Source organism: Mesoplodon densirostris, chromosome 15 (genome assembly GCF_025265405.1).
Source record: "Mesoplodon densirostris isolate mMesDen1 chromosome 15, mMesDen1 primary haplotype, whole genome shotgun sequence".
Classification (NCBI taxonomy): Eukaryota; Metazoa; Chordata; class Mammalia; order Artiodactyla; family Ziphiidae; genus Mesoplodon; species Mesoplodon densirostris.
In genome coordinates, this window is record NC_082675.1 from 5,336,755 (window position 1) to 5,477,283 (window position 140,529).

General features: G+C 51.7%; 3 protein-coding genes and 4 non-coding genes across 9 annotated transcripts; 4 read left to right on the forward strand and 3 right to left on the reverse strand.

Moving 5' to 3' along the window:
* Positions 1-5,382: 5,382 nt before the first annotated feature.
* On the reverse strand, positions 5,383-55,523 carry AACS (acetoacetyl-CoA synthetase). Of its 3 annotated transcripts, XM_060118394.1 has the most exons (18): positions 55,234-55,522; positions 50,415-50,518; positions 48,223-48,343; positions 47,255-47,368; positions 42,620-42,717; positions 36,566-36,680; positions 36,300-36,381; positions 32,478-32,625; positions 27,384-27,464; positions 23,296-23,420; positions 19,180-19,244; positions 18,922-19,044; positions 16,962-17,075; positions 16,136-16,261; positions 11,329-11,398; positions 10,705-10,763; positions 9,691-9,893; positions 5,385-7,252 (listed from the first exon to the last, which is right to left on the reverse strand). In XM_060118394.1, exons 1-18 carry the CDS (start codon positions 55,364-55,366, stop codon positions 7,115-7,117), a joined length of 2,019 nt encoding a protein of 672 aa, XP_059974377.1. In that variant the 5' UTR covers positions 55,367-55,522; the 3' UTR covers positions 5,385-7,114. The 3 variants fall into 3 exon arrangements, with proteins under 3 accessions (XP_059974379.1, XP_059974377.1, XP_059974378.1); XM_060118395.1 differs by lacking the exon at positions 5,385-7,252 and having other exon boundaries at positions 9,721-9,893; positions 16,924-17,075; positions 55,234-55,523; XM_060118396.1 differs by lacking the exons at positions 9,691-9,893; positions 18,922-19,044; positions 19,180-19,244; positions 23,296-23,420 and having other exon boundaries at positions 5,383-7,252; positions 55,234-55,523.
* A 23,575-nt stretch (positions 55,524-79,098) lies between these two features.
* BRI3BP (BRI3 binding protein) lies at positions 79,099-100,990 on the reverse strand. The gene is made up of 3 exons (XM_060119463.1): positions 100,669-100,990; positions 89,799-89,901; positions 79,099-84,547 (listed from the first exon to the last, which is right to left on the reverse strand). Exons 1-3 carry the CDS (start codon positions 100,867-100,869, stop codon positions 84,126-84,128), a joined length of 726 nt encoding a protein of 241 aa, XP_059975446.1. The 5' UTR covers positions 100,870-100,990; the 3' UTR covers positions 79,099-84,125.
* A 3,422-nt stretch (positions 100,991-104,412) lies between these two features.
* On the forward strand, positions 104,413-135,183 carry DHX37 (DEAH-box helicase 37). Its single transcript, XM_060119145.1, has 27 exons — positions 104,413-104,599; positions 109,042-109,211; positions 110,992-111,104; positions 112,689-113,034; positions 115,386-115,534; positions 116,705-116,794; positions 118,823-118,919; positions 120,046-120,159; positions 122,869-122,970; positions 123,194-123,308; positions 123,931-124,026; positions 124,231-124,313; positions 125,026-125,167; positions 125,618-125,694; positions 126,016-126,248; positions 128,062-128,173; positions 129,552-129,658; positions 129,812-130,000; positions 130,421-130,545; positions 130,646-130,762; positions 132,030-132,202; positions 132,931-133,045; positions 133,171-133,308; positions 133,508-133,602; positions 133,695-133,768; positions 134,364-134,461; positions 134,616-135,183. The coding sequence occupies exons 1-27, from the start codon at positions 104,494-104,496 to the stop codon at positions 134,699-134,701; spliced, it is 3,462 nt and encodes a 1,153-aa protein (XP_059975128.1). The 5' UTR covers positions 104,413-104,493; the 3' UTR covers positions 134,702-135,183.
* A 1,449-nt stretch (positions 135,184-136,632) lies between these two features.
* On the reverse strand, positions 136,633-136,704 carry TRNAA-UGC (transfer RNA alanine (anticodon UGC)). The gene has a single exon. It is a non-coding gene; the product is annotated as a tRNA-Ala (tRNA).
* A 248-nt stretch (positions 136,705-136,952) lies between these two features.
* On the forward strand, positions 136,953-137,024 carry TRNAD-GUC (transfer RNA aspartic acid (anticodon GUC)). The gene has a single exon. It is a non-coding gene; the product is annotated as a tRNA-Asp (tRNA).
* Positions 137,025-139,005: 1,981 nt separating this feature from the next.
* TRNAF-GAA (transfer RNA phenylalanine (anticodon GAA)) lies at positions 139,006-139,078 on the forward strand. The gene has a single exon. It is a non-coding gene; the product is annotated as a tRNA-Phe (tRNA).
* Positions 139,079-139,541: 463 nt separating this feature from the next.
* Positions 139,542-139,613, forward strand: TRNAD-GUC (transfer RNA aspartic acid (anticodon GUC)). Its single transcript has one exon. It is a non-coding gene; the product is annotated as a tRNA-Asp (tRNA).
* The last annotated feature ends 916 nt before the right edge of the window (positions 139,614-140,529 follow it).

The window sequence follows — 140,529 nt, forward strand, 5'->3', positions numbered from 1 at the left end:
CCTGGTCAGGAAACTAAGATCCCGCATGCCACGTGGCGCAGCAAAAAAAAAAGGTGGAGGTCCAGCTGTGTTCTATCTGGAGGCCTGATTCAAGAAGGCTCTCCTTCCCAGCTCTCTCAGATTGCTGGCAGAATTCACTTCCTGTGGCCATAGAATACATGGTAGCTTGTTTTTTTAAAGCCAGAAATTTCTGCTACTTGGAGTCTCTGACTTCAGGGAAGGCCTGGAACTTCTTTTAAAGGACTCACGTCATTATTTCAGGCCCACCTGGATAGACTTCCTTTTGATTAATGCAAAGTCATCTGATTATGGACCTTAACCGCATCTGCAAAATCTCTTCACCTTTGCCATATCCTATTGGTTAGACTCAGGTCACAGGTCCCACTCACATCAAGAGGAGTGGGTGTTAAGGGTGGGAATTATGGGGCCATTGTAGGGTGTGTCCACTACAGACGGGACACGTCAGCCCAGACTGGCACAGCAGGACAGGTTTCCCGGGGACAGGGGATGTGAGTCCGTTTCAGGCGTGGTGGTTTGAGGAGTGAAGAACTTCAGGCAGGTGAGACAGGGTTTGACCTGAGCAATTCCGGTGCCCTTGTTTATAGTGATTTCTGTCTCTGGCCTCACTGCATTCTCTCCCAGCCATAGCAGGTGGTTGTTTCTTATCATCCCACGTCTTGAGTGAGGAAACTGAGGCACAGAGGGGGAAAGTGATTGGTCTAAAGTCAAGAGATGGGAGGGGTGGGGAGAAAAGGGGGAAGACGGGAAGAGGGGGAGGGGAAAGGGGGAGGGGAGGAGGAGAGAGGAGGAAGGAGAAGGGAGGGGAGGGGAACAGGGGCCCCAGGTGTGGGCAGGAGGAAGAGTGGCAGTGCGTCAGCCCCCCAGGAGGGCTGAGCCCACCTGCGCACACTAGAGGCCTCCGAGGGGGGCAGCTAAATATTAATCCAGAGTCTCACAGACTTTTAAAGGTAAACGTAAGATTTCAGAGCTTTACTTTGCAGAGTTTAGGTTATGGAAAAACAGAGCACATTTCTCCCCAGCCCACCCCTATTTTCTTAACCTGGAAATCCATTCTAAGTCACCAGGACCCAGCTTGTTTCCCAAGCAACCTGAGATTCTGTCGAGCTGGGGAGGGGCCCAGGAGCAGGGAGCGAGACACAGGTGAGAGGGAGTCTCTCCTAGAGAAGGAAGGAACCCGGGAGGAAAGAAGAGAAGGGGTGACACCTAAGAAAAGATGAAAAGAAACGGAGGGGCTGGCTGCTACCTCTGCTTCTCCTCTTTTTTTTTTTTTTTTGGCCGTGCCCACCCGGCTTGGGAGATTTTCGTTCCCTGGCCAGGGATCCAACCCGCTCCCCAGGCAGTGGAAGCGCTGAATCTTCCTCGGAGTCTTAACCACTGGACCACCAGGGGAGTCCCTGCCTCTGCTTCTTTTTTTTTATTTTATTTTATTTTTTATTTTTTTTTTTTTGCTTTATAACAAATTTAATCAGTTATACATATACATATGTTCCCATATCCCCTCCCTTTTGCGTCTCCCTCCCGCCCTCCCTATCCCACCCCTCCAGGCGGTCACAAAGCACCGAGCTGATCTCCCTGTGCTATGCGCCTGCCTCTGCTTCTTAAAGCAAAGCCACAGGTTCCTCCAGGACCCACCTCCCTCACCCTCAGTCCCGCTTACTGGAAGGAGCCGGCTCCACGCCTGCCGGGGAGTCATGTGACCCAGGCTTAGCCAATCAGCATAGTCTCTCCTCCTGGCCACAGTGATTGGCTCAGGTTTGGGCACATGATCCAAAGAGTCCAATGAGCTTCAACATGGGAACTCATGTTGGAACTGCTAGGGGAAAAAAATGTTTCTCCCCTCGCAGCCCTGTGAGGACGTAGCCTGGAGCCGTAAGTATTCACCTTGCTCTCCTGAGAGGAGAAGCCATCTGAGAATGTGATCAACACAGAGGAGGGCAGAGCTGATATGGGGGCAGAGAACATGGGTGACATCACTGAGCCCCTGGATCCTGCCACACTTGAAGCTAGTCGTAGCACTTGAGTTTTCAGAATAAAACTGAGCCAATAATACCCTTTTTTCGCCTGAGCCAGTTGGGGTCGGGGTTTCTGTTACATGTAGCCAGGAAAATCCTGAGTCATGATTGAAAAATGCAAGCGGACACCAAAAGGAATGAGACCACGCTCAGCAGGTAAATGGTGAGCAGGAATGATGAGACCAGCAAGCTCGAAGCCCAGAAAATGAAAACTGGGTCCAAGCTGTCCCTTCTCCTCTCCCCAAAACCTAGCCTGACTCGTGATTTACAGTTCGAGCCGGGGAAAGAAAGAGTAGGAGGAAGCACAGGGAGGGCGTCCCAAGATGAAAAAGTTTGGAAATCGTTCCAGAGCATAATGAATTGACTTAACAACGGTTTCTCCCCTGGAAGTCACCTAATGAAATTATGAGACCATCCACTTACTGCCGTGATGGCCAAGGGGCACGCTCCAAGATGATCAGCCGTGACAAGGAGCCAGCACTTAGCCCACAGTGCATTTTAAACATCATCTAAACGGGCCTTTTCTTTTCCATTTATGACAGCCTTCAAGGCTTGGGGACATGATGGCAGCAGGCTTTTAGAATGAGTTTGTGCTGATGTAAACGGCAACTCGGCTCATCAACGCCAGCTTGGGCTTCCCGGCGGAATCCGACAGGCTCCCCATCACCTTGGCTGTGTGTTCAACACCTATTTGCTTAATGAACCGGAACCGTTCTTGTGTTCTGTGCACGAGTGGTGCTCGGGGTGACAGGGTGGCGCTGGGGGAGGGCGGGGGCGGCAGGGAGGGTCTGGATCGGGCGCCGGGTGGATGGAAGACTTTTCCAGAAGTCAGCTTGCCCGTTTTCTCCTTCCCTACTCTCTTCTGTCACCCGTGGGAGGCGACCAGGGGCACAGAACCTCGCAGTCCCGGCCAGGCCGCGCTGCAGGTCCTAAGGCTCCCTGGAGCTGCTGCTGGGACACGGGTGGTGGGAACGGGAAGGACAGGAGCAGGGAGCAAGGCTCAGTGCAGCTGGCCGGCAGGTGCCGGGGTTTTGAAGAGCGATGCTGGGGCCAAGGCACTCCACGGGAGAGCTGGCTCCGCGGGCGATGGAGTGGGCTGTTGTTCCAGCCCATCTGTCTCTCGCTAATGAAGTTGTCCAGAGTGGCTTATTAATAACGACGTGTGGGCTCAGCCGGCCTGGGACGTCTTGCCAGAACTAAAGCGCATGGCGAGTAAGCCTTAACGACTCCTCAGGCACAGTCAATATGAAGTGGCTTCCAAGCACCCGGCCGGAGGAGAGGGCCGGGGGTCCCGGGCCTGACCTGAGCCCTGGGAAGGAGGCTGGCAGGCCGGTCACACGGGGAGGATGAGCCCCGCCCGGGGGCAGTCAGCAACCAGGGGTCCCGACTGTTCACTCTCCCGGCTCGCGGCTCACGCCTTCCTGACCACCACTCTTGCCTCTTCCTGTCCTACAGCACCTGGCGGAGTCTGCAAAGCCAGGTAGGCAGAATAATCCCATTCCCACCCCCAGAAGGATGCCCACATCCCAATCCCTGGAACCTGTGAAAACGTTAGGTTATGTGGCCAGGGGCATTTAAGGCTGCAGACGGAATTAAGCTTGCTAATCAGTAGATGTTAAAATAGGGGATTATCCTGGATTCTTTGAGTGAGGCCTTCGATTGAGGGTAATCACAGAGGTCCTTGTACGTGGAAGAGGGAGGCAGGGGTGTCAGATGCTGCAGCCTTTGAGGATGAGGGATGAGCCACCAGCCGAGGAGGGAGGCGCCTCCAGAAGCTGGAAGGCAAGGAACGGGCGCCCCCTAGAGCCCTCAGAAGGAACACCACTGCTGGCGCTCTGATTTTAGCCCAGCGAGACCTGCGTCACACTTCCGACCCTCAGAACTATAATAAATTCATGCTGGTTTAAGTTTGTGGTAATTTGTTACAGCAGCAGCAGGAAACTAATACAGGCATACTTGGGAGACATGGCCGGTTCTGTCCCGACCACCGCAATAGAGTCACACGAAGTTTTTGGTTTCCCAGCGCAAATAAAGGTTTATACTATACTGTAGTCTATTAACTATGCGATGGCATTATATCTAAAACAAAAATGTACGTACCTTAACTAAAGAATTCTTTATGGCTAAAAACTTCTGTCTGAGCCTTCAGTGAGTTGTAATCTTTTTGCAGGTGGAGGGTTTGAAATATTGCGAGAATTGCCAAAATGTGACACAAGGACATGAAGCAAGCAAACAGCACCAACAGATTTGCACAGGGTTGTCACAAACCTTCAACTGGTAAAAAAAAAAAAAAAAAAAAAAACCAAAACACAATATCTGCGAAGCACAATAAAGCAAAGTGCAATAAAATGAGGTCTGCCTGTACACAAAGGTTAACAGGCCCGGTTTAAAAACACTCAGCTGTCCAGCCTCCCCCGCAGGGAGAGGTGGCCTGCGGCCAGTTCTGGCCTCTGAGGCATAAGCAGGTGTGCACTGGGTGGGCTTTCCAGAAAAGCCATTGTTTTTTTTTTTTTTTTTTTTTTTTTTTTTTTTTTTTTTGCGGTACACGGGCCTCTCACTGTTGTGGCCTCTCCCGCTGCGGAGCACAGGCTCCGGATGCGCAGGCTCAGCAGCCATGGCTCACGGGCCCAGCCGCTCTGCGGCATGTGGGATCTTCCCAGACCGGGGCACGAACCCATGTCCCCTGCATCGGCAGGCGGACTCCCAACCACTGCGCCACCAGGGAAGCCCCAGCCATTGTTTTGCTGATACAAACGGGGCATGCTGAGGAGGGACAGGCTCTTTGCTTCTCACCCGGCCCTGGTCACGTCCTCCTTCCTGCCTGGGACGCGGGCGGGGCGCTGGAGGTGAGCAGCCCCACGCGAGCATGGTGGAGCCCAGGGCACAGGAGGAGCCAGGCACCTATCGCCCCTACACCCGCCCTACAGCGGCCTCTAACCTGCCGTGACGCGAGAAAAATGAGCCCTGCCAGGGGGCAGCCCAGATGCTGCAACACAGAGCCAGGCACCCAGCTCCTGCAATGATGAGAAAGTGCTGTCCAGAACCCCGGTGGCCCTGAGCCCTGGGGGAGCCCAGGGTGAGGAAAGTCCTCATCCTCTGGGGGGTGGCTTCACACTGAGAAGCGCTCTGGGACCATTCGGTCACCAGGCACGGCCGCTAACTAGCAGGGACCCAGGACATGCCCCCGCCACCTGGGCCAAACATCTCCCAGTGGGTTGCAGCTCCTGGCTGGCCCATCAGCACCAGCTTTAGGCCCTCAGATCCAGCCCCGGCTTCAGAGAAAACACGCAGCACGCCACTCGCACGGGTGTGTGCACATATACGTATATGCTTACTGTATTAAATGCCTCATAGCACCTGCCCCGTTTTTTTTATGAAGTTTGAAATAGTTTATTAAACATTGTGTGTCTGCCTTTAAGTTGGCAGAGACCTATCCAATCTCTTACAATACCCAGTTTATACTTGACATTCACACTTGACAAGAAACAATCCATCGTTTAGCCATGACAGACATTGCTGGCCAATCCTGATGCATTTTTTTTCAGCTGAGATTTGGCTTCAGAGTCCCTCTGAATGGGACACTCTGCCTATCACCAGTTTCTCAGAGCTGCCACCTGAGGGGAAACCTCTTTACTATCCCGGGATAGAATCACTGTTCCGGACTTTACTCTGCATTTAAAATGTGGTCATAAATGAACTCCAGTAAACTCAGTGCTACCCCTTTTCTATAATCCACGAGAAAAAGGGTTCAAGAAAGTTTTTCACTGTCCTCGGTTTCAAAAAATACAAAAATGAACATTACGATGACAGGAGTGTGTTAAGAGGCTGAACTGAACAGTACATTCAAAAGTACATACAGCTGCTGGCGACGTGCAGGTCCCGGCGCCCTGTGCAGTGAGGCCACGTCCCCTGAGACCCAGCGGCGCTGCCTCAGCAGGACCTGGGGCCTGGGGGCTCGTCCGCATCCCTGAATGACATTCCCCACGGCGTGGACATCACCCACGCCTTCAAACACCCACACACCATACACTTAGTTAACATTAAAAAAATTTCAAACCACTCAAAGCCCGTGAAATTAAGAGATCCTATTAAAACGTGAAACCCACTCATTCTCCAAAGGGAAGTGGAACTCTATCTGCTGGGGAGCATCGGTGGCTGGGTGTGACACACGGGTCCCCCAGGAGCTGCCCAGATTCCGCCCGTGACAGACAGACAGCAGGAGAGCAGTCGGCCCGGGGTCCTGAGAATCTGCCATGAGATGCTGTAAAGTCACCCTGGGACGGGCCCCGTGACAGGTAATGTGCCACAGCAGACAGATGGGCCCTGAAGGGTGGCGGCCAGAGCCAGGAGACCAAAACAAAGGGAAGAAAGAGAGCTGGGCCTTAAGAGAGGGAAATGGAACCACAGTACAAGGCTGCAGGCCGGTCACTGCCCTGGGGTGAGCCGTCACCAGGATGCCTGCGGGCCCTGGATGGGGACCAGGCATTGGCCACGCCGGTGCACGCACAGGAGACCCCAGCTCCTCCCTGCGAGTGTGCAAAGACATACACTCTCCAGACGACCACACACACGCCCCTGAAGGTCAGGGTTCCCCTGCGGCGGGTGGAAGACTCAGGGACCCACCAGATGGAACTGCAGAACACAGCATCGCTCTTCCCCAGGCCTACGGACTTGGTGCAAACTCCTTCTCGAAGAGCCGTAGGTTTCTAAGTCATTTCTTTCTTTTTTTTTTTTTATTAATTAATTTATTTATTCATTTATTTATTTTTGGCTGCGTTGGGTCTTCGTTGCTGCACCCGGGCTTTCTCTAGTTGCGGCGAGCGGGCTTCTCATTGCGGTGGCTTCTCTCGTCGCAGAGCACAGGGTCTAGAGCGCAGGCTTCAGTAGTTGTGGCGCACGGGCTTCGTTGCTCCGCGGCATGTGGGATCCTCCCGGACCGGGGCACGAACCCGTGTCCCCTGCACTGGCAGGCGGATTGCTAACCACTGCGCCACCAGGGAAGCCCCTCTGAGTAACTTCTTGAACGCAAAGAAGTGACAGTACAGACCTGTGTGGCTCAGGGACGTGCCAGCTGGCCTGGCTCAGAAGTCCTGCAGCTCGGGGACGTCCCGGTACAAATCCAGGGTCTCGGGGTTCGAGAAGGTTCTGCAGTGCTCCACGGTTTTCCCAGCGATGATCTGCTTCACGGCCATTTCCACTTTCTTGCCGTTGCGGGTGTACTGCCGGGGGAGGGGAGGAAGCAGACAGAAAGAGCGTTTAGACCCGAAGGGGAAAGAAGTCCCTCAGCTCTGACATCTGGGCACATCCAAGCCGAAACGACCACTGTGACCCGGGGCGACGAGAGCGAGCGATGCTCGGTGGGTGACCGTGAGCAAGTTCCTTAACCTGGGTTTGTCCCCTGGAACATCAACTGGGGCCCAGAGCACCACCCTGAGGCTGTGGGCAAGCTGATGACTTAAGGCGCACACAGCTCTCGGACGTGCCTCGCTGTTACACTGCCTCTTCCTTACTTACATTTACTTTCTTACACTGTATTCTATTAGAAAGGCTAGCTGATTTCAGGAGTGGGCTGGCTTCCTGTGACTGTCCCTGACCACCGGAAAGTGAGCTTCGTCCAAGAGCCTCGCCAAACTTCCGGCAAATCTTCCCCCAGAACCGTCATCTGAATGAGATGGGGCACTGCTTTTCCCATAGTCGGACTCTGTCCAAATGCTCAAAGGCCCCTCTAAAATTCGTAGCACGCGTTTCATCTTTAACCCCAATGGTCATTTGGCGGCTGTGCTGGCGTGTTTAGGGACCAGGAAAATTCTGGAACAAACAGAGAGCCCTTTAATAAAGCCGCCGGTGCCCTGATCTCTCCTCGCACTGGCACTTTTTTTTTTTTATCCTGAGATGTAATTAAAATTCATTCATTGAAAACCTCAGTCTACGTGTGAACTAATTAAGGATCTGAGCACCGGCTTCTGAGGGACCACCTGTCACTGGGGTGTCTCAGCCCCTCGCCCTGAAATGCAAGCGTCTCGCGTGCTTTCTGTGCTTTAAAGCCCCAAGAACAGCCTGCATCAGCTGACAAAACAAACAAGGCGTCGTTTTAGAAGAAATCCTTCTCCTGCTTCCTGGTGAGAAGGGCTGGGGGTGGAGCAGAAGGTCCCTGGACTCCTGCTCGGCCCCCTCCCTACCCCCCGACCCAAGAGATAAGGCACAGCCTCCCGTCAGGATGGGCCAGCACGTCAGCTGTGACGGGTGACAAAGACCTGCCGAGATCAGGGCACTCGTGGCCGCCGGGCCCTCCAGCCTGGCAGGGCCTCAGATGCCCGTTCATGTTGCCCTTGGTGTGACCAGACCCCCGGCCGTGACCTTGGCCGTGTCCAGCCCCGAGTCCCTGTGGCTGGGACGGACCCACCCCACCCCCAGCCTGGTGGCACAGGGCGAACCCTCTCCGAAGCGCTCCATTAGTTCGGACCACAGGGATCTGGGAACACGAGGGTGCTTGAAAAAGCCCCAGGGACCCTTGAAACGACTTCACAGGCCAAGCGGACGGAGGAGGAGAGAGCTGAACTGTGTGCCTGGAAGTCAGGGGACGAGAGCCAGGCTGAGGGCGGAAAGAGAGACAGGCTGGGATGTTCCTCACCTTCCAGCAAACCGCTCCACTCTTCTCTTGAGCAGATACAGTTTGCGAATCACCATTTCGGCAGCAAAGGACACAGATTCGTTCTATCAAAGGACTATCACATTCTAGTTCCCCAAACTGTTCCACATCCAGACAGAACTGATCCACTGAAGGGAAGCCTAAGAACCTCACCAGGGAAAAGGCAGTGAGTGTCACTGACTCAAGAAGTCCCTTCTCTCCCTGAGAGCCACCGAAGAGAACTTCAAGAGAACTCCCAGGCCACGAGGCCCTTCCTACGCATAACCAAAGTGGAAAGGAAACGTGTGGACGGTATAAAAAGCCCTGGTTCTGACTGCACCTCATATGCCCGCCCCTGCGTGGGGAGCGACATCCAGACTCTCCTTCCCCTGGTGGCCCAGTTAATCCGTTCCCGTCCCCGCCTCTGTGAACGGCTACTCTGCAGGCTTGGCTCAGCTGTGCACTGACACTGTGTGCACACACACGTGTATACACACACACGTGTATACACAGAGGTCTTCTCGGCTGACAGAGGCCTTCGTTTTGTAAGCGACACAAGTTAAAGCCGTGATCCGATCTGAGTGCACCTCCTCCCCCACTGAGAACCTAAACAAAGTATTGTTGGGGGGGGCAGCTTTCTGGAGCTGTGCCTCTAAATAGATTCAAATCTTCTTTCTGCAGGCAGAACTTAAAGTTAAAAGGCAACAGCAACGGCAACCCAGCGACTCTTTAAAAAGTTAAAATTAATTTTTGCATTAATAATTTGAGCACACGCTAAAACCACACAGAGGAAAAGCCAGTTGGACGTGCCAGGCTGGGCCTGCTTGCCCTCTGAAGACTGGTATTTAGCAGAAGTTGCTTTACATGCAATTTAGGAAGAGTTAAAAAAAAAAAAGAAAAAGAGAGAGGGAGATGGCAGAAAAGAAAACAGGATGGGGTTGCCAGGCAACGGGGACCAACTATATATAAAGCATGAGCAACCGTCTAGATGAGAGCTCCGGAAGCATGCGGGCTCTTGCGGGGCCGTACCGGGATGCCCTGGGTCTCCAGGATGAGGCTGGGCACGTGCCGGGCGGACAGGCCCAGGCGGATGGCGCTGCAGATCCTCTTCACCAGGTCGGGCTGGAAGGTGTGGCCGGAAGCCATCTTCAGGAAGAGGATCACCCTCTCCTGCCCGTCCTTGTTGTACTGGGGGACACACAGGCTGTCCAGGACCTCCTTGAAGGCCTCCACTGCGGAGACAGGGCCAGGGCCTCGCTCTCACACCACCCCACCTTGATGGGGACTGCCGTGGCTCCCCTGGCCCCCCTGGCCAGAGCCCCGGGGAACAGGCAGGACACCCATCACCAGCAGAGTCAGAGAGCTGTAGCTTGCGCTGGAAGGGCTGACGTCTCCCAAGGAGCCGGGAACCCACCTTACTTACTCAATTACAAATTTAAAGATAAGAAAAGGAATCAAGTGCCGCGGTGAGGGTACTCCACTGATGGAAGAAAGGCTGGAATCACATGGATCAAGATTCCACCCCGATTACACAACCCGGACATGACTTTGGGACTCTGTCATCCGCATGAGGCCGCCTCCCTGGGAGGCTGACTTCGTGGCCCCAGTGGGACATTTTGAAGGCTCACAGGTGACTCTACTGTGCATCCATAAGGCCCACTGTCTTATCTGGTGTCCTGGATGGTGCTGTGTGCCTGTCAGCAATCACACAACCTCTCTGTGTGTCTTTCTTCACCCATAAAGAGTAGACACAGCTGACCAACCTGACGGAGCTCACCGTGAGGATGAGATGGAATGGAATGGGGACGGGCCACGGGACCTTAAGAACCCTGTCCTGAGGTTTTCTGAGCTACAAGCAGGGTGGACGAGGCATGTTCTAGAAAGAAGGACACCCTCATACATGTCTGTTCTCATGCCCGGAGGCAAAGGGGCAGGAGTTACGCCAAAAGGTGGGATCTTTGGGAAGCAGGTCCCCGCTGAGATACTCCTTGTGTCGCTCCTGGATGACCTGAGAACAATGCCGGGCCAGAGGGGAATGCTCACCGATGTTATAGATTTCCGAGCTGCCGAATCGCACTCCGTTGGGGTTGAGTGTACTGTCGCTGGAGAGAGAGACGAGGTCGTGGACACGGGGCGGCTCCGGAGTGAGGCCCGCCGCAGGGGCCCCAGGGACAGTCACCCCCTTTCCACGACAACGTGCCGTCAGCACTGACGCCTCCCCAGCTCCTAATCCCAACCACCCCCTTTCTCCCTCTAAACTCAAAGCTAGCTATCAAGGGGGTCCCTTGTGTGGGGACATCGGCCACCTCCCTGCCCCTCCCCCCAACAGGTGCCCCCTCCCGGGTGCGGGCACCCCTCCCCCCTTCACTCCGGGAAGGGCCATAGCGACGGCAGACAAGACATGGGGGGCACGTCGGCCACAGGCCTCCCACCCCAAAGCCCCCCGACCCACCACTGCAGGGCACAGAAATGTGGGTCAGGCCCAGACCCACCCCTGGGAAGCTGAGACAGGAAGAAGCCAGGAAAGGCCCCAAATGGGGCAGCCAACCCACCCCGCAGGCCGAGCAGATGGAAGGGTCCAGGACACGGGAAGCGCCCCCTTCTCCCCGCCCAGATGCCTCGGGAAGCAGGGTCCCAGGGAAGAGAAGCCAAGTCCGCAGCCCTCACCTTCGGCCCAGCATGACGACGCCCCTGGTCTTGGGGTTGATTCTGCAGTAGTCGCCGTGCACCCAGACACCTGCCGGGGGGGGGCGCAGAGGGACTCGGTCACCCCAAGGGGACAGGATCCTGACCGGCTGCCTGGACAGACGCCCTCGGAAGGCATGACACCAACGTAACTCTCGTCAACAGACACACCCGAGGCCCAGAAGCAGGTGTGACGTGGGGCTGGGGGCGGAAGTGAAGCGGACAGCTCCCACCCCCAAGGGCACGCCCTCTAGTGGGGTCCGCCCCACACCCAGGTCTGAGACGCGGCAGCGCGCAAGAAACGCCTCTCCCGCAGGTACCAACGAGGGCTGCGGGAATTCACGGGGCCTGAGAGCAACCCCAGCAGTGAGGATGGGAAGGGGGGACTGGGGAGATCAATGGAGCTTGGAGGGGGGCCTCTGAGTGGAGGGTGGGAAAGTACAAGCCCCGCCCTGGGAAGAGAGGGTGGTCTGGGGTGGCTGAGGGAGCAGGTCTGGAGGGGTTGGGGTCTACCTTGCAACAGAATAAACAGAAGGAGCATGTCCAGGTGGGAGGCTACTGCAACAGTCCCAGTAGCCTAAGCCTGAACTAAGGCACCAGCCACAGGGACAGAGGCTTAACGAGCAGGTAAAACCCAGGGCACGTGGAGGGCGGAGAAAGAGGGAAGAATCAGGTGACACTGACAGCGTGCGCCCTGAGCCACCCCGACGTGGCCCGCAGCGCGCAGCCGGGCCCTTGGGCTGGTGACATTCATGGGGAGGCCCCCGTCCTGGATGCAGCAAAGCAGCAGATCCAAGGGATCAGGCCCCAGCTTTGGACACATCCTCCACCCGACACGGAGCAGCAGAGAGAAGCCACGCCTCACAGGGGAACTGCCCGGAGGCCTCCTCCCTTGGCGGGTCCCACAAATAGAGGAGGCGCCCGGTGGGGAGGGAGCAGTCAAGAGCACAGCTCTGCCGGCTCTGCGCAACTCGCAACTCATTTGCCTGGCCTCCTGGAATAAGCCCCAGAGCCCCTGCGAGCCAGCGAGGGGAAAACGGCAGACCAAGCCAGCGCAGGGTCCTCACGGACGCCATCTCTTCCTCCCCAGTTCTTGACACACGTTCCAACTGTGAGAGCTAATAACCCAGTCGGCCTGTGACTCTGAGCAGCTACCCCTCCAATGACTACATACTCCGTTGAGGCCCTCATCCCAACAAGTGGCTACAAGCCACGACCAAGGCTTCTCCGGAGATGAAGCCCAGGTCCCCTGCCTGCAGAAAGCGTGCAGTGCTTGGGAGGCCATGGAAGAGAAGGAAAGGCCTCATGAGCTCATTTATTCTGAGCAAAGAGGACGGGAGGCCTCGAGGGCCTTCCTCCCTCCTCCCCAAGCTAAAAAATAAAACCTTTTCTTTTTTTTCCCCACGAGGTATCTTATTCTTTTTGATGCAGCTTTAAAGGAATTGTTTTCTTGCTTCCTCTTTCTGATGGTTCATTAGTGTACAGGAAAACAACACATTTCTGTACCTTAATCTTGTGTCCTACAACTTTACTAAATTCATGTATTAGTTCCAATAGCTTTCGGGTGGAGACTTTAGGGTTTTCTATGTATAGCATCACGTCACCTGCAAACAGTGACGGTTTTACTTCTTCCCTTCCAATATGGATGCATCTTATTTCTTTTTCTTGTCTGATTGCTGTGGCTGAAACCTCTCCTTTCTAATTGGATATTTAAAGGGTTCCCCTACACAAACGGGTGGAAAAGTCATTCCTAGGCTTGCAAATGACATGCCAAAGTTTTGCAGAAGCACATGTGTATGGCTACTCAGAAATCCAGGCTTATAAATGGTGGTCCCAGGAGACAGCAAGCTGCAGACAAAGCAGCAGGGCCTGTCCCACCCACCTCCTGGGAATCCTTTTTCATTTTGGAACTTGGGTGCCAAGATCGACACACAGTCTGGCTTATATGGAGTCAGACCTCCCATGAGTCTGATCCTTACTAAAGCCCTGGAAATGCAAAGAAAAAGGAAGATGCAAATCTCCCGGAAGAAGTTTTCATTTGTGAAAATGAAATGACATGCTTCAACCTCTTGCAAAACCAAAGCTGAGGGGATGAATCCACAAGTGGCTGGAGGCTCTGCTGCCCGGTTGCCACGTCAGAGAAATTAAGGGTTTCCTTCTAGGTTTCCATGCCCCTGGGCCTGCGGTTCAAACTCTCTTGTTTTCATGGCAGGTGATTTTGCTTCACTCTGATTCTCCTCCTGCTCTCCCATTTCAGTGATGGGACCCGTGAACAAATACACCAGGATGGATGGGCAAACCCAGCCTTTCTCCTGCTTTTAATTCCTGGAGGTCTACTGCCTAAAATCTTTTTAGAGTGAGCATGTATACCTGTACATTAAAAAAAAAAAAAAAAAGGCCCAGCTTTCCATGTACATAAATGTAAATATAAATAAGCAACACATTGCACATACACGCTTCTCTTGTTGAAGGACCTATGACCACTGGACCTGTTTTGCTAACGAGGGCCAATGGAAGCTTTGGCTGCTCCATCTCATCAAGCTCAAAATCTTGATGGCGCATGGGCAGGCCTGGTCTCCTATTTGGAATTTATCATCTTCAGTCATCTGTACCCATCATACTTCCATTTTTGCCTTGACTACCAGGAAAGTCAGAGCTGAAATCACTGCTTTGAAGAATCAGAATGATCTAAATCTTCCTAAAGTCTGCTTTTAATTTCCTTTTAAATTTTTATTAGGTTTTTAAAAATAATTAAAAGTCACAAAGAGGGCTTCCCTGGTGGCGCAGTGGTTGAGAGTCCGCCTGCCGATGCAGGGGACTAGGTTTCGTGCCCCGATCCCGGAAGATCCCACATGCCGCGGAGCGGCTGGGCCCGCGAGCCATGGCCGCGGAGCCTGTGTGTCCGGAGCCTGTGTTCCGCAACGGGAGAGGCCACAGCAGTGAGAGGCCCGCGTACAGCAAAAAAAAAAAAAAAAAAAAAAAACAAACAAAAAGTCACAAAGAAAATGAAAATGGCTCATATCATTCACACACATACATGCATACGTTTCCTTTTAAAAACTCACAGAGAAGGGATACAATGCCCTCGGTTCTGAACTCCTAGTTGTCACTTAATAAATTCTTGGATACTTTTCCATATCGGCACCTTGTCAGTTTACATTTTCACCTGGCCTGATTTTTCAGGGTAGTGATGTCTGTAAGTCAGATGCCTGTTGCAGAAAGGAAGACCTTGCCTCCTATTGTTGTTTTCTTTTATCATCGAGCCATGTCCTGTACAGTCCAAGAATCTCTCAGTGCTGGGCCTGGAGAATTTCAGCCTGTGTCCACCCTGACCATGACCAACAGCTTCAGATCCCATTATCTCATCTGCCCTTATTTCTCCGTATTTATTCGTATGTCACACCTACTTCCAGAAAGTACTTGAGGAAGCTACCTATAAAGCCAACTATATGATGGGATTATTGAAAGAATCAGAAACTCTGCACTGGGGTGAGAGGACTGCTACAACAAAGCAATGATGGCAGCTCTGAGTTTCCTGGCAGCCAAGGCAAAAGTGGAAAATGTAACAGGTCACCAAGTATTTGTTTTCTCCAAGAAGGAATATCAGAGCTTTGGAAATAAAGACTTTTTCTGAAATTAATCCTGAAAGACATTTATCATGCGAACCCTTGCATATATAACAAAAGGTGACAGAAAAGAGTTTTCAAAGAGATGTCATTTCTTAGACGGATCTTCAAGCTGAGGTTCTAATCCGTTCCTAGGACAGGAGCCCTAACTCCTCTTCAAGGTCATTTGAGGAACCTCTCTCTCTCTCTCTAGTCCGCTTTAGTCTGTCTGAACAGCTACACACTGGCAGGACCCAAGGTGGGGCTTAAATGCAGCAGGCATCCAACGGAGGCCAGGCCACATGGCGGGGAGGGATGCTCCCGCTACCCTCATATGCGACGTGCTATGCCAGGTATGATGGCTTTTACGTGGGACATTACACGGGAACACACAAGGCCGAGTAGAGAAACGGGACGGACCCATGGCATCTTCTACCCCTGATGGTCACCTGCCACTTTCTGATTCACCACATGTGGTTTATGCAAAACAGAATTACCTTTCTAGAGGTTGAAGAGAGCAAGTACTTAGGTGTACATAACTCTGGAGCAGAAGGCTTGCTACATTATGAAACACAGCTGCAGTCACTCGAGGCTGCTTATGAAATAAGGTAAGGAGGCAGGAATCAGAGCTTTAAATAAAGAGACTTTCCAGCTCTGGGGCAAGACACCACTCCGAAGATGAACGGAGGGTGGCAGCCTGAGTGAGGGATGGCCTGGAATCAATCATCCCACTGCAAAAGCTCTCTTCTCCCATCACCTCCATGAGGACTGGATGATGGGGTGTGAGACAGAGGAAACCCCAGCCAGACACCTCTCGCACACGCATCTCTCCCCGACAGGCAGACGAGCCTGGGTAAGTGAGTGGGCCTCCCACCCCTACGCAGGCAAACCAGCGGGTCATGCCGGCGGCCGGGAGCAGGGCTCCGGGCCAAGGGGCTCGGGGCACAGAGGGTGGTTAACAGTCATCTAAACCCAGATTAGGGTTTTGTAAGATGGCTTCAAGCTGACAGTGACAAGATACTGATCAGAAATTCATCATCGCCCCTCTGGCAGAATGAGCTGCGAGCAACCTCACCGGGCTTTGGGGTGGAGGGGGGCGGCAGCGGGCAGGCGCATCCAGAATTAGACACCGAAGGCCCAGCCCGGGCAGGAGTCTGGGCAGATGCACCTGCATCCCGACCCACCTGGGAATTTGGAGAAATACGCCTTCCGGTACTTGCTCCCGTTCTCGTCGTTCCAGAAGTGCGTGGGCTGACAGGGGAGCGGCTTGGTACACACCAGTTCACCGCTCTCCCCCCAGACTGCCTTTCCTGGCCGGGGAGGAATGAAAGCTAAACTGAGCACACACCACAGCCAAACGCCCCGGCTCTCTTTCTCTCCTTCTCTCTTTTTTTAAGCTATGAGCTATCCCAGAGTATTTCAGACATATCCAAAGCCATGCAGCCGGCCCCACCCACATGCCCATCAGCCCGGCGTTACCGAAAGCCACACTAACGTTCCCCACCACACTCCCCCCGCTCTCGCTCTTGACTTCAATCCTGTACCGTTCCCTTATGTGGATTAATAATTTTACCACATCTACATGCACCTGAATAACATGTCATTTTGAGTGTTTCTAAACGCTGCACAAATGGTATCGCACTGCCCCTCGGGTCCTGCACCTTGCTCTGGGTCCTCATCAGGGTCAGGGCACGAGGCTACTGAGGCAGTGGGGTGGCCTCAGCAGCATCCCCAAAGTTTGCATGCCTGCCTGGTGTTCCAAGCACGTGGCCCTCCGTCTGTGCTGCAGGCCAACACCTACTCCTCAGCCGGATGGGCTGCAGGAGGCCGGGGAGCCCGGCGGGTGTTCAGCCAGGCTCGGGGGCCATCAGTCTGTGAGCAGTGGCAGGGGCCGGCCCCTCAGACGGGGCGGTTTTGGAGAACTGGCCCCAAGCAAAGTTACACATCCAAGCGTATCTAAGTTACCACTCACACCTCGTCCCAGAGAGAGAAAGGGTTTGGAGCCGTCACCTTCCTCGTTCCACACCTCCACGGCCATGCCCAGGTTCCGGGCCTGAATCTCCCCTCTGTACACAGGAATGGAAGGATTCTGGCCCACGAAGCAAGATATGATGTCGGTGCCACCTGCAAACAAAAGGAGATTCAAGATTCGCAAGACCAGGACTTCCCCAGCGGTCCAGTGGTTAGGGCTCCGGGCTTTCACTGCCAAGGGCCTGGGTTCGATCTCTGGTTGGGGAAGTAGGATCCCACAAGCCACACAGCACGGCCAAAAAAAAAAAAAAAATTTCAGAAGACCGAGACAAACTGTCCATGTTTTTTATTAATGAACAATAAAGGAGAAAGACCCCGGAGGACAAATATATACTACTCTTTCTCCAGATAAATACTGAAAAACTCCCAGAGAGCTGAGCTTCTCTTCAGGGAGGGAGCGGGGAGGTGACTTAGAAACTGGACTGAACCTCCCGTGTCCGGGTGATTTATCGTTTTGACCAGGGCTTCGTGCTGAAGGAGAAACCAAATAAATGACCTCTTGTGGCCGCACGGAAATCCTAGACTCAGGTTCACGAAAGTGGAAGCTTCGCCCCATCAGACCTGTCTGCAGGAACTGCCGCAGCAGACGGGTCACGTGCAGTCTCTTTGCTGTGGTTTATGTTCACTTAATCATCGGAGAAGCAGAAACCCTGTGGTCCCTGGAGTGCGCGTCTCCCGCACGAGAGCACGTGCTGGATGCGAAACACTCCGTTTCAGGGAGGGGCTCGAAAGAGAGTCGGACCCCGGGTGCCATCAAGAGGGAGTGGCATTAACGCCTGGACCTGGGCCCAGCCGGTGACAACTGCCCCCTCACACGTGCTCGCGGTGCGGGATGCTCTGTGGGTACAGGGACACGCACGGGGCCCACTGGGGCACACAGCGGCTGGAGATGGCAGCCCAGGGAGGAAAGGCGGGGGAGGCCGTGGGCAGGGGGCATACACGGAGCCCCGACTTGGTCCCTTCCTAGACTCGGCGATCCGGACACTGGTGTCCGTGCTCCCCTTTACACCTGTTTGTCCACCTAAAAAGACAGCCTTGTGATTTAAGAAGTGTCTTCTCTCCCCGATCACGCTCTGCGTATATGAACGCGGTGGGGCAGGGCTATCGAAACCCACATAGTGTTTCGATGCTTCAACACCTGGCAGGATTAATTCCGGGCGGAATCGAAGCGTGCGGACCTGCCCCCCTCCTCCAGACACCTCGAGGTACCGGCTGGCGCGTCCCATGAAGACGGGAGAGTCGCGTTCACGGCCGTGACCAGCAAGCTCGGGGCAGTCTCGCGCCCCAAGGAAGCACAGTGCTGGGAGCAGAAGTGCGGCTTCTGGGTTGGAGCTGGGGCGCTCGGGACAGCGGCAGGTGGACAGGCCAAGAGCCTAACACACGTGGCTACCCCGAGATGGGCTGGGCCGGCCCAGCAGACAGCCCCACGCCCATCCGACCGCAGCACCCCTGCCCACCAGGCGGGCTCTGGGGAGGACCAGGGGATGCGCTGGGCGGGCGGGATGCTCTGCTCTGAGGCGGCAGGAGCAGGTTTGAATCCCACTCTGCACCCAGCTAGTGGGTGGCCTCAGGCCAGTCACCTGGCACGTGCGAACCTTGTTTTCTCTTTTGTAAAGAAAATAGAATCTACCAGGATGAGTTGTTTAGGATCTAAGGTTATGATCAGCGTGCAGTGTGTATGTATGTTCTCCACGCCCGGCAAAGGTTCAGGAATGGCTGAGTCAGTGTTTGTAGCCTCTCCCTAGAACATAACTATCGAGAATAAGGAACATCGACCGTGCAAACGTGCATGCCCTGCTGACTGTTCACGCAGATAAATTCAAGCCGGTGGACTTGCTGGGTCACAGGGGAAGCACGCTTAAGGGCCAAGCCTGGTCCCCGAGTCCTCTGGTTCTTCCAGAACCTTCTCCACGGCACAGGCACATGGCGGGGGCTGTACCTGAGATGGAGCCCAGGAGGACGCTGCTCTTGATGCATCTGTAGACATAGTCGTAGCTCTGGGCTTTCAGTGGTGAGCCGGTGGACAGGATCGTGTGCAGCGTCTGGAGACTGTGAGTTTCCACTAGAGCCAGAATCACTGAGAGATTAGAGCCAAACCCGACACCCTCTGCCTGGCTTGCAGGAACCAGGTAACAGAGTGGATGTGATTTCCGCGGCTGGTGAGACAGGGAACGGACGCCCTAGGAGGCACACTTACCTGGCTTCACGTCTTTCTCTTCCAGCACTGACAGCCACTTCGCGCCCGTTCCAAGGATGGTGATGCTGAAGTTAAGAAGACACCAGAAACTCATCAAGGCTCCTGCATAGTCCAGGCACCAAAGCTTTCTCAAAGGAGTGACCCATTTCGGACAAGATGGCGAAATCCAAGACACGTCATTTTTCTGGGTTGAATGAATGCTTAATATGTAGTTGAAAGCCAGTTCCAACACCTGCGCTACTCTGAGGCCAGCATTGACACGTCTGCAGGGCACCCCGGCTCCCTTTAACCTTTGACTCTACTTAAAACAACTGTCTGCACATAAACCCACCATCTTCCCAACTGCAGGATGTTTTCTCTCGGGGGGACCAAAGGAGGCCACAGAATTGAGACCCCGCAAATTCTGAGCGCTCGCGATCGTTTTCCAGGGGAGTGGAGAGGGCCGTGGGAGCTTCTGTCAGGACAGGGGCCATGCCTGGAATTCCTGACCCATCCCCCCTTTTAAATAAGCTCACATTTTTATGAAACTTAGGAAACCACTCATCTTCTCTTTTTGAACGTTTAAAATCTAGTCCTTTGTCCCCGAGTTTGCACTGAGAACAACACGTTATGCTGAGTAGAAATCATTGTGTTTTCAAGGGGGGAGTGTTACTTCATGTTCTGTTTCCTTCCACGAAAGCTCTACCTTCCTAACTAATGGCTGTTTTCCCCTGGGGGCTGAAGGAGGCCATAAAATCCAGGTCCCTCCTCCCCGCTCTGGGCGGCAAAACCCATCCCTTCGCACCTGGCTGGCGAGATTCATTCCCGGGAGACAGCCATGTGCTGTCTGATGCTTGACGGAGCTCAGAGGCACAGACACACAGAACCAGGGCCGGCTGGGCTGGGAGGGGCAGGATCCACGGCTCAGAACTACTGTCTTTCCTGCCTCCTGTCCCTTTCTTCTCTTCACTTCTCTGGGACACCCTGCCACCACTAAAACCGCAGACGCCTCCTGGGTCGCTGTGTCCTGGTGAAGGCTGTTTTGGGAGCTGGGAGGTTGTGGGGATCAGGAAACGTACACAATCCCCACCCCCTCCTCACTTATTCCATAAACTCAGGTAGTCTGATTAGCTAATTCCAGATAACCTCTGAGAATTAAGGCGTCACCCGTATTTCAACAGGAGACCAGGGACCCATCACACGCTGACAGACAGCAGTGACGGCCTCAGCCACAGGTACAGAGACCTCCAGCCACCAACCACACAGAGCAGCATGCGGATTTCTGCTCATCCCCCATCCGCCCCCTCTCCCCAAGTCGCAGGTGTCTGTCTGCAAACCGTGCCCTCAGCGATGTGTAAAGACTGCCACGGCGTCCCCGGGGCTGGGCCCCAGGCCTGCTTGTGTGAAGGAACGGCCAGGCCTCCCCGTCTGTCTCCAGGGCTTGGGTAAGGCGGTTTAAAAAACACAGAGTTCATGAAGCGCGGGCGCCCGTGCCTGTGTGCTCAGCGCTGTGTGTTTTTCGCGAGTGCTGCTGGGAAGCACCCCACAAAGAACGAGGCAGCTCCCCGGCTTGCCCCAGCCCGGAGCCCTGCAAGGAGCCGCCTGCAGACGCAGCTCCTCCAAGGCTCCGCCAGCCTGAGCCCCGGTCTCCCCGGTCTGCCCTCGACCCCACAGTTCACGGGGGGATCGTGTAGCGCCACCAAGTTCAAAGCCCCAAAGGGGTGTCACGTCACGCGGAAGACACCCGTCCTGCGGCACAGCCCCGAAATCTCTGGGGGACCCTGCCCTCCCCCCTCATCCAGCTCCACCACCCGAATCGACTGCCCACATCCGGCCGTGAGGGCCTCCTCCCAGCCTCCGCACCACCCCCATCTCGGTCCCCTTGGGGCCTCGGCACGCGCCGCTCCCCTGGCCTGGAACATGCGTCCCGCAGTCCTAAACGTGAACTGCCTGCCCAGTTGCAAACCTGGACGAAGACGCCAGAGCTCTGCCCCGACCCCAACCAGAATGTTCCCCGGCCCAGCCCTGGAGAGCCCAGCAACACACCCCAAACAAAGGGACAATCCGTCCTCTAACCTTGTTCACGTCTGCAAAAGACCTGCCCAGTTATGAAACGTGTTAGTAAGCCTGTGGGCTGACAGTCAACGAAGATTTCGTCCCTAAGTGCATCAACGTTACTCTAAACACGAGAGGCCCTTCAATCGCACTGCGAGGCCCCTGCCCGCCCCGCCAGCGCTGAAGCGTCGCTCCTCCTGCCACGAACCCACAGGATTTTAGGCGAAAGCACGTCTGACTGGGTGTCACTTCAGCGTCGGGAGGTGGCGGAGCTGGAGTGAAGGCGTCCCGCCCCGTCTGACCCGCCCCCTCTCCTGTCACCTGCGTGGGCGCCCCTCACAGGCCAGCGAGTGGCACCTGCCTCGCTGACCTCAGCAGATGAGCCCCCCCAGCCGGGTGAAGGGCCAGGCCCGAGGGGCCCTGAGGACGGCCAAGGCCACGGCTCAGCTGGCGTCCGGGGCACAGGCCAAACCGGGAGGTAAGGCGGAGACCCAGCACGTGCGCTCTACACAGACCCAGACCACAGGGCTGCGAACGCACTCACACATGCACGCTTGCACACACACCTGCACACAGTCACATGCATGCACACACACACTCATCCACAGGCATGGGTGCTCTCACACCCACGTGTGCACATCCATATACACATGTGCGCACACGCACACCTGCACACATTCACAGACATGCTGCTCACAGTCTCGTGCACCTGTGCACATGCACACACACACTCACACGTTCACACTCAGGTGCATATACACTCACACTTGTGCACGTACACACTCAAAGCTGGGTCTGCCTGGGCCCTCCATCCTTCAACTCCATTAGCGCTAAGCCCCGGGGAGGTACCTTTCTCCCTCCATCCCTCCTCCCGTGGCACAGGCATACACGTCCAGAGTGTCTCCTCCTGAGCGCGGCTCACAGGTACTCAGGGCAGAGATCTTCCCGGGGATTTGGTTAACCTTTCACTGGCAACAAGCTCATTAGGAAATAAATTTCTTCGCTAATATTGCGAGACAAATGTCAGGATTTAAATATCACCCGGGCCAAAGTTACACTTAAAATATTAATGCCCAAGGATTTAAGAACATTAGCGGTTCCTCCTGTTTTCCCAATGTAAATGGACTCAAAGGTAAAGTAATTAGAACATTTCAGAGCGAGGCTGACTTCTGGGCCACAGGAGCTCTGCCAGCTTCCGTGTTCTCGTTCCTGGAAGCACGATCATTAGGCCAACGGTGACCACCAGCCGCAGTGGCGAGAATGCATCAGCTGGCTATGATTAATTCCTCAGCAAAGAAAGTGCCAGTGGAACAGGGTCTTCTGACACTTTCTGGCAATGACGAGGAGGAGGGGCTGGGGGAGACGAGGGGCCACTTCCCCCTTCCCCTGACACTGCCCCTTAGCTGGCCGCTGCCTCTGTCATCAGGATGCCCGCTTGTCGTCTATGAACAGGACTGCGGGGAGGCGGGGATGCCCGTCTGCAGCACTGGCAGCGGGGCATCTGGAAGCACGCTGCTGAGTCTGGGGAGACCCTGGAGGCGCTGGCCAGCCCTGAGGGCTCGCAGAAAGGCGGGTGGGAAGGCCAAACGCGGGGAACGTCCCAGAGGCAGACCTGCCCTCCCCTGGATGAGCATCTCCACACCGTCCCCCGAACAGGTATGTACGTTCAGCCCGGGTCATTCTCCATCACCCTTGCGGCCATGGGCCCCGTGTGAAACAATGCTCTCATCAGCCCTCAGTCTGCCTCTCTTCCGGGTTGCTGCTCTGCAAGTTCTTAGAATCCAGAGTTACAAAAAAAAGACCACGTTCCCTCTCCCGGTGCCAGAGGTTTCAGAGTTCACCCCTGGGCCTCGGGGGGCGGGGCAGCCCCCTCCTCACGACATGGATCTCTGTGGTCGGTCTCTGTCAGGGGCGCCCGCCCCTTCCCACCCTCCTTGACAGCTTCACCTACTCCTGGCACCTCCACACCCTCACACAGCCACCCCCGCCAAGAGGGGGACATCGAGGGTGGCAAAGCATTCCAGAGACGGCAGCCAGGTCCTCAGAGCGGCCGCCCTGTGTCTGAGCATCCCGGGTACCTACCCGATCCTGTCGACCAGGTCCCAGAGCACATTGGGGGTGGGCACCAGCGGGGAGCCGTCGTATAGGACCACGGCCGCCCCCGTGGCAAGAGCGGATACCATCCAGTTCCACATCATCCAGCCGACCTGGAGCGGACGGAAAGGAACACGTGTCAACCCAGCGACGGGCCGGCTCCCCCTCGGCCCTGTCACGCAGCCTCTCTCATCCCTAGAAAACCACCCGATGCTGAGCCAAAGTAGCCAAGAACTGCCCGGCCCAAATGCACGACGCTCTGCCCAGCAATTCCCCGTCAACAGTTTACGGTAAGGGACTTCCCTGGTGGTGCAGAGGTTAAGAATCCGCCTGCCAATGCAGGGGACACGGGTTCAATCTCTGGTCTGGGAAGATTCCACGTGCCACGGAGCAACTAAGCTCGTGCGTCACAACTACTGAGCCCATGTGCCACAACTACTGAGCCCGCATGCCACAACTACTGAAGCCCACGCAGCTAGAGCCCAGGCTCTGCAACAAGAGAAGCCACCGTAATGAGAAGCCCATGCACCGCAGCAAAGAGTAGACCCCACTCGCCGCAACTAGAGAAAGCTCGCGCGCAGCAACGAAGACCCAAGGAAGCCAAAATAAAAATTAAACTTAAAAGAGTTTCTGGCAGGGATCCACGCACACGTGTGCACTAAGACATGTCGGAGAATGTTTCCCGCAGCCTCACTGGTGACAACAAGGGACCGAAGGTAACAGAGGTGCCCGCTGCGTGGCCACGTGGTGCACATGCAGGGAACCCTGGGCGCTGGAGCAGGCCACCCAGGTCGGACGTGGGAAACAGCGCCTGGCACCCAGCAAGCACTCAGGAGTCGGCCACTGTGCAGCCATCTAAAAGAACGAGGCCTGGCTTTGTGCAGAACAGTCTCGAAGACAGACCGTAAAGTGGCAGAGCCAGCCCGGCAGAGGGTGTGCAGCGCCCCGTTCGTATACAGAACCCCCAGCCCCACCCCTGGGCCTGCAAAGGGGCCCGAGGGGCAGGGGAGTGAGCAGGGTGGACGTGGCTGCCTCTGGGCCCTGGAAGACGCCAACCTCTCACCAAGTTCCCATGTGCTGCATGAAATGCTTACCACGTGCAAGTAGAGCATTGTTTTTCTTTTAATTAAAAAAAATTGCACAGCCAAAGAGTGTGCTCATAGCCTCACTGACAAGGGCACTCCCATCCACGCTGGGAGAATTTGTAGGCGATTCCGGCCTAAAGCAATATAAGCAACAGAACAAGGAAGCAGGAATCTCTGTCCAGAGGGCAAAACAACCCAATTCCACCCGGTAAGCAAGGACGGCCGGAGGATGCCCATCCATGAGCCTGGAGCAGATGCGGCCCAGTGTCCCGGGTCACCCGGTGTCCCCAGGTCAGAATCCTGCCATCGGGGACCAGGCGGCCACGTGAGGTGGCACCCAAGTGGCAGTTAAGAATCCCCAGACAGGTCACAACAGTGTGAGTGACGCGGGTAAGAGCGCGATGACCAACCTATGCTCCCCCTTTGGCACCATGGAAATGGCAAAGGGAACCAGGGGTCACACAAAAACCTCCATTTAGTTGAGTTGCCTTTTTTTTTTTTTAAGGGTTTTCACATCCTAAGTTGAGTTTCTTCTAATAAGGAATCTTTTTTACTTTTCTTTTTTTTTTGGCCTCACAGCACGGCTTGCGGGATCTTAGTTCCCCAACCAGGGATTGAACCCGGGCCCTCGGCTGTGAAGGTGTGGAGTCCTAACCACTGGACCACCAGGGAGTTCCCAAGGAATTATTGTAATAGGCAGCAGTGGCCACCTCTCCCGGCCACCTCTCTGTCCAGCTGTTAAAGTGAGTCAGTAAGTGACAGCATAGGCCTGGCTGGGGCCGGCTGGGGGCACCCGAGGCTGCTGCTGGCACCCGGCAGCCTCCACCGAAAAATGCAACAGCCCCATCCTTCGTGGGCAGGATGTTTCCCAGAAAAGTGAGCTGCTTCTGAGAGAACTGCTCTGGATCCTTGAGTCCTTCCCTTGTCCGCTTGGTGCAAACCCTGTGTTTCTGAATCACCGTGTCCCAGGGAGGCAGCTGAGTTGGAGGTCAGCGTAGCTGTAGCGGCCCCGGGGGTGGGGTTGTGCAATTCAAAACGCTGCTCCTAACGCCCCAGGGCTCGGCTTCCTGTGTGAAAAGGCCGGAGCCTGGCGGGGACCCAGCACCACTCACTGTTCCACGATGGGGGAGGGGGATGGAAGGAAAGCCTGCAGCTGAAAGAAACCCAAATCACTTGGCCCAAAGCCCTGGATTTACAGCTGGGCACCCGGGGAGATGAGGCGAGCCGCCCCTGGTCGCACACCAACCCTCCCTCCTGTGTCTGGGTCGGGTCCTAGGGCTCTGGCACAGGGACGCAGCAGGGCCTGGGCCTCGACCTCCCAGGTTAGGATGATGCCTCAGCATTCTGCTTCCTTGAAAACTCGGAATGGAACTGTCATCCAGGAAAGGGAGCTAAATCACTCTGGAGCCTCTGGGTATTTGCGGTCTTGGAAAAAGCTGATTTTGAGTTTTCTTCCCTTGGGACAAAGAGCACTTCCTTCGGCTTGTTGACCTTTCACCTTCCAGGCTTCAGCAGCTTCGGGAACAGCTCCAGCGCCTTGAGCTCAAGCTCTGGTTTGGTGACACCCGCTCCACGCTAACCCACGGGAAGGGCTGGAAGCGGGACCACCTCCGTCCTGGGGGCAGGACCGCGGGCCTCCCGTAGGCGCCGCAGTACAGCAGCAGCTCTCGGCTGCGCGCAGCCACCCGCAGGCCCCGCCTGGTCTCACGCCTGGATCCCCAGCCATGGAAGTAACTGCTCAAGCCGCCCTGCGCGCCCTTCCTCTGGTTGCTGTAAACAACGGCCACAAACCCAGTGGCCTAAATGCACTGTCTGGGAGTTCTGAAGGTCGGGTGTCCAAAATCAGGTGTCAGCGGGGCTGGGAGTTCCTTCTGGAGGCTCCAGGGGAGGGTCTTTCGTTGCCTTTTCCAGCTTCCAGGGGCCCCCGCGCTCCTGGGCTTGTGGTCCCACCGTGCTCTGGCCTCTGCTCTGTCGTCCGCCCCCTCTGGCTCCACCGCTCCTGCCTCCCTCTTGTAAGGACCCTGGTGATCACCCTGGGCCCCGGATAACGCAGGACACTCTCCTGGTCTCCAGAGCCGCAGCCGAATCACATCTGCAGGGCCCCTTCGCCGCATCAGGTGACACGCACAGGCTCCGTGAGTGAGGACATGGGCGCCTTTGGGGCCGTTATTCTGCCTCTCAGCACGCCACCCCACGGCCTTCCAGTAAATTCCTTTTCCGCCTCAACTGGTCAGAGTCCCTTTACTATTGCACACGACTAAGAACTGACCATCCTCGTGGCATCTCTGGTAAGTTCCTGTCCCCCTGGTTGAGCCACAGATTTCCATCATGTGACACTCCTCCCCACAGCTACAGGCTCAAGAGACTGAATTAACAGTCTCCTCGGGGGCTTCCCTGATGGTGCAGTGGTTGAGAGTCCACCTGCCGATGCAGAGGACACGGGTTCGTGCCCCGGTCCAGGAAGATCCCACGTGCCGCAGAGTGGCTGGGCCCGTGAGCCATGGCCGCTGAGCCTGCGCGTCCAGAGCCTGTGCTCCGCAACGGGAGAGGCCACAGCAGTGAGAGGCCCGCGTACTGCAAAAAAAACCCAAAAACAAACAAGCAAAAAAACAGTCTCCTCGGTTTCTCTAGATTTCCCCAGGGCTCCCAGTGGCAACCGAGGTCAACGCAGGGGGACGGGCCAAGCTGGTGCTCAACCTTGGTGCCAAGATTCAAGTGGGCAGCCGCCGGGAGGGGGAGAAAGAGAGTGAGAGCGAAGGATCCCGCAGAAGGGGCTGCTCGTGCACGCGGCCAGGGGTCTGGCGCACGCAGCCCGGGGTCTGGTGCACACTGCCTGCTCAAGCTGCGCTTCTGGCTACTGACATGTGCAAAGGTGGAGAGGCAAAAAGAAGAGTAACGATAAAGGCCTCCCTACCTGAATGAACCAAAGCCCGTCGTGGGAGGGTGAGGAGCAGGGGGAGGGCGCCCGTCTCAGCACAGCACCACACTCACCGTGGTGTAGTACAGGATGATGTCACTGCTGCTCATGTTGCCGTGAAGAATGTGCTCCTTCAGGTGCTGGATGAGGGTTCCCTGGGGAGAAGCGGGGGAATGCCGTGTGAACCGGGCTGCTTCCTCCGAGGGCACAGAGGCACGCGCAGCCCAGACGCTCGGCCCTGGGGCAGGAGGGGTCAAGGAACAGGCAGAGCTCTGAGCACCCTCACCGTGACGAGCAATGCTCCCGTCCCTCTGCCACCTGACCCCTAAGGCTCGCCGGGGACACGAGAGGAAACCCTGACCTGACCCTGCCGGCCTGCAGGCTCCGGGCGCCAGGTGATCAGGAGCACAGGGGACCCACCAACCTCAGGCAGAGGGGAATGAAGACCACGGAGCGGAGAGCCACAAAGATGAGTGTAAAAGGCTGGGTGCAGGGACACCTGCCCCTCCAGACCAGGGCACTACAGCCCAGCCCTGCTCCCTCGTGGTGGACGGGGAAGACTGGATGCCTGAGCAAGACTGTCCCCGGGGTGCACAGCCGCTGCTGGGTCTGCAGCTCTGAGAGCCTCGGATCAGAACTCAGGGACTCCTTGGCCAAGGGGTAGCTCGAGACCCTGCTTTCAGCTCAAACGCCCAGTCAGACCCCTCTCTCCCAACCCCGACATGTGATCTATTATTTTTTATTTTAATGTTCACTGGGCAGTATATTCACTTGGACCGAAACTCGAAAGCATACACCATGACAAGCCCCCCCACCCTTCTGCAACCAGTAACCGTATACGTTTCCCGTGTACATTTCCAGGTATGTTTCTTGCCTATCTGCATGTATTTATTTATGCCGGTTTTTTATTTGGATGCACTGTCCTGCAGTTTGCTTTTTCCATTTATCAATAGAGGGAGCTTCCCTCAAGGTTTTTTGTACAGCTGTATAGTATTCCACTGCCCAGACCCCACTTGTTCCAAATGACTCTGTGTTGTCTGTGGCTCACAGGGAGGACAGGAGGCTTCCCAGCCCCAAGGACAATGCAGAGAGCAGAGCAGGGGATCCTGAACCAGCTGTTACATCGCTCGGTTTTCCCAACCTTTCAATGGATCTCACACAAGATCCTGAGGCTAGATGAGGGACGCGGCCCCTCCGAAGCCCCTGAAAAGGCCAACCACTGCACTCAGTCTGGCCACAGATGGGAGCCGCCAGCTGACGGCAACGGTGGCCCTGGTTGTTTAGGAACTATCGGGACCCACATATTAAAACCAGCCTTGATGACCCTCATTGTACCCAAGGGAAACAAAAAACAAGCCAGGGCTTCCCTGGTGGCGCAGTGGTTGAGAGTCCGTCTGCCGATGTGGGGGACGCGGGTTCGTGCCCCGGTCCGGGAAGATCCCACATGCCGCGAGGCGGCTGGGCCCGTGAGCCATGGCCGCTGAGCCTGCGCGTCCGGAGCCTGTGCTCCGCAACGGGAGAGGCCACAACAGTGAGAGGCCTGTGTACCGCAGGAAAAAAAAAAAAAAAACACAAGCCAGTAGGAGGAGAAGATCGCTTTCAAAGCTCAACAGAAACAATCCTACCCAACAATTTCTCTAACTCAAGAGCCAGCGCTCCTATTCCCGAATCTGTCCTGATGGCACCCCGTCACCATGCCCGCAGCGGGGACGCCTGCCCTGGGGACGGACCACACGGGGGTCGGAGAGACAGTGGTAGACAGGCTGCCGGGAGAGAGAGCCCGTTCTGAGGGCTCCCCGAGGCCACCCTGGGTCTGCACACGGGAGCCCAGAGCCCAGTGGCGTCACCGTGTGTGCACTGTAGGGTCAGGGACAGCACGCCCACGCTCACCCAGGACAGTCACAGCCTTTCTCGGAAAGTCCCTCAACACACACTGCGCGCACTCAAGAGCAGGCGGGTGACCACGTGGGGACAACAAACATTTCAGGAACCCTTTCGATGAACGCTAAGTGTTCACGTGGCAAATCCACAGGAAGGACTGGGAGCTCCTGGATTATGGGAACCCGTAGCAGATCCCCCTCGATTTCCCTTTTCACTTAGATTGGCCTCTAAACTGCATCTTCGCCAGTACGGTCTGCCTCCATAAGCCTGGCCCGTTCATAACCCGCCACGTATACTCACCCGCTCAGCACCCTCACCCTCTTGATGGCACAAAACTCTCCTTGGCTTCCCTCTGTATGAACTTTAATGAGTCGCGTCAGTAGCTCGTCCCTTAATTTCTAAATATTTATGGCAAGTCTGAATGCTTTCCCCGAGCGTCAGGAAGTATAAGCAGCATGGTTTCTGGATCTCAAGCAAGAAGAGTAATTTAAAAGAAGGAAGAGGGAGGCTGTTTTCTGGGCTCTTCTGTGGGCTTAGAAACCACAAAACAGCACACGAGGATCACAACCTCCCAACCCAACCCTGATCCTGCTGCCATGCCAGCCCCAAGGGCACTGTCGGCAGTCCCACCGCGCTGCTTTCAAGTTTCCTCTCGAGATCACTCTTGAAAACAGGCAAGATGCTTAGTCACTTCTCTGGAGATGCAAGAGCCCAGCGAAGCCAGAATTAATATAATTTTTCCTGACTTTTCCATATTCTAAATATACCAAGCACAATGATTTTATGAGCAAACTACATTTTATCTAATACATTTTTATGTTCCACTCCTAAAAAAGGGACATTCGCTAGGCAAAGAGCACTAAAAATAAAAGTACAGTCGGGCATTTCAGTTTTTCCTAAAATGTGCTGTTTTCCCACACACACACCCCCAACGCCCTCGCCCGCAAGGCCTCTAAAAACACTCATCTCTGTGGCCAGATATCGGGCCTCCGACCAGGCACACCAGGGGTCCCCCTCCAGGCAAAACACGATGCCAGCAGCTACACCTTAGGCTCTGAACATGCCCGACTCAGCGCGATAAAACAGGATGGTGAGCAACAAGAACTCCCTCCTACAAAGAGGCCACTGGGCTCGGTCAGCGCTGCTTCCAGAAATCAAGCCTTTGGCCCCCGATGTCCCCTCCCTCCCGCTCCGTGGTTCCTGAGTCGCCCACTGTCTGTGAACAGGCTCATGTGTATCTGGCGGTTATAATTCCTAACCTGCCATCGGATCTTCCTTGGATCCAAATGCAGGTAATGACAAAATTGTATTAACCTCTTTCCACGTTCTGATGAAAACACTGTGTCAAGAGCTGTATTAAGGCGTTAGAGTGATTCTACGGCAGGGGTTCAAACAGCTTCTAGATGTTCTAGCAGAGAACAGCTGTACAAGCTAAATGAGCTGGGATAAGAGAAATTTTATATTTCACGTTCAAATACCGCCATCTGGCCGAGCGATAGCTAGAAGGCTGTTAGACAACGTGAGGTTTCTCCACTCAGATAATCCTCGGGCCTCCAAGAGGGGAGGAGGTTAAAACAAGGCCAATAGGGTGGGCGCTCGTCCACCGCGAGGGATGTCCTTAGGAACAGAGGAAAATTAGACCCCAAAGAGACGCTGGGAACGTGCGTGCAGAGAGGAAAGGGCACGTGAGGACACAGCGAGAAGGCAGCCGCCTGCGAGCCGATGACAGAGGCTCAGAGGGAACCAACCCTGCCCACACCCCGGCCTTGGACACCCAGCCTCCAGAGCCACAAGGAAGTAAATCTTCGTTGTTTAAGACCCCCCAGCCCGTGCTATTTTGCTACGGCAGCCTGAGCTGACTCACACAGCACAGTAAGTCTTCCCTCGGTTAACCACACTTTATAACATAACCCGGAGGCTTTCAAACTTTTTGACCCCAGCCCACGGTCAGACAGAAGTTTGGCGACGCCGCCCAGCACGTGCACCGTCCGTACCCGCGCTTACGTGACAGCTTTGAGAAAACACACCAACACCTCTTAGGACCCTTGATGCGCTGGTATTTTCTCTTCTCACCTAACCTGTTTCCTTCTGTTTAAGATGCCGGCAGATGGCCAAAAAACACATGAAAAGATGTTCACCATCACTAATTAGAGAAATGCAAATCAAAGCTACAACGAGGTATCACCTCACATGGTCATAATGGCGATCACCACAAAATCTACAAACAATAAATGCTGGAGAGGGCGTGGAGAAAAGGGAACCCTCCTGCACTGTTGGTGGGAATGTAAATTGATACAGCCACTATGGAGAACAGTATGGAGGTTCCTTAAAAAACTACAAACAGAACTACCATATGACCCAGCAATCCCACTCCTGGGCCTATACCCTGAGAAAACCATAATTCAAAAAGAGTCATGTACCAAAATGTTCATTGCAGCTCTATTTACAATAGCCAGGACATGGAAGCAACCTAAATGCCATCGATAGATGAATGGATAAAGAAGATGTGGTACATATATACAATAGAATATTACTAGGCCATAAAAAGGAATGAATTGGGTCATTTGTGGAGATGCGGATGGACCTAGAGACTGTCCTACAGAGTGAAGTAAGGCAGAAAGAGAAAAACAAACATCGTATCTTAACATATGTGGAATCTAGAAAAATAGTATAGATGATCTTGTTCGCAAAGCAGAAATAGAGAGACAGACAGAGAGAACAAATGTATGGACACCAAGGGGGAAAGGGGGGCAGCGGGTGGGAGGAATTGGGAGATTGGGACTGACACACATACACTATTGATACTATGTATAAAATACATAACTGATGAGAATCTACTGTAGAGCACAGGCAAGTCTACTCAGTGCACTGTGGTGACCTAAACGGGAAGGAAATCCAAAAGAGAGGGGATATGCGTATAACGGATTCACTTTGCTGTACAGCAGAAACTAACACAACATTGTAAAGCAACTCTACTCCAAGAAAATTAATTTAAAAATAAATAAATAAAATAAAACGCGGGCAGGGCCCATCTGTTAGACTCACAATACCCTAAGGGGTCATGACGTGCAGCGTGACTGTCACCGGCTTGCCCGGCGCAGGCCCTGCCCTGGTGGCGCTGTGGCGTCCCGGTACCCCATGGCGACGGGGCCACAGCAGCTGGGGCAGCAGCCCCCCACCGCCCGGCTCGAGGCCGGATCTCGGCGCAGCACCCCACCTGGAGAGCGGGGGCGGGGTGCGCCCTAGCCAGCAGGAAGCCCCCAGGCAGGGACGGCGTGCAGACCTACCCCGGCCGAGTGCACCATGCACTTGGGCGCTCCGGTCGTGCCCGACGAGAACATGATGAAAAGCGGGTGGCTGGAGGGCAGCTGCTCAAACTCCATCTGCGGGGCCTGCGCGCCTCGCCCAGTGGCCAGGAAGTCCTCCAGGAACACGCTGTGGGCAAAGAGGCGCGGGAGACAAACGGTGAAGGTTCTAGAACGCCGGGCAGGGCGGGGGTGCGGAAATCGGTCGCATCCTCCCGTTCACCCCCCTCCACGTCTACCTTGGGGAAGACCTAGATTCCAGGGACCTGCCTTGTCTGGAAGCTTCCCAAGAGAGAAGGGAGAAGTCGGGGCTCACGGATTCATGCTAATTGAATAAAAAGTGACTGAGTGAAAATTTCCGGTTGCTTTTTCTGAGTATTTATTTATTTATTTCGGCTGCTCTGGGTCTTAGTTGCGGCAGGCATGCGGGATCTAGTTCCCCGACCAGGAATCAAACCCGGGCCCCCTGCATTAGGAGCTCGGAGTCTTACCCACTGGACCACCAGGGAAGTCCCGAAAATTTCCGCTTGCTGTATTAGCACCGTTGATGGGACCAAGGGCTGTCTCTCCAGAGAATCTAAGCACTTTAATAAACACTGTGGAGAAGGATCCCTTGCAATTAACACATTGGCTGTTTGTATTCAAACTCTGCAGAGGAGGGGGTCTGAAGTGATGCTCAAGTCCCCGGAGCCCAGGCGCTACTAACTGTTTGCTACTAGCTGTCTGATCAGCAGATGCCTGGTTTCCCCAGGTTCCCCAAAGGCAAGCTAGAGTCCAGGGTGTCTGAATCCTTCCCTTTCCCCCCAGGAGAAGGGAGGGGAGGAGGTGCCGGGTTGTGTAAGCTCTTCTGACACCTGAAGGGCACAGCCAGAAAGTGGTGCCAAGGTCCCAACTCGAGAGTTTCTGTGACAGAAAACCTGCAGGGCAATTGTTCTCACTATTTTCCTGTATCCTGAGGTTTACAATGGCCAGATGCAAATATCTGTCCAGGAACAAATAAAATTAAGCCCAGCTATCGGCTCCAGCCTGAACAGCCTGCCCCTACCCTGCCCCCAAAGCAGCCGTAAAGCGCCACTGCATATCACCAAGAACCGCCGAAGGGGCTGTTTTCTGAGCAGAAACAGGGTAGCGGAAGCCACAAAGCCACCTTGGGAGAGAGGCGGTTTCTCTATTTTGAGATCGGCGGAAACATCGAATCCAAAACCCCGGCCCTGTTCCTCCACTGGTTTAGAAGGGAGAAGAAAGGGGAAAAATCGAAACTACTGTTTTGTCAAATGGAACTTTCTTTCAAGGAAAGGGGAGAAGTCAGTTAAACTCGGCCTGCGGCAAACTGCCAAGGAGAATTACTCTGAAATACAAACGGATGCACACGAAAAAGTGAAGAAGTGTGCTGTCTTGCATGGAAAGGCACCCTGAAAGATGAGGATGTGGGACTTCCCTGGTGGTCCAGTGGGTAAGACTCCTCACTCCCAATGCAGGGGGCCTGCGTTCGATCCCTGGTCAGGGAACTAGATCCTGCATGCGTGCCGCAACTGAAAGATCCCAAATGCCTCAACGAAGATCCCACACGCTGCATCTAAGACCCAGAGCAGCCAAAATAAATAAATAAATACATAAAAATAAATCTTTAAACAAAAAAGATGAGGATGTCTCCTGGGGGAGGTGCGGCCATTTGAAATGGGCACCCCAAATAATTCTGAGCGGTAAACAAGCAGACCCCTCCTCTCCAGAGTGTCAGGAAGATTATTCACTGTGGAACCTTCCAGCCAATGAAAACCCCATTCCGCCTCCACCTCCCATCCAAATCCCATTTACACAAAGGGCCCAATCGAATCGGATGCTCCACACGGAGAAAAACGTTTTCTTCCCATCGGTCTATAAATCACAGTAAATAGCGATTACTTTTGTTGCTTCCTCTAAAAAGGAAAAACCCAAAGGGCAGTCCCCCCACAGAGGCGCAGAGGCGCTTTCGGTTTATCTGCAGCACCCAGCAATCAAAGGCTGGAGAGCGCTGGGGGCCTGCTTCCCGGGGGCACCGGGGCTGCGGAGCTCTCCGCACGGCTTGAAGCTAAACGAAGTGGTTCATGTTGCTTCTGGATGCGCTCACTTTCTATCAATCACCAATAAACACATTGAGAAAAATAAAAGCCGGGCCACCGCGGGGCCAGCAAACCGTCCTGTTTTCCTCCTGGCCTTTGTGCATACGGCCCCGTCAGTCAAACCAGGGGAGCTATATTCACGGCAGGGGTGTAATTTATCAAGGTGGGCAGGGTTCCCACAGTCTAGGGGACAGTCCAAGCGCCCAGGCGTGCCTGAAAGGACCTGCACATCCCGACCCGGATGCTCCAGAGGACACAGCCCACTCTGGCCTGCAGCTATCACCTGCTCATGATGACAGACGACGTTACTGAGAGCTAACTTCCTGCACACTGCTAAGCCTGCGAGGAAGGTACTGTTATCCCCATTTTACAGATGGGGAAAACAAGGGACAGAGAGGTTGATCACTGGCCCGGAGCCACACAGCTGAGATCTGACCCGAGCAGTGTGGCCCGAGACCATGGCCTTAAAGGAACAGTCACTTTGCTGAAGCTCCCTTCAGCCTCTGGAAGCCTGGTACTGCAGCTGTCCCCAGACCCTGCTCACCTCTCAAGGTCCCTCAGGTGTCACCCCCCCCCAGGCCCCACAGAGAAGCAACCACGCCCTTCTCTCACCTCCTGGGCACTTCCTGTCCCCAGCTCAGTGAGCACGGCTGTGTCTACTGGGCCGAGCGGTCACAGCTCCCCCTTCCTGCAGGCGTGTCTTGTCCCCCCAGCTCGACTGTAAACGTGGGGGACAGCACATGAGCTTTAGCCCCGTCCGTGCCCCCCGGAGGGCGCCTGCACTGCGCCGCTCAGCCACACGTCCACCCCGTCTGCCTTAGTAGCAAGGCCTCCTCGCCGCCTCCCTCCCCCCACGGCACACACAGGATCCCCACCTGCGGCTCTGCCACCGCTTCTCACGGGGCCTGAGGCCACTCAGAGACTCCTGCCTGCAGCCCAGATGCGAGGCTAAAGGGACAGGTTTACCTGCACAGGTAAACACACCTGATCTCAGAACTCACTCCTCTATGATGGCTTACAGAGAGATGAAAGGTGTATAACAAGAACTTTGGGAAGAATCTCAACTTGGACCAAACCATAATCCATTTTCTTAACTGTTCAGAATTAAGGTGCTCACCATTCTATTCCACGTCAAGGCCTGTGGTCCATTAGCTTATAAATGTCAGAAAAGCAAAGGAAGATGCCATTAGCAATGGCAACAAAAAATAGGTTGTAAAATGAAAAAAAAATACATATATATTATGTATGTGTATACCTTTGTGTGGATGCATGTGTGTATATATACATGCATACAAATAAACATACATATGAACCACATACACAGAGGTGTATGTGTGTCTGCACATACGCACATCCTCACACATATGCACCTGTGGATACACATTAGTCACCGTTCAGAACTGCTGTGGCCAATCCAGGGAGCCAGCCAGGCCCCATCCAAGCCCACCACTTCCAAGGGGCACAAGACAGGAAGAGTTAGGATGCCTGGGACAGTCTCTGTTCTGCCACTAAGTTACCACGTGGCCCCAAGGGATTCCTCCTGGGGCCCTCGGGTCCCCATCTACAGAATGACGATTTTTAACTAAGACATCTTGCACCTCTAAAACACTCCAACCCCAAGTGCAAAGATCCACAGAACCTGCAGCCCGGTGGGACTTTGAGTGGGTTTCACATGCAACCAGTGATCAGCATGCGGCTGGCTTACCTGTTTGGAATCTTGGAAATGTCTATCTTCTCTCTGGAGGAAACGTAAGGAATCACCACCACTTTTTTCAGGTCTGCTAGTCCTGAAAACAGCGGGGAGGAGAAAACACAAGCTTACAGGACACAACATACCTAGTTGCTAATCTTTTTCTTTTTTGCTAAAATGGAACACAACCTAGGACTGAGACTACTCCATTTTTGCAGGGCTCTTGGGACCCCTGGGGGGCTCTCACCCCTGCACCGTGCCCCCCACGCCAGCCCACGCACCTTTAACGACCTGCTGCAGCTTGTCCATGTGGTCGTGCTCTTTGCCATTGTACACGACGGCCTCCACAGAGAAGATGAGCTTTGGCTGAATCTGAGAAAACCGGTCCAGAACGCCCTAGAGTGGAAGGAAAGCGTCGTCATTGTTCATCCAGAAGGCAAAATCCTCCAGCAGCCAACGGGACAGCTGCATCTCCAGGGAAAGAAAAAGCAGCGTGCCCAGCGCACTAGCCATGTCCCTGCGTCCCCGTCACCCAGAGGCCAAGAAAGACAGCCAAGCAAACGGGACATGCACCCGAGACAGGATCATCACTTCAAAGAAAGCATCGGTACAAAGAAACACCGGACGGACTTACAGACATACACGGAGTCTATCAAATGGGAAAACACAGGGTGAGTATCTGCACGACCACAGAGATCCCCCATTTTACAGCAAGAGCCTCCCAACACAGCTCCTCTGGCACATGTAAGTGAAGACTCACCTTCCCAGAAGGCAGCTCTGTATGCAAAGTGGTGCCACATTTAGGCCCTCCTTTAATCTTCAAAGAGGTACCTGAATCCTCCGAATGATACTTCTTGCCAAGCAAATGTATGAACTCACAAATGTGTACACTCGTAAACAAGCCCCATGAGAAAAAGCAGGCTCTCCACACACAGCTGTCTGTCTCTCCACACACGGAATCACCGTCCCGCCAAGCACCCACCTCTCCCTGAGAGAAGGGGCACCCCCCGTGCACACGCGGAACTTGTTTCGGGAACTGCTGTGAACTGCCGCACGCAACCTCATGATGCACTGATACGACCTGCGTGTGACATCGAGGGTGACGGGTACAGGCCCTCTCGGACGGACTCCCCTCCCGCTCCACTCTCAGCCTGCCAAGTGCAGACCGTGGTGGAGCCATTTCCATCCACAGGAACAGCATCGGGAAGGCATCACCCAGACGGCACTCCTAATCCCTCAGTCCAATGCAGCGGCTCAAGGTCAATGCCTGGGCTACTCCAAGGGCACCAGCAGTGATGCCAGAACCTCCGTGTGAGGACCTGACGGGCAGAGCCACCTGTGGCCTGACGATTAATTAAACTCATTAGGTAACTAATGAGCTGGCCTGGAGTGGGCCCGGCACTGCTTCTCAGAGCTCCCAGGAGTCAGCACAGCACATGCCTAAGACAAGGGGAGGCCAGGGCCCCTCAGAGGGGTCCTGGCGACTACAGCATCACTCGGGGCCCCAGACCTACTGAACTGGAAGGTCTGGAGTTGGCCCAGCAATCTGTGTTTTCACAAGTGCTTCGGGTGATTCTAATGCACAATAAAATTTGAGACTCTCTGGGCTAAAGATTCAAGGACTGATTCTATTTTCAATGCCTTCAGATTTTCAAGACCAGAAGCTGAATTAACAGAGAAGAGCTGCGGGCTGAGAGGAGGAAGAAGCATTTGTTTATTCCATCTACTGTGCCAGGCAACCAAACAGAGTTCTTTCTCCTTGGAACATATGATCTATTGGGGTGGGGGAGTAGCAAAGCACTTATAAATGTCTTTGTTTCCAGTTTCTAATTGTTTTCAGTGAACTATACCCATGGTTTAGGTAGCCAGGAAAATGAAAAGAAGGAAGGCAAGAAGGGAGGGAGGGAGGGGGGAAAGGGAGGAATTAAAGCCATAAAGGAAAATTAATGATGGACTTGATCAATAAAACCAAAATCTTTTTTCCAAAAAGATCAATAAAATAAGCCTCTTGACAAATCTGACCAAGAAGACAGATATTTCTAGCTAACACTTACATAGTACTTATTACATATCAGGCACTGTCCTAGGCACTTTACTAATATTCTTAATGTTCTGACATAGAATTATTATTACCATATTCCAAATGGATAAACTGAGGCACACAACCATACAAAATCGGAAACCACAATTTACTACAGAAAGGGGGAATAATAAGTGACCAAGCACTATGTTCAATTTTGTTAATAAATTCATGAAAGCCAGATGAAGTGGATGATTCCCTAAGAAGATATAAATTTATCAAAAATGATTCAAGGGGCTTCCCTGGTGGCACAGTGGTTGAGAGTCCGCCTGCCGATGCAGGGGACATGGGTTTGTGCTCCGGTCTGGAAAGATCCCACATGCCACGGAGTGGCTGGGCCCGTGAGCCATGGCCGCTGGGCCTGCGCATCCGGAGCCTGTGCTCCGCAACGGGAGAGGCCACAGCAGTGAGAGGCCTGCGTACCGCAAAAAAAAAAAAAAAAAAAAAAAACAGGACCTGGAGGTCTTGGTGAGGCTGGCAGGTTGGGGACCCAAAGAACAAGCAGCCCCACCTGGAGATGCCCACGAGCCCAATGGGCACGGGAAATCCAAGCAGATGGGGGGGAGACGTGGGAGAGTTGGAGGACGGGGCACGCGGTGAGCAGAGGGGCAGGGGCAGGGCACACGCAGAGCCACGGGACTTCAAGAGAAGTGAGCGATGCTCCCCCGCATCCTCGAGCACAGGCAGCGTCCCCACCCCTCCCTGGAGCAGCCTGCGCAGACAGGCATACGGCCTGCCAACAGACGGCGTCCTTTCAACACCAGCCTGGCAAGGCGAGAGGAGGTCACCACCGCGTTTGTGGGCAGGTGAATCCACGTGCGTGGAGACCCCGCCCCCATACCTGTAAACTGCCTGGTAACCATCGCACACGTGTGTGCCACGGGGCTAGAACTTACTTCGTAGTCAGTAAGGATGTGGCCCCATTGTAAAAGAACCAAATAATTAAAATCAGGATTTGCAAGAGAGTGGCAATTCTCCCTTTATTATAGAGAAAATTCTTCAGTGATTTGCAGCAAACAATTGAAAGTAGGAAAAACATTCGTGTTTCACTGCAAATTTCAGAAACGTACCCTTTACTGAAACTGGGAGACCATCTAAAGTGTAAAACAGTGACGTCGGAAATTAAGAACAGGAGCCTCCTTTTTTTTTTTTTCTTTTTGGCTGCGTGGCATGCAGGGTCTTAGTTCCCCGACCTGGCGTCGAATCCCTGCCCCCTGCAGTGGAAGCTCGGAGTCCCAACCACTGGCCCACCAGGGAAGTCCCAGGAGCCTCTTTTTAAAGCAGAGATTTGCAAACCACTGAAGAGGGCCATCCTGGGCCCCTGTGACCCCTCTGTCCCGCCCCAGGCCGCACCTCGCCATTAACTCTAGATGCTTCACTGCAGGTTTTAGCTACTGGAAAAGAACAGAGAAGACATCTGAGGCTCTGGAGTCATTGCTTTGTCCCAGGTCCTCAGCACACAGGTACCGGTGCCCACATGAGCAAGCACTGTGTCTCGTGACCCGGACCAGGGCTTCCCGGCCAGGAGGGCTCACCCTTGGGAGCTGGCAGGTGGTGCCAGCAGCCGGGGGCCCTGAAGTCACCAGGCTGATACATTAACTGTCATTCACTGCTCAACAATCACTCCAAAGGATCGTGCACATGGCTACCTGCCTCTGGCTCTACACCAGGGTCCCAGCAAAATGAGGACCGCTTTCCAGAACTCAGGGCAGAGCGAAGCATCTGAGTAGAACGGCGTTTGGCCCTGTCACTTTCTGACCGAATAGAGGGCTCTCCTGAGGCTCAGGCCATCACGCCCACAACTCCCACAAGCAACTGTGCTGAAGGCCATGGCCAGGGCGGAGCCAGGCTGCCATCTAGTGCGCGTGCGCTTCCAACGAGAGCCGCCACCCCGGAAAACCCGATCCAGCCTCAAACCAGGGAAGGAACGCCAAGGATGCCGCTCCAGAGCCACTGGCTGCATCCTCTGCACAACAGGACCTGGGACCAGAGTCAGCCAGAGTGGTCTGTGGTGGTGACATTTTGCACAAGACAGACCCACGAGGATGGGCGCAGGGTCAAGGCCAGCTGCTGATGCTACAGGCAAGCAGGAGGTGGCTGGGCCCCAGCCCGTCCCCTAAGCCTCCAGCCCTGCACCAGGTGGCTCAGACCCGCCACCCGAGGCCAACCCAGGAGCTCTGCTCTCTGGGAAGCCCTCAGGCAGGGGCTTCATTTGGGCCCTAGAAGGCCCCGCCCCCGCCCCCACGTTGCACGATGCTTCTCCAGCATCACAGCTGCTTACAAGTTCCAATTCACTCAGAAACACCCACTCTCTACTCCTCGGGAACAGCTGACATTCACCGAGCTGGGGGGGGCAGGTAGGTCTGAGCGCTGTTCCAACCCCAGATGGGTATCAATGGTGTCCTCACAAGCCCTCCTACGGTGTGTCCCCAAGGACACAGAGACAGGAAGCGGCAGAGGCGGATTCAAACCCAGGCAAGAGCCTGCCTGCTGGTAACCTCCACGCCACATGCCTTCTCCAGCCCTGAGGCTCCTTCACCGCTTCCCGGCAGCACAGCTCAAGGCCTGCTGAGGGATCCAAGGACGACAGTGCCCAGGGACAGGGTCCCAACCCTCCAGGACTCCCCAAGAGGATGGCCTGGTCCCAAGCAGCTCACACGGCCTCACAGAGGGCCTTGGGGAACAAGAGGCCCCCTGGAGCTCCGGGCTCAGGTCAGTCCTGGCTGCCCTGGGTGGTCCGGGGTGGAAGCGATCTGGGAGAGGCCCAGCAAAGCCCCAGGAGGCACAACCACGGCCACCAGCAGTGAGGTCTGGGGTGACCACCCCCTCCCCGAACTCAGCAGGGCCCAGTCCTCATCCCATGGGGCCAGGGCCGGCCTCAGCCAATCGCCTCACCGCTCCAGGCCTCTGTGTCGCGGAAGCACATCTGTCCCTCCTCTGCACGGTGTGGGGGGAGATAAGAAATACCTTGAGAGACCTCCCCGGTGGTCCAGCAGTTAAGACTTCGCGTTCCCGATGCAGGGGGCCCAGGTTCGATCCCTGGTCAGGGAACTAGATCCCAGCTGCCACAACTAAAAAGATCCCGCGTGCCGCAACTAAGACCCGGTGCAGCCAAATAAATAAATAAATATTTTTAAAAAGCAAAGAAATACCTTGAAAACCTTTTCCAGAAGAGCAAGTCTCAAGGCAGAGGTTGAGTATCAAGCTCACACCCAAAACGCCCAGCCTGTGGACAAGGCACACGGACTGCAGAGCACGGAGCTGGAACAGCGCCGTCCCCGCACCTGTATCCTAAGTGTATCAATCCTCCCGCGTCAATCACAGGCCCACGCAGTCTACGCTCGTATCACGAGACTCTCTCTTCCTGATGCTCCTGCTTTGCACGTGAGGATAAATAACTCACCCAGGGATGCACGGCCAGCAAAGCCAGGCCAGCCCTTAGCCCCTGGGCTGCACTGACCGGTGCCCAGCACAGGGGCCACGCCCAGAGCAGAGGAAGAACAGTCAGGGACGTGGATGCCCGGCATGTCCTCTAACGGGCCCAGCCTCGTGGCTCCTGAGGGTCCCTCATCCCCGAGGTTCTGCAACTAGTAAAGGTTTCTGATCAGGAGGTAGGGGTCCCAGGAAGTCCTGCTCTGCCGCTTCTTCCTTCCCCATGGGGGGGGGCTCAGTGCGTGCTTCCTGCCCCTGCCTGGGCCACTCCGCCACTGGTGCACCCTGGTCCCTGGTGCCCTTGGGGTTTACGGGGGTGAAGAGGCCTGCCACACTCCCGCACAGAGCACAAAGCTCAGCCCCAAAGTAAGACATCAGGAATGGCAATTATGGAGCAAACTTTCCATAAGCAAATCTTCCACGAGCAAATCTGCAGAGGAAACACGTCAGAAACCCTCACGTGGCCATGAGGTCACAGGAGCCGCGACCGGGCATCTCCTGCTGGATGCTCACAACACCGCCTGTCACACATAACACGCACTGACGCAGCCAATGCGCACGGCTGGGCGTGGGCAATATTGGAAAGGAAGGATCGCTCACTTTTAGACTTAAAGAGAGAGTCGCTACTTCTGGCTCCTTCTCTCCTGCTGATTGCGAGTCACCCACGGGGAGACGGGAGGCCGTCGTGACTGTTTCCTCCCAGCCTGGCCGGCCCTGCCCGGCGGCTGCCCACACCCCGACCCAGGATGTCACGGGGAAATCACACGGACTGCTCCCCTGCGGGGGCCGCACACCCGGGGCACTTGAGGGGACCCCGACTCACGTTCACGCCGAAGTCTGGGGACGTGGAGCTCCAGATGGCGCCGATGCTCGTGGCCGCCAGCATGGCCTCCACAGCGTGCGCGCTGTTGGGTAAATAACCTGTGGAGGGGATACAGGGAGAAAGCTTGGTTCAGGGTGTGAGGATGCCGCGGACTTCCAGAAGCACCTCCCAGAGTCACGGTGGTTGTGGGGAGAGGGGCTGGCTGTGAGCGGCTCACAGAGCAGGGCCAGGCCCAACCCCACCACCTTGACATTTGCTCGGATGACCCACCCAATCACTGCCGCCAGCCTGACCACTTCCTGTCATCACCCCCTCCGACACATTCCGATCAGGGATCCCTGCACGATCCCGGCCTCTTCTCGCTCCGCTCCGCCTCCCACTCTGGGCTCAGTCACAACAGCCTCCCTTCAGTTCTAAGCTCCCCCTGCCTCAGGGCCTTTGCACAAGCTGCCTGCGTTGCCTGGACACGTCCACCCACACCAGCCTTCGCTACTCATCCTTCAGCTCCGAAGGCAGATGGAACTCCTGCAGGGAAGCCTTCTCCAAGGCCACCCCAAGAACTCAGGTCCCCTGGCCAGTCGCCCACAAAGCACACCGTGTTTCTCCCTCACCAGATCTAGCATGATAACCACCTAAGTATAATCATCATAACTGGCAACTTCATATCTGGTTCTCTCGTGAGGGCAGGGACGTTGCCTGTCTCGCTCCCTGCTTTACCCAATGCCTTCTGGTACGCCCTGCAGATCAAGGTCCGCAGATATGGGTCTACTGGCTGGCTGGTGGGAGGATGCTTGGATGGAGGGAGGGAAGGAGAGGCTGCAGGGGAATGAAGACTCAGCAGAGCAGTCAAGACATATGAAGTCCTGCAAGGGACTCAGCCCTCCATCTAGTAGGAAGCTGAGTTTTGTTTTGGTTTTTTTTTTTGGCCGCACCACGTGGCCTGCGGGATCCTAGTTCCCCGACCAGGGATCGAACCCGGGCCCCCTGCAGTGGAAGAGCGGAGTCTTAACCACTGGACTGCCAGGGAAGTCCTCTGGGCTTTTATGATAATAGAGGCAGAGACTCTTTATGGACGAAAAGACTATGATCAATTAAACAGATCGTCCTAAATGCTCCAGAGAAAAGGACTTGTGCACAAGGCACCAGGGAGCAGAAGGTCCCGGGCCTCCCCTGAGCACGGCTCCCTCCCTGGGTGACACAAAAGCCCTCTGGGCTCCAACACCCCGTGGTGCCCTGAACAGCTCTCCCGCTGTCCCTCCTCCCAAGGCTCTGAACTGCCTACTTGACCACAGCGGTGGGTACTTCGTTTCTTTGGGTTCACTGCATCTCCCCTGCTGGGTGTCCCATGGCGCAGGGGTCGTGCATTGCTCACACGGCCCCCGGGCTCCGCCCAGCCCTGGCACACAGCAGGCCCGCTGACGGATGTCGGCTGCCGAGAAGACACTTGGCTGTGAGCGTACTGAGGTGTCTCCACGGTGCCATCGCCCCAGGCAGGGCGGGACTCAGCACCCAGGGAGGCTGAGTGACCTGCGGGCTGTGGGGACTGACACGCAGCCAGGAGACGCCCGCTTCACAGACGAGAAACAGCGCCGTGAGCAGTGAGCAGCTGTGACTACATCTTTGAAGGCCTCCAAGCATCTCCCCATTCAATCCCCCTCTGCGCTCTTCCCTAGCGCTCTCTTCTGGGAAACACAGTCCCCTGTCCTAGTAACTGTGATCAGGTCAAATTAGAGTCCAAGATGTGACACTCAAGAAGGGGGTGTCACCAAGCACCAGCCTGATTCTGAGGAGTGAACGGCAACGGAGCAGGCATCCCCCACGTGAGCACAGCCAAGCGGCAGCCCCAGGACGTCCTGCTCTCCGTTTCTCCCTCTCAAGAAACGTTTGCTTCAAAGGGAGATTTTTAAAAATGAAAATTGGAGGGAAGAAAAATTACTGGAAGGGAGAAGAACCTTTTGAATTCCTTTTCTAGACAAATTAAATTGGACCACGAAGAACCCAAGGTATTGAGGTTTCAACCACAAAAATTCCTGCTCTGACCCAGCACTCTCAGGCATTCAGCCAATACACACTCGTTATACATCTACTATGCGCCAGGTACCCGCAGACTGAGATGCAGCAGTGAACAGAAGACAAAGCCCCATCCTCTGGTACTGGAGGACAGACAGACGTGCACACACACACGCACACACACACACACATAATCCTGTGATTTCAAGAAGGCAGTAAGGCGACAAAGGAAAATAAAGCGGGGTGCAGAGAAAGCGGTGATGGATTTTTCCACAGGACAGCACGGACGGCTTCTGAGCAGAGACCTCAGTGAACCAGGGTAAACCCTTGGATCTGTAGGAGAACATTCCACCCCGGGCTGAGACAGGCGATAACGCGGCACATCCCTTACACATCCTTTACTATTCATTCCTCTCCAGTCAAGTAACACAGCGCGGGGTCGCTCCATGCCCAGCTCCATCATCTGAGAAGGAGACTCGGGGCCTGGCCCCTTCACATGGTTCACACAGGGTAAGGCTGCCCTCTTTGCAAACACACGCCGAGCGTCCACTTGCAGTGAGTCCCACGGGAGAGGCACGGTCAGGCCAACATGCCCGGTGGCTTCTCCTGCTGACGGCCCGGCCTGCAGCCCTGGTCCCATGGCCCCCGGAGGTGGGGAGGGCAGCCCAGCAGCCAGACCCCCAGGCCTCGTGGGTTTTAGAGCCAAACAAAGGAGACCGATGCCCAAATAATCAGAAAACCAAACAGATAACTACCAACGACGCATCCTTTGAAGAATGAAAACAAGATGCCGACAGAGGGTCCAACAGGAGGGCCTGGCTCAGGGGCAACCAGGGGGCTTCCCTGAGTGAGGCCATCTGGGGACAGAGCTGGGGGCAGGCAGGGCGGAGGCCGGCTTCCCAGCAAAGGCTCTGCCGGACACTCTTAGGAGGACAGGGGCCGGGAGGGGAGTGTGGAGGCAGGAAGGAAGCGAGCGCGCGGGGCCGCCGACCGGGCCCCAGGTTCTCGTTCCCACCCTGGAGGCAGCGGGGGTCAGCGAGCCTCCAAGCAGGGGACGGACACCATCGATGCCACTGGGGTTGGTGCCACGAGAGAAGTCGTGTGGCCAGAGGACAGATAAGCCCTCTTCTTTGGTTTAAGAATAAGATCTGATGCCTGATCCCGGAAGGAGCAATGTAAACTCTGACCCCAGCACTGCAGCAAAAAGCACACAGAACCCCAGGCGGACCCAGACTGGGAACCGCCCCTGGACACATCCGTCATGGTCACCAGCCCCACCCGGGGTGCGTGTGGATGGGCAGGGCCAAGAAAGCCCACCTAACTTCTCTGCCCACGGGAGACTCTGCATAAAAAGCCTCTCAGCCTCTCTGCTGCCCTGTTTAAAGACGCAGAAACTCGAGGTCCAGGGAGGAGAAGTCCTCATCCAAACTCACAGGCCCAAAGGCAGCGCCAGGCACCGAGGGAAGGTCTCCTGACTCCAGGGAGTGGATGCTGCTAAACAAGTCCTCACCAGGAAGAACTAAGTGGGAGAAGCCGCACTGAGTGAGGAGGCCCAGGTGGGGATCCCAAGGAACAGTGTGGCCTCGGGCCAGCAGCCAGGCACCAGGAAACTCGGGCCCAGGCGCACGCTGCTCTATCGCGGCACCAGATAATTACAATCCATCGTTCAACAGATGTGTGATGAAGGGTCCTGGCTATCAGATTTCATGCCTCACTAACTCTCAGGGAATTTCCTGGCAGTCGAGTGGTTAGGACTCTGCGCTTTCACTGCCGAGAGCCCAAGTTCAATCCCTGGTCGGGGAGCTGAGACCCCACAAGTGGCTCGGTCAAAAAAAAGTAACTGTCTATGTATTATCTCCAGAGGCTGAGTATATCCACATACTTCCAGTTAACGACCTTATGAACTGAAATTGTCTATACTGCTTAAATCAACACCCATTTTTTAAATAAAATCCTTTCCAAGTTTAAAAAAAAAAATGGTTAGTTTACTTTTCTCTTCTGGGCCTCGGTTTTTCATCTGGGAAACAAGCAGGCTGGTGGCACCTGCCCTGGCGTCTGTGGGTCAGAGGAAATCAGTCTAGTGAGTCTCTCCACTGATAAAACTCCCTCTGCTGGGTTTTGGGGATTAGGAATCAGTCTACAATCGTGTCAGCACAGACGGTGAACATCACAGAATGGAAACCAGCCCTCAGGAATTCCTCAGGAAAGCATCGAGTTGGAGGTGGGCAGACCCAGAAAATGCAGCAGCTTTTCCCAACCCTGGAAGGAGTCCTGGCTTTGTCATCAAGGACCTGATGAACTTTCTGGTTTGTGTTTAGTTTAAGGACCACATTTCATTAAAAAAAATAATAACAAATTCATTTTAAAAATTATTATTAATAATAATAGTAGACGTCTGTGAGCACTGGCTCAGGAAGACATGCCCACATGGAGGCCGGGAGCCGGGGACCCTCACAGCCCAGCTCACTCTGGCTGGGCCGCAATTGCAACGATCGTCCCTCTTGGTCTGGTTTGTGCCGCACGTGTACACACGCAAAGCCGTGTGCGTGCAAGCTGACCCGACGCCACCTCATTCCTTCCGAGCCACGCCCCTGCCCCCACTGTGACAGGCACAGAAGTACCCACCGACGACCCGGTCTCCGCTCCTCACGCCCATCTTCCTCATCGCCGCGGCGTACAAAGCCACCTGTTGCCGCAGCTCTGCAAAACTCACCTTCACGATCTCCTCCCTGCCTTCCCCTGGGAAGAGAAAGAGGACGGGTCATCCTTGGACCATCCTAAAAAGAGAGGTTCTGAGTCACAGACACAGATGAAAACTCACACCTGTTCAAACACAGGTTAGAGATACGCGCCCAGGAGACGCGACACAGGTGCGGGGGACGCAAACCAGATGCAGGTTTACCCAACGTTCCGGAAAAGAAAGGTTTGGAAAAGGGCATCCTTGAGACGCACGTCCAGAATTTGCCATTTAAAGATTCTTTTTTTTACTACTGGGAATGTTTTTATGAAGTGAAGAATCCTTTGATTTGGTTGTGATTTTTTTTTTTTTTTTTTTTTTTTGCGGTACGCGGGCCTCTCGCTGTTGTGGCCTCTCCCATTGCGGAGCACAGGCTCCGGACGCACAGGCTCAGGGGCCGTGGCTCACGGGCCCAGCTGCTCCGCAGCATGTGGGATCTTCCCGGACCGGGGCACGAACCCGTGTCCCCTGCATCGGCAGGCGGACTCTCAACCACTGCGCCACCAGGGAAGCCCTGGTTGTGATTTTTTTAATATAATTTTCCAAGGGCTGGGCTGGGGGAGGAGGAGGGGAAATCAGTGTTTAGTGGGGACAGAGTTTCAGTGAAAAAGTTCCAGGGATCTACTGCACAACAATGTGAATATACTTAACACCACTGAATTGTACATTTAAATTGTACATTAAAAAAAAAGTGATAGTAAAGTTAGTATTTTGTGTTTTTCACCACAAAAAAAAAAAAGGTGCCGAGCTATTGTTTGGAATCATACACTGCAGGTTCTGAGTGCTTCGGAGCCTCTCTGAACACGTGGCCCCATCACACTATGAGAGGAAAATCCGAGTAGCTGTCGGGACTCACGTGCCACGTAAAGGGCCACTCCGTCATTTTCCCCATGTTGTAGGAGGTTTTCCGCATAGTTGAGGCGACTGCCTTTGAACCACTCAGGGACGTCCGCAATCCCTTTGGACGTGTCCACGACCTACAGAGGATAACAGCAAACCGAGACACACACGTGCGTGAGAGCAACACCAGATGCATAGAAGGGATTCCGCATCACAGGAGTCCAGCTAACTCGCCGGCCCAAGGCATCACTAGATCGCTGTACAGACTGAACGCAGACCTGGCCCAAAGGCTTGAAACTGAAAATAGAAATGAATGTGATATTGTGTACCTGACAGTTGCTGAGAGTAGACCTTCAGCATTCTCACCACAAAAAAACAAAAAAGAAAAAGAGAAAAAAAGAAAAAGGTAACTGTGTGAGGTGATGGATGTGTCAGTTATCTTGGTACTCATTCCGCAAGGCATATGTATATCAAATCATTCACATGTACACTTGAAATAGATACAATTATATGTATCAGGACTTCCCTGGTGGTGCAGTGGTTAAGACTCCGTGCTCCCTATGCAGGGGCCCCGGGTTCAATCCCTCCCTGGTCAGGGAACTAGATCCCACATGCATGCCGCAACTAAGAGTTCGCATGCCACAACTAAGGAACACGCCTGCCGTTACTAAGACTCAGTGCAACCAAATAAAAAAAACAAATTATATGTATCAATTATTCCTCACTAAAGTTAAAAAAAATTAATGCTAAGGGAAAACACCGCCCCACTAATTTAGTCTGTTAATTATTAAGCACCTGCTTTATGAGCGATGCTGATGAAAGAAGGACAGACAGACAGACACGGCAGCTGCCACATGTTCCAGGGCTGACCAGAGCATGGAAACCAGGAGATCAAAGTGCACGGCCCACCGGACACCCCGCCACAGTTTTTAGGAATTTGGATCTGTGCCTCCTCCCTCAGGGCTGGAACCTTGGTTTCTTCTCCAGGTGAACCTTTCAGAATGGCTCAGCCCATAATCAAACCAAACACACAACAGACCTCTTATTCCCTGGATATTTATTGAGGGAATAAATAAAAATCTCTAAAATCCAGGTAAGGACTTCCCTGGTGGCGCAGTGGTTGAGAGTCCGCCTGCCGATGCAGGGGACGCGGGTTCGTGCCCCGGTGCAGGAGGATCCCACATGCCGCGGAGCGGCTAGGCCCGTGAGCCGTGGCCACTGAGCCTACATATCCAGAGCCTGTGCTCCGCAACAGGAGAGGCCAAAACAGTGAGAGGCCCGCGTACTGCAAAAAAATAAAATAAAATAAAATCCAGGTAAATAACAAAACTACTGATAGTTTAAAAAACAATTACAGGGGGCTTCCCTGGTGGTGCAGTGGTTGAGAATCTGCCTGCCAATGCAGGGGACACAGGTTCGAGCCCTGGTCTGGTAAGATACCACATGCCGCAGAGCAACTAAGCCCATGCGCCACAACTACTGAGCCTGTGCTCTAGAGCCTGTGAGCCACAACTACTGAAGCCCACATGCCTAGAGCCCGTGCTCTGCAACAAGAGAAGCCATGAGAAGCCCGCGCACCACAACAAAGAGTAGCCCCCACTCACCGCAACTAGAGAAAGCCCGTGCGCAGCAATGAAGACCCAATGCAGCCAAAAATAAATAAATAAATAAATTTTTAAAAGAAAAAGCAATTACAGTATGGGGACTTCCCTGGTGGTCCAGTGGTTTAGACGCCACACTTCCATGGCGGGGGGCCCAGGTTCCATCCCTGATTGGGGAACTAAGATCCCGCAGGCCGCACAGTGCGGCCAAAAATAAATAAATTAAATTTTAAAAATGTGAATGTATGGAACATCACTGAACTGTACACTTTAAAATGGATAAAATGGTAAATTTTGTGTTATGTGTATTTTACCGCAATTCTAAAAAATTTTAATAAAATAAAAATATAGCGATGCCCTACTCTTCGGATCACTCAGATTCCCAGGACAAGGCCTGGGTCCACATGCATCGGGGGGCCTGGAGCCTGCAGAGTCCCCATGAGGTCCGTGACCCCAACACAATTTCCTGCCAACTCTCTAGGGCAATGACTTTTTCCCGCTGATGTGGGGATTTAAAAGAAGATATGATTTAGTCTTCCTCAAAATTAACACTTCATTTTGGATCAGAACCACGAAAAGATAATGTGTAAGCACAATCTCTACTTACCTCATCATACATGCGTGAGAAGACAATTCCACTGAATTTCCAGAACTCTGCCCAGAAGTCCGAATATGACTCAACTGACCAATGATATAAGTCATCATAGTTTTCTGAAACAAAAAAGAAAGAAAAAAAAGGCACATAACTCCGACAGATCTTAGGAGGAAAGTCTTGGTTCAGTGATGAGATGGATACACCTGAGGAGTTATGTGTGTCTGAGGGGTTCAAAGGCACCTGATGAGAGAGGGTCTTGGGAGCGCAGGGCATCTTAGTTTCTGTTAAAGCAAACCCACCACCGTTAGTCCCCAAATGAACAAAAGTCACGAGGCGGTGATTTTATATCTTAACCAGCATGCCTAAAAACCATGGACTCTGGACCCAGAAGGCCTGGGTTCAAATCCTGGCTTGGCCATTTATTAGCTGTGAGGCCTCAGGCAATCTATGTAAGTGCTTTTTAAGTCACCTTGGTCCTCACAAACTGCAAAGAGCTCCAGCACCAAAAACTCCTCTGGGCTGACACAAGAGATGGAGCAGGGCCTCCCCCTGAAGACCTGGAAGGCCCATCATCACAAAGGGCGCCACCACAGCATCCGGGAGGGCGGAGGATGTAACCAGCCTGCCGACCCGGGGAGCGAGCAGTCACAGCAGCGTCTCAGCATCGCGAGGACCCCAGCGGACGGCGGAGGAGCGGGTGGGCTTTGAGCGGAAACTTTCCCACCGTCCACGACTCAGCCAAGGGATCGACACGATTCTCCAGTCGAGCAGGGGCTCCTGGGGCTTCTGCCCACACGTGTCCCCCGCCGTCCCCCCCCAGCTCAGAGGCTGCTGTCTAGAAGCCCGGGGGACGGACCACCGGCACGTTTAGTTCAGTCTGCGCGATGCTCAGGAACTGAACGGGCTGATGTTAAATTCGGTTTCCAAATGAAGTGCAGGATTTCTGGCTTCTCCTGAGAAGACAGGACATCTGGCCATGGAAGCCGGCCAACGAGTGTCACCTCCTGGTATTTATGTCCCTGTGTCGTCACCTCCCCCCGTTGAGCCGGACTGTTAAGGAAATGACCGAGTGCACCTAGTGAGGCCGGGTCATAAGGTCCTAAGGACACTGCAGCTTCCGCCTTGATCACTTGCTCTGCAGGAAGCCAGTGGCCATGTTGTGAGGACACTCAAGCAGTCCTAGGCGGCGTGAAACAGAGGCCTCCCGCCCACGACCAGCACTGACTCACTGCCACGTGAGACGGCCCCTGGGAAGTGGGACTCCAGCCCCAGCCCACGGGTGGATGCAGCTACGGGAGACCCAGAGCCAGAACCAACAGCTAAGCCACTCCCAGAAGCCTGGCCCGCGGAAACTGAGAAATACTAAACATTTACCATTGTTTTATGTCACTAAGTCTTGGGGTGATTTGCAATGCAGCAATAGGTAGCTGATGCCCTGTCACTCCACACGGTGACAATCAGCTCAAGCAGGTAACAGCTGCCCCACCTGGCCCTTCACACACATGCGAGAGGCAACCTAACACAGCAGTGACGAGCAGCTCCACGGCTCACAGCTCCACGGCTCACAGCTGCGAGATCTCAGCCAAGACTTTGAGTTTCCACTTTCTCAGCTGGGAAATGAGATCAAAGCCACAGCTACTTAGCCAGGTTATTGAGCATTAAGTTAGTTAATCCGTGTAAAGTTCCCGAATGGGGCCTGGCGTGCAGGAAGTGCTCACTAAATATTAGCTGTTATTAATACCCCGTCACCTGCCTGGTCCCTGCAGGCATCCGAGTTTGTAAGCCTCGCTTGCCACTTCACCTGCTTCTTCCTCTCCATCTGTGAGAATTCTGACCAGCCTACACCTTCAAGTCTCAGCTCAAGATCCTGCCAGCCCTCTTCAACAGCATCCTGATAGACCCAGAGCTCAGAAGGCGGACAGCACGCACCCCTACGCCCACCGCTCAGCGCTGCTACCTTTGCACGAGCCTTCTCCCCACAAGTACACCTGAGCTGCTGGAGAACACAGACCAAGCCTTCTATTTGTTGGCCAGCTCTGTCCCAGAGGCTGGCACGCAGAGGCGAGTTGCAGTTTGTGGTATAAAGACACTTGAGGACTTCCCTGGCAGTCCAGTGGTTAAGACTCCATGCTTCCACTGCAGGGGGCACAGGCTCGATCCCCGGTCAGGGAACTAAGATCCCGCATGCTGCTCAGCCAAAAAAACAAAAATGCTCACAAATAAATGAACGGGCAAGACAGGCTGAAAGTCCAAATTACATGCACTTGGAGAGTAGAGGAAAGGAGAAAACGGTCAGAGAGAATAATCAGAGAGAAGGCAGCGTTTGAGTTGGTTCTTAAAGCAAAGACCAAAACGTCCAGGGCCAGGCCCACGGAAAGGAGAGAAGCAAGGTGGGTTAACTGTCAGTCATGGGAGAGGAGGAAAAGCAAAACACCAAGGTCTAAGCCACCCCCAGACCGAGAGAGGAGCCCCGCTCAGCTCAGCTGACGCCATCACGTGAGGACACAGACCCAGCAGCACGCGCCTTTGGGTTTTCAAAAGAAGTTGCAAACCTTACTTTTCCTATGCGGTCTTTCGGTGTGTGAGCCGCCCGAACTAAGTCTGCAGGCCCGACGTGGCCTGCAGGCCACCAGTCCCAGCCTTGACGGGCAGAGAGGAGCTGGGCAGGCAGACTGGGAGCTACTGATGCCTCTGCCAGTGTCTACTCAGCAAACCCCAGAGGCCAGGTGCGGGCGGGTGCTCGGGCCGATCATCTGTCACCCAGTGATACGGGTCCTCTCATTATGCCCATTTTACAGGTGAGGAAACCAAGGCTCAGGAGATCGGGTGACTTCCTTCTGATCACACAGCTAGGAAGTGGGGGAGCCACTTCAAAATCCCGGCAGTCAGGGCTTCCCTGGTGGCGCAGTGGTTGAGAATCTGCCTGCTAGTGCAGGGGACACGGGTTCGAGCCCTGGTCTGGGAGGATCCCACATGCCGTGGAGCAACTAGGCCCGTGAGCCACAACCACTGAGCCTGCGCGTCTGGAGCCTGTGCTCCGCAATAGGAAAGGCCGCGATAGTGAGAGGCCCGCGCACCGCGATGAAGAGTGGCCCCCGCTCGCCACAGCTAGAGAAAGCCCTCGCACAGAAACGAAGACCCAACACAGCCAAAAATAAGTAAATTAATTAATAAACTCCTACCCCCAACATCTTCTAAAAAAACCCAACTTCTTTCTCTAAAAAAAAAAAAAAATCCCGGCAGTCAGATTACAGCTCAGTCTCACGCACCTCACAGGACGGCCCTTCTGTGAACTCATTCTGTAAAGCAGCAGGGGGAAACAGCTGGCACCAAGGCACCATAACACAGAAGAACGCAGGTCCGCTCCTGGCTCTTCTTAGGAATCAAGTCGGTCCCCCAGGGAATTCCCTGGCGGTCCAGTGGTTAGGACTCCGCGCTTTCACCGCCGAGGGCCTGGGTTCAATCCCTGGTCGGGGAACTAAGATGCCACAAGCCGCACAGCGCGGCAAAAAAAAAAAAAAAAAAAAGTCTATCTCCCAATCCAACACACATTACCAACTACTACCTGAAAGAAGGCCCGGCGAGTAATAAGCCACACCTATCTACAGGGGCTCCCTGTCCAGGGAGCGGGAGGGCGGGAGAGGGATGCAGCTGGGCTAGCCAAGGGACGGGGCTCCGTGGAAGCTATGACATCCACCGTGCTGTCAACAAGGAGCCACTGTAAGCCCTGGAGCCCAGGCGTGACAAAGTCAGACCTGTGCATCAAGACTGCTCTGGCAAAGCCCGCACGCAGGCGGCACTGAACGGCAGAGGGAGGAAAAGCAGGAAGCGGGAAAACCAACCAGTTCAGGGAAGAGGAAAGGAGGTTCCCAGGGGAGATGCTGACACTGGGCTGGAAAGGGCACGACGTAAGAAGTCAGACGACCCACGTCTCCATTTCTGTGAGGTTCCCTGAGAACTGTGATGCCACCAACAGAAACACAGGAGTCCCTGCAGCCAAAGGAGGGGGCCAGAAGAGGAGGGAAAGGGCCCTAATGAGTTAAAAACCCCTGAGGCGGGGAGGGTGCAGGAGGTAGGTGGACCAGCCAGGTAGATGCGGGGGAAAGCGTCTCATCCGGAAAAGGGCCTCCTGGTCCAGGTCCACACCCAGCCAGGTGGCTCCTGAGGCCAGGGCGGCAGCTGGAAGGGAGGCCCTTGACTAGGTTCGGTTTGCAGCTGGGAGTGTAAACACGTGAGGGGATGGAGTCCGGCCCCAGTCGCAGAGGCAGACTCCTACCTGACCCCCCTTCTCCCCAGTGCCCAGAATCCATGCTGGCCTCTAAAAGAGCTAAAAGTCAGAAAGGCCCTGGGTCGGGGAGGAAGCCCCCAAGGCTGGAGGGCAAGGCCCCAGGGAGCACACCTCACAGGTAGGAATGCCTAGCAAGGGACCTCTCGGTCCACAGGGGTTCCAAGACCAGATGGGGAACCCTCTCAGGGAGATGGATACTGCAGTGAAGAGGAGACTGGCTCCCTGAAAGCAGAGGAGGTGACAACCCGCACAGACAAGGGGGCAAAACCGCAGTCAGAAGATGTCCCACCCCTGGGGAGGGGCCCCCCCGTCCAGCGGCTCGTCCAACCCCCAGAGGAGGGAAACTGGAAATCAGGAGACCATTCCAACAACTAGAAGGGACCCTGACACCAACGCCCAGGAAAAGGGGGCGCCCGGGACCCCAGGAGGAGGGTCCCTCTGTCAGGTGGTCCCTCGGACCCCCAAGGGGGGCGCCCGATTTCTGGAAGCTCCTGGCCCCGGGAGGTGGCCGGGGAGCCCCCAGAACGAGCGCCCCGCACTCACCCAGCGCCAGGCCGTAGGCGGCGCCCACGACCGCCCGGAAGCGGTCCATCTGCGTGTTCTTCTTGCTGTCAGGCTCCCACATCACCTGGCACTCCACGATCTCCTCCCGCCCAGTCCGCGGCTCCTTGGACATGGCTGCGACGGGCACGATCGGCGGGAAGGCCGGGGCTGCGCGGGGATGGAGACTGGGCCGCGGGCGGCGGCGGAGGCCGGGGCGCGGGACACGAGGCTGAGCGGAGCGGCCGACGTGGAGCAACGGCAAGAGGAGATGCAGCCCTAACTGGACTCTCAGCAGGCCCCGCCCCCGAAGGCCCCGCCCCCGAAGGCCCCGCCCCCGAAGGCTTCCGGTCGGAAGCGCTGACACGCCCCGAGTGTAACCTTCCGCGGGCGCCGCGCCTCTCAAAGGAGTGCTGCCGCCGGGACTAGAGCCTGAGCCCGCCGACCCGGTGGGGCTGCGCAGGCGCGTTGGGCCCGGGCTCCCCGACCTCACCTGGAGAGCGAAGCGGGTAAAGCAGCGCCGGAGGGCAAGAGCCAGAGGCCGCAGGCTCGTTCACGTGTTCATTCATTCACGATTGATTTATTCTTCACAGAGCGAAGCAAAATTCCTGCCCTTTGTCAACAAGAGATAAGGGATGGGGGACAGGTGTGGGGAGAAGCGGAGTCAATCAACAAATATTATACATTATATATATATGTCATACATAGTATAATATATACAATAAAAAACAGTATACCAATGAGTATCATAATATACATAATAGAGTAATATGTAGATATCACTCATATAATAAAAGTAATAAGTGCTATGAAAAATCAGGGGAGGGTAGAAAACATGGGAGGAGTGTTTCTATTTTAAAAAGCTTGTCAGGGAAGGTCCCATTCAAAAGGGTACTTCCATCAATAACTTGAAGAAGGAGTGAGCTATTTAGTATCGGGGAGAAAAGTTTCCAGGCAGAGGGAACAGCAGGTGCTAGGGTCCTGAGGCAGGAGAGTGTTGGATGTGGTTAGTGAACTAGCAGGGAGGCCAATGTCTTTCACTAGAGAGACCTAGAGTAGAAAACAAGGTCAATAACGGAAGAGGTGGAAGCTCAGGTGGGTCCTGGAGACCGTTGAAGACTTTGGTTTTACCCTGGGTGACATGAGAACATTGGAAGGTGGTGAACAGAAGGACACGCTCTGACTATAGCTGTCATAGGAATCCCTCTGGCTGCTGTGTTGAGAATAGCCTTCAGGAAGTAAGGATATAAGCAGGGGGCTGGTTACGATGATGTTGCAAGAGATGATGGTGGCTGTGGAGATGGAGGGAAAAATGGGATGGGATGTATTTTGAAGTTTTATTTACTGGAATCTTACTGAACGCTGGCACTGTGCTAGGGATCTTCCCATATTCCTCGTCGTTCTTTATTCTAACAGCAACCCAATCAGCTTCCCCCAATACAGTTTTTTGCAGTGTTGGAGTTTTAGGAAGCAACCCCCTACCTCCACCACTTAATCCTAAAGAGTGTCCATCTCCCAGTCACGACAAAGAAACATAGATTCTAACTTAAGACAGGGTGCTTCCAGAATATCCCCCTCCCCTGACCTCCAAGTTCTGGACCAATTCTAGCTCCATCTGCAAGTCATCTCCTTTGTGAAAGCATGAGTCCATCTCAACCAGAAGAAGACTCATCTGCGAGGGATTCATGTATGTATGTTCATCCCTTTAACACTGGAATGCACATTCCACGGGAGCAAAAACCCTGTCTAACTGGTCACCACAAGGTGCCCAGAGCCCGATCCATAGTAGGAACTCAAGAAACATTCATTCATTCAGAAATGCCCAGTGAGTAAACCCTGTGGGCTAGCAAGGGCGGGGGGCAGGGGGTGTGAGGAGTTCCACGGTGTAAAGCATAGACCCAGCCCTCATGGGGCATGGGATTCCAGAGTCTCACCAGTGGGCTGACAATTTCTCATGGAACAGGAGGGCTGGACTTATACACCTGACAGCCGCTTGGTTCATTCTTAATTCCTTCACCTCGGCGCCCCCCAACCAGGCACAGAACCTATAGGGGAACCTGAGGAGAAGTAAGCTACAGTCAAAATAACTGGCTAAGCCGAGGTCTCCTGGGGTCCCGGGCTCGGCCGGTGTTCTTTCTGCTTGCCCCACGTTGGCCACCAATGTTTCCATTGAACTCAATGGTCTTGAAATGGGTTTATCCACATACGCCTCTAAAAATAATTTTGAAAAATTGTATTCTCTCTTGTATAATTTCTAGTGGACATTTAACATTTTTCATCATAAATACAAATATTACATTTTGAAAACTTAAAAAAAAAATTAACAGGCTATTTGTCGTCACCCCTTGACACTCTCACCCTTTTCAGGCCCCTCCTCACTACCCCATATCCTTCTTAACAAGCTCAGAGAGGAGGAAAAGGAAGCAATTCAAGAAAGTTCTTCCCGTTTAAAATGAAAACAGAGTGGGGGAGGGATAAATTAGGAGTTTGGGATTAACATATACAGACTACTATATTTAAAATAGATAACCAACAAGGACGTACTGTATAGCACAGGGAACTCTACTCAATATTCGATAATAACTTATATGGAAAAAGCATCTGAAACAGAATGGATAGATGCATATGTACAACAATCATGTTGCTGAACACCTGAAGGTGACACAACACTGTAAATCAACTACACTCCAATAGAAAATAAAAATGAAATTAAAAATGATTAAATAAAATGGGAACAGAGCTGGAAGGACTTTCCTTTACCGAGAACCTTAAACTGTCTGTGGGTAACCTCGCTGGGGTCTCTACAGTTCCCATCTTCCCCATGTACCAGTAGCTTATTTAGTTATTTTTGTTAATTCTTCGCTCTGCGCTTTTAAAAAATATTTATTTATTTTTATTTCTTTATTTGTTTGTGCCGGGTCTTAGTTGCGGCACATGGGATCGTCGTTGCAGCAGGGGGCTCTTAGTTGCGGCTTGCGGGATCTAGTTCCCCAACTGGGGATTGAACCAGGGCCCCCTGCATCGGGAGCACGGAGTCTTAACCACTGCCCCACCAGGGACGTCCCCACATCTTTAAATGTCTATATATAGAGAGAGAGAGTTTGGAAGGTAAAACACGCAATCCTTGGAGCCCAGACAAGATGAAAGTAAGTTGTAGCAGAAAACTGATTTCCCCCAAGTCCTAACTAAAGGAGTCATGGAGTGGGACTCAAGGAAGAAGAGAGAAGACCTGCTGAGGCAAGACGCTGGCATATTTTCATTTCCAGCAGCTAGTGCCCAAGAGGTTCTCCCGGGCTGCTCCAGAAGAAAGGCGAAAGGGTTCTTCCAATCAGGGACTCAGCCAAGTTCCCTGAGTTTACCAGGTCAAAGGATTGTTTGAAAATTTGTTTTTCTCGCCTCCATGGTGTGGTTGCCTCAACTCGCCCCGCCCACCCATGGGGCTGTGGAAACCGGGAGGATGGTACCCAGGCCAGATGTGCCTGAAATGATGGCCCAGAGTTCAACCTCTCCACCTCCTCTCCAGCCCCAAGGGGAGAGCGGAGGAGAAGATGTGGCCACAACCCAAGGTCCTCACCAGGAATCGGGGTAAATAAATAGCGGGAGAGTCACCCGATGGAATCCATGGAGCAGATGTCGAAAGACGCTGTAATCTTGTCTGCTGTGTTCGTTTTTTATTTGGCCGCGCTGTGTGGCATGCTAGATCTTAGCTCCCCGACCAGGGATCAAACCTGTGCCCCCTGCAAGGGAAGGGCGGAGTCTTAACCACTCAACCACCAGGGAAGTCCCTGTGTTCCTATTTTTTATAAGGGGAATGTATTCGGTTATTCCTTGCAGTGTTAAAACTTATTATCTTGGTTCACCCGTCCATGCTCTGGCTCCCCCTTAGAATGTCAGCTCCATGAGATCTGGGTCTCTGTCAGTTTTGTATCATAGCCAAGAGAACAGCCTGGCGCTCCAAGGATGCTCCGTAAAGATAGGCAGAATCAATAAATAAAGGATCACGGTGTATGTAAGTACTTCCAAATGTCCATCCATGCTCAGAGCCCCCCCCCACTTCAAGCCTTCTCTTTCCTGGAGCCTAGAAAGAACGATTTCCATGGGCATGGTTTGGACATGGAACTCAATCACTCAACAAATTGTTTTTGATCGATACAAAAGCCTAGAATGCCTCAGAGGCTACAGGAGGGAGCAAGACAATCACAGCACGGCCCTTCCCCACATACACAAGGGCTTATGAATCAGGGACAGACAGAACAAGATAGAACCCTCAAGGTTAACACTCAAGGTCCTCTGGCTGGATGCTCCTCAATAGACTGAATAAGAGCTTCCCTGGTGGCGCAGTGGTTAAGAATCCACCTGCCGATGCAGGAAACACGGGTTCGAGCCCTGGTCCGGGAAGATCCCACATGCCTGCAGAGCAACTAAGCCCGTGCGCCACAACTACTGAGCCCGCGAGCCTAGAGCCCATGCTCTGCAACAAGAGAAGCCACCACAATGAGAAGACTGCGCACTGCAGCGAACAGGAGCCCCCGCTCTCCACAACTAGAGAAAGCCCGCGCACAGCAAGGAAGACCCAACACAGCCAAAAATAAATAAATTAAATAAGTAAATTTTTTTTAAAAAGACTGAAGAAGAATAGATTCATGAAGCATATTTTCTATATTCAAGGAAAAATCAGAAGACTATGTTCTTACTCAACAAATCTAATTCAAGAAGATGAAGCCATAAAACCTATTGTGTTTTCTTTGTTTGTTTCTTTAAGGCTCTTGATTGCTTTAATCATTTACGAATTTTCATGAAAATTTTACATTCGCAGAATATTAAATCTGCATGCAAAGAAAGATTATTTGCTTTTATTAATGATTTTTAAAACAATACATTGGTATTTATTAAGAACTTTCATACCTGTTCCAAAATATTTTTTATTAACTGCATTATAGCTGGATTAAGTCACCGTTTTGAAAGTGACCACAGCGATTGTGAATGAGGTCAGATGAAGCACACATTTTTTAAAAACCAGTAGCAAAATTTCACAGTGATGATCTCGGACAGGCAGCGAGTGGTGGCATGAAGCGAGATCTTAATTCCCTGCCCGGGACTTGAAGGTGGGGAGCCTGGAGGAAAACCAGGAATCGCAGCCACCACACCCCCTGGCTCTTGCCCCCAGTGAAAAATGCATTTCTCATGGAGGCAAAACTGTAAAAACAGGTACAAAGTTTATTATTAGGGACATTGCACAACAACAAGTGGGAGAGCACACAGAGAAACAGCTTCTTTAGTTAAGACGGAAGCAGGGCAGAGACGCACACCCAAAGAGCAAGGGTGTGGGTGTCCCCCCTAACGAGGAGGACCCCAGTAAAGAGGCGGTAAAGTCACTTATATAGGGCAGGTCTTCCGGGTCTCTGTTCACCTCTGGCCAACTATCTGGTTTCTTTCTCCACACCTGTCCTGCCCTAGGACCTTCCCCAGCATGCGTGCGCAGCTTCTTTCCAACATGGATTACAGCCCGGACGCCTATGCGACGACCTTAGCATCACCTATTATGGGATGGTGTCCCCTCATTTTTGACCCCCAAGGAGCTTTTCTGCGCATGTGCAATGTCTCCCTTGCCCCAAGGATCAGAGATGTATGACCTCTTGACCTTTTAACAGGATCTAGTCCCACTCTGTTCCTGCCATAAAAATGTCCAATGTCTGGTTATTTACCCTATTTCTATTGCTGGTTTTTATATTGAGGTGCAGGTCTCTAAATATAGACAGGAGTCTGGTCATAAATATGTAGTGCTGGAGCCTGTTTGCCTCTTGCTTCAGCAAATGTAAACAGGGGGCTGGGAATGAATGTCTGGCCTGGAGCCCATCTTCTTCTCCCCCCAAGAAGTGTGAACAATAAAGTGTGAACAGGAAGCCAGTTGTAAACGTCTATAGCCTGGAGCCCATCTACCTCCTGCCTCAGTGTGATCGCCTATGGAAGTGCCAAATAAGTACTTTTCTCATGATTTCATTCAGAACTGAAAGCTTTCACGGATATGTTGAATTTGACATACACTCTGATGAAGGGCAAATACATATAAAAGAAATGAAAAGTGGGTGAATATTTTCGGTGGTATACAGAGGCATGAGCTGAGGCAGGGGAAATGCAAGGCTCATTTGGTTACAAAAATCATGAGTAGGAGAATGGGATGAAATTTTATCAGTGGCTTTCACATAAAACCTGTTTTTTGATAAATTGGTAAATCTGGCCAATTCTGCTAACCCAGTGAATTGCTTATTTGGCACATTGGCATTTGGCAAATTGGTTTTGGATGAATTGGACCACTTCTGGTATCACCGGACATAGACATTTGTTATTAGTTCAACTGCCATCCCCTCCCTTAGGCCTTCCCCAGCCAGCCAACAATTAGATACACCTTCCTTCCCCTTCCCCAAGCTACAAGTATTTCATTCTGCTTCCTTCATAGTCTAAGTCTAAATCATTCTGATTATTAATTTCTTTACTTTTCTCTATTCTGTCTTCTCCCACTGCCATGAAATTCCATGAAAGCAGGGTCCCTTCTCCTTGTGGTGGCACGTGGCAGGCAGGAAATATGTGTCACATGAATGCAAATGTCCCCTACAGCTCACTGATCTCTACCACTTGATAAATGGAATATTTGTAAATGGAATATTTCCTGCCACATCAATAAACAAAGGATGTCACAGTCATCAAAGATTGCAACCCTCTAATGTGAGCCTGTGAGCCTGAAGAAACTCAGGATGTGAAAATAGAGGATACTGGCCCCAGAGAGCTGAGGTGCATATCCAAGGAATGATTTCAGTGAGCCCAGACTCTTGCATCTTACCAGACAGAGAAAAGCGCTAAATCCCTTAACTTGAGAAGTCTGGTTTTCTTTAATTAACGAGAATCTTTTGACATTCCCAGCTACCCGCCCTTTGTTGCAAAACTCCTATATATCCTGGCTCCCCCCTCGCCTCCTTGGAGCAGGTTCTCAGAGTTATCTGAAGCGCTCTCTCCCGGGCTGCAGTCTTCATTTTGCCCCAAATAAAACTTAACTCGCAACTCTTAACGTTGTTCATTTTTTTAAGGCAAATACCCAGAGGGCACAGGCCACTTTCTTGTGCTTTCTGTATGACGTTCAGCCACTCAAGATCACCCACAACTCGGTGATACACTATGTACTGGGGTTTAAGACAGCCCTAATCCTTATTAGCCAAGTGCTTCTGGTGAAAGAGGTATTCCTGCAAGCAGAGGCCTCATTTAATCGTACGGATTTAAACCAGCCATACAAGTCCTCTAAGGCTTGCCATGGTTTCCTCTCTATACTCTCTTTTTTTTTTTTTTTGCAGTACGCGGGCCTCTCACTGTTGTGGCCTCTCCCATTGTGGAGCACAGGCTCCGGATGCGCAGGCTCAGCGGCCATGGCTCACGGGCCCAGCCGCTCCGCGGCATGTGGGATCTTCCCCAACCGGGGCACGAACCCGTATCCCCTGCATCGGCAGGCGGACTGTCAACCACTGCGCCACCAGGGAAGCCCTCTATATTGTTTTTAACAGGGCAAGAAACCGTGACCAGATGAGGCGACTTGCCACCCTCTGGCTTGATTTGGCTTCTTATGTATTTACAAAGTTCATTCTTCAGGAGCCAGGCTCCCAGGAGGACTGTATTTCCTAAAAACTTGTCTCTAGTGCAGTCAGGGGGCACAAATGGTGAAGGGGGGAGATAGATGGTGTAATAAGATGCAGAGAAATCTTATTTACACACACACACACGCTTCCCCCACCATTTCATTGTAGGTGGTTACAATTCAAAATACGGCCCAGACTCTCCACCCTAATGGCCTTTTCACCCACCGCGCTAATCACCATCTGAAACTAAGTCCTTGGTGTGCCTCCAGGGCAGCACTTGGTTCTTGCCCATCGGCTGCCGGGACAAAGTAGCAGTTCAATAAATACTTACGGGGAGATGAAAGATACTGAGGGTTCAGAATTTGGCTGTCTGTATTATAAGTCTCTACTGGGCATTTCTTTTGGAAATTTCGGGCAATTGAAATCTTTTATTTTTATTAGCGTTCTTTTACTTATTGTGTGCATTTGTACTCGAGATTCTTTTGTTTTTGTTTTTTAAACTTTTAGGATGCCACGAAAGAGTCTGAATTTGCTGGAGGGGGTCCTTAGAAGGAGCGAAAGCGCCCTCTGGACAAAGCCGCCGGCCTCCGTCCCCTTCTCCTCCAGCTGGCACGACAGCACTATCTTCGCCCTCTCCCAAGATACCGGACCCCACCCCGACCCTAACGGAAGTCTAACCGGGCGCTGCCAACTCAGACAGGAGGCCGCGCCCGCGGCGGCGGCGGAGGGATCTGAGTCGCACGGTCGAACCACACTCCAGATCGCACACTGATTGGCTGGCAGCGAACTGGCCTCGCATCAGCCCAGGCCGCCGCACCTAGGAAGGCGGGCCAGAGCGCCACCAATCGCAAGGCGTTGCGGTGCATCGAGGCCGCGCCTCTCAGCCAATCGAAAAGGGGATTCGGAAAAAGCCGTGCCCAATTGGCGCTGGGCCGCGGGGCGGGGTCATACTTCGACCTCTGAGGCGGAGTGCTGTCACCTTGATAACTCAGTCGTGCAGCAACTGTTTGTCTCCCCCAATCCCAGAATATTCACTGTTGACCTTACTGAGTCACAGCTCCGAGCTCGACTCCTGTGGGGCTAAAGGGGGGATTTGCGTCTGAAGTGTCTGGGACATGCTTAGTCTTTCATGTAGATGTTCAGATGTGTATAGTGGGCTCCTAGTATGTGCGAGACTCAATGCACTGGGGGAATCAGGGGGAACCCGACAAAGTCCGGTGGGAAGAAAGTGAACAAATTCATCAGATCACTCAAGTTAGTGAGAGGTGCCCGAAGATAATAAAGTCACAGATTAGAGAGTGGCGGGGGGTGGAGGTGAGGAGGGGGCTACTTTTGATGTGGGCATGGTCTGAGTTAACCTTTGGGCTCTTTAGAATTACAGATGTGATCCATGCCGGAGGCAGTTTTCCACCATCCCCTCTGCTTGGCTTTGCGGCAAGCAGAGGTGTGGGACCCGCAGACTGGATGCCGCAAACGCAGGTGCCTCCAAGGGGATGTGAAGGTCTCCCTGCCCCAGTTGGTCCGACCACACTCATTCCCCCTCCTGAAGACAAAATGGGCTTGAGAAGCTATCAGGTGGCCTCTTTAGGGCAGGACCGGGATACGTTTGTGTTTCGTACACGCACATATCTTAGGTTTCCTAAGTTGTGCTGCCTTGGGGTGAGGTCTGAGGAGCTGAGGGATCTTGCAAAGGTGACTGTGGTCGGATCCCATGACACGACTAAGCGATGCAGGCATTTCAAGGCAGCCCTGAGTCTTGTTGGAGACTTAGATCTTCACTTCCTTGCAGAATGCCCCACCGCCCCAAGGACAAAACCTTAGAAAAATGACTCTGCTTTTCCTTACAGGAACTCAATCTTTCAACATTTATGGAGCATTTCTTCTCTAAATAGTAATACACTACCTACCCAAACTCAGAGGCTGAGAAAGAGGACCAAGCCACTTACATATTTTTGTGTATAGGATAAAAAAAAGTGAAGAAATGCTGGAACTGGGTTATTAGTTAAATGTCTCTCTTTTCTTTTTGCCACCCAGCTTGTGGGATCTCAGTTCGCTGACCAGGGATTGAACCCATGCGAGGGCAGTGAAAGCACTGAACCTTAACCACTAGACCACAAGGGAACTCCCAGAAATGCCTATTTTAAATGTTTATATTTAATAAAATAATGCTTTCAGTTAATGCTAATTATTTTAATACAATGTTGGAATATATACACAACGCAATGCTTTGTGCTATTCGGGGGAAATTTTTAGGATTTATTAAAGACTTTGATTATTATGTACTTACAACAGACAGTGTGTTTAAAGTCGTGTGATGAAAATGGTATACTTGCAAAACAGTGAATCTGTGACTGTAGAAATAATCACTCTTAGAGATAAGTTCACAGGCTAACTTGAGACTTTTGTGAAGGTGGGAGCCAGAGCCAAATTAACATAAATATATACACGTGACTGAAAATACTAAAGTAGAAGAAGGAGGAAAGTGACACTCCAGTCATATAACTCTAGAAATAAAAAGATAATTTAACCTGAGTTCATAGCTTCTAGCTCTGATAAGGCTCCATGATGATCTGTTTCCTTTTCTGTTATTTTCTCCAGTTCTGTTGTCTTTTTTTTTTTTTTTTTTTTTCATTTTTTGGTCATGCCTTGCCACTTGCAGGATCTCAGTTCCCCGACCAGGGATTGAACCCAGGCCCTTGGCAGTGAAAGCGCCCAGTCCTAACCGCTGGACCACCGAGGAATTCCCATCCAGTTCTGTTCTTTGAAACATTTTCTAAACATACAGATATGTATAGAATATGTATGTATAGCTAGCTTATATTTGCATTCTCAGATTTCTAAAATCAGCTCTTTTTAATGGTGGTATTATTTTCTGACCAGCCTTATAAATAAAGACTTGCAATCATTGAAATAAAACACTTCCAGAAGAATTTCAACACAGAAAAACAAATGTAAGAGAGGAAAGAATTCATTGTCATAACGCAGGGCAAACTGTAGGCACTCAATACGTATTTATTCACTGATATACATTTTTACCCATAATCTGATAGGGGCCTTTCTGACCATTGTCTAGACCTGAACAGGTTTCATCATTCATCCTTTCTTTAGATTCCTTTTCTTTCTCCAATTGGTTGACACTTAAATGCTGATTTCATTCTCTTTTATGAGATAACTTCTTTTTTTAAAAATAAATTTATTTATTATATATATTTATTTTTGGCTGTGTTGAGTCTTCGTTGCTGCGCGGACTTTCTCTAGTTGCGGCAAGGGGGCCTACTCTTTGTTGAGGTGCGTGGGCTTCTCATTGCAGTGGCTTCTCCTGTTGCAGAGCATGGGCTCCAGGTGTGCGGGCTTCAGTAGTTGTGGCACATGGGCTCAGTAGTTGTGGCTCGTGGGCTCTAGAGCGCAGGCTTAGTAGTTGTGGCGCACGGGCTTAGTTGCTCTGTGGCATGTGGGATCTTCCTGGATCAGGGCTGGAACCTCTGTCCCCTGCATTGACAGGCGGATTCTTAACCACTGCCCACCAGGGAAGCCCTATGAGATAACTTCTTTGCAGAAGTTTCTTTCACTAATTCTGTTAATTTTTTTTTTTTTCCGCACCATGTGGCATGTAGGATCTTCATTCCCAGACCAGGGATCAAACCCGTGCTCCCTGTAGTGGATGTGTGGAGTCTTAACCATTGGACTGCCAGGGAAGTCCCTAATTCTGTTAATTTTTGATTTCATGGCCTGTAATTTACATTTTCCCAATGCTTACATTTTATGATTTAATCAACATCCAATTCACAGTAGCCTGCCAATGTTGCAGTCAAGTATAGGTTTAAGAATGAGAAAAAAAATCTGAATTCAGCAGTAATTGGAAGTAATTGGCATTACCTCTTTAGTGACTATAAGGATAGAAGTCATAGCTGGCTATGGGTGAGTGTTTTGAATATGAAATCCAGTTGTTGAAACTTTTATATTATAAGATGCTGTTTCCCTCCTCTACCTGCTGCTAAATTATAAGACCTAATGCTAACATGATCAAGGTGTGTTCCAGACTTGTAAACTTGCCTGTTGTGAGAAAGTAATCTTTAAAAAGTGTTTGGAGGGCTTCCCTGGTGGCGCAGTGGTTGAGAGTCCGCCTGCCGATGCAGGGGACACGGGTTCGTGCCCCAGTCCGGGAAGATCCCACATGCCGCGGAGCGGCTGGGCCCGTGGGCCATGGCCGCTGAGCCTGCGCGTCCGGAGCCTGTGCTCCACAACGGGAGAGGCTACAGTAGTGAGAGGCCCACGTACCGCAAAAAAAAATAAAATAAAATAAAAAATAAAAAGTGTTTGGAGCCTCTCGGTCATGGCAGAATGTCCAGTGGTTCCACAGGACAAGAAAATAGAGCGCTGAATACTTAACATACTCTTGAGACTCTGGAGGAGATGCTGAGCTGTGGGCATAGCTGCAGACACTCAGCCAGCGCCAGGACATGGGCCTGCACACCTTTGCCACAGAACACACAAAATCTTAGTGCACATACACCACTGAAGAATAATCCCAAATCCCTGGGCCCTGAATGAAATTGGCCTGCCTTAAGGAGCCCTGGGATTAAATACTACCACTTTTAATTTCACTCTGGTTAATAATGCTAAGCCTCATTGTGTTGCAACTGGAATAGATGGGACAAATGACATGTTTGGGGGAAAAAAAACAAGCAAGCTTATCCATTAGACCAGGGGTCCCCAACCCCTGGGCCGTGGACCAGTACTGGTCCTCGGCCTGTTAGGAACCGGGCCGCACAGCAGGAGGTGAGCGGAGAGCGAGTGAAGCTTCATCTGCCACTCCCCATCGCTCCCCATGGCTCACATTACCGCCTGAGCCATCTCTCCACCCCCTTGCCTTTTGTGGAAAAATTGTCTTCGATGAAACCGGTCCCTGGTGACAGAAAGGTTGGGGACCGCTGCATTAGACTAATGATGTAAATGCACCTTTTTGTTCAATCACCATAGATTGGTTTCCGATTTTCTGCACCAAGGGAAAGATGGGTAAAATGAAATTAACAGCCTAGTTCCTAGAAGACTATCGGCAAAACTAAACACTCAATAACAATATATTGTGTTATGTCATGTAACAGTGTTATATTGTGTTACATAATAATGTTAATAGTTTTATATTTGTACTAAGTGCAACCACTTGCATAAAAATCACAGAAACACAATGGGCACATAAGGTAAATAAGTCAATTTAGGAAGTGCAGCCATTGATCAGAACAAATTTACCAATGTCCTTAATAAAGGAATAAGGGAATGGTTAAATAAATTGTGGTATATCCATAAAATGGGGTACTATCAGCCAAAGAATGGTATAGCAAACTGAGGTGTATGTACAAAGAAACAAACAAAAAACAGGGTCCAGAAAAGTGTGTATAATATATTATTATTTGTTAAATAATGGTATATGCATACCTACTACTGCAGGCATTTGTCATCCCTAGCAGGAGTCATAAGAAACTGATGAAGGTGTCGCCTTGGGGAGGAGAATGTGGTGGTCGGGGGCAGGGCAGGAGCAGGACCTGGTGTTCACCCAACACCCTTTTGTTCCTCTGAACTGTGTACTATGGGATCGTTTAACTTTGCCAGCAGGTCTTGTACTTTCTGGTTTCAGGACTGCTATAGATGGAATGTCTGTGTTCCCTCAAATTCACATATTGAAACCCAACCCCCAATGTGATTGTATTTGGCAATGAAGCCTTTGGGAGGTGAATTGGTCATGCACGTGGACCCCTCATTAATGGGATTAATGCCCTCATAAGAAAAACTAGCTCTTTTTCTGCCATATGAAGACACAGAGAGAGGACAGCTGTCTCTGAAGCAGGAAACGGGTCCTCACCAGACACCAAGTCCGAGGCTGCCTTGATCTTGGACTTCCCAGCCTCCAGAACTGTGAGAAAAAAATGTTTAAGCCACCGAACTGATGGTATTTTCATTATAGAAGCCCAAACAGACTAAGGTGAGGAACTTTATATATTCTTTGACTTACTGAAGACCCCAAAAGCTTTTGTTTCTGTGGCTTATCAATTAGAATTAGAATCTGTCAATTAGAATTAACAATCAAGTTAGAAATAATTACCAAATTAGAAATAAAAACTGAGAACCAAATATAGGTACATATATATATATATATATATATATATATATATATTCATTTAAAAATAATAAAAAGTTCATTACATGGTACCATAAACAACATATTTTTGGAAAAATAACTATACTTTGCAAAACCAAAAAAAATTAGTCAGAAGAGTGTCATCATTTCCCGTTTTTACAAATCTCTAATATCTCCCTTAACGAAAACAGCTGAATCCTCATCTCGGATGCCGCAGTCTGTCTATTATGATATCACACGTCTTGTAGCCTCTGGAAAACTCCACTGTACATTTGTGAGAAAACGAGAGTGAAAAATGCAAATAACTTAACGACTAATAGTATTTTATGTAATTAGAACCCAGACCACACTCTGAGAACCGCAGGCCTAGGCCAATGAATGAATAAAGGAATAAATGAGTGAACACTTCGTCCCCCTCCACACCCCACCCAGCCGCACCGCGCAGCTTGTGGGATTGACCCCGGGCCCCCTGCTTTGGGAGCATGGAGTCTTAACCACTGGACCACCAGGGAAGTCCCTTCTTTTTTTTGTTTTTTGGTTTTTGGTTTTTTTTGTTTTGAGTGAACATTTTTAAGCGTCCAAGTCTTCCTCCATGTGAGAAAAATATATATATGTGTGTCTATATATATACATATATTATGTATCTATACATACACACACACACACATATATATATATATACACATGCTTGTGGGATAACATTCAAATGATTTTATGTAATTCACACAGGGTGCTCTAAGCAATATAAGGAAAGGATTTAAAAACTAAGCCAAGGCAAGGGAAAAGCAACAAATAACATACAAGGGAATCCCCATAAGGTTAACAGCTGATTTTTCAGCAGAAATTCTGTAAGCCAGAAGGGAGTGGCAGGACATATTTAAAGTGATGAAAGGGAAAACCCTACAACCAACATTACTCTACCCAACAAGGATCTCATTCAGACTCAATGGAGAAATTAAAACCTTTACAGGTAAGCAAAAGTTAAGACAATTCAGCACCAGCAAACCAGCTTTACAACAAATGCTAAAGGAACTTCTCTACGCAGGAAACACAAAAGAAGGAAAAGACCTACAAAAACAAACGCAAAACAATTAGGAAAATGGTAATAGGAACATACATATCGATAATTACCTTAAATGTCAATGGATTAAATGCTCCAACCAAAAGACATAGACTGGCTGAATGGATACAAAAACAAGAACTGTACATATGCTGTCTACAAGAGACCCACTTCAGACCTAGGGACACAAAGAGACTGAAAGTGAGGGGACGGAAAAAGATATTCCATGTAAATGGAAATCAAAAGAAAGCTGGAGTAGCAATTCTCATATCAGACAAAATAGACTTTAAAATAAAGACTATCACAAGAGACAAAGAAGGACACTACATAATGATGAAGGGATCAATCCAAGAAGAAGATATAACAATTGTAAATAGTTATGCACCCAAGAGAGGAGCACCTCAATACATAAGGAAAATGCTAACAGCCATGACAGGTGAAATCGACAGTAACACAATCATAGTAGGGAACTTTAACACCACACTTTCACCAGTGGACAGATCATCCAAAATGAAATAAATAAGGAAACACAAGCTTTAAATGACATATTAGACAAGATGAACTTAACTGACCTTTATAGGACATTCCATCCAAAAACAACAGAATACACTTTCTTCTCAAGTGCTCATGGAACATTCTACAGGATAGATCATGTCTTGGGTCACAAACCAAGCCTCGGGAAATTTAAGAAAATTGAAATTGTGCCAAGTATCCTTTTTGACCACCATGCTATGAGACTAGATATCAATTACAGGAAAAAGACTGTAAAAAATACAAACACATGGAGGCTAAACAATATGCTACTAAACAACCAAGAGAACACTGAAGAAATCAAAGAGGAAATAAAAAAATACCTAGAGGCAAATGACAATGAAAACACGATGAACCAAAACCTATGGGATGCAGCAAAAGCAGTTCTAAGAGGGAAGTTTATAGCAATATAATCTTACCTCAAGAAACAAGAAAAATCTCAAATAAACAACCTAACCTTACACCTAAAGCAATTAGAGAAAGAAGAACAAAAAAAACCCAAAGTTAGCACAAGGAAAGAAATCATAAAGATCAGATCAGAAATAAATGAAAAAGAAATGAAGGAAACAATAGCAAAGATCAATAAAATTAAAAGCTGGTTCCTTGAGAAGATAAACAAAATTGATAAACCATTAGCCAGACTCATCAAGAAGAAAAGGGAGAAGACTCAAATCAACAGAATTAGAAATGAAAAAGGAAAAGTAACAACTGACACTGCAGAAATACAAAAGATCATGAGAGATTACTACAAGCAACTCTATGCCAATAAAATGGACAACCTGGAAGAAATGGACAGATTCTTAGAAATGCACAACCTGCCAAGACTGAATCAGGAAGAAACAGAAAATAGGAACAGACCAATCACAAGCACTGAAATTGACACTGTGATTAAAAATCTTCCAACAAACAAACGCCCCAGACCAGACGGCTTCACAGGTAAACTCTATTAAACATTTAGAGAAGAGCTAACACCTATCCTTCTCAAACTCTTCCAAAATATAGCAGAGGGAGGAACACTCCCAAACTCATTCTATGAGGCAACCATCACCCTGATACCAAAACCAGACAAAGATGTCACAAAAAAAGAAAACTACAGGCCAATATCTCTGATGAACACAGATGAAAAATCCTCAACAAAATACTAGCAAACAGAATCCAAAAGTACATTAAAAGGATCATACACCATGATCAAGTGGGGTTTATCCCAGGAATGCAAGGATTCTTCAATATACGCAAATCAATCAATGTGATACACCATATTAACAAATTGAAGGAGAAAAACCATGTGATCATCTCAATAGATGCAGAAAAAGCTTTCGACAAAATTCAATACCCATTTATGATAAAAACTCTCCAGAAAGTAGGCATAGAGGGAACCTACCTCAACACAATAAAAGCCATATATGACAAACCCACAGCCAACATCGTTCTCTATAAGGAAAAACTGAAACCATTTCCTCTAAAATCAGGAACAAGACAAGGTTGCTCACTCTCACCACTATTATTCAGAATAGTCTTGGAAGTTTTAGCCACAGCAATCAGAGAAGAAAAGGAAATAAAAGGAATCCAAATCAGAAAAGAAGAAGTAAAACAGTCACTGTTTGCAGATGACATGATACTATACATAGAGAATCCTAAAGATGCTACCAGAAAACTACCAGAGCTAATCAATGAATTTGGTAGAGTAGCAGGATACAAAATTAATGCACAGAAATCTCTTGCATTCCTATACACTAATGATGAAAAATAATGGAAGAGAAATTAAGGAAACACTCCCATTTACCACTGCAACAAAAATAATAAAATACCTAGGAATAAACCTACCTAAGGAGACAGAAGACCTGTATGCAGAAAACTGTAAGACACTGATGAAAAAAATTAAAGATGATACAAACAGATGGAGAGATATATTATGTTCTTGGATTGGAAGAATCAACATTGTGAAAATGACTATACTACCCAAAGCAATCTACAGATTCAATGCAATCCCTATCAAACTACCAATGGCATTTTTCACAGAACTAGAACAAAAAATTTCACAATTTGTATGGAAACACAAAAGACCCTGAATAGCCAAAGCAATCTTGAGAAAGAAAAATGGAGCTTGAGGAATCAGGCTCCCTGACTTCGGACTATATTACAAAGCTACAGTAATCAAGACAGTATGGTACTGGCACAAAAACAGAAATAGATCAATGGAACAGGATAGAAAGCCCAGAGATAAACCCATGAGCATATGGTCACCGTATCTTTGATAAAGGAGGCAAGAGTATACAATGGAGAAAAGAAAGCCTCTTCAATAAGTGGTGCTGGGAAAACTGGACAGCTACACGTAAAAGAATGAAATTAGAACACTCCCTAACACCACACCCAAAAATAAACTCAAAATGGATTAAAGACCTAAATGTAAGGCCAAACAATATAAAATTCTTAAAGGAAAATATAGGAAGAACACTCTATGACATAAATCACAGCAAGATCCTTTGTAACCCACCTCCTGGAGAAATGGAAATAAAAACAAAAATAAACAAATGGGACGTAATGAAACTTAAAAGCTTTTGCACAGCAAAGGAAACCATAAAAAAGACAAAAAGACAACCCTCAGAATGGGAGAAAATATTTGCAAACGAAGCATCTGACAAAGGATTAATCTCCAAAATATACAAGCAGCTCATGAAGCTCAATATCAAAAAAACAAACAGTCCAAAAATGGGCAGAAGATCTAAATAGACATTTCTCCAAAGAAGATACACAGATTGCCAACAAACACATGAAAAGATGCTCGATATCACTAATCATTAGAGAAATGCAAATCAAAACTACAATGAGGTATCACCTCACACCAGTGAGAATGGCCATCATCAAAAAATCTACAAATAGGGCTTCCCTGCTGGCGCAGTGGTTGAGAGTCCGCCTGCCGATGCAAGGGACACAGGTTCATGCCCCGGTCCGGGAAGATCCCACATGCCGCGGAGCGGCTGGGCCAATGAGCCATGGCCACTGGGCCTGTGAGTCCGGAGCCTGTGCTCTGCAACGGGAGAGGCCACAGCAGTGAGAGGCCCGTGCACTGCAAAAAAAAAAAAAAAAATCTACAAACAATAAATGCTGGAGAGGGTGTGGAGAAAAGGGAACCGTCTTGCACTGTTGGTGGGAATGTAAATTGATACAGTCACTATGGAGAACAGTATGGAGGTTCCTTAAAAAACTAAAAATAGAACTACCATACGACCCAGCAATCCCACTACTGGGCATGTACCCTGAGAAAACCATAATTCAAAAAGAGTCATGTACCAAAATGTTCATTGCAGCTCTGTTTACAATAGCCAGGACATGGAAGCAACCTAAGTGTCCATCGACAGATGAATGGATAAAGAAGATGTGGCACATATATACAATGGAATATTACTCAGCCATAAAAAGAAACGAAATTGAGTTATTTGTAGTGAGGTGGATGGACCTAGAGTCTGTCATACAGAGTGAAGTAAGTCAGAAAGAGAAAAACAAATACCATACGCTAACACATATATATGGAATTTAAAAAACAAACAAAATGGTCATGAAGAACCTAGGGGCAAGACGGGAATAAAGACGCAGACCTACTAGAGAATGGACTTGAGGACGCGGGGAGGGGGAAGGGTAAGCTGGGACAAAGTGAGAGAGTGGCATGGACATATATACACTACCAAATGTAAAATAGATAGCAAGTGGGAAGCAGCCGCATAGCACAGGGAGATCAGCTCGGTGCTTTGTGTCCACCTAGAGGGGTGGGATAGGGAGGGTGGGAGGGAGGTGCAAGAGGGAGGGGATATGGGGATATATGTATACGTATAGCTGATTCACGTTCTTATACAGCAGAAACTAACACACCATTGTAAAGCAATTATACTCCAATAAAGATGTTAAAAAACAACAACAACAACAACTAAGCCAAGGCAACTCTGCCGTCTTTCAAAATCTAAGTTGATGGGAGTACACTTGGTACGCTGGTTTTGTCCGATTCCTGAGGCAAGAACTATTTCACTCCACTGGACCAAGATCCTAAATCCTAGTAACATAACCTCTTGGAATAGGATGACCCGAGACCCCTGAAAGCCAAAAAGTGTCCAGAAAAAAATCAATCCGAACTGAGATTCTCCTGAATGTCTAAAAAGCTGTGAAGGTACATTAAGCTCCTACTTTCCCGGCATGGCTGCAGATTGGTTTAATGGAGGGAGAATGACCAAATGCATGCATTTATACGTTCTCCAACTGTTGTTATACGTAAACTTTGATGATACAGAGGACACACTCTATGCCTCCGCACACTCCATCCAGTGGAAAACTGGATGTGGAGTCTGCAGTGCTGGGTTTCAGTCCTGGCTCCCCACACTTCTTCTTTTTTTTTTTTTTTAAATTTTATTGGATCATAGTTGATTTACAATGTTGTGTTAATTTCAGGTGTACAGCAAAGTGAATCAGAAATATATATATCTCCACTGTATCATCAACATGAATCAGTTATACATATATCCACTCTTTTTTAGATTCTTTTCCCATATAGGTTATTACAGAATATTGAGTAGAGTTCCCCGTGCTCTACAGTAGGTCACTGTTGGTTATCTGTCTTATGTCTAGTAGTGTGTGTATATTCATCCCAAGCTCCTAATTTATCTGACCTCCCCACCACATTTCCCCTTTGGTAACCATAAGTTAGTTTTCGAAATCTGTGAGTCTGTTTCTGCTTTGTAAATAAGTTCATTTATATCATTTTTTAAAAAAAATTAGATTCCACGTGAGTGATATCATATGAGATTTGTCTTTCTTTGTCTGACTTAACTTCACTTAGTATGATAATCTCTAGGTCCATCCATGTTGCTGCAAATGGCATTATTTCCTTCTTTTTTTATGGCTGAGTAATATTCTCCCCACACTTCTTACTAGCTGTGCCATTTTGTCCAAGGAGCTTAACCTCTCTGAGCTACATACGAAACAAGAATTTGTTGTAAGTCTTAAATTTTCTCAAAAAATGGTAAACCGTAAAACAGCAAAAACTATCTATCATTACTCCCCGCTGCCACTCTTCAGCATAGAGGAGATGGTAGTTATTTGAGCTTTCTGATTGTCATCTTTTAAAGTCATTGTTTCGGTGACTAATGAATATCTTTACTGATACAAGTTTGGAAAAAAACCTCAAAAGCCACAACTTCACCAGGAGAGAGACCATAAAGGGTATAATGACTTCTGCCATTTGATGATGGGCAGTATTCCTCAATGTCTCTGAGCCTGGGTTTTCTCGTTTGTATTACAGAGATAAGCCCTTCTTGGCTAACAGAGTGGGTAGCTTCAACAAGCCAGGGCAGGTTGAGCAGAGCTGACACCCAGAAGGCTCTGTTTATGAGAATCACCGCTGGCACTTACAGGGGCCATGCAATCACCATCCCTCTCCTGTTACCTTTCTTTTCTTTTCTTTTTTTTTTTTTTTTTTGGCCACGTGTGAGGCTGTGAGGCTTGCAGAATCTTAGTTCCCTGACCAGGGATGGAACCCACGCCCTCGGCAGTTGAGAGTGTGGAGTCCTAACCACTGGACCGCCGGGGCAGTCCCTTCTGTTACCTTTCATGTCAACCTGTGGGACCCTTGGTCTTAAAACTCATCTAAGGGAAAACTATCGAACACTCTGACCACCAAGTGAGTGGAGTTTTCCCTCACATGAAGTATTCTGGACACCAACTACCAGAAGTCAGTGCAGACCCCACCGGTTAAGGGTCAGTCCCCCAAGACTGCCCCCCCAACTTCAGATGCGGATCAAAAGTACGTGGGTCCCCAGGTTGCCCACGTTTCTGTCCAGCCTGGCTACGAATCAGTTTCCATGACACCCTCCTCAGGTTCAATAATGCGCTAGAATGGCTCAGAGTACTCGGGGAAACAGCTTTATTTACTATTACTAGTTTATTACGGAGGATGTGACAAAGGATAAAGATGAACAGCCAGCGGTAGATAGGGCGAGGTCTGGAGGGGTCCCAAGTATAGGAACTCTTGTCCAAGTGGAGATGCGGGTGCGCCCTCCTGGTACAAGGATGCCTTCCCCAACCTGGAAGCTAGGGGCCAGGGAGCTGAAAATTCCAATCCCCTAATTGCACTGTTGGTTCTTTTGGCAGCCAGCCCCCATCCTGGGGCCCGCCGAGAGCCAGGTCATTAGCATAAACTCCAGTGAGGTTGAAAGGGCGTGTTATGAATAGCAAAAGATGCCCCTTTCGCCCCCATCACTCAGGAAATTCCAAGGATTTTAGGAGCTCTGTGTCAGGAGCCAGGAATGAAGACCAAATATATATTTCTTATTATATCATAAAATCCCATCATCCTTCCCTAGGACCACCCCCCTGCATTTCTCTAATTCCAGCTCGATAATTGGAAATCCTCCAGCCTCATCTTTATCTGATGCTCTGGCCATTTCACAATGGTGTGCAGGACAGAGGACCACTGTCAAGCTGGAATTGATTAACCTGAGGGTTATCAGAGTAGATTATCCTAGGATGAGACAATTTCTAGGCCCAGACTCAAGTATACTTTGTATTGTGCAGATGAATTACTGTCCTGAGTTACAAGATTCATTTGTTTCCCAACAAATATGCATTGAGCCCCTGCTGGGCATAAAGACTACTGAAGTCACACTTCTTCCCTCCCCAGGGGCCACATAAGCCTGCAGAGCCAGGCATTACCACCACTATGCTTCAATGTAATAAGCACCTGAGTGATTGAAGTTGGCCCTGTTCCAGCGCTGTTTATATAATTCAGTGAGGTCTGGTAAAAATATAATGAAAGCCACAAATGCAAACCACATGTGTAATTTAAAATTTCCTAGTATGGACTTCCCTGGTGGTCCAGTGGCTAAGACTCCACACTTCCACTGCAGGGGGTGCCGGTTCTATCCCTGGTCTGGGAACTAAGATCCCACATGCTGTGCGGCAGAGCCAAAAAAAATAAGTAAATAAAATAAAATTTCCTAGTAGCCACATTTTATTATTTTTATTTTATTATTATTTTTAAAAAATTTTTTATTGGAGTATAGTTGATGCACAATGCCATGTTAGTTTCAGGTGCACAGCAAAGTGAATCAGCCATACACATACTCATATCCATCCTTTTTCAGATTCTTTTCCTATATAGGTTATTACAGAATATTGAGTAGAGTTCCCTGTGCTATACGGTAGGTCCTTATTAGTTATCTATTTTATTTTTTGGCCACCGCTGCAAGGCATGTGGGATCTCAGTTCCCCAACCAGGGACTGAACCCTGGCCACAGCAGTGAGAGCACCAAATCCTAACCACTCCCTATCTATTTTCTATATAGTAGTGTGTATACGTTAATCCCGATCTACTAATTTATCACTTCCCACCCCCATTTCCCCTTTGGTAACCATAAGTCTGATTTCAAGATCTGCGAGCCTGTTTCTGTTTTGTAAATAAGTTCATCTGTATAATTTTTTAATAGATTCCACATATAAGTGATATGAATCATATATTTGTCTCTGACTTACTTCACTTAGTATAATCTCTAGGTCCATCCATGTAGTTGCAAATGGCATTATTTCATTCTTTTTTATGGCTGAGCAATATTCCATTGTATATATGTACCACATCTTCTTTATCCATTCCTCTGTCGATGGACATTTAGGTTGTTTCCATATCTTGGCTATTGCAAGTAGTGCTGCTAAGAACATTGGGGTGCGCAGATATTTCTTTTTTTTTAATGTACTCTTGCAAAATGATTAATCAGATGTATTTAACTCACTCAAGTGGGCAATGTTGTCATTCCTCCTTCCCGTACCCACTTTCTCACCCAGCACTGATGCTGCGACTCACTGCTGCATTGTCCTCCGTGGTGTGAGGTCCCTGCTTTTGACCTGTTCGCTCTCCCAGTGCTGGGCCAGCCAGGGGCCTCCAGATTACGTCACCATGACTGGCCTCAAACTGTCCCCTGGAGACCCCTGTGAAATTTTTTTGGCAACATAAATATTCCCAGGAGCAATACTCTCAGGTCATAAGTGTATTTAATGTCTCTGTTCCCCTTTTACATTTGTTCCTGAATGTTTGCTAAGGCTAGGGAACAATTTTTAGTACCCACAAAAGCATTCCAGTTCAGGGTGGGGTGGAGGTGTGTACATCAGTTGCTATACCCTGCTAGGATTGCCTGAATTAGCAAATAAAAATATACAATGCCCAGTTGAATTTCAGATAAGCAACAACTCTTTTTTGTTTTTCCTTTGGTGTAAGTGTGTCCCAAATATTGCACGGGACATATTTACACTAAACAAGCATTTGTTGTTTATCTGAAACTCAGATTTAACTGGGTGTCCTGTATTTTATGTGGCAACACTACGTCCAATCAAACCATTAGATTCAAGATTGTATGACTCTCCTTGGACTGGGGAACAGAATCATGGAATCCGCATTACAGGTCAAGATTGGGAAAACTCCACAAATGCTTGGTTGGAAGTAATGAAATATATTTAGGAAGTCTGTACAACAAAATTACCATAAACATTTATTAAGCTGTTAATTTTCACAATATTTTAATTCTGTTCTGAAATCGGTCTACAAATATCTCTACATAACACCAAAGCCAGTGATTTAATAAATAAGAGGGATGTATGGCTCGCCCTGCCAAAAAAATAAGCCTTATACATCTATGTCTATTTATGATATTTGTAGAATCAGTTTCCCAAGGCTCATGAAACTAAAGTGCGCACACACCACATACGCACACACACACACCACTATATTAAAATCAAGTGGATTTATAGTATGAAATTAAATGCTATGTAAAATTTATAACCAGATACACAAAATACAAATTTGACTCATGAATACACTGTGGATGATGGGTACCATATCTCACAAATATGATTTCCAGTTAAGAGGGAAATAATTTTAAGTGAGAGCTAATCACCACCACAAGAAATTGATTTAATTACAGTATTCAAAGATTTAACACACATGCGGATATTAAACTGACACTACAATAAAACCTTTAAATATGCAAAAAGACATGAGAAGGTATGGCTCATAACAACGTTAGCTGCCGCAGATCTTCGGTAGACGGTGCAATGGACAATCAGCTTTTTATGCCACCACCAGGGAAAAACTGGTGCTGGGGCATCTCCTACATATCAAGGAATCAATGAAGAGCAGGGCACAGAACTGAGTACGCTGGATAAGGTTTGCTCATCCCAGATACTATACACCATATTGATGGCTATCCAATACTAATTTTAAGGGTACTGTGTTAGATCCTGCAAAAATATATACTTCTATTATTCACAAGTGAAGAGGAAAGGCTCAACTACTCAAATGGCCATAAACAAAAATGATGATGTATTATTTTTAAAAGTTGGGGGAGGGCTTCCCTGGTGGCGCAGTGGCTGAGAGTCTGCCTGCCAATGCAGGGGACATGGGTTCATGCCCCAGTCTGGGAAGATCCCACATGCCGCAGAGCGGCTGGGCCCGCGAGCCATGGCCGCTGAGCCTGAGCATCCGGAGCCTGTGCTCTACAACGGGAGAGGCCACAACAGTGAGAGGCCCAAGTACCGCAAAAAAAAAAAAAAAAAAAAAGTTGGGGGAGCAGGTTGACACCTTTAGGACCTTAAAGAATTCCTTTTATTATTATTATTTTTTTGGCCGTGCCGAGCAGCTTGCAGGATCTTAGTTCCCCAACCAGGGATTGAACCCAGGCCACGGCAGTAAGAGCACCGAGTCCTAACCACTGGACCGCCAGGGAAGTCCCAGGAATTCCTTTTAAAGTGAGCTAGCTGGATGGGAGAGCTGGTTTTTTGATTAAATCAGCCAATTCAAAGCCCATCAGGGAGAAGTGCTCAGGTGTCACATTGTAAGGCAGGTATCATTCCTCAAAAGCATCTTAAGAAGCAGCCGGAAGCATGGAGATGAAGCAAAGCAGGACTCCCACTAGGGAGGTGTCTTTGCCATGTTTCAGATTCTGCACTGGACATCTGACATGTTCTTCCTAGCCAGAAGGCTGCTGGATCACAAGGCCAGACTAACGACCAAAGTGATTTTCATCTTCCCTGCAAGCCAGCCCTCGTGGGTGTACAGAAGTCCTATTCTAACCCTCCCAAGCACCGACCCCACCCTACATGTTCACCCTTAGTTCCAACAGGTGATGTCCCCAACTAGCTACATCCCACCACAGTCAGAAGAGCACAGACCCAGTTCCCCTCCGTCTGCTTCCTGACCCTGCGTGGATCAGGCTTCCTGTGGTCCCACGTGGCATGGTGTGCTTGTCGTCTCCAGGAAACTGTGGGTATTAAAAACCTTCCTTCAGGGCCTCCCTGGTGGCGCAGTGGTTAAGAGTCCGCCTGCCGATGCAGGGGATACGGGTTCGTGCCCCGGTCTGGGAGGATCCCATATGCCGCGGAGCGGCTGGGCCCGTGAGCCATGGCCGCTGGGCCTGCGCATCCGGAGCCTGTGCTCCGCAACGGGAGAGGCCACAACGGTGAAAGGCCCGCATACCGCAAAAAGAAAAAAAAAAACCTTCCTTCAACGGCACTAACCTCTCCCCATGCTGTCACTCGGTCACCTTCATAAGTTAAGACCCCTGGCATAATTCACAAGGCTAGCTTTCAGGAAATTCTGTTGTTGCACTTTGCTACCAGAAAGGATATGGGGTACAAAAAACAAAAACGAGCAAACCAAAAAACCCAGAAGGCAGGGAACGCTGATTGGTACTGGAAAATACATTTACAGAAGGCTGATGTGCCACGAAAGCATCTTTGCTAGGATGTCAAGGCAGAGATTGCTCCAAACATTATCCCCAGACATCCACAGAAATCCAGCAATCTGGAGATAGCTGGTCCTTTTTCTTTTCTGGACTATTTTCTGTTCTTGGTATTTACTGTGATACTGAAGCACTGGGAAATCAACATTGATGAATTTGAAGATATCTAAAAAACTGAGTCTTAACTAAAACAGAGATCCACAGTAGTTTTCGTCAGTATGTTTTCATACCACGTTGAATGATGTATTACACTAATACATTCTACAGCCCTGAAGATATAAAAAAGCTTTCTCTTCAAGGTATGAGATATGGTACAAAAATACATTTCTCCATGTACAAAAGAGAGAAAAAAAGAAGAGATGAGGGGGCATGGGGGAGGCCAAATACCCTACAAGCTTCCATGGAATGGAGAAAGCAAAAAAAAAAAAAAAAAAAAAAAAAACCCAAATTATCTGGGGTTAAGAACACGCCCAAGCCAAAGTCAAATTTACACATTAAAAAGCAGGCCTTATTCAGATCGAACATCCGTGATTTCTATCAGAATTTCAAGGACTGTTCTACCCTGAAGTGATACTTCTAGTGAACTAATTAACTATTTAACTTTTGTTAAAAATAAAGACATTATTCCTCTGAGTGTACTGAACTATAAAACTGGCTTCATAGCCTACACTTAGCCAATTTGGAAAACAAGGTGCATATTCTCGACAGCAATTTCCAGTTGATGCTGTGGCCTGAGTCCACCAGCAACTAGACACGTGAGGCTTCCTCCAGCTACTAGAAGTTAAACTGGTTTTCCTGCCTGGATCTCAATACAGCACAGTGCCCATCAGGTTTCCATGTGTGAGGGTGGGTGAGAGAACAGAGTGGGTGCTATACCCAGAACAGTAATTTAAGACTTAAAAGCTTTGCGCAGAGAATGTCAATTTCCCTTCTGGCTAACAGGAGCAAAGCAAATACCTAAACATGCCAAAGACACAGAAGCCAAATGCACAAAAGAAAGGAAGGCAAAGATAACCTCCCTGGAGTTCTTCGTACCCTGTGCTAAAACAGAATTGTCTGTCAGTATCTAACTGACAAAACTGGAACGGTTTCAATGCAGAAAACACGGGGGTCAAATGCCCATGGGTAAAGATTTGCCCAAGCAAATTCTAGAGAACATGTGTTTCAGGAAGCGAACTGAATGCAGGAGAGTTTGGGTCCCGTTAGTGTGCACCTTAAAAACAGAAGTTTCATAAACATCCTCAGAAAACATTTGCTTCCGTTTTCCAGGTACTTGTAACCCCAAGTAAAACGTCACAGAAAAGCAGCACAGGAGGAGATGGCAGGCAGCTGAGTTTTCCCCAAAATGATACCTGGACCAAAAGGTCTTGGTTCTACCTGATCTGACAGGGGACTCTGCAAACCTGCGTAGAGGGGCTCCTGTGAGGGGGCTGCTAGGGCATGACGCAGGTGGGCAGGGAAAGACAGTCATGACCCCTGGCATCAAAACCTGGGGAATCCTTTCCTTGCCCTCCTGTGCTTCTTAGTGCCCAGAAAGGGGCATCTCCACTAGCCCCTGATCGAAGCCTTGCAAAGCCCTGTTTGTCCAGGACCCCACAGCTGTCTGCCCTGCACATACCTCTCTCTCTCTCTGCCCCTAGGGACCACCTAAAAATGAGGTCACCCCAGACTCCAGGCAAAAAGCACCTCACACATGTACTGTAAAAATTTCAGGAAAAATAATTCAGATCTTCTCCAAGTCTGGCTTATTCCAGCTTATAGTTCCTGAGAATGCTTTATAAGCAGCAACAGACTTGAAAATGTTATTAGCTGCTATGGTTGGTTTTCCTTCTAAGGTCCTGAGTCCCCCAAAACCAAGATGAAACAAATAAACAAAAAACCCTAGAGAGTGTATCTTTCCTGTATCAACCTAGCTGGCAAATGGCGAAATTAGGACATCAAATAGATTCCTGAATGAGCTGACCCAGGCAGCTCCCGGCATCAAACCCCAAAGACATTTCTTTGCCTGGTCCTTGAATGTCCCTTTACAAAATGTGGAGGTTAAAATACATCCAAGTACAGAAGGGGGAAAAAATCTTAGGTTTTCTACAAATAATGATTTCTTCATTTAGAAATAGGATTGAAGGGGGCTTGGCTGGGGTCACTAGGATCCAAAAGATGTTTAGTTTAATCCTTGAAACCCAATAGCCCACATTCAGAAGTGACAACATTCATCAAATCGACATCAATGAAAAACGACATGTAATGAAGGTCACAGCTTTGGAACCTGAAAAGACTGCACACAGACCTCACCCACCAATCCCTATGCTGCAAAAACAAATGCTTGCCTTGAAACTCTTCCAAAAGGTCGAATTAGCAATTTTGTCCCCTCCCTGTAAAGTTTTAAGTTTATTAAAACTTAACTCGATCTGCCTGTGTTAGAAAACCTTACAAAAGGTGTATTTAAATGCTTGAAAAAATTAACTTTATGCTCTATGCACAGATAAACTTCTCTTCCTGTACAGCTAATATGGTTATATCCTTTGTTTAAAAAAGATGTTTTTCCACTAATGACACTTGGTGGGTAGTTAGTTCTACATCAATGATCTTGTCCCATTCTTCCCGGAAGATGTCCTAAGAGTTGACACGTGGCCGGAAACACCCTCGCAAAGCGCCACTCTCCTGCTCAGACATGTTTATGAAGATTGTTTGGGGTTTGGCGTTCTTTTTTTCCTTCTTCTTTTTTGTTTCCGGAGAGAGGGCGCCGGGAGGAGGGGACCCGGCCGGCTGGCTGGTTGTCACTTGCCGTTGGAGCGGTCAAGACTCTCCAGCACTCGGTTGAGACGGATGTTGAGCAGTCTGACCTGGTTCTCCAGCTGTTCCAGCTTCTCCTCCACGCTGGGGCCACTGGGGCTGCTGCGCCAGTAGAAGCCCATGGGCCCGGTCATGAAGTAGATGGCCACCACGAAGCACAGAGGCAGCACGGCGTTCTCGGGCTCGCCCTCGTACTTGTGCAAGATGTACACGCACGACATGGAGAACAGGATGACCCGCACCACCCAGAAGAAGCGGCCGAACACCACGTGCAGGACGCTGAAGGTGAAGCCCAGGGTCAGTGACAAGAACCAGTAGGCCAGGAGGACGACACCCACCAGCAGGAGGGCACGTGTGGGGCTGTTGGCCACCGAGCTCGGATTGAAGTACTGGGACAGGTTCGAGACTGCAGGACAGAACAGAGGGACAGCGGCCGGTTACACGGGGTCAGGGGGTTCTCTGCAAGCCGGGGGTGGGCAGCTCAGCTCACTGGTTGCGCCTCTGCTACACCCAAGGAACTAAAGTCGGCTGCCTCATTAGCCTTTATACTAAGTCCTGGGAAAAGACAGGGCAACGCCGTCGTATCGTGGGTTTGAAACACCTTTCAGGTGGGGCAGAGCCTGAAAACTGGACTTCAATTTCCTTCCTTCCTGTCTTCCATAGTAACCAATGCCCAGTGTTAGGCTGGGCACACGGCTGCCTAGGATAAGGACGTTTCCCAGCCTCCCTTGCGGCTACATAACTAAGTTTTGGTCAAGGAGAGGTAAGCAGAAATGTTTTGGGGTGGCTTCCTAGAAGTAGTGGGAATATGCCCTTTACCTCTTCTTCTTCTGCCTGCTGGAATGTGGATGAGATGGCTGGAATAGGAGCAGCTGTCTTGTGTCATGAGGGAAGGGAGGTCACCAATTGGGGAGCAATAAGATGGAAGGGGCCTCGGACCCGAGGAGAATGTGCTACAAAGCCACCTACCTGCCTAACCACCTACCTGTGAACTTTCACATAAGAGAAATAAGCTTCCATCTTGTTTAAGCTACTGTTATTTGGGGTCTCTGTTACTCACAGTCAAACCTAATTGTAACTGGTACCCACACATGAAGTCCCATCTTAAGAATGGAGTGAAATGGAGGACTTGCATCTTCTGTGTGCCTGACTTAAGAAAATTTTCAAATAGAAAATTTTAAAGGATAGTAAAATAAATACTCCTATCAAAACCACCTAGGTTTAACAATGGTTAACATTTTGCTCCATTTCTAGTCACATACCTTTTTTTTCTTTTTAACCAAACCATTTGAAAGAGGCACACATCCTACTTCAGCATGCAGCTTTCTTTCCTAGTTTTATTGAGATATAACTGACATACAGCACTATATAAGTTCAAAGTGTACAGCATGACTTGACTTACATATATTGTGAGATGACCACAAGTTTAGTTAGTATCCATCACCTCATATAGATACAAAAAAAAAGAAAAAGTTTTTTCCTTTTCCTGAGAACGTTTAGGATCTACTAACTCTCCTGATAACTTTCAACTATACGGTACAGCAGTGTTAGCTACAGTCATCATGTTGTACATGACATCCCCAGGACTTATCTATCCTATAACTGCAAATTTGTACCTTTTGACCATCTTCCTCCAATTCCCCTGCCTCCCACTTGCTGTCTCTGGCAACCACAAATCTGATCTCTCATTTTATGAGGTTTTTTTTAAAATTCCACATATAAGTGAGATCCTACAGTATTTGCCTTTCTCTTATTTCACTTAGCTTAATGCCTTCCAGGTCCATCCACGTTGTTTCAAACGGCAGGATTTCCTTCGTTTTATGGTTAAATAATACTCCATTGTATATATACACACACCAAAAATTCGTTGTTTTTTTTAAAATTTTATTTATTTTTGGCTGCGTTGGGTCTTCATTGCTGTGTGCGGGCTTTCTCTAGTTGCGGCGAGAGGGGCCTCCTCTTCGTGTGGTGCACGGGCTTCTCATTGCAGTGGCTTCTCTTGTTGCGGAGCACGGGCTCTAGACATGCGGGCTTCAGTAGTTGTGGCTCACAGGTTCTAGAGCGCTGGCTCAGTAGTTGTGGTACACAGGCTTAGCTGCTCTGCGGCATGTGGGATCTTCCCAGACCAGGGATCGAATCTGTGTCCCCTCAACTGGGAGACAGATTCTTAACCACTGTGCCACCAGGGAAGCCCACACCAAAATTTCTTTATCCATTCACCTGTCAATGAACACTTAGGTTGTTCCCACGTCTTGGCTATTGTAAATAGTGCTGCAATGAACATGGGGGTGTAGTTATCTCTGTGACAGGGTGTTTTTGTTTCCTTCAGATATATTCACAGAAGTGGAATTGCTGGATCATATGGTAGTTCTATTTTTAATTTTTCTTTTTTTTTGGCCACGCTGCATGGCTTCTGGGATGTTAGTTCCCAGACCAGGGACTGAACCTGTGCCCTCGGCAGTGAAAGTGTGAAGTCCTAACCACTGGACTGCCAGGGAATTCCCTATTTTTAGTTTTTTTTTTTAATTTATTTTTGGCTGCATTGGGTCTTCGTTTCTGTGCGAGGGCTTTCTCCAGTTGTGGCAAGCAGGACCGCTCTTCATTGCGGTGCGCGGGCCTCTCACCATCGCGGCCTCTCTTGTTGCGGAGCACAGGCTCTGGACGCGCAGGCTCAGTAGTTGTGGCTCACGGGCCTAGTTGTTCCGCGGCCTGTGGGATCCTCCCAGACCAGGGCTCAAACCTGTGTCCCCTGCATTAGCAGGCAGATTCTCAACCAGTAAGCCACCAGGGAAGCCCCTATTTTTAGTTTTTTGAGGAACCTCCACACTGTTTTCCATAGTGGCTGCACCAATTTACATCCCACCAACAGTGTACAAGGGTTCCAATTTCTCCACATCCTCACCAACATTTGTTATCTCTTATCTTTTTGATAATAGCCATGCTAATAGGCATGAGGTAATTAATATCTCATTGTGGTTTTCATTTGCATTTCCCTAATGACTAGTAATGTTGAACCACTAGTAATGTAGTATTGATATATTTTCTTGTACCTGTTGGCCATCATATATCTTTTTTTTTTTAATTAATTAATTAATTAATTTTGAGCTGCGTTGTGTCTTTGTTGCTGCGCCCAGGCCTTCTCTAGTTGCGGCGAGCAGGGGCTACTCTTTGTTGCGGTGCGTGGGCTTCTCATTGCGGTGGCTTCTCTTGTTGCAGAGCACGGGCTCTAGGCATGCGGGCTTCAGTGGTTGTGGCACACAGGCTCAGTAGTTGTGGCTCACGGGCTCTAGAGCGCAGGCTCAGTAGTTGTGGCGCACGGGCTTAGTCGCTCCGCAGCATGTGGGATCCTCCCGGACCAGGGCTCGAACCCGTGTCCCCTGCATTGACAGGCAGATTCTTAACCACTGCGCCACCAGGGAAGCCCAGGCCTCCAATTCGTATTAACAATGGGCCCCTTTGTGCCAGGGCAGAGCCAGGCCTGAGGCTGCAGCCTGGAGGAGGTGGGCAAGACCCCACTCACGGGATCTCAGAAGGGAGGTGCGTAACACACGCACACGGGAGGGAGATGTTACAGCTGAGGGTGAGAACTAAGGACAAGGTTCCTCACACAGGGTAGTCAGGAGGGGCCTCTTGAAGGAGGTGTCACGTACCAGAGACCCAAGCATGGGAAAGATGGGAGCAGGCAAAGGGCTGGGAGGATCATCCCCAGCAGGGAACACCTGGAGGGACAGGAAGGTGTCAAAGACCCCAGCGTGTCCAAGAACAGGATGGGGGCTGGGCAGATCCTTGCTGCTTGCAGTGTCCTTGGTGTGAACCTGGTCGATTCCAAGTGCAGCAAGAAGTCACCGGGCAGCTTTAAGGAGAGTGACTTGACCTGCCTTCTTTTTTTTTTTTTTTAAATCACTACTATAAAAGCAGTAATAAAAAAAATTGCTCTGGCTGATTTGTTAAGAAGGGACCCTAGTTAGGAGCTGTGCAGGGAAGAGTTCACCCAGCAGGCCTGAGGCCACTCTTTAGAATCACCTGCTGGCAAGGTGGGCCCTTGGCTGGCATCTGGGAACTTGGATTTCTGGAGTGTGAGGTTGTGATGCTTAAGAAACATGTATTTGGTGTCCATCCCCATTTCTGGCATAGACTCCTAAGGCCTCTGGAATCTCTTAAGTGACAAGTGCAACAGAAGTGTCTTGATAATTCATAGCCCCTTTCACCCACACCTGCGCTTGTTAATCAGGTGATTCTGGAAAGCCTCTCAGGATGTAGGCTGGTTGCCAGGGGAACCAACCAGATGATTAGAGGGTTGGGCCCTCTAACCTCCAGGAGGGGCTGAAGGTTGAATCCATCACCAATGGCCAAGGAGACAATAGAACTCAGAACGTGGAAGCTCGGAGTCCCTGCCCGCCCACCCTGCCCCATGCATCTCCTTCACCTGGCTGTTCCTGAGTTATATCCTTTCATAATAAACCAGTAATCTGGTGAGTGAGTAAACAGACAGTGAGTAAACTTTCCTGAGCTCTGCAAGCGGCTCTAGCAAATTAATTGAACCCACGGTGACCGGACGGGTCGTGGGAACCTCTGATCTATACTAGTCTGTCAGAAGCACGGGTGACAACCCGGATCTGTGACTGGTGTCTGAAGTGGGGCCGATTGTGGGACTGAGCCCTTGACCTGTGGGATCAGATGCTACCTGCAAGGTGATAGGGTTAGAATTGAGTTCAACTTGGGGGCACCTGGTCAGCGTGCTGGAGAGCTGAGTGACTTGCATACACATTGCAGTGAGGGCTCCCTCCTCTCCCCAAGAACAGGGGCTCCCTGGCTTGGAGGTTTTTTACAATCAGTGTGGTTCACGCTGACACCTGCTTTCCTTCGGGGAGTCGGGAATTTGGAAGGTGCAGGCAGAGGGCGCCTACATGACCAGCCGCCAATAAACACCCTGGAGGCTGAGCCTCTATTGGGCGTCCCTGGTAGATGACACCTCCCTCGGGGAATAAAGGGTGTCCTGTGTGACCCCCCTGGGAGAGGGCTCTGGGGGCCTGTGCCTGGTTCCCCCAGACGTCACCCCATGTGCCTTTCTCTTTGCTGACTGTGCCTTGTGTCCTTCACTGTGATACACCACAGCTGTGGGTACGACCACATGCGGGGTCCTGGGGGTCCTCCTGGAGATGCACAGGACCTGGGGATGGTCTGGGGGACCCCGACACAGACTGCTGCAGGCTTCCTGGAGAGAGGTAGCAACCTGGACCAGGGCTGTGAGCTTGAATTCAAAGGGTTCCAGCAGCTGCCGTCCAATTCCTAGACCCTGGGGGGGGGGTCACACATCGCTCCTTCAGCCCTTCTGCTGATTGTGTGAGCGCCGCATTCCCTGTACTAAATCCCTTTCTGTCTAAGTAACTGGAGTAGTTGGTTATGGACCCCAACAACCTAGAGACTCCACCTCCAGTCCCCGAGGTTTGCCTGGGGGCACACAAGTTGGCACTGTCCACCTGCACCTTATCCTAAATAGCATCTGGGAATCTCAGCTATTTACACATGTAACAATGACACGTATCCTCACTGCCCCCCTAGTTTTCTCTTGTGCCACCTGCCCTGGGTACCACTCCCATAATTTGACAAGCACCAGAATGAAACAGTGCCTTCAAATGAATGCCCCCCACACCTACCGTCAAGTCCAAGGACGTCCAAGAGCTCCGCCCAAACTTTCCACAGGGTTTCCACAAACATGTCCACTCCCAGCACGAACCTCTCGGTCAGCCTCGTCAGGAACTGCAGAAACGAGAGAGACCATTACCGACCCGGCCAAAGCTCCCTCCTGCCTAGTCCGGCCAAGCTTACACTTGGACGAGAAAACACAGCCGGCCGATGACGAAGGCCACCCCAGGACTGGCCGCGTAGCCCAGGGGACTGACGGAGCTCGGGACTAACTGGCCAGGTGCCAAGAACCAAGCGAATCTAGACAAATCTCCCTCCTACGGGGGAAGGGATGCATCGGGGGAGCCGGGAGCTCTCTGCACAGCTGCTCACTCCAGCTCCGATTCCTCCTGGAGCCCTTCTAGGCCGACTCTTTTGTCAAAGTCTCCGCCTGATTTCTCATTTTTAAACAGTGGGAGGTGCTGCAACCAACCTATTTCACCCGGAAGCCGGGACACTGCTGCATGGGAGCAACTCTGAAGGGCGAGAACCGTGGTTCTCACACTCGAGTCCCAACAGCATCTCCCTAGCGTGTGCAAACAGCAGAGACCCACGTCCATCCCAGCTTCAAGGACCCGGGGCTACTGAAGCTCTCCGAGGATGAACATGAGGTGCAGCTTCATTTCACTGTATTTAAAAAAAATATTTATCTTTCTGGCTGCCTTGGGTCTTAGTTGAGACACGTGGGATCTTTCGGTGTGGGGCCCGGGCTTAGTTGCCCCCACGGCCTGTGGGATCGAACCGGAGTCCCCTGCATTGCAAGACGGATTCTTACCCACTGGACCACCAGGGAAGTCCCCGATCTTCTAACAGAAGCTTTGGCCCCAAGACCCTTCTGCAAGGACATCATCCCTTTAGCCTTAAATTTCCTAGCTGCAAGCACCAAAGGGATTTGTGTATTTAAAGACCACATGGCCATCAGCTGGTGAATGGATAAACCTGACACATCCACCCGATGGGATATTATTCAGCCATGAAAACGAATGAAGTACTGACACATGCTTCTAGAAGGATGAAACCTAAAAACCTTCCACTAAGGACAAGAAGCCAGAGGCAAAGGCCATAAACTGTGATTCCATGTATAGGAAATATGCAGAATAGGCAAATCCAGAGACAGAAAGTAAATCAGCAGTTGCTAGGGGTTAGGGAGAGAGGTTGATAGCTAAAGGGTTTTTCTTTGAGGTGAAGAAAATGTTCTGCTGTTGACTGTGGTGATGGTTACACAACCCTGTGAATATACAGAAATTATATATGAATGATATACTTTAAATGGATGAACTGTATGGTATGTGAATTATACCTCAATAAGCTGCTATTTAAAAACTGGAAGGGTACTCACATAACATTGTAAATCAACTGTACTCCTATCTAAAAAAAGGTTTTTTAAACTGGAAGAGTAAAAAAAAAATAATGGAAGCGTTGACGTAAAAAAAAAAAAAGGAGGAAGTATGTGTGTCAGAGAAGAGAGGGTCACTGTCCCTCTCTTTGGTAGGGGTAGGTGGGTGAGGGGATTTCGGAGAATGTATCATCACCTGGAGAGAAGGCACACTGGTGTTGGTTTAGTTATAATTCTTTTCCGGTTAGAAACTTACTGACATATCATTTACATACCATAAAGTTCCCGTTTTTAAAAGGCAGGATTCACAGCTTTTTTTTAGAAATTCCCCATAATCTAACGTTAGAACATTTTCATCACCCCAAAAGGAGTCTTGTCCCCGTCTGCAGTCACTCCCCATTGCCTCCCACCCGCAACCTAGGCAACCACTAATCTCCTTCCCATCTCCATGGATTTGCCTTTCCTGGACTTTCCATACCAGTGGAATCAGGCAATCCGTGACCTTTTGTGCCTGGCTCCTTGCACTCAAAATAACATTGTCAAGGTTCACCCGTGCTGCAGCATGTATGGGTACTTAATTACTCTTTCTTGCCAAAGAGCATTCCCTTTCAGGGATCTACCGCATTGTTGTTCCTGTCGTAATTCTTTAAAGTACGCGTGATCTGTACACGTTTGCCAATAGGTAGCAACTTGTACATTTTGTTCAAGTGGAGGAAAGAGGCAAGAGCTCCACAGCACAAGCTATCAGGCTTTTCAAGGGCACCAGCTCTCCTAGAAAGGGTGGGAGGAAGTACTTATTTGGAGAGGAAGAGACAACAATTGCTGCTGCTGCTGACTCTCTCTGTGCCTCCACTTTCTCAGCTGTAAAATGGGACTAAGATAAGAGCCGTAAGAACCTGTAAAGGCCTCAGGACATGGGAGCTGCTTAGGTTGCTTGCGTCCGACGCTAGGATTTGCTGGGTGGCAACCCAGCGCTCCCAGCAAGGATGGAGGTCCGGCCCTCTCTCCAAACGGAGCCATCCCCTTCCCACCCTAACAAACGTCTTCAAGCAGGTGCTCAGAAACCCACAGGCCCAACCAGGGTCTGGCCTTGCTCAGAGAAAAGTCAGGCCCACCCTGGGGACCGGCCAGAGCAGGAGAGGGTGTTGCAGGGACAGACCCATCATGGGCCTTTTGGACTGAGCGGTGGGAACCACACTTGCTCTCTGCCCCCGGGGGCTGGCACCACTCACTGTGGCTTCCCCTTGGGCAATGTGACTCCCTGGCTCCCTTGTCTGTGTGAAGACACAGGAGCCCTCAGGGAGTGCTGCGGGCTGCACCCTGTTCCTCCAAATCTCAGCGAGGGTGAAACGGGATCAGTATGAGGGACCCTGATCCAACAGGACTGGTGGCCCTACAAGAAGAGATGGGGACATAGACACACACAGAGGAAAGACCACGTGAGGACACAGGGAGAAGCCGGCCAACTGCCAGCCAAGGAAACAGGCCTCAGGAGAAACCAACCCTGCCAGCACCTCGATCTCAGGTTTCCAGCCTCCAGAACTTCCGGATGATACAGTTCTGTGCAAGCTGCCCAGGCTGTGGTCCTTTCTCATGGCAGCCCTGCAGGCTAAGACGGGGGTTCAGCGGAGCCCGGAGCCTGAAGCAGTTCACAGAAATCAGGTGAAAAGCTGAACCTACGGCACAGGTTTTATGTTTTCTACAACCTATAAACTATGGCCAATATCTTATAATAACTATCAATGGAGTATAACCTGTAAGAATTGTGAAGCACTATGTTGTACCCCTGAAATTTATATAATATTGTACAATTTGTATAATATTGTACATCAAGTATACCTCAATAAAAATTTTAATAATAAATAAAAAATTTAATAAAATTAAAACAAAACAAAACAAAACTTGGGAGTTCCGTGGTGGCCTGGTGGTTAGGATTCTGCGCTTTCACTGAAGAGGCCCGGGCTCCATCCCTGGTTGGGGAACTAGGGAACTAAGATCCTACATGTGTGCAGCAAGGCCAAAGAAAATAAATAAATTAAAACGAAGAGAGAGAGAGAGACTTAAAAGACATATCAGTGAAATGCAAGTGTAGACTTTGTTTGGATCCCAATTCAAACAAGGCAGTTTTGCATAAAGACATTTTGAGCCGATCAGGGAAATCGGAAAATGGACTTGGGTTGGTTATTAAAGAATTGTCGGGGCTTCCCTGGTGGCATAGTGGTTAAGAATCTGCCTGCCAAAGCAGGGGACACGGGTTCGAGCCCTGGTCCGGGAAGATCCCACATGCCGCGGAGCAACTAAGCCAGTGCGCCACAGCTACTGAGCCTGCGCTCTAGAGCCTGTGAGACACAACTACTGAAGCCCGTGTGCCTAGAGCCCGTGCTCCACAACAAGAGAAGCCACCACAATGAGAGGCCCGTGCACCACCACAACGAAGAGTAGCCCCCACTCACCGCAACTAGAGAAAGCCCGCGCGCAGCAACGAAGACCCAATGCAGCCAATAAATAAATTTTTTTTTTTTTTTTTTTTTTTTTTTTTTTTTTTTTTTGCGGTACGCGGGCCTCTCACTGTTGTGGCCTCTCCCGTTGCAGAGCACAGGCTCCGGACGCACAGGCCCAGCGGCCATGGCTCACGGGCCCAGCCGCTCCACGGCATATGGGATCCTCCCAGACCGGGGCACGAACCCGTATCCCCTGCATCGGCAGGCGGACTCTCAACCACTTGCGCCACCAGGGAGGCCCAATAAATATTTTTTAACAAAATAAATTTTAAAAAAAGAATTGTCATGAGCTGTGACGATGGTACTGTGGCTATGATCTTTGCAAAACGTTCACCTGTTAAAGACGCACACCGAAGTATTCAGAAGTAAACCATTATGTCTTGGATTAGCTTTAAAATACTATGCCAGGCTTCAAAAACTTTTTGGATGGGGAGAGCAATGTAACAAAAATGGCAAAGCTGAGTGATGGGTACTGGGGTTCATTATACATTTCTTTCCCCCTTTGTGTCTGTTGGACAATTTTCAGGATGAAAAGTTAAAACGAGGGAGATCCAGGTGAACCGACTCAGGAGGCCTGCGGCCGTGGCCATGGCTATGGGAGAAAACACGATTACTCCAGCTCAGGGTTGCATCACCCTCCTCCTAAATCTGGAGGACGTCCTGCATCCTAAGTTCTCCTCGCCCCTATCACCCCCAGGCACGTGCACACTGGCTCCCAGGAAATCAGGCTGTAAGGGCACATGTGTCTTCATGAGCAAGGCAGAGAAGGGGCGAGTTTCTGCAGTTCAGAGGTTGCCCAAGCATCTGAGGAACACAGTGAGAGACGAAGGTTACGTGAACTGAAGGTGCTGGAACACACGTGCAGACCACCTGCACGAATGAATTACATAGGGGAAAAGGCACCTCCAGGATGGAAGGCCTCAACGGAAGATCAAAGTCATGGGACAAGCCGACACCCTGTGCCCTGATGTGCTGCCCCAGCAGGGACACGAGACCCTCGCGTAGAATTCCTGCTGGAATTGTAATTCCTCAATCTAACCCTGAGGATGCAATCAGGTAAGATGCATCGTGCGAAAATTCAAAAGTCAACTGGCCTGTCCCAACCCCACGGAGATACCATGTCAGCCCCACTAAAGTGGCTACACTAAAAGAGACAGACAACTATCAACAGATGAATGGAGAAAGATGTGGTTCACGCACACACACCACCCCCACACACATACCCCGGAATACTACTCGGCCATAAAAAAGAATGAAATTTTGCCATTTGCAACAGCTTGGACGGACCTGGAGCGTACTACGCTTAGTGAAATAAGTCAGACAGAGAAAGACAAAAACTGGGGCTTCCCTGGAGGTCCAGTGGTTGAGACTCCACGCTTCCCGTCAAGCAGAAACAGAGACGTAGATGTAGAGAACAAATGTATGGATACCAAGGGGGAAAGGAGTGGGGTGGGAGGAACTGGGATCGACACATATACACTATTGATACTATCTATAAAACAGACAACTGATGGGAACATACTGTATAGCACAGGGAACTCTGCTTAATGCACTGTAGTGTCCTAAATGGAGGGGATATGTGTATATGTATGGCTGATTCATTTTGCTGTGCAGTAGAAGCTAACACAACATTGTAAAGCAACTATACTCCAATAAAAATTAATTATAAAAAAAAAAGAGACTCCGTGCTTCCACTGCAGGGGGCGCAAGTTCGATCCCTGGTCCAGGAACTAAGATCCTGCACGCCAGGCAGCTAAAAAGTTAAAAAGGAAGGAAGAAAGAAGGAAAGACAAATACTGTATGATAACTGTTATACGTGGAATCTAAAAAATACAACAGTGAATATAACAAAAAAGAAGCAGACGCACAGATACAGAGAACAAACTAGTGGTTACCAGTGGGGAGAGGGAAGGGGGAGGGGCAAGATAGGGGTAGGGGTTTAAGAGGTACAAACTCCTGTGTATAAAATACATAAGTTACAAGGATATACTGTACAGCACAGGGAATACAGCCAATACTCTAAAATAACTATAAATGAAGTATAGTCCAAAAAGATATTGAATCACTATGGTGTACACCTGGAACTAATATAATATTGCAAATCAACTATATTTCAATTAAAAAATAAATTAAATAAAATGTATCCAAGGGGTGGGGGGAAGACAAGAACATGGGTTGGCGAGGATGGGGAGAAAGGAATCCTCATACACTGCTAGTGGGAACGTAAAATGGTACAGCTGTACAGAGGTTCCTTGAAATGTGAGAGCTGCCATACGACCCAGCAATTCCACTCCTAGGTACATACTCCAAAATACAGAAAACATATATTCTCATAAAAACTTGCACATGAATGTTCAGAGCAGCACTAGTCATAGAATCCAGAAAGTGGGAACAACCCAAATGACCATCGACTGATAAATGGATAAATAAAAAGCCATAAGAAGGTATGAAATACTGACACAGGTTACAAAAGGGATGAACCTTAAAAGCACGATGCTGAGTGAGAAAGAAGCCAGATGCAAAAGACCACACTGTATGATTCCATTTATAGGAAATGCACAGAATAGGCGAATCCATAAAGACAAAGAAGATGATGGGTTGTCAGGGGCTGGGGGAGGTGGGGTGACTGCTAATGAATATAGGGTTTCTTTGGAGGGGGGATGAAAATATTCTAAAATTGACTGTGGTGATGGCTGCACAACCCTGTGCATATAATAAAAATCACGGAACTTTCAATGAATGAATTGTATAGTATCTGAATTACAGCTCAATAAAACTATTTAAAAAAAAAAAGACATAAATGTCAATGTGATAAAAGCCTCCCTTACCCCCAAATGGGTGAAGGGACTTTGACAGACTAAAGGGAACTAAAGAGACATGAAAATCAAATGTGATGAGCAATCGTTGATTGGGTGCTGACTTTTTTTTTAAAAGCTATAAAGGAAATGCAAATATGGGCTGTATATTACAAAATATTATTGTACTAAATTTAAGTTTTGGGGTGGAGGGGTCATAGTATGAGGGTTTTGTAGGAGAAAGTGTCATGATGTCTGCAATTTACTTTCAAAAAAAAGTGTGTGTATGTGTGTGCTTGTAGTGAAAAAGAAACAGTTTGGGGGGGAAATGGTGAACCCAGGTGGAGTTTCTAGTTGCTCCTTATTCAATTCTTTCAGCTTTTCAAAATAAAAAGGAAATATTATTTTGATTGTGGTGATGTCTTCAGGGGTATATCCATATGGCAAAATTTACCAACGTGTACACTTTTGTCCCACTTTAAATATGTGTAGTCTATGTCGATTATACCTCCATAAAGCTGTTAAAATGTTGGTGGGGAAAAAAAAAAGACTGGAAAGTGTCAAAGTTACTCTGCTCAAAATATTTTCTTACAAAGCAAAAGCATGTAAGCCTCTTAAAAAAAAAAAAAAAAAAGACCAATAGTTCAATAATGGCAAAGGAAAACCAAAAGTAGTTCCCAGAAAAGAAGACGCCAATGGATTCTGGATAAGTGAAAAGACCATCTATCTCACAGTAAAATAATCAAACCAAAAAGTTTACTGACACTTCATTGGAGAGGGTTTGGGAACCAGCCCTCACACGTATGATGGGAGTATAACTGGAAAACAATTCAGTAATATCTCTTGGTACTAAAAAAGTACATGAACTGGAACTGTGCATAAAGGCCACGGCAATCAAAACTAATTTATGGGGCTTCCCTGGTGGCGCAGTGGTTGAGAGTCCGCCTGCTAATGCAGGGGACACAGGTTCGTGCCCCAGTCCAGGAAGATCCCACATGCCGCGGAGCGGCTGGGCCCGTGAGCCATGGCCGCTGCCTGCGCGTCCGGAGCCTGTGCTCCGCAACGGGAGAGGCCACAACAGTGAGAGGCCCGCGTACCGCAAAACAAACAAACAAACAATCAAACAAACAAAAACTAATTTATGCTATCAGTGTCCGGAGAGGGGCTGTCTTGGGGCAGGGGGATTTCGACCATACTTTTCTAGATCTACATGCTGGTCACATGGGCGTGTTTGGTGTGTGACAATTCATTATGTTGTATAACTTACACAGAAAAGTGCACCAATTATATTTCAATTCAAAATTTTAAAACGCACAGATCCTTTGGCTCAGCAATTACATTTCTAACAATTTACAGATGAACTTGTCTAAGCGCACTCCAAAAAACTGATATAGAAGGACCTTGACTGCAGCCAGGATTCACGTGGCAAAAGACAGGAAACTAATGAAACACTGGCCATCAGGAGTAGGTTGAATGGCGGTGCTTCCTTACACTGAATTACACCAGGCGAGTTCTTCTTATATAAATACCTTCTACCATTTACTAAATGCTAAGTAAGTGCCTGGTATTGTACAACCTGACTAATCACATTCAACCCTCCAATTTACCTCCTTTGCACAAATGAGACACACAGAGGTCAAGCAACCGGCCCAAGGTCAGAGAGCTAGTGAGACGCAGAGCTGGGATTCGAACCCATGTCTGTTGGAGAGCAAGGCCCATGCTCCAAACCAGAAGAAGGTCAGGGGTTAATGTTAGACAAGTCCTAGATAGAACATGAAGTGTTTCATTAAACGCCCTCAAACTTCACAACCGACTAAGCAGGTCTGGCTTGCTGAAAGCTACGGTTGCTAGCAGATCCAGTTTCTTTTAATTAAGATGAACAAAACAATCTCCCCCAAGCCTGGCCGGTCTGGGCTACACTAGGCAGGAAATATCAGGGCAGCCTCATTCTAGATGCCACAATAATTAGGGGAATCAGGAAGGGTCATGATGCTGGAAGACCAGTGAGGGTACCAGTGTGGTCCCCAGACCCACTGTGCCTGGTTCAAATCCTGGCTCTTCCACCCAGTCTGACCTGAAGCCAGTCACTTCACCACTCTGTGCCTCAGTTTCCCTATGTGTAAAAGGGAAACATTAACAGTACCTACCTCGTAGGTCTGTTCTAAGGATTAAGTGAGTTCCTCTACCTATAAAAGGACTTAGAACATGGACCACCTATTTGCTAGAAGGGATGCTGCCCAGTTCATGAATTGCTGAATAAAACCAATTAGATCGTTTTTTAAAAGGCGCATTTTGGGACTTCCCTGGCAGTCCAGTGGTTAAGATCCTGCGCTTCCACTGCAGGGGGCTCAGGTACAATCCCTGGCCGATCCCTGGTCAGGGAACTAAGATCCTGCATGTCGCCTGGCCAAAAAAAAAGGAAAAAAGGTGCATCCTAAACAAATAACAAATTAGTATTATTGTCATCTCTACTGAAGGCACAAAACTTCGTTTCTGACCTCGAGATTCTCAGATTCTTTGCCAGAATACAGCTGTCTTACTGGCACCAACCCATATCTAAACTCAAGTATCTATTTTGTATTTCACGTCCGTGGACCTTATATTCTCAGATAGGACCGTCGGCCAAGACATGGGTTACTTGTGCTTAGCCTCCTCAAAAAAAGTCAGACTTGTTTTTGCTGTAAAAGAAATGATTTCTGCCTTCAAATGACTCAGGCACATGGCAGGAGGGAAGTGCAGATTCACCCTTTACGCTCAGGCAGACTGGACGGCCACCTTTCTGCACTCAGGTGTTTTTGTTTTCTTCCTCCGTGGCCACCTACAAAGAGATCCCCGCCAGAACCCACAACCTCTACGGAGGCTCAGAACACCCATAGGAGATGGTGGTCAGAAGTTAGTTTTCCCAACAAATTAACTTGTATTTCATCTCATCCAATTAGAATATCCAGCCAATCTGATTTGGGCTTTAATGTTCTTTTCTTCCCCCTCCACCTCAAGCACCAGAAAACTTATTTTAAACCCTGAAAGCCCTTTCAGCGGGGCTTCGCAATGTTGATTTGCTCCTTGGCCAGGAACTTAACTAACAACAGTAGCTCACACTGATTCTGCCGTTACTCTGGGCCAACAAGGTACCAACGATTCATAATTACAAACTCATAACCAAGAGGATATTATCATTAGCCCCATTTAAGGAATAAAGAAACGGAGGCTCAAAAAAGTGAAGCCACTTCCCCAAAGCCATCCAGTCAAAGCTGGAACTTAAACCCAAACTTCTCTTCGCTCCAAAACCGCAGGACTGGCGCAGAGCAAAGGAATTAAGAGGACGAACAGTAAGGGCTGTACTCAAGGAACCGCCTGACCACAGGTAACTGTCCCCCTATTCACTTCCCCTTTCTCGGTGGACTTTTACCCCGAATGGCTCACCCGGCTACCAAGGACAGAGAAGGGAGAAAGAACTCCCTGCGCTTCTCCGGAGCGCTCAACACCACCCCCAGGGGTCTGAGGCTCCTCAACAGCTCCAAAGTAAACAAAACGCTCCAAGTGAAAGGCCCAGCACACAGTAGGTGCTTAAAAGGGTTGTTACGGTGCCAGGTTGCCAAAGCAACAGAGCAGACTGCGTTACTCCCATTCTTAAAAAATAATTTAAAAAATAAAAAGTAAAAAGCCTAAATATCTTCAAAGCAGAAGAAGGAGGGCCTCGGGTGCTCAGGGGAAGTGGGTCGGGTGCAAGGCTACAGGAAATTCGGGGTTGCTGGGGAGAGCGCTGCAGCGTGGGGAGAGGGCGCGGGCGCTGGCTGGCAGGGCGCCCCCCCGCCCCGGGCAGCCGCCACGGTGCCTGGCTCACAGTAGACGCTCATTCAAACGTGTTGAATGAATGAATGAGAGGCGCGGCCGGCGTCAGCGCCGCCCAGAGGAGACCCGGGCCGCACACCCCCGGGGGCAAGGTCCAAGGAGAAGTACCGCATGGCACAGAGGGCGCCCCGAGGCCCTGGGCCGGAACCAGCCCCCAGACCCGACGCTGGCCGGGCAGGGCCTGGGTGGCAGGCAGAAGGCCCCGGGGCTCGGGCCGGGCTCCCCCGCCCCAGACCCGGGCCCCCCTCTTCCCGCGCCCCGGCCGGCCTGCAGCCCCGGAGGCCGCGCACGGCCCAGGCGGGCCCCGGGTGCGCGGCGGCTGCGGCAAGGTGACCGCGAGCGCGGGCGCGGCGCCCACCTTCTGAGCGGCGCGCACGTTGTCCTCGCCGAACAGGCTGCTGACGCTCTGCGAGAAGGTGTTGACCGTGCGGCGGTAGCTGTTCTTCTCGGTGCCGCCGCGGCCCCGTGCCCCTTGCACGCCCGGGGCCAGCAGCCCGAGCAGCAGCAGCAGCAGGAACCCAGTCTGGGCCCGGGGTCCGCCCGAAGCGCGCGCGCCCATCCTGGGGCCGGTGGGATGCGGGGTCTGGGAGAAGGGTGAGAGCCTCACGGTGGGACGCCGCGGCTCCGGCTGGGACCGCGTTGGCGCGCTCGGTGGCCGAGCGCCGCACCTCTGCCCGCGCCGCTGCCGCCGCCGCCGCCGCCGCCGCGCCACCTGCCCCGCCCCGCGCGCACTGCCTCGAAGGCCCTGCGCACGCCGCGCTCCGCCCCCGGACCCGGGACCCGCTGGCGACCTGGCCGGAGCGCGAGAGGCGGCTGTGAGGTTGATGATCTCCCCGCCCCCACCCCCCGGAAGTCTTCCCTGACCTGGTGGGGCTTTAACCTTTTCCTTTTTTAAAAATAATTTTTAGGGCCTCCCTGGTGGCGCAAGTGGTTGAGAGTCCGCCTGCCGATGCAGGGGATACGGGTTCGTGCCCCGGTCTGGGAGGATCCCATATGCCGCGGAGCGGCTGGGCCCGTGGGCCATGGCCGCTGAGCCTGCGCGTCCGGAGCCTGTGCTCCGCAACGGGAGAGGCCACAACAGTGAGAGGCCCGCATACCGCAAAAAATAAAAATAAAAAAAAAATAATAATAATTTTTATTTTTAACTTTTCTATAAAAAGCAACCCAAGCTTGTAAAAGTGGAAACAGCCCCAACAAGGACAATGACTGCAATTGATTGAAAAATATGAACTGTATACATTTTATATATCGCTGAATTTGACACCCCAAAATTGGCCACCGTTGCCGATGGCATGGGCACGAGCTTATTCATTCATTCTGAAATGTTTAAAAGAAAAGCATTAAGCATCCCTCCTGCCCTTCTTCAAAGAACTCTATTTCAGAGTCACAAAATAGTTGACGACCGAAAGTTCTTTTTAGGAAAGTCCCGCTAGTAAATGAGGAGGGAGTGAAAGAGATTAGAAAATTAGAAATTAGAAAATCCGTTTGCACTCCTTAATGAAATGACGGGTCCAGGCCACGATCATCAAGACACTAAAACCACAAGGTGGCAGGTCGGTGGGGAACTTAAAAAAGGAGGGGCCAGGTGGTCAGGACCTGGACCCGCCAGTCTTAGTGGTACAAGTTCCAGCGCCACCTATGATGGATTCTTGCCAAACACTTTGGACCCTAACTTGATGTGGCCTCCATATCTAACCAACAGTTTACAGGAAATATGGGGGATGGAGGGAAAAAATTAGAAGCAGCAGAAGCAATCAGCTAAAGCCAGAATGTGGAGCATTCAACAGGATTAACGACCCAGTTTCCTCAATAAGTAAATGACATAAAAAATGAAGGCAGGGGAGTTTTATTGGTTTTAAAAGACTTAAGAGCTATAATAACCAAATACAACGCAAGAGCCTTGTTTGCATCCTAAATCAAACCATGTCTAACCAGACATTTTTTGAGACCACCAGGAAAATAAAACTTAACTTTTGTCAACCCAAAGAGTGAAAAATTGCCTCTTTTTGAACTTACATTTTTCTAGATTCCTGGTGAGGTTTTTCATATATTCACTGGCCTTGTATTTCTTCTTTTTTTTTAAGGAATTTTTTTATATTGAAGTATAGCATACCAACAGAAAAATACACAAATCATAAGGTGCCTCTCCATGAATTTAAACGACACACAAGGTGACCAGCACCCAGGTTGAGAAAAGGAACATTACCAGCTTTGCAAAACGGCTCCCTTTACCCTCTCCCATTCACTATGCCCCCTCCAAAATTTAGGGGATTCATTTTGCCTGTTTTTGAACTTTATGTGAATTGGATCATAAAGTATGATCTTTTGTGATTGGCTTCTTTTGTTCAACATTATATTAATGAGATCCATGCTGTTGTGTATTTGCCTTTTCTCCTTTTGCTTTATAGTGTGTTCTTTATAACTTCTGGAGATAATACTTCGGTATATAATATTTTAGAAGAAAATATAAGAGAATGTTCTATTACCTATCTAATAATTTGAAGATGAACACACTTTTTATTTACTTAAATAAACTTATTTAAAGAAGAAACTGTAGATCACTATCATCCTAAGCAATAAAACCCATGAAAACACAGGTTTGATTTGCTCATTATAACTTTTTCCCCCCAAATCCTTTTTAATTAATTAAAAGCATGTTCATATGTATACTATCTAAATCCTCTCACGCACCTCCTGTGTGTTCGTGGGGGCTTTTTTTTTTTTCCACACACACACACACTGTATTTTATTTTATTTTATTTTTTTGCGGTACGCGGGCCTCTCACTGTTGTGGCCTCTCCTGTTGCGGAGCACAGGCTCCGGACGCGCAGGCGCAGCGGCCATGGCTCACAGGCCCAGCCGTTCTGCGGCATGTGGGATTTTCCCGGACCGGGGCACGAACCCGTGTCCCCTGCATTGGCAGGTGGACTCTCAACCACTGCGCCACCAGGGAAGCCCTGTATTTTATTTTTACAAGAGATAAATAAACTGACACCAAGCATTGTAAGTGGATGACCACAACAAAAGGGGGGTTTGTTTTTGCTTTTGCTTTTCGGGGTAAGAGGGGAGCTTATCCAAATTAATCACACTCTTCATTCATTCATTCATTCATTCCAATCAACAACAATTTATTGCTTACCTGCTCTGCAGCCAGATCTTGTTCTGCGTTATTCAAATGTTTTTCCTGGGGCAGTAACTTCAAATAAGTCTTAAAAATAACTTTATCCTTTCTAAAATTCTAAAATAACGTCTAGTGCCTTCCCTTTTTTTGTGATATAATTTAAATGTTTGCCCTTAACCAATTAATGCTTTTAACAGAAAAAAGGAGACACAATATAGATGTTCTAGTCGCAAGATACAGGATTCAGAAAATACATTATTTCCCAGTGCGCTACAGACAATGGGATGTGGTCATGAGAATTCAAAGTTGTCTATTAGATGCCTTCTTTTAGTTCTACCTGTCACTGTAATGGAAATATTTAGGGCCTTTTTATTACACAACTGTTTCTTGTAGGAATATCAGAAAATGCAGATAAGCAAAAAAGAGAGGAAAGAAGATTGTATTGGGGCAGGGTTATATATATATATATATATATATATATATATATATATAATTTTTTTTTTTTTTTTTTTTTTTTGCAGTACGCGGGCCTCTCACTGTTGTGGCCTCTCCCGTTGCGGAGCACAGGCTCCAGACGCACAGGCTCAGCGGCCATGGCTCACGGGCCCAGCCGCTCTGCGGCATGTGGGATCTTCCCGGACCGGGGCACGAACCCGCGTCCCATGCATCGGCAGGCGGACTCTCAACCACTGCGCCACCAGGGAAGCCCCCAGGGTTATATTTTTAAAGGTGACAGAACACTCCCATTCCCAAATAGCCAAATTAATATTAGTATTTAGAGACTCAGACCAAACCTCTGTGAGAACAGCCCTGGGCTTAAACTGAGCCCTCCGCAGCCCCGCCCCCTCCTCTAACTTGGTCCCGCCTCCGCCGCCGGCCGGCCGTTGCTATCAGCGTGGCCCCGCCTCCAGCCCCGCCCCCAGGGACTCCGTTAGTTTCAGCTCTCGCGAGAGCGCAGCCCGGAAGTTTTCCGGCCGGAACGCTCGGTGGGATTCCACGTGGGTTGGGCTTCGTAGTGTGCTGGTCGTAGGACCCGCGGGAGCGGAACAGGAGCCGGGTGCCATGGGGAAGCTGCGCCGGAGGTACAACATCAAGGGGCGTCAGCAGGCGGCCCCCGGCCCTTCGAAGGGCCCTCCCGAGCCGCCTCCTGTGCGCCTGGAACTGGAGGGTAAGTAAGGCGCCCCCGGACGAGGGCTGGGATTCAGGGGAGGGACCAACCAGGGCCTCGGAGCCAGGGCTGGCCAATGGGGGCCGAAGGGCTCCCGGACTATGCCCTGCCTCCGCGACTCGGGCGGGACACACGGAGAGACACCCCCCTCCCAGATGATAGAAAGGAAGGGGGAATAGTGACAGTTTCGTTTTAACTGAATTTGGAACAGTACTTGGAGTTTCTTTCCAGTGGGGTCCAGCCCAAGTATAGCTATAGGGGGAGTTTGGGTAAGAAATTACAAGGTAATTCCATCCATTCTGATGGCTTCCATTATAACCTCCCTACCAGCGACCCCTAAGTTTGTATTTTTCAGCCCAGACCTGTCTGCTTAGCTCCAGGCTGCTTAACATTTCTGCCCAGACTCCTCCGTTTTGTTAGGAATGGTTACTATGTGCCAGGCACTATTCTAGGAGAGTAACAGAAGAGGAGATTAAGGGAAAAAATCCCTGCCCTGCAGAGTTCAGATGCTTCTGGGAAGAGACAAGCAAAGATAAACACAAAATACATAGAACGTTTTGCATACATTCATACTAAAGAGATAAAGCACAAGAGGTGTTTGGGCAGGTTGCAGTGTTTCATGGTAGGGGGGGCGGCGGGGAAGGCCCTATTGAGAAGACGTTGAATCCTTTTTTAAGACCTGAAGGCAGTTAGAATGGCTGAGTGGAGATGAAATTTAAAATGGGGGTAGATGAGAGGCCCCTGTACCGCAAAAAATAAAAATAAAAAAAATAAAATAAAATAAAATAAAATGGGGGTAGAAAAAAATAAAATGAAATGAAATGGGGGCAGGATCTTGTAGGGCCTGGTGGGTCATGGTGAGGATGGTGGCCCTGCAGAGTTGAGAGCAGAGGAAGGACTCAGGGTGGGCTTAGGTTTTTTTTGGTTTTGTTTTTAAATTTATTTTATTTATTTATTTTTGGCTGCGTTGGGTCTTCGTTGCTGCTAACAGGCTCTCTCTAGCTGCAGCGAGCGGGGGCTACTCTTCGTTGTGGTGCGCGGGCTTCTCATTGTGGTGGCTTCTCTTGTTGCAAGGCATGGGCTCTAGGCATGCGGGCTTCAGTAGTTGCAGCACGCGGGCTCAGTAGTTGTGGCTCGCGGGCTCTAGAGCACAGACTCAGTAGTTGTGGCACACGGGCTTAGTTGCTCCGCGGCATGTGGAAGATCTTCCCTGACCAGGGCTCGAACCCGTGTCCTCTGCATTGGCAGGCGGATTCTCAACCACTGTGCCACCAGGGAAGCCCAGGGCTTAGGTTTTAACAGCATCACTTTGCTGTGTTGAGGAAAAGCAGTAGAGGGCAGAGAATCTGGGCGATCCGATAGGAGGCTGCTGAGTACATTGACTCTGGCAGGAGTTGATGCTTGGACCAGGGAGGTAGCAGGAGAGGTGGTGAGAGGTGGTTGGATTCAGGATGTACTTGGAAGATGGAGCTTTGTTCTGGCAAAGGACAGGTCAAGAACAAATCCCAGGCGTGCGGCTGGAGGCTGGAGGCTGGAGGAAGCAGGCATGGGCAGCTTGCGGGGAGGCCAGGAGCTTGGCTTTGGGTATGAGTGGTTTGGGGGGCCTGTCAGATATCCAAGCAGAAGGGTCAGCAGGCCGCTGCTGAATCGGACGCTTGAGAGAGGGAAGTCCAGGGGAGATTGCAGCTTATTTGAAGTCTGAAGACCAGACTGGCTCGCTGAGGCAATGAGTCCGGTCCAGTGAGGTGGGAAGAGAACCCTGGGAGAGTGTGGTTGTCCGGGGACCAAGAGGAAGACCCGCCGTCTGTGTCAGATGTGGCCATGGGATCAGACAGGGAGAGAAAGGACCGTGGATGTAACACTGGGGAGGCCATCGGTGACCGTGATGGGTCCAGTTTCGGGGGAGAGTTGGGCTGAAGTGATTGAATGGGTTCAGCTGTCTTGCAGGCCCCTGAGACTGAACACATTCCAAAATTGGACTCATCCAGCTGCTTGTATAGGATCCCTGAGGGCCAAGCAGATTTAGGTGTTAGGGAAGAGTGAGTCTAGATTCAGGAGGTGGAGGGAGGGAGGGAGAGCCGGGGCCGCTGGGGAAGGCTGCTTCCCTCGACCCGCTCATCAGCCTCTTCTTCCACACTCTCCTCTTGGACCCGGAAGGCAGTGGGGTTATAGGAAAGATTGTCAGAGTGGGAATCTGGAGTCCGAATTCCCTCCTCGGAAGTTGCAGGGATAGTCTGGGAGTTGAAGCAAATCGCCTTGACATCTCTGTGCCTCAGTGTTCTCAGCTGTCAAATGGGTCCAGCAGTAACAGTCATTCCTATCTGCTCTCAGAGTCATGGAGGTGGTATTTTGGGAGAATATGTTTGTGACTGAAACGGGAATGCTTTGAAAAGTAAAGACAAGCTATAGAGATGTGACGTTGTCCTGTGATGGGCGGCATCCATTGTAACAGCAGTGACAGCTCAGGAAGTGAGATGGCCCCTCTAAGAGGGCAGAAGACCCCTGGACTGACAGTTGGGTGAGAGCAGAGGGACCCGACGTCTCTTAGACTCAAAGATTTGGGGAGGGCTTCCCTGGTGGCGCAGTGGTTGAGAGTCCGCCTGCTGATGCAGGGGACGTGGGTTCGTGCCCCGATCCCGGAGGATCCCACATGCCGCGGAGCGGCTGGGCCCGCGAGCCATGGCCGCGGAGCCTGTGTGTCCGGAGCCTGTGCTCCGCAACGGGAGAGGCCACAGCAGTGAGAGGCCCGCGTACAGCAAAAAAAAAAAAAAAAAAAAAAAAAAAAAAAAAAGATTTGGGGAAAGTTGTTTCTCACCCCAGAACAAGACATCTCTGTCTATCCCCACCTTTCTCAGGGGCCAGAGGGATCTTACAAGGATACAAAGCAGGTTACCTTCTTCAAAGCGCTTTCCCCAATCCAATATCACCCTTTTTCTTATTTTTATTTTTAGCACATCTCCCCCGCCCCTTTTTTCTATAGCACAGAGGTTCTCAAATTTTTTGCACCAAGGACCCTTTTACATTCCTAAAAATTGAGGAACCAAAGTGCTTTTGTTAGTGTGTCTGTCGATATTTACCATATTAGAAATTAAAACCGAGAGATTTTGAAACACAAGCGCGTACAAGCACACACTCCTTTAGCTGTCACCATGTCTCACGATTTGGAGCCTTTGAAAAATGCTGCTATACACTCTTTTCTTTTTCTCCCCCTGCTTTTTTTTTTTTTTTTTTTTTTTTTTTTTTTTTTTTTTTTTTTTTTTGCGGTATGAGGGCCTCTCACTGTTGTGGCCTCCCCCGTTGCGGAGCACAGGCTCCGGACGCGCAGGCTCCGGACGCGCAGGCTCAGCGGCCATGGCTCACGGGCCCAGCCGCTCCGCGGCACATGGGATCCTCCCAGACCGGGGCACGAACCCGTATCCCCTGCATCGGCAGGCGGACTCTCAACCACTTGCGCCACCAGGGAGGCCCTCCCCCTGCTTTTAATTCTGTCTGAGAACTGCAGAATGGATGACTTGCATTGCTTAAAATAGTCCCATTTTTCTCACTGAGGAGCGCACAACCTCTCCTGCACTTGGTAACGTCATAAAGATGTACAAAGCCTGAGAAGTTAATAAACGTCAGACACTGCCCGTACGGGGACTCCAGCGTCGGGTGTCAGGCAGAAATAGGTGCTCCCCAAGTCCCCTCCTCCCCATGGTGCTGCAGTAGGTTTGAGTTGAAGGGTGATAAGGCAAGCTGGATTTTGGTCTGAAACGTATACTTTCAAATTCCGACTTTTTTTTTTTTTTTTTTTTTTTTTTCTTTTTGCCATGCCACACGGCTTTTGGGATCTTAGTTCCCCGACCAGGGATTGAACCCGTGCCCCTGGCAGTGGAAGCGCGGAGTCCTAACAACTGGACCACCAGGGATGTCCCAAACTCCACCATTTAAAAATAGCTGTGACGCAAGCTTGGTACTCAGTCCACTGTACACATGTGAGAGAGTGTCTTTCAGAGTTATTGTAAAAATGGTTTATTGTAAAGATGGCCCCGCCAAACGCAGGGCCCCGCTGGGAGGGAGGCACTGTTGCAGCCTGTTCCCTCCTTGCTGTGCCCGCATCCCTCTCCCCGCAACGCGAGGACGGCTGACCCGTGGCAGGTGCTGGGTGGACTGGTGGAATGAAGGTGTGACAGGCCTGCGCCCCCGTTCCTATGCGGGGGCTCGGGTGGCTCTCACTGTGGGCAGGAGGGTCAGCCCGGAGGAAATCGGCGTTAACGCAGCATCTTGAGACTCGCAGGCGTCCGCGCTTTCCGTCCTCCAGGGCTGTGGGTCAGGCAAACGTGTCTTTTCAGATAAGGACACGTTGAAAGGAGTCGATGAAAGCAACGCAGCATCTTGAGACTCTCAGGCGTCCGCGCTTTCCGTCCTCCAGGGCTGTGGGTCAGGCAAACGTGTCTTTTCAGATAAGGACACGTTGAAAGGAGTCGATGCAAGCAACGCACTCGTCCTGCCCAGCAAGAAGAAGAAGAAGACCAAAGCCCCTCCCCTGTCCAAGAAGGAGAAGAAACCCCTGACCAAGAAAGAGCGGAAGATGCTGCAGAGAATCTTAGACCAGAAGGAGAAGAAGCGCCAGGTATGCACTCTCTGTCTGCACGGTGAGGGATGGGTTGGGGTGTCTGTGACCCCCGACATGATCCCTGTGGCTGGACTGTCGGATAGAACTTTCCAGAAGGAGGGACAAGTTCTGTGTCTGCAACCTCGGTCATCTGTGTGTCCCTCCTCTGTGTATCTCTGATGAGGACACTTGTCTTTTTCTTTTTTAAAAAAAAATGTTTTGGCTGCACCATGTGGCATGCAGGATCTTAGTTCCTGACCAGGGATGGAACCTGTGCCGCCTGCAGTGGAAGCGCAGGGTCTTAACCACTGGACCGCCGGGGAAGTCCCAAGGACACTTGTCTTTGAATTCAGGACTCACCTGGATAATTCAGGATTTCGTCTGGAGATCCTTAAGCTAATTACCCTTCACTTAAAAAGGCCCTTTTTCTGAATAAGATCCCATTCTGGGACATGGATATATGTTTTCGGAGGACCACCATTCAACCCATATACATATCCCTGAATATTTCAGTTTGCATCTCCAAAATAAGGACCATTTCAGATTACCACAATGCCATTAGCATGTCTAAATTTTTTCAAAATACCATTAGATATCCAGTAAATAGTCAAATTTCTGATTGTTTCATAGATGTTCTCCACCCGTATCTCTTGTCTTTCTCCCTTATATTTGTTGGAGAGATTGGTTTGTTTGTCTCAGAGACTTTCCCACGGTCTGGATTAAAAACTTTTTGCCTCTGATATAAACATAGTCTTCCATCCTCTGAATTTCCTATAAATTGGTATTTGGGTCTGAGGCAGTGACTCCCAACTGGGACAGTTTTGCCCCCCCGCCCCCGGGAATATTTGACCAAATCTGGACATATTTGGTGTTGTGACGATTTGGGGGACGCTACTGGCATCGGGGGGGTAGAGGTCTGGGTTGCTGCTAAGCAGCCTGCAGTGCTCATGACATCAAAAAATTATCTGGTCCCAAATGCCAGTAGCGTGAAGACTGAGAAACCCTGATCTAGAGGCTTCAGGAGGTTCTCTTTCGTTAGTCTTTCTGGCAGTGACCACATGGTGTGCTGTGTCCACCAGGGGACACACAGGCCTCCCGTTAGCAGCTCTGACGCTTGGTCCCTGGAGCCCTTCATGCAGGGGAGGCTCACTGGCCTGTGAGTGTGTCCTATTTAAATGCTGTGAGCATCTTTTCTTGCTGTTCTGTACGTTGTTTTTTATCGATTATGAAATGTGTGTGTGTGTATATATATATATACATACACACACACACATATACACGTATAAAAGCAGATATAAAATGTCTGTGTGATTTCAAGAATAACAAAACAAACACTCATGAATTGCTCACCCAGGGGAAAGGAACCAACTGGAGCCGCCCCTGCTCACTGCTTTATTCGAGGCAGAGTGGGGACCACTTCCTGTCACACACACAGCTGTTCTTCCCTTGTACTGACTGCCGGGAAGTCTTGCATTATACAAAGGGGCCCTACTTTATTTATTCCATCTCCCGTTGATGGGCATCTGGATAGTCAATGATCTTCCCTTACGACACACCGTGGTGCAAAGAGAGCCTTGTTTATCCAACCCCAGACTCCGTAAGGGGTCAAAAAGCCACCCTCAGCTCACACGTCTGTCGGCGTTAAGAACTCCGTGAAGGATGGTAATTGCAGTTCGACCTTTGGTTTAAAAAAGACTGTAGGTGTTAGAGACGCTGGAATTTTATTTAGAGTCTCAACTTCCCTTCTGAAGAGAGGATCATGATGCCAAATGTGTAACACACTCATTTCCTTCCCCAGCGAGCAGAGATGCTCCAGAAATTGAGTGAAGTCCAGGTTTCGGAAGCTGAGATGAGACTGTTCTACACCACGTCCAAACTGGGCACTGGGGACCGCATGTACCGCACCAAAGAGTGAGTCGCTGGCTCCTCCCTGAAGCCTGTCCTTCCTGCCAGGGCTCCCGGGGGGGCTCAAGAGTCATGGCGTCTTCTGGGGTTATGAGAAAATACATTTGCAATGACCCGTGTGCCAAAATGCCTCAAATGGGTAGAGGCCTCAGATAATGCAAAATATCCTACAGTGCACAGAATGGCAAAGTTCTTACTCCAGGATGCTGGTGTTTTCCTACAACGCTGAGTCCTGCATTCCAGGTCCTTCCAGCTTTTGCAGAGACGAGTAGGCTAGAAGTTGTCATCAAGGAGGTCAAGGATTTGATTTAGCCCATTAGCAGGTTTTGTTTGGTTCCTGTAGCGTCATTAGACATTTGGATCTTTTGCACATGTATGAGTCTCCTGGGGCTGTGGTAATAGGTCACCACAAACCGGGGACCTTGAAACAAGAGGAATTTATTCTTGTGGTTCTGACCGCCAGAAGTCCAAAGTCAAGGTGTTGGTGGGGTTGGTTCCTGCTGGAGGCCAGAGAATCTGTTCCAGCCTCTCCCCCAGCCTCTGGTGGTGCCAGCCATCCTGGGCGCTCCGTGGCTGGTAAACACATCACCGCAGTCTGCCTCATCGTCACGTGGCATCCTCTGTGTGTCTTCCATGGCCTTCTGTGTGTGTCTGGGTCTCTGTTTTCTTTTTTCTTTTTTTTCTGGCCACGCAGCATGCGGGATCCTAGTTCCCCGACCAGGGATTGAACCCAGGCCCCCTGCACTGGGAGCATGGAGTCTTAACCACTGGACCACCAAGGAAGTCCCCTGGGTCTCTGTTTTCTTCTAAGGATACCAGTCATCGGATTTAGGGCCCATCCTAATCTCGTATGACCTCATCTTACTGACATCCTGCAGACCCTGTTTCCAAATAAGGTCACATTCTGAGCATCTGGGTGGCCATGAATTTTGGGGAGACACTATTCAACAGTCTAGGAGATTTCACATGAAAATCCAGGGTCCCCCCCTGGTCTTGACCAGTTGGATGATGTGGCCGCACCAGCTGGCCTTCCCACAGAGCAGCCGGCGTTAGATGGGGCCCGTGTGCTCCCCCCAGCCCAGGCCCCTGCCCACTGCTCTCACACTTGGCCTTCTCTGCTCATTTCCAGTACTGGCCTGTTAAGCCTTGTGCGTTTAACGACTGCTTATCAAGTGCAAACTGCATCTCAGGCTCTCCTGTGGGCCCTAGGAATAGAGCAGTGCACAAAAATTAAATTTCTTCCCTTAAGAAACTCACATTCTAATGGTGGGGAGATGGGCAGTGATCCAGTGACTACATATATATTTAGTGCTGGTGAGCACTAAGCAGAAAAGAGCAGGTAGAAGAGGATGGAGGCGGGTGGGGGAGGTGATTGAGGCTACACGGTAAGGGAGAGTCTTCCTGAGAGGCGTCCTTGGAATCAACTAAGGGAGCAGTTGTCTTCAGGGAGCATGGACAGCGGGTGCAAAGGCCCTGCGGCAGGAAGGGACGTGGCCTTTGTGTCCTGGCCTCTGAGGAGCCTGCAGCGGCCCACAGCTGCCTCAGGTTGACTGGCCCGTCCCAGGGTCTGACTTCTGGCTCTCCCGGCAGGAAGCCCGACAGCGTGGCAGCCCAGGGTCTGGAGAAGATCAGCAGCCTCAGCGGGGCCCACCGGAAGCGCCACCGCCAGGAGGCAGACGAGGAGGAGTCTGAGTCCTCAGCAGAGTCTGGACCCGAGGAGACCCCAGCGGATGAGCCGGCAGAGGACGGTGCAGGGTCGTCCCCAGCGCATCTGCCACCGGCTCCGCCCGGGGCCAGGGGCCAGAGCCCAGTGCCCAGCGGTCTGGCCGAGACTCCTGCCCCTCCATCAGCTCCTCCTGTGGCAGCCTCTGCCCTGGCCAGGCCCCCAGCGAAGCCCGCCGTCTTCATCCCCGTGAACCGCTCCCCCGAAATGCAGGTTGGCCTCTCTGGTGTTTGATTAAGAGCTTAGGTGCTCAGGTCAGTGCTGTGAGGAGGCTGAGGGTGCAGAGAGAGGGCATCCCAGGACCTGAGCAGGTTGCATTGCCTTCTGTGCCTCAGTTTCCTTGCCTGGAAAAGGGGGATAGCTGCACCCACCTTGCAGGGTTGTCGTAGGGCTGACGAGCGGGTGCCCGGCACGTGGGGGGCTGCTGGGTGTCCGCTGCCCTTATCATCGTCTGGTCACCGTCACCTTCAGCCTCTAACCACAGGTGCTGGTCCAGGCATCTGCTCACTGCGACAAGAGCTTGGGCTCTGGAGTCAGTTGACCTGGAACACAGTGCTGGTTCCCCCACCTTCCAGCTCATTCTGGGCCTCGTTTTCGTCTGTAGCATAGGGGTACCCGTCTACTCACAGGGACTCCGCCTCTCTACACTTCGTATCCTTGTCTGGCAAAATGAGGGTCTCACTGGTTTGCCATGACAACAAGATTCAGGGAGGTGAAGCCCAAGGCCCATAGAACACACTTGCGGAGTCGTGAGGCTGGTGATGCCGCAGGGTCTGGCCCATCGCGGGTGGTGGTTCCGTACACACGTTTCCACGGAGCACGTGCTGTGGGCCAGCACAGGAGGTGGAGCGATCTGCAGGCTCGGAGCTCTCGGTCCAGCAGGGGAGACCGAGGTCGACCACACATGGGACAAGAGCCATGGAGGGGAAGATCGGATACCATGAGGCGGGGAGCACAGGAGGGCCTGGCCTCATCAGGGAGGGCATCCGGGTCGAGAGCTCAGGGACCAGATGAGAACGTGGGGGCCGTCCCACACCGAGAAGTGCATGAGCAAAGGCCTGAGGCAGAGGGTTCCTGGGTCTTAGGGCAGCTGTTTAAAACCACAGATTGGGGCTTCCTTGGTGGCGCAGTGGTTGAGAGTCCGCCTGCCGATGCAGGGGACACGGGTTCGTGCCCCGGTCCGGGAAGATCCCACATGCCGTGGAGCGGCTGGGCCCGTGAGCCATGGCCGCTGAGCCTGCGCGTCCGGAGCCTGTGCTCTGCAACGGGAGAGGCCACAACAGTGAGAGGCCCGCCTACGTAAAAAACAAAACAACCACAGATTGGATTGTGGAAATGAGGTGGTTTCAGTCACAGGTACATTTGTGTGCTCATATATAAGCAGTTAGGGTGAGCTCACTGCTCTAGCAGACCCTGAAGTGCCACTGGCTTCATGCCACAAAGGTTTCCTTGTAGGTGATGTCAGAGCCCAGTGCCGTCCGCTGCGAGTTGGGTGTGTGAGATTCTGCTCCACATGGCCATTCAGGAACCCGGGCTCCGCCATCCAGTGTCCCTGGTGCCCGCTGGGGTTCATCCCCTGCCTTTCTCTGTGGTTTTTCCACGTGCATGTTTTTAAGCCTAGGTTTGCCTGTTTTTATAAGCGGCCTCACATCATACATATTTTTCAGCACTTTGCTTATTTGTTAGTCGGCATTGTGTTCCCGAGATCTGTTTATCCATGTAGATGTGTGTCACCAAGGTCCGTTTGGGTTTTGTTTGGTTTTTTTTTTTTTCACTGCCAAAGAGCATTACATTGCGTGGATAGAGCACAGTTTAAGTACCCTTCTCTGGCTGGGCATTTGGGTGGTTTTAGCTTTTTGCTACCATCTTCACTGCTGATTTAAACATTCTTGCCTTGTTCTCAAAGCCACAGGTACAAAAATTTGGGGGGGAGCAGCGTTTACAGACTGGAAGTCACAGCCATTGTGAAGTCATGAGATGGCCAGCACCTTTATTTTTTTATTTTTTTAAACCAATGGAATGGAATAGAGTTAGAGAACGGAATGTTTAAAATTAGCGTGCCAGCGTGCTTCACACATAACAAGGGCAAGCAGGGGGTCACGGAACTTCTCCCCCACTATGTAATACTTGTGTGAGCGTGTGTACGTGTGTGTGCACGCGCACCCATGTGTGAGTACCTAGGACCTAGGAGACGAATCGCTGTATCTCACATTCTCGATTTTGGTAAAATTAGCACCCGGTTGTTTGCCGAAGTGATTGTGCCGTAAGTGTAGGCTTCCCCCAGCAGCAGGCAAGAGTTCCTTGTGCCCAGAGGGGCTTCTCTGCACCACGCTGTCCCCGAGGACCCAGCCCATGTCTCTGCCCCTCCCCAGCCGTCAGGGCTTCCATCCTCCAGCGGGCACACCTGTTCCCCTTGGCTGGATGCCGGCTACTGCCTTTATAGGAACCACGTCACCCTACGTAATCTTGCTTTGAGCCAAGCCTCCCATCCTCTCCACCCTTCTGCAGGGGACGACACCCCCCCACCCCCATTCCGTGAGCGCTGACTTCCCCTCTCTTGCCAGGAAGAGCGGCTGAAGCTCCCGATTCTCTCTGAAGAACAAGTGATCATGGAGGCAGTGGCCGAGCACCCCATTGTCATCGTGTGCGGTGAGACCGGCAGCGGGAAGACCACCCAGGTGCCCCAGTTTCTCTACGAAGCAGGCTACAGCAGGTGGGGGCTGGCCACAGGGTCCCCCGCAGGTCCCTTGGGTGACAGTGAGACGTGGCCCCCGGAAGTTGTTAGGGGCAGGGCTCCTGGGGATCTAATTCTGGCTCTGCCGTTGCCGTGCTGTGTGACTTGGGGCAAGCTCCTTAACCTCTCTGGGCCTCAGTTTCCTCAGCTGTGACATGGGGTTCATCACTGCACCTACTTCACGGGGTTGTTATGTAGATGAAATGACTGAATTTGTGTAAAACATTTAGGTTGGTCCCTGGTGGGAGGGATGGCGTGTCAACTCCTATTGGCCCTTCCGACCCGTGTGTGTCAGGGTCCGCAAGACCACCCCCAGGTTCAGCAATTTGCTGGGAACACTCCCGGGACCCAGCATGTAGTCGTACTCACGGCTGTGATAAATTACTGTGAAGGACACAAAGCACAGCCAGCAAAGGGAAAGGCTCACGGGGTGACGTCTGGGGCACCAGGCACAGGCCCCCAGAGCCCTCTCCCAGGGCAGGGGTCACACAGGACACACTTCATTGCCCGTGAGAGATGTCATCAAACAGGGATGCCCAGTAGAGGCTTAGCGCCTGGGGTTCTTACTTGGGGCTGGTCACACAGGCGCCCTCTGCCTGGTACCTACCCAATGCTAGACTCCCCAAAGGAAAGCAGGTGTCAGCATGAGCCACCTTGTTTGTACAGACAGTTCAGGCGCAGTGAGCCCCTCTTGTCTGTCAGGGAGAGGCGGGAGCCCTCCTGCAATCCAGGATCCCAGACGCCAGCCAGGGGCTGCCCTGGAAGCAGAGCTTTGTAGGGAGAGCAGCCTCGGGCCTGCTGGGTCGACTCTTTCCTGCCCAGAATCCACCACCCGTCCCCTGGGTAGGTTCTGTGGAGGCACGTGTGCTCGGCTGGGTTGGACAAGCCCCCCGGCTGCAGGCTCAGGTCCACCTAGGCCTCGTTCTTGTTTGCGGCTGCCTGGACCCCTTCGCCCCGCGATTATCGGAGCATCTCCTGTAGAATGCCCTGTGGGCCGTTCCCTTTTGCTGCTGTTAAGTGATGCTGCGGTGCCTTGCCTGGCGCCCGTGTCCCGTCACCCCCAGTGCGGGCCGCGTCTGGAGCCTCGTGTGACCTCGGGGCAGCCGGGGGGGCGGAGCCCTGCTGATGCCTTGTGTTCTTCTCCCCCAGTGACAGCAGCATTGGCGTCACGGAGCCCCGCCGAGTGGCCGCCGTGGCCATGTCCCAGCGAGTGGCCCAGGAGATGAATCTGTCACCGCGGTGAGGGCTCTGCCTTCTATGGGAGAGTTGGGGGTGGCCCTCCGGCCCCCCGAGACCTGAGCCGCGGCGCAGGCCCTCCTTCCCCCGGGGGGCGCCGGGAGGGGGCGCCACGTCTGCATCTAAGAACAGGGTGGTTCCCTACACGCCGACAGTAGGACCCTCCTGCCAGGGGCTTCGTGAAGCAGGGACACGCCAGCCAGGCCCTTGGTGAGGGGACCGAGTGGCCCTTCCAGGGCCTTGAGGGCAGAGAAGAGCAGCAGGTGGCCGAAGGCAGGCGGGAGGCGAATAGCGTGGCCGGGTTACTCTACAGCTCAGGTTTCCAAACGGAAATCCTCTCCCGGCAGTAAGTCTGCAGGACTTGCCTCGGAGAGCAGTTTGAACACAGCATAGCCCTGGCCTGAGGGTGGCTCCGCGCCGTGTTTATAACGCAGACGCCTGGGTCTCAGCCCAGACCGTCCAGTTCAGGCTGGAAGGGGTGGCGTGTCCAGTGTGGTCTGAGGCTCAGAAAGCACAGAACTGTAGGGAATACCCCAGCGGTCCAGTGGTTAGGACTCCATGCTTTCACTGCCGAGGGCCCGGGTTTGATCCCTGGTCAGGGAACAAAGATCCCACAAGCTGCGCCACACGGCCAAGGAGAAAGAAAAAAGAAAGCACAGTATCGTATAGAGGCAGAGTGCCCGCCATCCACACTGTCATCAGATGTTTACCGACCAGGACCTGCCACGGTTCAGGCCCGTCCTGGCTCTGGGGACAGAACCCTGCCCCCGCTGGGCCCAGCACACAAACTGGGGAGCCTTGTTCTGTTCGCATCTTAGGTGGGCAAGGCGTCCCCAGCTCCCCTGTCCGGTGGCAGCCACTACTGCACATTTCCTGTGGATCCTTCTAGACAGTTCTGTGCACAGACAGGCAGTCCTGTGTGTCTCTGTGTTTCTCGCTGTCTGGCTGCTGCGTGAATGGTTCACACTGTTCACGCCCTTCTGTATCTTACTTGTGCCATTTCATGCATACCTTGAGAATTACAGTACATACAAAGCCACCCCTTTCATTCTCTTCAACTTTTAAATTTATTTATTTATTTATTTATTTATGGCTGTGTTGGGTCTTCGTTTCTGTGCGAGGGCTTTCTCCAGTTGCGGCAAGTGGGGGCCACTCACTATCGTGGCCTCTCCCGTGGCGGAGCACAGGCTCCAGACGCGCAGGCTCAGTAATTGTGGCCCACGGGCCCAGTCGCTCCGTGGAATGTGGGATCCGCCCAGACCAGGGCTAGAACCCGTGTCCCCTGCGTCGACAGGCAGACTCTCAACCACTGTGCCACCAGGGAAGCCCAGTTCTCTTCAACTTTTTAGTGTGAAATCTTCAAGCATATACAAAAGTGGAAAGACTAGTATGATGAGCCCCCGTGTACCCGAGACCCAGTTTGGAGTGAGTCTCAGATCTTGCATCATCTCAGCCTCAATATTTCACTGCGCGGGTCTGAAAGATCATGAGTCTGGGGGGTTTTGGGGTTGTTTGTTTTCTTGGCTGTTCCCCGAGGCTTGGGGGATCTTAGTTCCCTGACCAGGGATCGAACCCGTGCCCCCTGCAGTGGAAGCGCAGAGTCCTAACCACGGGACCACCAGGGAAGTCCCTGGGGTTTTTTTTTTTTTTAAGATAAGGATTCTGAAAACATAACTGCAGTACCGCCACCGTCACTACGAGTGTATCATAACTCCAGAGTGTGCTCCGGTCCGTGTTCCCACTTCCCGGGTTGTCTCCTAAACAGCTTTTACAGTTGGTTGTTCAAATCGGGCTCCAGCCAGGGTCCGTGTGTGTATTTGATTGACATGCTCTTCACTTGCTCATGACAACTGGATAGGGAGGCAAGGTGGACCTGTGTCCGGGCCTTGCTGGGGGAGCCGGTGGGCCCTACCCTCGGCCGCCTGCCCAGCGGGGCCAGGCCTGCTCCTGTGCCCACCTTGGAGTGGCCGCACGGCTGCAGCCCCAGGCAGCTGCAGCTCTGGGGGACCGAACCGTAGCCTGTGCCCACAGGGTCGTCTCCTATCAGATCCGATACGAGGGAAACGTGACCGAAGAGACCAGAATCAAGTTCATGACCGATGGCGTCTTGCTCAAGGAAATCCAAAAGGTTGGTTGCTCATCTGGTAATCTGCGCATCAAAGCAAGGCTGGTAAGCATGGGGTGGGGGGCTAGGATGTCACCTGGGATGTGAGCAGTGAATGTTGGCAAAGCACTGTGTTTACCACCGTGCTGCTGTGACCTTGTGCAAGTTACGTAACCTCTGTGATCCTTGGTTTCTCCATCTGCAAGCTGGTACCTTCCTCCTAATTGCTTTGAAACAAAAATCGTGTGATGCACGAAAGCACCTTAGCACACCACCTCATAAGTGCTCATTAAACGTGAACTTGTATTATTATTTTTTTCTCTTTTTCTTTTTTTGCGGTATGCGGGCCTCTCGCTGTTGTGGCCTCTCCCGTTGCGGAGCACAGGCTCTGGACGCGCAGGCTCAGCGGCCATGGCTCACGGGCCCAGCCGCTCCGCGGCATGTGGGATCTTCCCGGACCGGGGCACGAGCCCGTGTCCCCTGCATCGGCAGGTGGACTCTCAACCACTGCGCCACCAGGGAAGCCCGTGAACTTGTATTTTCAATGTGGTTTGGTTCACAGACTGTGTGTTAGCCAAATGCACACTGCTTCTCTTGGGCTGTATGACGTCCCCCGGGCAGGGGTCACTGGGGAGGGCAGAGGTGACTCCTGCCTCTGCCTCGAGGCCACTTGGGACGGTGGCTGTGAGTGTGCTGTGGCGTCCGATGGCCCCTTTCTCTATGGCGTGTGCTGAGCTCTTGCCCCTCGTCCCCACCCAACATCCCCTCGTTCCTGTTTCCTGCCTGCCCTCCCCGCCCCATGGGCATCTGCATTTGGTAGCTCAGCTCTAATAGATCGTAGCTGCCTTTTCTCTAGAAATTTCTCTGCCAGGGCCCAGGCCCCATGCTGTGTACTTGTAATTGTCATCGAAACTTCACCGTGACCCCGTGAGATGGGTCCCGTTGTCCCATTTGACAGATGAAGAAAGAGGCCTGGGAGGTGAAGCAACTGGCCCGGGGTCATAGGCCAGGACCCCCCGCCGGCCGAGTGCTCCCGGATCTGTGCCGGCTACCAGAAGGGCTCCTTGAGCAGGCACTTTGGGGTGCACAGTGACCCTGGGGTGCTCAGGCCCGGCTGGCTGGCCTCATCCCCGGACCCCCCCCCCCCCAGGACTTCCTGCTGCTGAAGTACAAGGTGTTGATCATTGACGAAGCCCACGAGAGGAGCGTGTACACCGACATCCTCATCGGCCTCCTGTCCCGCATAGTGCGTCTCCGGGAGAAGGTAGGTGAGGGTGCCGGGGAGCCCCGAGTCCCAGGCCACGGCTCCCACAGCCCACGGCGGTCTACACCCGGGCCGCTGCCATGAGAGGGTCTCCCGGGACAGGACCCCCCAGGCCCGGTGCTGGGCTGCGGGTCTTGGTGTAAACAGACCCTGTGTGATCCCCGTCCTGGGTCCAGCCTCATCTGCTGTGACCCTTCCCTCTGTCCAGAGCAAGAGGCTCAAGCAAGGAGACCGTGGTGGGCCAGGCTCCACTGCAGCCAGCTTTAAGATGCCAGCCGGGTCTTTGGAACCCGCAGTGCTGATGGGGCCACCCAGCCAAGCCCTTATGCTCCACGTGCTCTGAGATGCTTGCCCTGCGCCCGGCCTGGGGTCTGCCTCTGCTTGCATCTCCCCCACCCCAGATCAGGCAGAGGCGGATGTCAGAGGGATGCTGCCCTGGGGTGGGAGCTCTGTGCGACAGTCCTATTCTGGCCCCCGCCAGCCCCGCTGAGAGGTTGGCACTTTACCACGCCCAGTTCTTAGAAGTGCAGAACTTTTATCAAATAGACATCAGGTCTGTGTGTGCTGTGTGCCAGGCACCGAGCACATCGCACTGAACAGGACAGAGGCTCCTGCCTTTCTGGGGTTTCCATTTCCATGAGGGCAACTGACAGTAAGCAAACTCAGAAAGCCTGTGAGCTGGTGACGGACAAAGCTGGGGAGAGGGGGCAGTACCAGGCAGAAGGTGGAGGGTTGGTAGTGAGAGAAGACTCACTGAGAGGGCGACCTTTGAGTGGGGGGCTGGAGGAAGTGAGGGAGTGAGGAGGGGTACTGGTGGGAGGAGATTCTGAGAATTGAGAATAGCCAGTGCAAAGGCCCTGGGGCAGGTGTTGGCCTGATATCTGGGGGGCGGTTTTTGTGACTTTATTTTACATAATGGATGCACTTACAGCGTACAATTCAGTGGTTTTTAGCATATTCAGAGTTGTTATATCATCACCACGGTCAACTTTAAAATATTTCTGTCACCCTGAAAAGAAACCCTGTACCCTTTAGCTGTCACCCCCGTTCTCCTACACTCCCCCCGTCTCAAGGCATCCATCAGTGTGCTTTCTGTCTCTATGGATTTATCTATTCTGGATATTTCAGGTAAATGAAATGACACAACATGTGGCCTTTTGTGATTGGCATCTTTCACTTAGCACATTTTCAAAGTTCATCTCCAGTGTGGCCTGTGTCAGTGCTTCATTCCTTTTGATGGCTGAGTCAACGTGTGTGGACGGACCACATTTCACGTATCCATTCATCTGTTGGAGGACAGTTGGGCTCTTTCCGCGTTTTGGCTCTCGTGAAGTCCGTGTCCGGGTCTCCGTGTGGACTTGTTTCCTTTCTCTTGGGTCTGTGTCCAGGAACAGAGCTGCCAGGCCCCACGGGAGCTCTGCGTTTAACCATTTCAACCATCCCAGACCATCCTCCGCAGCGGCTGCACCCCTTATGTTCCCGCCAGCAGTGGACAGGCTGCCAGTTCACGTCCTCGCCCACGCTTGGGATTTTCCATGATTTTAGTCCTCGCCATGGTGTGGATTTGTGTGTTGAGGACTGTCAGGCAGCCTAGGGTGGCGGAGCGGAGTGAGGGAGGTGGGGAGAACAGGAGATGCAGGGAGGTACGCGGGGTGGGGCAAACAGGGGAAGTTGTTGCAGGAAGGAGACGGGGCCTTTGGTCTGCGCTGTGCCTCTCACCTTGGCTTCTGTTCGCCGAAAACGCTGAACTTTGGGGTTTGGACCTTACGAGCCTCAGAGGACAGCTTCCAAGGGCTCGAGAGCAGAGCCCGCCAGGGGGCACAGTAGGTGCTGCCCAGGAGGCTGGGAACCAGGCACCCGCCACCGCAGTCCAGCCTCGAGGGGGAGGGAGGGCTGAGACCACCACACCCATTGTGCCGGTGTGCCAGGTGGACCCCAGGCTCGGCCCTGCTGTCTAGTCTCACACCATCAGAGCTTGACTCGGGGGAATCTTTTTTTATTCCTTTTGGCCACACCGCACGGCTTGCGGGATCTTAGTTCCCTGACCAGGGATTGAACCCACGCCCTCGGCAGTGAAAGCACCGAGTCCTAACTACTGGACCACCAGGGAGGTCCCTCAGGGCTATCTTTTTTTTTTTTTTTTTTAATAAATAAATAAATTAATTAATTAGTTTATTTTTGGCTGTGTTGGGTCTTCGTTGCTGCGCGCAAGCTTTCTCTAGTTGTGGTGAGCCAGGGCTGCTCTTCATTGTGGTGCGCAGGCTTCTCTTGTTGTGGAGCATGGGCTCTAGGTGCACGGGCTTCAGTAGTTGTGGCACGCGGGCTCAGTAGTTGTGGCTCTTGGGCTCTAGAGCGCAGGCTCAGTAGTTGTGGCGCACGGGCTTAGTTGCTCCGCGGCACGTGGGATCTTCCCGGACCAAGGCTCGAACCCGTGTCCCCAGCATTGGCAGGCGGATTCTTAACCACTGCGCCACCAGGGAAGTCCCCTCGGGGGTATCTTAAGGGCTCCTTTAACAAGCCACTGCCGCCCACTTCTTCCACTTTTTCTTAGATCTTTGGCAACCAGAAAGGATTGAGGATTGGGGCGGGGTGGGGCTGGAGGGAGGCCCGGAGGGCAGAGCAGGTCTCCCCCAAGGGCCCGCCCCCCACCCCCCCGTCAGTGTTCCTGGCCCCGGGCGGCTATGGGTCCCCGGGTCTGTCGTCCCCCAGAGGCACTTGCCGCTGAAGCTGCTCATCATGTCGGCCACGCTGCGGGTGGAGGACTTCACCCAGAACCAGAGGCTCTTCGCCCAGCCGCCCCCCGTCATCAAGGTACCGCCCAGGCCGGGGTCTCAGGACGCCGGGGGAGGCCGGGCCCCTCTGTCAACTGCGACAGAGCGCAGGACGCCTGCTGCGGGGGAGATGGGTGGGATCGTAGCACCAAACGGAGACCTTCATGGTCAGAGAGTTCAGGGAAGGGGAGGGCCTGGGCCTGGGCTCAGGTCACCCCTGACCCCCGACCCCCGACCCCGTGCTTCCCTGGGCGTCCTCGTAGGTTGAGTCCCGGCAGTTCCCAGTGACGGTGCATTTTAACAAGCGGACGCCGCTGGAAGACTACAGTGGGGAGTGCTTCCGGAAAGTCTGCAAGATCCACCGCATGCTGCCTGCAGGTGAGGCCCTGGCCAGGAGGAGGCCGGTCCGCCCCTTGCAGACCGGGGGGTGCGGGCAGCGGGGACTCAGGTGGTCACTAGGCCTCACTGTGCCTCAGTGTCCTCACTGGTCCCGGAGCGCTCACAGCACCTGCCCTGCCATGGTCCGCCCCAAGGATCGCGAGGCTTCAGGGACTAACTGGGCAGGGGGTGAGGGGGTGGAGGGAGCCTTTTGTCCCCACAGACGCAGGGCAGGTGAACAGGTGTGTCCCACCTGAGTCTCACTCCTGACCCCCTCACAGTTCTCACCATATCCCCGTGGCACGTGCTCCGTTAGTTCCGTTCACCAGGTGATGGACCCTTGGGTTGCTCCCACTTCCCCGGAGTAGGGCTGCTTTCCCCGTCTTTTGGGCTCATACCGGGGGATGGGATGCCGGCTCCCACGGCAACTGTTTAGCTCCTTGTCCCGGCGCCCTCAGTGTGTGGGCAGCTGCCCGTTGCTCATCTGGGCCTCTGCAGCCCTGGTTTGATGAGCACTTTCTCACACCCCGGCTCTCAGATCAAGGCCTGGCACACGGTCACGGCCAAGGCAGTGTCTGCTGTGTGAATGAGCGGGTCACAGCGGGGCTGGTTCTCCCCACAGGCGGCATCCTGGTGTTCCTGACGGGGCAGGCAGAGGTGCACGCGCTGTGCCGCAGGCTGAGGAGAGCCTTCCCGGTTGCCAGGCACAGGCCTCCAGGTAACCCCGAGCTGAAGCCCCTCACCCAAGAGGCTGCGGGCGGTCAGCCTGGGCTTTGGAACCTCCCCCGACAGAGCCAGCCCTTTGCCCGCCCTCCCGTCCCCCCAGTGAATGGTGATCGATGCAGTGACCTCACCCTGGACCCTGATGACCTGGCACCAGCCACAAGATGGCCTTCTCCCTAACTTGCTCATCTTTTCCCAGAAAAGGACGATCAGAAAGATTCGGTAGAAGAAATGCGGAGGTTTAAGAAGTCGCAGGCTCGGGCGAGGAAGGCCAAGGCCACGGTACGTAGAGGCTGGAGGGGACAGCTCAGGCTTTGCAGCTGCCTTGGCCGTGAGGTGGCCGCTAGCCCCATATGGCTGCACAGATGTAAATGTAATTGAAACCAAATCAAATTAAGATTCAACTCCTCAGTCGTGTTAGACACATTTCAGGTGCCCAGTAGCCATCTGGGGCTGTTGGTGGCCTTTTTGGGCAGCAGGGGTCTAGAACCTTCCTGCCGTGGAGGGAGGGGTTGACTGGTGCCGCTCCGGAGGCTGCAGGGTGGACTGCGACTTAAAACATTCCAGGCTCCCTGTACTGGGGGCCTGGAGGAAGTTTCTGGAAGGCCCAGCCCCGAGCCCTGAGCAGGGCCTGCATGGATGCCCAGAGAGGGTCGGACAAGGGAAAGGGACCCCTCGTGCTTGCTTAAGAGCTGGGGCTGGGGGGGTGGCCGGACATGGGGGGCTTTTACCCCAGGGCGTCTGCACGACATCACTTCTGCTCTTACAGCGTGCCAGGCAGTGGTCTCAGGGCTGCACGTGTGTTAGCTTGTAACATCCTCACGGCAGCCCTTCGAGAAGTCCCGTGATCGTCCCCAACTCTTAGATGAGGACACTGAGGCCGGACAGGGTCGAGTGACCTGCCCAGGGTCACGTGGCCGCGGGCTCTGCTCGCAACGCCGGTCTCTACACAGGTCCCTCGCAGCCCGCGGTGCTGATGTCTTGTTTACCGTAGACGCTGCCCCAGATCAGTTTGGACAATTACTCAGTGTTGCCAGCGGGCGAAGGTGACGAGGACAGGGAAGCGGAAATGGACGAGGAGGACGAGGAGGCCCTGGGCTCCGACCTGGACCTGGGGGACGACGGGACGGACGGAGGTGGGACCCGCCGGGGCCTCTGCTTCCACCGCGTGGGCCTGGGTCGCGCAATGGGCCTGTCCAGCAACGAGCCCCCGGGGAGCTGGGGTTCCTGCCTGCTCTGCCCGCTGCCGTCTCCTGAGCTCCTGAAACCGCCAGACACAGGAGGCCCTCAAGTCTCTGTTGTGCCGGTTGTAATGGGGGCGCCACCCCCGGGCTCGGCTTTGCTGGGTGAACGCAGGCCTTGGGGGTTTGGGGGGTGCAGAATCAAGCCTTTAGGGGTCCCCACACAGGGCCTGGGGCTCTTCCGAGGAGGAGAGGCTGCAGTGTGGCTGGCTTCGCCGACCCTCTCTGCCGGTGCCCAGGGTTGAGCCCTGGCAGCGGGGCTGCAGGGGGGCCTCCCCGGCAGAGCGGGTGGGGGTGCTGGGCCGCACGGGAGCGGGGTGCCGCAGGCCTCTGCCTCCCCTGCAGGTGAGCAGCCCGATGCCTCGCGTCCCCTCCACGTGCTCCCTCTCTACTCTTTGCTGGCCCCGGAGAAGCAGGCGCAGGTAACCGTGTGGGGCCTGGGATGGATGCCGGGTGGGGGCACCCAAAGGCGTTGAGGTGGGAGCAGGTCAGGCCCCAGGTCACCCTCTCCATCAGCTGTCTGATCAGTGCCCCAGACTTTTGAGAGGGTATGGGGATCTCCTACTCGGAGGACGGCAACGCTTCCCTCATTTAGTTGGGGAGCAGTGGCCCGAGGCGGGGAGCGTCACCTCCAGGCCCTGCCCCGCCTGGCTGACTTCCTCTGACCCCTGTCCCGCGAATTCTTCCCTGACTCTGGTGGGACAAAGGTCAGTTTTCTTGTTGCTCCTGTCCCCCCATCCTAGGTCTTCCAACCTCCTCCAGAGGGGACACGGCTGTGTGTTGTGGCCACCAACGTGGCCGAGACGTCCCTCACCATCCCAGGCATCAAGTACGTGGTGGACTGCGGGAAGGTCAAGAGGCGGCACTACGACCGTGTCACCGGCGTGTCCTCGTTCCGCGTCACCTGGGTCTCCCAGGCCTCGGCCGACCAGCGGGCAGGACGCGCAGGCCGGACGGAGCCCGGCCACTGCTACAGGTGGGACTCCCAGGGGCCCCTCCAGTGACGCTGGGGCCACTGTGCGGTGGTCACCCACCCACGGGTGAGGAAAGGGGGGGGTCCCGTGTCCCACTGGAAAGCGTCCTTCACACCCCCTTTTCTGTTGGCTTTCAGGCACTTGCGTTATTTCTTTATTCTGCTACTGACGTCGGGCCCTGTGTTTATGAGCACCTCGATTTTTGTTTTGTTTTATTAACACCTTTTTTGAGGTAAAGTTCACATACCATAAAACTCACCATTTAAAGTGTGCAATTCCGTGGGTTTTAGTATATTGACAGTGTTGTGCAGCCATCACCACTATTAATTTTTAAACGTTCTCTTCACCCCAAAAGAGACCGCATTTATCAGTTGTACCCATTAATCAGTTTCTCCCCGCATCTCCCTACCACTCCCAACCCCCCAGCGCCCGGCAGCCACTCATCCACTTCCTGTCTCTACGCACGTGCTCATTCTGGAGATTTTCTGTACATGGAATCGGACAATATGTGACCTCTCGTGTCTGGCTTCTTTCACGCAACATCATGTTTTCAAGGTTCATCCACATTGTTGCCTGTGTCGGTGCTTCATTCCTTTTAATGGCTGAGTAACATGCTGTTGCGTGGAGGGGCCGCATCTCACTGTCCATTCATCTGTTGATAGACTCTTGGGTTGCGTCCACACTTTGTCCACTGTGAATAGTGCTGCCGTGAACATTCATGTACAAGTATTTGAACGTCTGTTCCCATGCCTCTCGGGTATATACCTAGGAGTACAATTGCTGGGTTGTACGATGACTCTGTGTTTCACATTTTGAGGAACGACCAGACTGTTTTCCATGGCAGCTACTCCATTTTATCTGTACATTCTCACCAGCAGTGTGTGAAGGTTCTAATTACTCCACATCTCACCAATGCTCACTCTTTTCTACTTTATAAAAATGAAAGTACGAGGTGGTATCTGACAGTGATCTTGGTTTGCATTTCTCTAATGACGTTGAGCATCTTTTCACGTGCTTATGGGCCATTTGTACGTATTCTCTGGAGGGATGTCTATTCAGATCCATCATTTCTTTTTTTCTTTTTATAGTATTTGCTATTTTATTTTATTTATTTACTTGGTTGTGCCAGGTCTTAGTTGCGGCAGGTGGGCTCCACAGGCAGGCTCTTTAGTTGCGGCTCGCGGGCTCCATAGTTACGGCATGCGAGCTCTTAGTTGCAGCACGCATGTGGGATCTAGTTCCCTGACCAGGGATCGAACCTGGGCACCCTGCATTGGGAGTGTGGAGTCTTAACCACTGCGCCACCAGAGAAGTCCCTATCATTTACTTTTCAGTCAGGTTGTTTGTCGTTTGATTGGTGAGTTGTAAGTGTTCTTTGTATAATCCTAGTGTTGGATCCTTGTCAGAGGTATCATTGGCAAATATTTTCTCCCAGTCTGTATGCTGGGTTTTATTTGTTTGTTTTCAATAGCTGTATGCTGTTCTTTTCAACGTTGCTTTACATTACAAAAGAAAAGAAAATTGAGAAACTATGCCAAGAAAACTCGTAAGCAATAAAGTAGTTAAAGCGTCCCGAGTGCCGTGTGCCAGGCAGTTCTAAGCAGTCTATGTGAAGATACCTGGAGTATCTTTACCAATCCCAACGGGGCAGCTGCTATGTTCGCCCATTTCACAGGTGAGGAAAGTGAGGCAGGAAGAGGGTAAACACCTTGCCTAGTAAAGTGGTGGAGTCAAGATTCAATGCCAGGTAGTTGGGCTGAGTTTCTTCCTTATTCACTTAACATTTCTTAGTCTCTGGTGCTTCCTTCTGCTCAGACTCTATTCATCTGCGGTTTTCGGTGACTTTGAGAAGTTCCCCCCTCCTGAAATCACCCGGAGGCCTGTCGAAGACTTGACCCTTCAGATGAAAGCTCTCAACATAGAAAAGGTCAGTTGCAGCACTAGCCCTGCCATCACCCCACTGACCTGCCGGGGTACCTGTGTCCAGTCTGGTGGGCAAGGGTGACCCCAGCCCCTCATGGGTTGTTCCTCCTTCCCTGCAGCCCAGGAAGCCCTAGGAGCTGAGCCCTGTGGTGCTTGCCCAGCCCCCTGGCGGTTTCTTGTGGGCCCCCCACCTCCCCAGTGCTGCACCCAGTGACTGTGTCCAGGGGTGCCCACCTCTGCCCTGCCCCGGGAGGGCTGGTGCAGGCAGAGAGAACCGCCCCCATCAGCAGTCAGTCCCAGCCCTCCCTTCCCCCCAGCCCCTGACAACCACGAGGCTGCTTTCTTGCTGTCCCTATGGATTTACATTTTGGACATTTCATAAAAATGGAATCATGATATTTGTCCTTTTTTGTCTGGCTTCTTTCACTCAGCATCGTGGTTTGTTTTTTTCGGGGTTTTTTTTAGCCAATGTAAACTTCATCTATCAGTTCAATACACAGTAAGATAATATAAAAGATAGGATCATGCTTTTCCTTGCTAAAAGTTTTTACATTAGTTATGTTTGGTATTTTATTTTCAGTGTCAGAGAACCTAGCTGACAGTTTGAATCAGAGTCAGTTACTTTCAGCAAATATTGTAAATCGATACCTGTTTTATATTTCTGTTGTTTGGATAATCCACAGCTGAACTTAGCAGCGTTGTGTTTTAAAGGTTCGTCCACACTGTTGCATGTGTCAGAATTTAGTTCCTTTTTATGGCTGAGTCACATTCCATCGTATGGATGGACCCTGGTTTTTCCATCTATCGATGGATATTTGGGTTGTTCCCGCCTTTTGGCTGCCGTGCCCGGTGGTGCTGTGAACGTGTATGTACAGATGTTTATTTGAATGCTGTTTTGAGTTGGTCACTACGGTGCCACCCTCCCTGACCCCGGTCACTCCCTGTCCCTGATCTGTCCCCTGATCATCTCACTGTCTGGGCACATTTTCTCCTGTGATGACGTTTCTTCTCTTGTATACTCACTGGTCGTCTGCGGCCCCTTGTGGCTGAATGAAAGCTCGATGGAGGCTGAATCCTTGTCTTGTTTTTCTCTATCTCCATCGCCAAGAACAGCCTCTGGCGCACACGAGGTGCTCAGTACATGCTTTTGAGTGAGTGGATGGTGTGAATGAATGAAGGAAGAGGGCCTCTGGAGTTTCCCCGGCCCGTGGACTTGGCGTGTGTCCAGGCCCCCGTGTCCCATGTTCTGAGCGTGAGTGGTGCTCGGAGGGCAGGCGGTAGGAGCCCCGTCCTCCTGCCAGGCCTGGTCTTGCTCCCTCCTCCGGCCCCCTGCTTCCTCCTCCACGTTCACCCGTCTCCTGCTGTGTCTCCCTGTGTCCCAGGTCATCAACTTCCCCTTCCCGACGCCCCCCTCCGTGGAGGCCCTCATCGCCGCCGAGGAGCTGCTGATTGCACTGGGTGCCCTGCAGGCGCCCCCAAAAACAGAAAGGTGGGGCAGGAGCTCGGGGGCAGTGGGGGGCCCAGGTCCCGCCCCGTTCTCTGCCCTCTCCCCTCTCCCGAGCTGACCAAGCACCAGGCCTCTGGGTGCCGAAGGCTTCTCGTGGAGCCTTCCCCGCACCCACCACAGGCCTCCATCCTCCAGGGTGAAGCAGCTGCAGAGGTCCCGGTGGAGCCGCCCCATCACTGAGCTGGGCAGGACCATGGCCACGTTCCCCGTGGCACCGCGCTACGCCAAGATGCTGGCGCTGAGCAGGCAACACGGCTGCCTGCCATACGCCATCACCATCGTGGCCGCCATGACTGTCCGGGAGCTGTTTGAGGAGCTGGACAGGTGGGGGCCGGGGGCTGGGCATTCGGGGGCCACCTGCCCTTGGCTGAGCCGTGGTGTGGAGCCTGGCCTCCTAGGGCACCTCTGACTTGTTGAGTGGTCTTGTACGAGACCCTCGCCCGCCCTGCGCCTGGCAGCATTCTGATCTCTACCGACCTCTGTTTGTTTTCGTTTTTGTTTTTGGCCACGCCGTGTACCTTGTGGGATCTCAGTTCCCTGACCAGGGATGAAACCCGTGCTCCCTGCAGTGGAAGCACAGGAGTTCTAACCACTGCACCGCCAGGGAAGTCCCATGATCAGGGTCATGTTGATCAGTGACCCCCACCAGGCATTTTTGGGCCCACCCTGAGTAACTGGCGTGTCCCCTGCCCCTGCAGCCGTGCGCGGCCAGGGCAACAGCCTACGTGGTGTGTGTGTTTGCAGGCCAGCTGCCAGCGACGACGAGCTCGCCAGGCTGAAGGGCAGGCGGGCCCGGGTAGCCCAGATGAAGAGGATCTGGGCGGGGCAGGGAGCCTCTCTGAAACTTGGGGACCTCATGGTGCTGCTGGGTGAGTGCCCTGCGTGGTGTGGCGTGTGGCTGGTGGGGAGGTCACGCGGGGTGGGACGGGGCAGCGAGAAGGAGTGACGCCCCCCCCACCCCATCCACAGGTGCCGTGGGGGCCTGCGAGTACGCGGGCTGCTCTCCGCAGTTCTGTGAGGCCAACGGGCTGCGGTATCGGGCCATGATGGAGATCCGGCGCCTGAGGGGCCAGCTGACCACTGCGGGTATGGCCCTGCGCCCGGCAGAGAACTTGACCCCGTTGGCGTTTAAAGTCGCTTTTGAGCGACGTCACCCACGTACAGTCGATCTCCGTTATTCACAGATTCCACATCTGCGAATTCACCTGTTCGTTGGAATCTGTTTTAGTGCTTTTGCCACTTCTGTGGTCCTTCGAGGGCACGCACATGAGCAGGGCAGTGACGTGTGCACGCTCTCCCGTCAGGCTGTCTGTCCGTCTCATCCTTCCCTCCGTGACATCTCTCTCGTCACCCTCTGTCCCGGCTCTGGCCTGGACCGGCTGCTGGCCGCACCTCCTGCCCAGCAGCCTCGTGCAGGGGTCCCTGCTCCCGAGTAGGGTCCGGCCCTGGTTGGTTTCTCCAGCAGTGGAAGGGGCCCCTCTCGTTGGAGTCGGGGAGCAGCTGACGGTTCAGCCCCTGCTTCCCGCTCCTGTTGGTCTGAGTGGTGGGGACCGGACCTGTTTGAAGCCACATTAGGGCTGCGCGTGGGTGGCAGGTCTTCCGCGTCCCGTCCCAGTGTTCTGCCTTCTTCCTGTTTCTTTCTTCTTCTCTCTCTTTTTAAGTTAAACAACATAGGTTTCACTGAAGGTTCTGTAGGGAAGACAGATTTACATTGCAAACCTCAGAACAGAAAGCCCTGGACTTCCCCGGCGGCCCAGTGGTTAGGACCCCATGCTTCCACTGTAGGGCCACGGGTTCGGTCCCCGGTCGGGGAGCTGAGATCCGCAAGCCCACTCTCCCCACCTGCCTCCCCCGTCCTGCTCCTCTCGTTTTTTCCCTGCCGCCGCCTCCTGCCACAAGCAGCAGGGCCCAAAGCCCCACCTCCTTTCTCCCCACCTGCGAAGTTTTCCAGAGCTTCAGATCCTTCTCATGCAGAAGAAGGAGGCCTCGCCCCGCGTCTCGCGCCTGAGCTCAGCAGCGCAGGGCCCTCGAGGGGAGAGGTGGTCTCCACACTCGTCCTGGCGTGGCTCGTCTGCCGTGTCTCCTGGCTGGGCGTGCTCCCTGCCCCGAGGCCGACGGAGTCAAGTGCGAGGTCTAGCAGCAGCACAGCCCGCTGCCTGCAAGGGAATTGGGGTTTTGTCCCAAGGACGAGGCAGACGTGGGTGTGGGTGTGGGTGGGCATCCTCGGTGGACGGGGGCCGAGACGCGCAAGTTGCTGAGGCCAGAGCTCCGAGCTGCACGGCGTGGGGCCTTCCAGAAGGCCGGGCGGAGCCAGCCCCCGCCTCGCCTTCCTCACGCCTGGATCTCCCCCCAGTCAACGCCATGTGCCCCGAGGCCGGGCTCTTCGTGGACCCCAAGATGCAGCCGCCTTCCGAGAGCCAGGTGACCTACCTGCGCCAGATCGTGACGGCCGGCCTGGGTGACCACCTGGCCCGCAGGGTCCAGAGTGAAGACCTGCTGGATGACAAGTGGAAGAACGCCTACAAGGTTGGACGCTGGCTCGGGGACGCGCAGCAGGGCAGTCGCTGCGCCTGGGCACTCTGGGCAGCGTCAGGACGCCTGTGAGGGGCAGCCGGGGGGACCCTTGGGTGTGGATGGGCCTGTCCTCCCGGGTCACGGGTCCCGCTGCCTCTGGGAAGGTCCCCACCCAGGGCCAAGGTGGAGTGACGGTGCAGCCACTCCTCCCTTTGGGCGTGAGCTTCGCCCCAACTTCACTGAATGAAGGTAGAAGCACATCTCATACAACCTGTCATTGTAAAGTGTACAATTCAGGGGGTTTTAGTCTATTCAGAGTTGTGTACCCATCACCACAATTAAGTTCAGAACGTTTTTATTATCCCAAAAAGACTCTGGATAGCCATTGCGGTCACTCCCCATTTTCTCTTGAGTCTCCCCACCCCGTGAATCTGTTTTCTGTCTCTACGGATTTGCTGTTCTATACGTCTCACACGAATGGGATCCTCCACCGCGTGGCCTCTTGCACTGGCTTCCTTCGCTCCTCGCTTTTTGGCGAGTCACGCTGCAATCCGTGTCAGTCCCTCTCACGGCAGGGTATGCGCTCCGTCGGCGGACACACGCCGCCAGGGTGGCCGTTCGTCACTTGACGGATGCCCTCCTGCTTTCCTGGCTGAGGGTGTAACTGGATTCAGGGAGTCAGCCTCACCTGACGCTCACGCATCCCCCAGACTCACGCCCACCCGCCGTCTCTCTCGCAGACCCCCCTCCTCGACGACCCAGTCTTCATCCACCCCAGTTCCGTGCTCTTCAGGGAGCTCCCTGAGTTTGTGGTCTACCAGGAAATTGTGGAGACCACCAAGATGTACATGAAAGGTAGCGCAGCTGGCCAGCCCCTCGCCTGACCCACGTGGCTCTGGTGAGCCGTGTCGCTGGACCCTTGAGGGGAGAACCCATGAGCCCTTCGCCGAGCCCCCATCCCTTCTTTCCTGGGCCCCCAGGCGTCTCGACTGTGGAGGTGCAGTGGATCCCGGTCCTGCTGCCTTCTTACTGCCAGTTTGACAAGCCCCTTGAGGAGCCGCCCCCCACCTACTGCCCCAAGAAGGGGCGGATGCTGTGTCACCGGGCCAGCGTGTTCTGTGAGTCGGGGTGACTTCCCGGCGGCCTTGGGCTCCACCGGACACGTGGTCCCGCCTCCCGAGTGCCCTGGGCGGTGTGTGTGTCCTGCGCCGTGTCATCCCAGGCTGCGGGCCCCCTTGGCGGGCGGGGAGGGGACTGGCGGGGGAGGGTGGCGTGGGGCTCCATCGTGGCCCCTGCTCACTGGCTCGCGCGCCCCAGGTCGCGTCGGCTGGCCGCTCCCCGCGGTCCAGGTGGATTTTCCGGAAGGCCTTGACTGCTACAAGCACTTTGCCCGGGTTCTGCTGGAGGGGCAGGTAGGCGGCACAGCTCCCTTGGCCCCTTCCTTGGCACCTCGGGTGGGACGTGAGCCCCAGATCTCTCACCCCATCCTGTGGTGTCTCCCCAGGTCTTCCACAAGCTGGCCTCGTACAAGAGCTGTTTGCTGTCCAGCCCCAGCACGATGCTGAAGACGTGGGCCAGGTACAGTCTCTCCCGGGGGCGTCGGCTCAGCACGTCGTGGTGGAGGGAGCTGAGACTAGTGTCCTGGGGGCCGCCGTAACAGATCCCCACCCACTGAGGGCCTTACGAAGACAGGAGTCTCTTCTCTCGTGGCGCTCCCGGGGACTCGGGGTGAGGCTGTGGGTCCAGGAGCCCCAGCCAGCACTTGGTTCTGAGCATCCGCTCTGTGCCGAGCGCGTTCTCGTGTTACGGTCGAGCCGTGACCCTGTCCCGTGGCGTGTCCCAGGGCAGGGAGGTTGTCCCCAAAGAGAACAACTAGTACAAGTGGCAGGGGTGGCACAGGTACGAAGGGTCACAGCAGGAGGTGGAGGTGAGGTGGCGGGCGGGCGGGGCTGCGAGCCGGGCGGGAGTCTGGAGGAAGGTTCCAGATGGACGAGCACTGGGTGGGCGGGTCAGAGGCAAGCGGTGGGAGGTGATGGAGTCTGGATCCTTCCATCCGGCCGGCACCCCCAGCCTGCCGGAGGGAAGGGGACTCCCTGCAGTTCCTGGGCACGCCTGGCAGCGGTGCCCGCGTGTGGGCCTCGTGACGCCCCACGTCCTGCCTCCCCACCCGCAGGCTGCAGCCCAGGACAGAGAACCTCCTGAGAGCCCTTGTTGCTGAGAAAGCCGACTGCCGAGACGCCTTGCTGGCTGCTTGGAGGAAGAACCCCAAATGTGAGTCTGACCAGGAAGGGTGCCCCGTGGCGAGGACATTGCGGGGGGACAGGATGGGGCCACCGAGGGAGCCCAGGGTTAGCGGGAGGGTGTGCCCTGTGGCGGGTGGGCGGGCACAGAGCCGCCCTGACCGTCCTCCCTCCCACCCCTGCAGACCTGCTGGCCGAGTACTGCGAGTGGTTCCCGCAGGCCGTGCACGCCAACATCGAGAAAGCCTGGCCACCCACTCCTGACCGCTGACCCGGTGCCGGCCTGCAGGGCCGAGGACTGGCCTGAGGACCCAGGGGGCTGGCAGTGGCCGGTGGCCACCATGGTCACCCTGACCCCAGACTGCTCCCAGGAGGCAGGTGGAGCCCCTGGACACCCTTGGTCATCTTGGCTCGATTCTGGGCACAGCTTGCTGCCTCCCTGGGCAGTCCCACGCGGGGTGGCTTTTGTAACTCTTTATTACAGGGTGGATCATGGTTTTATCTCCCATGCTGGTCCTGCTTTAAACGTGCTCTGTGGACGACATTAGTCCCTTGTAGAGCAGCAGGGCTGGCTGGAGGGTGAAGGCGACCACGGGCCCTTCCTCCACTCCCTGTTCCCTGCGGGTGTGGTGCACCCTGCCCACAGCCAGCGAGGTCCCCCAAGGCTCCCGCCGGCTCCTGTGGAGTGGGTGTCCCCTCCCTGGAGTCAGCTCCCCGCTGGCTACATTGCTGTAATAAACCTTGACTGTGACAACAGGTGTATACCGCGTCTACTGAAGTTCTTTGGGCCAACCTCTGAACATGGGGGTGGTCCAGGGACATCTGCATGTGTGCGTGCACACATCCGTGGAGACTAGTCTGGATGGATGCTCATGAACGTGTTAGTGGTAATCCTGTGGCACAGTTATAGAGGTTGATCATTTTTCTCACTTTTACTTTAGGTATTTTTCCTGAATCAGTTTGTATTAATATCAACGCATAAATTCGGGAATTCCCTGGTGGTCCACTGCAGGGGGCACGGGTTCGATCCCTGGTTGGGGAACTAAGATCCTGCAAGCCGCGCAGCACTGCCAGAAAAGTAAAAAATAAACACAAATTCTGTAACATAAACACATACGTAAGACAAAAAGACAGAGATACGTGTTTAATATTCCAAAACTATTCACTTTCTCCACAGCCTAGCTACTAACCCTACTGTCCCCCCAAACTAGGCGGTCTCCCCTACCCCACTCCCTCTGCATTTAAGCCATCTGCAAGGTCTGTTAGTCCACGTCCGGGATTTGTCCAGAACCCCCTCGTGCTCCCCACTTCCACTGCTGTGCCATCCCCACCTCTGCTTCCAGCAAGCCTCCAGCAGCTCCTGCTTGGGCCACGGCAGTGGCTTCCTGGCGGGTCTCAGGTCCACTCTGCCCACCTGTGGTGGACTCCACATGGCAGCCAGAGGGAGCTGTTTTAAAACATAAGGAAATCCTGTCATTCCCCTGCAGCAGGCCTTCCAGTGTCTTGAAGGATTCAACCCTCTCCTTCCCTCATTCGTTAAACATGCGCAGGGCTTTTTTCCTGCCCCTTCCATGCAGATTCCTCCCCCTGCCCCCCTTCAACCTCAGGGCCTTTGCACCTGCCATTTCCTCTTTCTGCAGACAGGCCCCCCTGACCCTTTATCTTCCGCAGTCTCCACGTCCCCCCCTTTAGTCTCCATCTCATCCCAATTGCCATATTCATAAAGCTCATTGCTACTTGCTTATTGCTAGTTCCCTAGACTGGAATACTGAGGACAGGAGGGCTGAGAAACCTTGCCTGGGGTATCTGGGGATACAAGGGTACTTGACACTACCTGAGCACACAGTAGGCGCTCAACGTGTCCGCATTTCTTGGCAGTAGGCGCTCAGGAGTCACGGGATGAATGGCCAGTTGCAAAACCCTCCTTAGAAATCCAGTGTTTTCTAACTGCTTGATGATGTGAATCACTAGGAGTGTTTGTTTAAAAACGCAGCCCACTGCTGACCTGAATCCGAATCTCCAGGGGAGGGGACACGGGCATCTGTGATTGAGACCAAGGGCGTTTGACTAGCGCCGCCCTCTCCAACGGAGCCCCCTTCTTAAGCCAGCTGATGCGGGGGCTTTGGGTCCCCTTCCCTGCTTTGCCTTGTGGTCGTGTGACTGCGATCCAGAGGGGGAAAAAACTAATTGTGGGTGAAAATGTGGAGATGCCGGGGATTGAACCCGGGGCCTCATACATGCAAAGCATGCGCTCTACCACTGAGCTACATCCCCAGACCCGCGAGCCTATCTCCTGGAACTGAGGATATAGGAAGTAGTGACTTCGCTCCTCCACGTTTCTTCCGTTCTGGAGGCTCAGCGCCTTCAGAGACGCAAGTAAGTCTTTCCCGTCCCAGGAAGCCCACCAACCAGGGGCGCCCGGCACTGCGCCCGTGGAGACCAGTGTCCGGAGTAGACGGGTGTAGCAGCCAGAGAATGGTGTTTCTTTATAGGTTTGGCGGGAGAACACGAAGTATAGCTTGTCCTCGTTAGTATAGTGGTAAGTATCCCCGCCTGTCACGCGGGAGACCGGGGTTCGATTCCCCGACGGGGAGGCTATGCGATTGTTTTAACACACACACAGACATTTGGGGCATCTTCTCCAAAATGATGACTATGATAGACAGATATACGTGAAACCGTGTAAATCTGGTTTTCGGAAGATGTCCATTTCCTCAAGAAGATAGTGGAAAAGACTGTATACTCAGCCATGAGCACTATAGGCTCCCTTCTATGTAAGAATAAATATACATAGTGAGTATATTCGTGTTTATCTTTCTGATCGGATTACAGCAACAACTAGAGCGAACGTTATATAGTTCCCATCATGCACCAGGCAGTATCCGTAAGCGCTTTACAGGTGTGCACCCATTTAGTCCTCACAATAAGCCTAGTAGGGGCTATTTTATCACATCAGACAGATGAAATGCAGGCACAGAGCGTGGATCCAGTAACTTGTCCGAGGTCACATGAATCAGTCTGGTCTAGACCCTGGTTACTTCTGGGGAGAAGGACTGGGATAAGGTGGGAGTGACTCTGCCTTTCCGTTCGGTAGTTTTCTGGACTGTTTCAATTTTATTTATTTATTTTCCCGCTCTCCTTCCCTTCCTTCCTTCATTTCTTCCTTACTCGAGTTTTATTAACTTGGTACACTTAGTTTTTCAAGAGCTACTACGCTTTCGTGAAAAGCAGCGGTAGGGTCCCCTGCCGTACCCCCTTGCTCCTGAAGGAATTTAGGACATCCCGTTTTGGTGTACTGTTTATTTTGAGCCGTCAGCACCTCACTGGTCTCCTTGCTGCCACTTGAGCTCCTCCTGTCCATTCTCCATACAGCAGTCAAGGGAGGCTTTACGAGGTAAATCATATCACTCACTCCCCAGCAGCTTTCCAACACAAAAGAAAGTACAAACCCTTCACCGTGGCTTTCCAGGCCGGCAAGGTCTGGCCTCTGCCCACCTCTTTGTCCTTGCCTCCTATCTCCTGTCCCCTCAACCTCTTCACCTCTTCCACGCTGACTTTCTTTCCATTCATATAACTGGCCGGACTCTGTTTCAGCCTCAGGGCCTTTGCATCAGCTGTTGCCTCTGTTCCAGAGGCTCTTCCCCCAGCAGGCTCTTCATTCTCCAAGTCTTCTCAGCACTCTCTCCTTCTCTTACTGCCCCCATCCCAGGTGTTCCATCCCATCACTACCATTTATTTTGCTTCTTAGCATTCCTATTATGACGAACTATTTTGTTACTGTATTTGTGACTGGGTTACAGGGTCATTAGGTACTTAGCAAACACGTATTAAATGACTTCACATCATGAAGGGCGTCCACACTTGTTCATCCTGTCCCAGACAACACTCCCCAGCCACCCATCTCCCAAAGGGCAGGGAAGCAGAAAGAACCAAACCTGGATGCCGACCTGTTGATTTCTTCGTGCCTTGAAGCTGAGCAGTTGCCACAGGTGGGGTGGCCATGCTTGGAGGCCGGATCTGTGTCACTGCCCCAAGGAAAGCCCATACGGCCTCCCACATGCCTTGGCGTGGTCAGCATCCCTGCCATGCGTTGGGCTGCTTGGTGAGCTGCACCCAAGGGGAGACCTTGTTCAGTTGCGCAGAGAAGGGAGCCTGAGAAAGCGGAGCTCTGAGCCAGGTAAGATTCGCTCTTTCCTTAATTCAGCAATTATTTTTAAGCACCTATTAGGTGCCAGGCACTGTTGTCGGCCTTAAGCGATACAGCAGTGACAGAGGCTGATGAGTTCCCTGCCCGTCGTGGGTCTGTCATTCTAACCGGGGGGACAGATAATGGACAAGGAAAACAATACCTGAGCTAACGGTAAACAATAAAGGGCTGGGATCGCGTAGGGAGGTGTGATCAGGGAAGGCTTCTCGGAGGCGGTGGCTCTGAAGGACGAGAGTGGGCGGGTGCGGGGCGAGCCTGGCAGGCATGCGTTCCCGCCGACCCCGGTTCCTCAGCAGCGGATCCACAGGTCGAGGACCAGGGCCATTGGACGACGAGGAGGACAAAAGCGCAGGGTAGAAGTGACAGTAGCCGAAATAGCTCAGTTGGGAGAGCGTTAGACTGAAGATCTAAAGGTCCCTGGTTCGATCCCGGGTTTCGGCAGCTTAGTTTTTCTTCCCATGTGTCGGGGGAAAACAAAAAAGAAGAAATGATTCTTTCAAACGAATAAAGGGGTTTCATTTTCTTTGTTTAAAACATCTCCGAGCAGTATCGAAGGGAAGCCAGAGGATATGGGAACCTCCTTACAACTCCCCAACTGGAAAAATAGGACAAGACCAAGAGTTCCCTAACTCCGTTTCTTTCACTTCATAGACACTTAACCTCTGTTAGATGTCTGTTGGTTAATTTTTGCTGTTTATTAATTTTTGCTCTCTGAACCCTCACGGCTAAATCACGGACCAGGGAGGAAAAGTAATCTTTAAGATGGAATTAAATAAAGTGGGATTTTTCCTTCTTTTGTTTTGTAGGAGAAGGTGAAATATTTAACCTTTTGGAACATGTGACTATTTAGGGAACGCTGAATGTGCCTTTTAGGGGAGAGCCGAAAAAGTATTCAGAGAGCTAGTCCTCGTTAGTATAGTGGTGAGTATCCCCGCCTGTCACGCGGGAGACCGGGGTTCGATTCCCCGACGGGGAGGCGATCTCTTTTCGAGCTTCAGTACATTTTCATTTCTCTTCCAAATAAATAACTCTCATAAAAATTCCTTACTCTTTGAAAGAATCAACCTGGCAGGCAAACGAGATTTGCACCGGCGGTTATCTATCATCCGCTTGGTCTAGTCAGGACAAGCGTCCTCCCGTCACATGGTTACAAGAAAGAAAAAAAAAAGTTCTCACGTTGAAGTGGAATTTTCCATTTTCTGCATGCCACAGCGCCGCTGTCAAGGGTTTGGTTTATATAATGATCTCCCTGAGTAAAACTGTCAATTCCTAAGGCCAGGAAATGCTCATTCGGCTGCAAATATTTCATCTTCTTATGTCTTGCGCTGGCCCAGAGGTTGGCCCTCAGAAAATGTCTATGGATTTGAGACAGGAGGTAGGGTGAGTCTAAACTGGACCGTTTTTTTTTTTTTGTCTTACTTCAGTTGCAGACTCAGCTTCCTGAATATATGGCTATCATCCTTCCCAGGCTCCTCGACTTCATTCATTTATTTGTCTGTTCATTTATTTTTCACATTAATTCCATAAATATTTACTGAGTACTTATTATGTGCCAGGCACTGTTCAAGGCTCAGGGGATAGAGCAGGAAACAAAACAGGCAAGGCTCTGCCCTACTGAGCTTAGGACCAAGGCATGGAAACAGACAATAAGCGAATTGTATAAAAACAGGTTCTGAGAGTGATAAATGCTATGGAGAAAAACAAAACAAATCGAAGTGATGCGATAGCGAATGCATGGGATTCACAGGTCCCTTCATTTAAAAAAAAATTTTTTTTTAATTAAAAAAAAATCTTGGCCACACCACACAGCATGCAGGATCTTATTTCCCGGACCAGGGATCGAACCCTCAGCCCCTGCAGTAGAAGGCAGAGTCTTAACCACTGGACCACCA

What these genes read in the sequence shown, in the direction of transcription:
- AACS (XM_060118394.1), bottom strand. Translation starts at nt 55,366, where the DNA reads ATGTCCAAGGAGCCGCGGACTGGGCGGGAGGAGATCGTGGAGTGCCAG. An exon ending in TCATCCTGTACTACACCACG is followed by an intron (nt 23,421 to 27,383) that starts GTGAGTGTGGTG and finishes CGTCCGCTCCAG; the next exon opens with GTCGGCTGGATGATGTGGAA. An exon ending in GTCGTCATGCTGGGCCGAAG is followed by an intron (nt 10,764 to 11,328) that starts GTGAGGGCTGCG and finishes CTCTCTCTCCAG; the next exon opens with CGACAGTACACTCAACCCCA.
- BRI3BP (XM_060119463.1), bottom strand. Translation starts at nt 100,869, where the DNA reads ATGGGCGCGCGCGCTTCGGGCGGACCCCGGGCCCAGACTGGGTTCCTG. An exon ending in ACGTGCGCGCCGCTCAGAAG is followed by an intron (nt 89,902 to 100,668) that starts GTGGGCGCCGCG and finishes TCGTTTCTGCAG; the next exon opens with TTCCTGACGAGGCTGACCGA. An exon ending in GGACGTCCTTGGACTTGACG is followed by an intron (nt 84,548 to 89,798) that starts GTAGGTGTGGGG and finishes TCTGTCCTGCAG; the next exon opens with TCTCGAACCTGTCCCAGTAC.
- DHX37 (XM_060119145.1), top strand. Translation starts at nt 104,494, where the DNA reads ATGGGGAAGCTGCGCCGGAGGTACAACATCAAGGGGCGTCAGCAGGCG. An exon ending in TGTGCGCCTGGAACTGGAGG is followed by an intron (nt 104,600 to 109,041) that starts GTAAGTAAGGCG and finishes GTGTCTTTTCAG; the next exon opens with ATAAGGACACGTTGAAAGGA. An exon ending in GGACCTCATGGTGCTGCTGG is followed by an intron (nt 130,546 to 130,645) that starts GTGAGTGCCCTG and finishes CCCCATCCACAG; the next exon opens with GTGCCGTGGGGGCCTGCGAG.